The 144,179-nt window shown below is 36.3% G+C and overlaps 4 protein-coding genes across 20 annotated transcripts; 1 reads left to right on the forward strand and 3 right to left on the reverse strand.

The window, feature by feature from the left end:
- Positions 1-10,656: 10,656 nt before the first annotated feature.
- LOC132641211 (uncharacterized) lies at positions 10,657-21,930 on the reverse strand. 14 transcript variants are annotated; one of them, XM_060358118.1, is made up of 16 exons: positions 21,767-21,928; positions 21,057-21,118; positions 20,692-20,740; positions 20,539-20,606; positions 19,659-19,840; positions 15,832-16,064; positions 14,571-15,394; positions 13,598-14,032; positions 13,408-13,509; positions 13,238-13,336; positions 12,666-12,782; positions 12,205-12,565; positions 11,961-12,102; positions 11,742-11,874; positions 11,130-11,659; positions 10,657-11,042 (listed from the first exon to the last, which is right to left on the reverse strand). In XM_060358118.1, exons 8-15 carry the CDS (start codon positions 13,826-13,828, stop codon positions 11,444-11,446), a joined length of 1,401 nt encoding a protein of 466 aa, XP_060214101.1. In that variant the 5' UTR covers positions 13,829-14,032; positions 14,571-15,394; positions 15,832-16,064; positions 19,659-19,840; positions 20,539-20,606; positions 20,692-20,740; positions 21,057-21,118; positions 21,767-21,928; the 3' UTR covers positions 10,657-11,042; positions 11,130-11,443. The 14 variants fall into 14 exon arrangements, with proteins under 14 accessions (XP_060214101.1, XP_060214097.1, XP_060214094.1 ...); XM_060358114.1 differs by having other exon boundaries at positions 20,539-20,615; XM_060358111.1 differs by adding an exon at positions 21,386-21,542 and having other exon boundaries at positions 20,539-20,740.
- A 32,609-nt stretch (positions 21,931-54,539) lies between these two features.
- LOC132641213 (probable LRR receptor-like serine/threonine-protein kinase At1g67720) lies at positions 54,540-62,652 on the reverse strand. 3 transcript variants are annotated; one of them, XM_060358124.1, is made up of 15 exons: positions 61,940-62,652; positions 60,404-60,941; positions 59,558-60,069; positions 59,302-59,434; positions 59,009-59,080; positions 58,870-58,938; positions 58,691-58,762; positions 58,444-58,512; positions 57,866-58,026; positions 57,512-57,765; positions 56,628-56,754; positions 56,451-56,516; positions 56,172-56,358; positions 55,961-56,093; positions 54,540-55,076 (listed from the first exon to the last, which is right to left on the reverse strand). In XM_060358124.1, exons 1-15 carry the CDS (start codon positions 62,007-62,009, stop codon positions 54,759-54,761), a joined length of 2,781 nt encoding a protein of 926 aa, XP_060214107.1. In that variant the 5' UTR covers positions 62,010-62,652; the 3' UTR covers positions 54,540-54,758. The 3 variants fall into 3 exon arrangements, with proteins under 3 accessions (XP_060214107.1, XP_060214106.1, XP_060214108.1); XM_060358123.1 differs by having other exon boundaries at positions 57,854-58,026; positions 61,940-62,650; XM_060358125.1 differs by lacking the exon at positions 58,444-58,512 and having other exon boundaries at positions 57,854-58,026; positions 61,940-62,651.
- A 16,629-nt stretch (positions 62,653-79,281) lies between these two features.
- LOC132641215 (E3 ubiquitin-protein ligase AIRP2-like) lies at positions 79,282-82,923 on the forward strand. Of its 2 annotated transcripts, none has more exons than XM_060358126.1 (5): positions 79,282-79,622; positions 80,661-80,823; positions 80,974-81,052; positions 81,614-81,848; positions 82,127-82,923. In XM_060358126.1, exons 1-5 carry the CDS (start codon positions 79,540-79,542, stop codon positions 82,335-82,337), a joined length of 771 nt encoding a protein of 256 aa, XP_060214109.1. In that variant the 5' UTR covers positions 79,282-79,539; the 3' UTR covers positions 82,338-82,923. The 2 variants fall into 2 exon arrangements, with proteins under 2 accessions (XP_060214109.1, XP_060214110.1); XM_060358127.1 differs by having other exon boundaries at positions 79,291-79,622; positions 80,986-81,052.
- A 14,843-nt stretch (positions 82,924-97,766) lies between these two features.
- Positions 97,767-99,066, reverse strand: LOC132642640 (uncharacterized). The gene is made up of 3 exons (XM_060359725.1): positions 98,583-99,066; positions 98,436-98,493; positions 97,767-98,354 (listed from the first exon to the last, which is right to left on the reverse strand). Exons 1-3 carry the CDS (start codon positions 98,634-98,636, stop codon positions 98,131-98,133), a joined length of 336 nt encoding a protein of 111 aa, XP_060215708.1. The 5' UTR covers positions 98,637-99,066; the 3' UTR covers positions 97,767-98,130.
- Positions 99,067-144,179: the final 45,113 nt, after the last annotated feature.

Here is a 144,179-nt window from a genome sequence, read left to right on the forward strand (position 1 = left end):
CAACGGTGTATGATGTCTATTTTCTCAGATATGGTAGAAGATTTCTTGGAAGTCTTCATGGATGATTTTTCTATTGTTGGTGATTTCTTTGATGAGTGTCTTGCCAATCTAGGCAAGGTATTGAAGCGATGCGAGGAAACCAACCTTGTACTTAATTGGGAGAAATGTCATTTCATGGTGACAGAAGGGATTGTCTTGGGCCATAAAATCTCCGAAAAGGGCATTGAGGTAGATCGAGCAAAAGTTGATGTAATAGCCAAACTCCCTCCACCAATCTCTGTAAAGGGGGTTTGCAGTTTCTTGGGACATGCCGGTTTCTATCAGCGATTCATCAAGGATTTCTCCAAGATCGCCACCCCGATGTGTAAGCTCCTTGAAAAAGAAGCTAAGTTTGCATTTGATGAGAAATGCCTTAAGGCGTTTAATGAGCTGAAGGAAAGGCTCACATCTACTCCAATTATTGTATCTCCGGATTGGTCAATGCCGTTTGAGCTCATGTGTGATGCAAACGGATTTGCTATTGGTGCGGTGCTTGGGCAAAGGCACAACAAAATCATGCACCCAATTTATTATGCTAGCAAGACCCTCAATGGAGCTCAAATGAATTACACGGACACCGAGCAAGAACTTCTAGCCATTGTCTATGCGTTTGAGAAGTTCCGGGCTTATCTACTTGGATCTAAAGTGGTTGTTCATACAGATCATGCGGCTTTGAGATACTTAATGACAAAGAAGGATGCCAAACCAAGGTTGATTCGTTGGGTCTTGTTATTGCAAGAGTTTGACTTTGAAGTCAAAGATCGAAGGGGTTGTGAAAACCAAGTTGCGGATCATCTATCTCGATTTGAGGAAGCTGGGAGACCAAGTGGAAATCTTGAGGTAAATGATGTTTTCCCGGATGAAAGGCTCTTGGCTGTGACTTGTGAGGTTGCCCCTTGGTATGCAGATATCGCCAACTTTTTGGTGACAGGTCTTATCCTTGACGATGTCAAAGCTTACCAAAAGAAGAAATTCTTGAGAGATAGTCGTCAATACTATTGGGATGAGCCCTATTTATTCCGCACTTGTGCCGACAACATCATTCGGCGATGTGTGGCCGAATCTGAGACCATGGACATCTTGAAGGCGTGCCATGACTCCCCCGTGGGCGGTCATCATAGTGGGAACCGCACAACAGCCAAAGTACTTGAATGTGGCTATTATTGGCCCACCATGTATCATGATTCTAATTTAATGGTGAAATCCTGTGACCAATGTCAACGACAGGGATCAATTGGGAGGAAGCACGAAATGCCCATGAATTTTGTCATGGAGGTTGAACTGTTGGATGTATGGGGCATCGACTTTATGGGCCCCTTTATAAGTTCTCGTGGTATGCGATACATCCTGGTCGCGGTTGATTATGTGTCCAAGTGGGTTGAAGCTGTAGCATTGCCTAACAATGATGGCAAGAGTGTCACCCAATTTCTCAAAAGAAATATATTCACGAGGTTTGGCACTCCACGGGCAATCATTAGTGATGGTGGCACTCACTTTTGCAACAGGCAATTCGCGCATCTCTTAGAGAAGTATGGAGTGCAGCACAGGGTGGCAACTCCTTACCACCCCCAAACCAGTGGGCAAGTTGAAGTCTCAAATAGGGAGATTAAGAGCATTTTAGCAAAGACGGTTAATGCAAACAGAACTGATTGGTCATCTAAGCTTGATGACGCTCTTTGGGCGTATAGAACAGCTTTCAAGACACCCATTGGTACTTCCCCTTATCGGCTGGTATTCGGAAAAGCTTGTCATTTACCTGTTGAACTCGAACACAAGGCTTTGTGGGCATTAAAAAAATTAAACATGAATTGGGACGAAGCAACCAATCTGCGGTTGTTTCAAATGAATGAAATGGATGAGTTTCGACATCATGCCTATGAGAGTGCTAGTTTGTACAAGGAAAGGATGAAACACTATCATGATGTCAAACTTCTGAAGCGAGATTTTCAACCTGGTGATTCGGTGTTGCTGTTCAATTCGAGGTTGAAACTCTTTCCAGGCAAGTTGAAATCGAAGTGGTCCGGCCTTTTCACTTTGGTGAGTGTGTCACCCAATGGATCAATGGAGTTAAAGTCTGATGACGGGACACGCACTTTTAGAGCCAATGGTCATCGGGTAAAGCACTACTATTGGATGGTTGATGGTGACAAAATTGTTGATGCTCACCGGTTAAAACATGGCACCGCACCTTAGCATCCAATGAGGTATCACGTCGTGCTGCGACGTAAAATCAAGCGCTTCTTGGGAGGCAACCCAAGTTTCATTTTCATGTGTTTAGTGTTCTTACTTTTATGATGTTTTGATGTGTGTCCAAGTGTGTAGGAATAAAATGTGCACAAAGAAGAAGAATTGAAAAAATGCCAACTGACAAGACATGCGACACCACATACGAACATGCGACACCACATGTGATTCGCATGTGGTGTCTGCAACAACATATGCGTCTCGCGTCTGATGCCAAAATTCAGCCAATGTGAACCAAAGTTTCTGTCAACATATGCGACAGAGTGTCACAACATGCAACTCGCATGTTACACATGCGACACAATACGCGAGTCGCATGTTGTGCAGGTAATTGAAAGGTCGCGGGTCGACCCGACCCGACGGGAATCGTTTTGGTTTAAATAAAAAGAGAACGGTTGTTTTTCAGTTATCATTTTCACGATTCCCTTTCCTTCTTCTCTCCTACATCATCCCATAGTTCCATTACACTCCAATCGCTCTAATTCACATCACCAAATCTTGAATACTGATCCCATTCCTTGTACCCTAAAAAAAAAAAAAAAAAGAGGTGGTTTCAAGATTTCCAATTTTCATTAATTCTCAAGGTATGTCAACTTTGCTTTTCTTTACATTAAGTGGTACTTACGAACTGCTCTATCCCATGTATTGTCATGCCATCACACGTAATGTAATTGGTTTGTTGATTAGATTTGTCTTATGTGATTATGTGGGTTGTTAGAAATTGATGAAAAATGGGGAATTCTTGAGTACCCATGATTGTGTAGTCATTCTAAGAATTGGTTGTTGATGATGAATGAGATAACGACTGGGGAATTCTTGAGTACCCATTTGTTGTAAGAATTTTTAATTCAGACTCGCTCGCAACCTATGTGATTAAATGCCTAAATGACCCTTTGAATGTTTGGATGTTGCGGAAATATGATCGTTCGCCAAAATGGGGAATTCTTGAGTACCCATGGCACATATGCCTTTTGAATTATAAAGTGTCATTGTCTGTTGTGAAGAGCAATCATCGAACATAGGTGTGTGTGAGTAATTGAAAAGAATTTTTAACTGTCTCACCTGCGAGCATAATCCGCGATTCGCATGTTTGACATGCGAATCGCACCTTATGTCGCAGGTGTTGACAGTGAAGAACATGTTCACTGGCATCATCCGCGACAACATCAGCGAGTCGCAGGTCACACATGCGACTCGCATGTTATGCTTCGCGGGTGGTGCCATCCTTCGATGTTTTGTTTTTGTTCTCCTTATATATACCTTTTTATTGTTGCTAAACGAACACCATAAATAATGGGTATATTGTTTGTATGTTGTGCAGGATGGTTCAATCAAATCAACCTCAAAGTGGAGGAAGACGAGCAACACGACAAACCTCCACCTCTAGGAGAAAAGAAAAGGCACCGGCTGATCCCGTCCCCCAGTCTGAAGAGGGGACACATAGAGCTTCCTCCCCTGAGCCCAAAGATGCCGTCACTAGAGGTCAGCGAAGAGAGGCAATGGAGCAACGATTCACCGTGCCTGGATCTAGGGAGCTGTATAAGACTTGGAATACAATTAAGTCTAATGGGAATCCAGTCCGGGGCCTCATTGTCGAGAAAAGGGTCACTCTACAGAGGCTGCAAGATCAATGCCCAGGCATCATTCGCAAGCTTGAGGCCTTGAGATGGACCTATTTCATGCAGCCTGCTGAATACTGCCCGGCCCTGGTAATGGAATTCTATGCAGCTTATGCGGCTACATTGAACGCAAAGAGGACGCGCCGCACACCAAAGAAAAACTTGGAGCACTTCTGTTGGGTTCCGGTTCGGGGGAAGGAGATTGATTGTGCTGCAGATTCCATAACATCAATCCTCTATGAGCAACACAGCGAAACAGACCCTGTTGAAGGTTGGCCTCCGGTTAGTTCTGAATATGAATTGAAGATGGAAAACCCGGAGGAGCAACGCGAGTGGGTAGCTTCAGTGATTGCCTCAGGGACTCCACCATGGCTGGATCCATCTGTCCCGATTGAGAAGAACACTTTCAACCGCGAAGCCAAGTTTTGGTTATCCTTAGTATCATCGCGGGTGAGTCCTTCCAAGCATAGCACTGACATACCTATTGCAAAGTGTATTCTCATTGCTTCACTGATGTCCGGGTACCTTGTCGATGCGGGGGTAATTATCCGAGACGAGATCAAGAATAGGTCCACTCAAAAGAACACATCGCTCCCATTTCCTTGTTTGATCACTACACTATGCCGCCGGAAAGAGGTTCGTGATATTCCTCGGGTGGACAGGAATTTACCGGCTGATCAAATGATAGATTACACAAAATTAGAACCGGGGACTAGGAAGCGAAAGCGAGTGAGCACAGAGCCCAGAGCTTCGGGAACAATACTTGATGCTCATATTCTTGAGCCCGAAGACTTGGCCACTGATAATGAGGAGACAGCTCCCTCCACTGCCCCTCCAGTACCGAGGTCTGACCCTCCAAGTTCTTCCACTACAGTTCCCACTGACACAATTCCGCCATCCACCACAGCAGCCCGTGGAGTGTCTACTGAGGGTATGCGTGTACTCCGGGCAGCAGATGCAAAAGTTAATTGGTTGGTTGAGAGGCTTCCCAATTTTGTGAAAGAGGCAATTGAGGCAGGCATGGCACCCTACACTCAGGCGATCACAGAAATTAAGGCGGAGCAGGACAAAATTAAGGAGCATGTTCGCCACATTGATCGTCGGTTGGAGCAGATTGAGGGGGGCAGTGTAGGTGGCCTTCCGGCCATTCGGGCGGACCTCGCTAAAGTCAAAGAGGACATTCGAGTATTACAGGTCCCCGACATTGAGCTGAGTGCACCCATTCTACCTTCCGGTACTTCCTTGTTCTCCACTGGGCCCACAGCGCCTGCCATGCCTTCAGGAAAAGGGGTGGTGGAGCCCACTGGGGAGGAAGAAGACACTGAAGAAGACATTGAAGAAGAAGAGGAGGAAGAAAGTGATGAAGAGTTTGATGAAGAGCTGGAGGTTGACCCAGCTGTTGAGAAGGCACGTACTTCCGCCCGAGCTGCTGGTATCGCTGATGATGAGATTGATACGTTTGTGGCGATGCAGCAGTCCCTTGAGGCAAGCAGGAAACCCAGAGGGGCATCTCGACCCCCGAGGGCGGGTGAGTCTAGTTCATCCACCGCTCCTCCAGCTGACACACCATTTCCCCCGCCTGTGGGGCCTGAGATACTGACACCAGGGCAGGAGGGTGACACTGCCATGCTTCCATTGATCATACCTCCGTTGGAGGTCCTCCCTGCCGATCAGACACCATCGGACGCCACGCGTCCATCGTGAGTTACTCATCCCTTGTACTACATTTGATGCATTGGGGACAATGCATATTCCTTTTGTTGGGGGTAGGACAGCTCACGCGGCATATATTTGTTTTTATTATATATGTTTGTTTTTATTGTTTTAGGATAGCTCATGTTTAAGTTTGTACACTTGTACTTTGTCATTGCCAAGTATAATAGTGATGATTGATCGGTTTATAAATTTTTTTTGTTTCGTTTTCATCGTATTTTGATAACACCCCTCCTAAAATTCTTGCAAACGTACTCAGAGGGGAGGAATAACACTAACATGACTCATTTGGTGATACACAAATGTTTTGCAAGTCTAAAATGATGGGTTGAGAAGTAGTTAGAAGTTAGCAAAGTAATCCATGTGCCATGTGTGTGAAAGGTTATTGTTCTAGTCTTGTGCATAATTGTGGTCTAGAACTTGCCCGGAAAGTATCTCAAGGCGAAATACTAAACTACACTTGTCTGAAAAAGGATATTAGGCTCTTTTTGGACTGCCACTAAACCTAAAAACTCCTACCCATTACATTGATATCCTAGTCAACCCATTTTTGAGCCGTAACTTTGTTTTTCTTTTCTTTCATTACAACCATATACACTCTGTAGCACCCTATCTCCCTAAACAAATCGAATACGCTACAATAGGCTAAAACGCATAAGTTTGGGGGTGGTAGCTTAAAAAAAAAAAAAGACGATGTAGATAGTTGTGTAAAGAAAGATGTGTAAATGTACATATAAATCGTAGGTTTAGCAATAAACGCAAGTGTGTGAATAATGGTTGTAACGTAAAGAACAGGTGGGGAACTAGAGAAGCAATAACGACATTGGCAAAAGGAGGCACAAAAATCTTAAATGCTAAATAAGGGACGGATTAGGTGAAAGAAGCGTGTTCGAAAATGCGTAGGGAGACGTCAAGTCACTCTTACCCAAATTTCACCCCACCTTAACCCAGAACCTTAGCTATGACCCGCAAGTCCTAATTGATTTTGAACGAAGTGTGTTTATATTAGTGGAGAAATACTTAAAGGGCAAGCTTATGGCACCACAATTTTTTTGTACTTGTACATTTTCTTTTCTGAGTGTGAGTGATTCTCTCCTTACTCGTCTTTTGTCCCAATTTCTATTCATGAATATGTGTGTGTGGGACTTTCTTTGGTCTTATCGTGAGGGCATGTGGATTACTAGGCTCAATGAAAGAATTACTTCTTGACGCCTCATTCAAAGCCGTTCTTTTAAAGATAGAATAACATTGTGTCATCAAGTGCATCAGTTGGTTAATGCTCGCCTATTGAGGAAAGGCACCATGTCCCGTAACAAGAAGGAGGGGAACTCGTATTTTGAAACAATTAATGTATTGGCTGATTTCGATCATCATTGTAGTACCTAGCAATTGGCATATATGGTAGTTCTGTTTTAAATGCTTGAGGACAAGCAAAATTATAAGTTTGGGGGTGTTGATGAGTCGTGAAATTACGGCTCATTCGACGCCAATTACTTAATCTTTTGGAAATACCCAAGTGCTTTTGATGTCGTTTCTAGTGTTTTTGTGTCAATTTGTAGAATAACATATGCCGGAAGCAACTTGAAGCAAAACGAAGCATAAACCCAGCAGAACTGAACAATGGCACCACCTGCGAATCGCAGGTACCACATGCGAGTCGCAGGTGGTGCAGCACCTGTTGACAGAGAGGACAAATTTGAGAATCATATGTGACACCACATGCGACACCACCTGCGAGTCGCAGGTGTAACATGCGAATCGCGGGTTGTGTCGCGGATGCTGCTCAACAATTAACTGAAGATGCATAACCTGCGATGGTCTGGTGAAATCCGCGATTCGCGGGTTGAACATGCGACATTAGGTGCGATTCGCACTCTATGCACAGGGGCAATTTTGTCTGGAAATTGTTCTCATTTTTGGACCTGCTATAAATAGATTGCTAAGGTTTTAAATTGGACTCTCCTGCAGTTTTTGGCATAGATTTCTTTTAAAGGCACAAACCCTAGGTCTTTAATCTTAGAAGTGGTTGGAGCATTTAAGGCAACAACTTCTCTCTCATTCCATCTTGTATTTTCATTGTAAGTGTGTTATGTTAATCTTTAACCTTTTTCTGTCAACAAACATTATGAGTAGCTAATTTCAATTATAAGGTTGTGAATCCCATGATGGGTATTGTGTGAATGGGTTTCTGTTATTGATATATGCATAATGGTTGTCGTTATTTATTCAATCTTTGAGTTGTAACGTAGGGTAATGATTGTAAGCATTAGCCGAAGCCATTATATTGACTTTTCTTGGAAAATAAAGTCAATATTGGTAAGATTGAATAACAATGACTCGAGGCGTTAACCCTCGTTTAATAGACTAACTTAGGAATAAGAATAAGTCTAAATTGGTATTATTGGTCGCTCTTCGATTGTAACTCTTTTATATTCGGAAGAATCATAAAGAGGAAATACTGCTTAACTGTTGGGAAACATTAAGAAGTCTTTAAGAGATCAAGTGCATATTCATAGAACAATCATTAAAAGTATATCACTTTGAAACCTGAAGCATATTATCTAGTCAAATTGGAAAACACAACCTTAGTCTCTCTCTCACATTAATTACATTTTAAGTCAAAGTATTCAATTACATTATTCAACAATCAATTCGAACTATCCGGAATAGGATTAAAGCATTTAAAGACTGGTATCGCATACGATTAGTACTCTTTTCTCTCCATATTCCCTGTGGGATTCGACCCCAACCTTGTTGGGTTACTATATTTGACAGCGTCCACTTTACGCCATTAATAGGTGTAATTTGAGCGTATCATTCTCATATAAGAATGCAAAAATGGCCTGAAAATGAGTTCTTATATCTGTTTATAGCATTGTGTGCCTTTATAAAAGGGTTCGACTATTGTCGACCAATAGTGGTTGTAGACGGGAGCCACCTAAAACAAGAATACAATGGCACCTTTGTTTCAGCGAGCACTTTGGATGGTGCAGGTAATTCGTATACAAATGTACTGTTTTTTGCATACAATGAATACAGTGGAGTAAAAATCAGTAACCTTTTGCTTTTCTCAATTGAATTTGTAGGTAATATACTGCCTCTAGCATATGGCGTGATCGATTCTGAGAACGATAAGTCTTGGTCATGGTTCTTTCAACGGTTCAAGGAAGCATATGGGGTAAGGGATAACATGTGTATTGTATCTGATAGACATGAAAGCATCATCAAGGCTGTTGCTAGAATTTATCCTACTATTCCGCATTTAGCATGCACATGGCATCTTTGGAAAAATGTATATAATAACTATAGGAAGAGTCATGAAGTGTTGAGTGGTGTATACTATAAAATGGCAAGAGCATACACACATAATGACTTTGATATGCTAATGGGAAAAGTTGAGAAAGAGGATATTCGGGTGAAGGAGTACTTGGATTCAGTGGGAAGGGCAAAGTGGGCTAGGCGTTATTGTCCAGTTAACCGAGCATGGACATTAACATCAAATATTGTTGAGTCCATTAATGCAGCACTCGTATCTGCTAGAGAATTACCAATATATGATTTTTTGGAGGAAGTTAGGTTGATGTATGGACGATGGAATTTCACAAACCAACAAAATGGTTCGTATACATTCACGACGCTTGGAAAAAAATTTCAAGAGTTGCTGACCATTAATGAGAATAAATCTACTCGCATGAAGGTTTGTTTTCGTGCATCTGTATACGTATTTTTTTCATTGCTTATATTTCATCTTTACGATTCTTATACATAAGTATATTTCTTACAAAAAAATTATATATTGATTTGGCATATTATGTTTGTAGTAAAAACTTGATGTGAATCTGTTTGTATATTGTTGCATAGGTAATTCCATCAACATAATACTTACACACCGTAATTGATGAAGGGAGGAGTTTCATTGTGTGTATTGAAAAGAAAACTTGCAGTTGCAAGATGTTCCAAGTCGATGAGATTCCCTGCCCCTATGCTTGGGCTGTTCTTAAGATGAAAAATCTCACTGTCGACAGCTACTGCTCAAACTTGTACAAACCAGAAATTGTGATGAAGACTTATGATGTCCCAATTTATCCGTTACCAAATCAGAGTGAGTGGAATGTGCATGTATACATTTCAGAAGAAGTAGTGTTGCCACCGAGGTACAAGAGATCGCCTGGAAGGCCAAAAAAGAAGTGTGATAAGTCTTTATCTGAATGGTTTTCAAATACACGTACAAACTCGTGCAGTAGATGTGGACATGCAGGACACAATAGGCGCTCTTGTAGGAATGAGCCTAAAAGAAAGTAGCTGTTGTTTGCTAAGTAATTTGTTATGTTTTTCTGGTTTCTGTATTGAACCACGTCGACTTTAAAGCATCATGACATTTGCTGTTCTTATTAGCTTGTTTTTGATGAATGATTCTGTTCTTTTTTGTTGATATTGGATGATTGAAAATAAAGGAACTCTCTATGAATAACTTGCAATATTTCCGCTGTATTATATTGGATGTATACGTGACCGGTATACTTTGTATTCTATGTATGTGTCTGTTTCCAAAATCAGAAACCAATTGCATCATGTTCAGTTCATCAAATTCAGAATTCAGAGACAAGTAATCAGAGATAGAGAATAACTGTATGTATTGCTGGCTGATATACAGTTATGTTTTAATTATGTATACATTAGTGTTATATTTCTGAATACAGCTATGTATTCATGTTGAAAAAAGTTAATTCTGTATACATTCAAATCTCTGGATACAACAATGGCCAAATGTTAACAAAACTGTAAATGATGGCATCCCATAAGTGAATAACTCAACAATGTAAAAAAACTGTTTTGTATTCATTAAATTTTATAATTGTATATTAGGTATTCAACAGATATATCTGTTTTACAAGTCAGAAACTAATTGCATCCGTAACAATTCTAAATACAGCTCTGTATTATCTTTGAAAATATTATTTTAACATCTCTATATACAGCAAATGGCCAATGATTAAATCGACAAATGTAAAATAATGGCATCCCATAATAACTCAACAATGTAAGAACACTTAATTGTATTCATCAAAAAAATAAACTGTATATTGTGAATTCATACTAACAACTGCCATTTTGACAGCAAAACTCCTTACAAAAACATAAAGATAGTATTTTCCCTAAAAACATCATAATCAGATTTTGAACCACACAACTACAAACTAATTAACTATAATTTTTTCAACTTGATCAAAATCTATATTTGGTCTAACTGGCTTCGGAGGTGCCTCATTATCGCTTTCGGCATTTGCTTCCATCTTCCTTTTAGCGTAATCCCACAAAAGAGCACCATATCTCGTACGAAGTAATTCTGCATCAAGGTCTCCATATGGAATACCTTCTCCCTGACTCAAATACTCCGCATATGCAGCAACATACATTCAACAATCCCTGCACGAAAGAAAGAAACAAAAACTGTATTTAAATGATGTATTATCCTCATATATGTCAGTTTTAAAAATCCAAAAATTGACATACATGCTTCCAGGCCTCTGTTGTGGCAAATTGTCAACAAACACGACGTCAAATTTGTCAGCCGGTGCTTTGTCTTTGTACGCAGGGTGATAATTCCAATCAACTCCCTGCTTGGACTGGTAGAAGTCTGTTAAATGTAAATACAAGGGCAATAGATTGGCAAGTTTGTCTATTTCAGATCTAACAGTTGCATCATGACCAGCCGCTCGGTACGAGTCATATATATATAGACGTATGTCAAGGAATGAAAGGACTGCCAACAACCAATGGTTTTTTTCTTTAATGTTGACTGGGATGAATACATAGTCAACCAAATGTCACGGGACAGTGCAATGCAACCGGTGGCCTTTAACGTATTCACATAAAACATCTTCTTGTTTCCCAACACTTATGGCACCATCCGGGTCAAGATAGCCTTTGTGAATAGCATCAATTTTGGTATTAAAAACACAGTCTATAGTGGTAAACTTGTATGTGCTATTTGTATCATATTTGACTTTTTTCCGGAAGTAGTAAAACATGACATCAAGATGCTGCAATAAAAACGAACAAAAACATTTAATATTTAAATCACAAAGCAATATAATGTATGTGAAAAAAGAAGCTAAATCACACCTCGTCATTCCACATCTGACCCTTCATTGATAAAAGGTAGAACCAACTTTTGTCGCTGATTTTCTTAATACCACAGTCCATGGATGTTGGCAGTTTTGCCTTACCCTTTTTGTAGTGGTCCTCTTTGTTCTTTCTATAAAATACACACAAAATATATATCAAAACATTATTAAAACTATGTCTATACAACAAGTACATACGATAGATCAACTAACTTACCTGCTATCATGCCTAACAAGCAGCCCCTCTTTTACCCATTTTGAGAATTCACCGAACAGCTTGGCATCATGTCGCCCCGTGATGCAATTATGATCAAATGGGTGTTTTTTGTCAAATATCTCTGTCAACTTAACTGAACTACCTGTTTGAATACGAACAGAGTTGAATACAATCTTTAATCACATTAACTACAAGCAGAGTGGAATACAATGTAAAAAATAAAAAAATACATCATAATGCTTACCCGAAGCTGACCCAAAATTTGTCATGTAAGGAGACATTTGCAAAGGGCCAGGACGCCTCTCTTTACGCAAAGTCATGACAATTTTTGTTATAGTATTCTGTGTTGGAAGGAATTCATCCGCCAGCTCATACTGAGGCACATGTTCTTGTTCCTTACCAACATGAATACCCTCAAACTCAACAACAACATTGTGCGGTGTCACTTGATTAGAATGATCTGTACCGGCACAAAATGAAGAAGAAGATACACCTTGCACAATATTATCATGAACTAACATGTTGCTTCCTTCGTTGATAGGTATGGCAGCAGGAGTAACAACGATAACATCAGCAGTCTTGATAGGGATTTGTGATCCAAACGGCTATAAACAAAGAGATGACAAACTTTAATCGTAATCTGAAATGTATTTATCATATAACAAAATTTCAACGAAGAGTTGAATAAACTATTAAATGTAGTACCTCTGGTTCGACATAATATCCCAAAATGTCACCTGGTCCCTGAATTTCCTGTGTTGAATCCCTTAATGTATCACCAGTAGAATTAACCTCGTTCACACCAACATCTCCCACTAGGCCCTAAAATGGAAAGGACAAAATCAATAAATTTAGTAATGAACAAGCATTACACAACCAGCTCATATGTGTATATAAGACTTTCAAGTATTTGTATACTGGACTGAGATATGAATACAGTCGTTTAAACTTTTTCAGTAAAATATAAGGTGTTATATTTATGAATACAGTCTGTTAAATATGAATACAATCACTTAACTGTATCATAAAAATGGAAGTATAAAGATAAGTTTAAACATAAATACAATGTTATGTTTATGAATACAGTCTGTTAAAATATGAATGCAATCACTTAACTGTATCATAAAAATGAAAGTCTGAATATAATTGAAAACATGTATACATGTTTGGATACAGTCAAGTATTTTGGATATAGTCAAGTATTTTTGATACATAAAAAGATACAGTCAAGTATTTTGGATACAGAAATAGACTGATACAGGCAACTCATTAGATACCTCTGTTGAAAAATGAGTCGTATAACTCCCGTTTTGTATCGGTGATTTATTGTGTATTCCATTATCATGTTGCTGAAATGTAGATTCTCTGGCAGCACCCTTAAAGAAAAAAAAGATCATTTATGTAAAGATTATTTCAATTGAAAATATTCAAATTATTTTTATTTTACCTTTTCAGAATCCTTATTTCCTTTAATTGCTTCAATAGCTTGAATAATCGTTGTCAAGTTGTCATTGATCAATTTGTGCAAATCATTGAACTCATCCTTCACCTAAAAATATTAAAGAAAATCAAATATAGGAAAGACACATTAACTCCTTGAACTCATCCTTCAATTAAAAGCTATAAATTACACTCACCGACTTCTTAAATTCATTAATTTCTTGCCTCATGAGACACAACTCGTCTTGTTTGGTAGATGTCGGGAACTGGACAGATGGGGTATTTACATGCACTTGTTCATTCCCAATTGGAGAAGCCGACTTTCTTGTTGGTACAATAGGCGTCTTCCTACGGGGAGCAATGTTGGAAATTGAAATTGTTTCGGGTTGCAGATCTGCTTTCTTTGATGACGAAGTCCCAACAGACATCTACCTACGTTTCTTAGATGGTGGAGATTCTGATTGAACAACTCCCTTTTGATGTGTGTCGTTATGGGGTGGTGTAAAAGCAAAATCATCATCATCAAGGACGGGGGCAGTGGTACTTTCTGGTACACCATTGACAAGTGGGGGCAATTGAAGACAAGTAAGCTCATTGACCGTCGAGACTATGTTGGCAAAAATACGCATTTCCTAATCACCATTTTAATACTGTCAGAACTTGTATCAAAATACAAAATATAAGTAGTTTTTAAAATTTGTCAAATATACAAGAATGTCAAGTATACAGTGTATGAATTATATGCTACAGTCAAAATGCTAGTGTATACAAGAATTGTACTGCAGATTTATGAATACAACAAGAAAAGCAACATAGACTACAGTGAAATATAAAGTTGATACACTGTGTCTTTGACTGCATTGTATCAAAATAATATCAGAAACAGTGTATTAAGTATATACTATAGTCAAAATGACATTGTATCCAAGAATTGTATTGCAGATTTATGAATACATCAAGAAAATGCAACATAGACTACAGTGAAGTATAAAGTTGATACACTGTGTCTTTGACTGCATTGTATCAAAATAAATGTCAAAAACAGTGGTTCCATATTTATGATTATAACAAGAAAATATAATACATTTGTCAAAATATAAAATAAAGAAACAGTAAAAATTTAAATACATGAAGGGAACTTATATAACAATGTTGAGTACAACATTTTACCGAGGTGTTATCTTCTTTAAACATGCCGTCCATCAGTTCCTTAAAGCTTGGTTGACTTTCAATGGTCGTCCAATTCAGCATTCCGGGAATGTTGTTGCCCGTCTTGACTGCAAGAGTGGCGTCAACAAATGAACAACACTCATAAAGCCAAACTTGCATAGCAAGTGGCATTCCATGGAGCCTATAAAACTTTTTCTCAGAAGTATCTTGTGAGTCATACTTTTAATCAACTCATTGAATGCTTTCTTACCCCATGGGTAATCCACGTATCTTCCAGACTCTACCAAATCAAAGTGTAGCCTTGATATTTTTACTGCATTCTTCTCATTGGACAAGATATAGGTATGAATGAAATAGAGGACAGCAATCTTAACGGCATCAGCATCATTGAGGCCCCATTTTTTATCTGTGAAGCATTCAATCAAATCTTCCTTTGAGGGCATTTTCTTAGAACCACCAAAATATATCTCCAAAATCCTGTTTTTACCCTTGCGGTTAACTTTAAAAGCATCTTCATCACCAACACACTTCAAACCAGTTATTATTGCAAATTCTCTAATAGAAAACAGCAATTCATTACCATTTATATCAATCAAAAAAGCATCAGGAGTACTTCCAATAAGTTCTCTCACCATGCAGCACCTCAACATTTGTGCTTGAACATCACAGTGTTGCATTCGGGTGAATACACCAAAGCAAGTTTCCCCAAATATTTTGTACTGCTTATCAGTTAGTTTGTCCTTGAGATCTTTAAATACTTCAACATTGTTGTAACAACTCATGTGCACCGAATGAGTAGGAGGATCTTTCAGAAAAAACTTACTCTGCATTATTCAGTTCAACAACAGTCAAAAACTCAGTATGCAGCAATGACAAATTTAAATACACTACAGGCAACAAAAAAATTATTCTAATTGTATCCAGAAAGAAAAATAATGTATCTATTTAACTATACTACAGTCAACAAAATACAAATTCATTCTAATTGTATCCAAAGAAACAATGTATCTACTGAACAATAGTTATGTATACATTGCATTTTGTGTATACATAGTATTCAATACTTACCAAGACAAATGACAAATTGTATTCAATTCTACAAAAATGTATTCACAAGTAGACTGATATACAGATTAAATATAAAATATATACACAATATATATTGTATTCAACACTAAAATGTGCAATCACAAAGTGTATCAAAATTAAAAACTAATAACAAATAAACATTGTATTCATAAATATGAAATAAATACAGTACCTCCCCTGCTTTTGAAGGAACATCTTCAACAACATTTTTTCCCTTGCTAACTGAAGAACCATCGATAACTTTTCTCCGCTTTTCAATACTTGGTAGGGATGCTTCAGATATCGATGAATCAACGACATCTTTTCATTTGGTAGATTTTGAACCTTCATCTCCCATTGTTTCCATATTTACCGGGTCATGGCGCCTCTTAATACTACTCTCAGCATCCATTCTAGCAACAGAGCCTGCAATTTCTTCATCATTTTGAGTGATACACAAATTAAAAGATGGACCATCATCATAATGGTGCACATAATTGGGTATGCCTCTAGTAACTCTGCATGGAGTACTTTTGTCCGCCATTACACCAAAAAATCAAAGCAAAATGCAGTAGAAACCCTAACAATGGCAGAAACCCTAACAATGGCGTAAAATCAAAAAATTGGAAGAATATATTTAACAAAATAAACACAAATTTGTAAAAAACTTCTAAATAACTTACCTAGAAATGCGCAGCAAGAATTTAGGTAATGGAATCAGTGGAGGATCGTGTATAGATATAATGGAGAAAAAATTGGAAGAGATTGAGAGATAATGAGAGAGAAAATGGGTTGATCAGGGGAAAAATATGAATACAAGCCTTATGTTGCGGTTGATTTTTAATTTTAACCATGTTTAAATGTTTTAGTTATGTACAGTAATTGATATACACCTTTTAGTTATGGAATGTAATTAATTTAAAGTATAGCTACTAGATATAAATAAGGCTTAATGTTATCTACACCATGTAGATTTCCCTAGTATTTTTCTATTGCAATTTAGTATGAATTCAAACAAATATTATACAGAATGTGGATGTTGGGCTTTTAATGACCCAAATCCACAAGAGACATGGTAAAAATTTCACGGGGTAGTTGATTTGACATTATCATTTAATCTGTATCAATTTTTTAAATTTATATATATATATATATAATATGCAGTGTCCAAAGTTAAGCTTGACTATATCAAAATTCAGACATTGAAATTACATATGAGTAAAGTTGATTCATTTCTACTTGAAGTTCAAGCAAAAATGATTGGGCTTCAGTAATTTTTATCTGACTTTAGCCATTTTGCTACTTATGAAGTTAAAAGCTTGGATGGTCACTTAACTTTGGATAATTGGCAATCGTAGTTACTCAACTTAAAAGTTAGAACTTTGATGGCTACTCAACTTTGCCTACTTAGCTTGAATGATCATTTTATACAAAAATATAATTTTTAGTACCCATTTTAATGATGTGGCAGCTATAAATTATTTTTGAAAAAATACTCTATTTAAGAAAATTAAAATTAATATTTTAATTTATTTAGGATCTAATTCATCATAATTAGTGCATATAATACTAAGTTTTAAAATTTTATTCATCGTAAGTTTTAAATTATTATTCATCATTAATGCATAAACTAGATGGCCCGTGCCCGTGCAAGGCACGGGTGTCTGCCCGGTATAGCTGTGTGCATTATTTGTTGTAGTATTCGATGGTATTGGTCTGAAGAAGCAGATGCATAATATTTATATTAGAAAAATCATCAATACCATATTAATTAGTGATCAACTCTTTATCAGGTGCAGAATCTCTAAATTATACTGAGAGTTAATCTACTATAACCCAGAATATGTGCATACTCAATTTCCCATTTCTTTAACCAAAAAATTGCAAATTTTGAGTTATGAAGAAAGTGAGAGGTTTCTGACCTAGGGAGAGGCTAGTAAGAGTTATCCGTTGTTTGGTTCACCGGAGAAGAAAGGGAAGAGTTATTAGCAGAGCCATTTCAAAGCTTTGCAAATTGGGACGTATGCAGAGAATGCAGAGAAGCCAACAAAAACCATTAGGAGTTCAGCTCAAGGTTACTAAAGCCATGTATACAAAACAGTAATGACAATTGAATTAAGGATGGAAAACACCCTTGATCACTGCGTTGCGGCTAACTCCCAGATCTGGGGTATGGAAATTACCAAAAAGTAATATTACAACAATTGTTTGTGGTGAGCAAGACATTTTTGCAACAGAGCATGTTCCTTATATGTAAAAAAAGGGAACTGGTTTGGGTCAATTCTATACGGTGGATGATGGAGGTGCTTGGCAGTACAAAATATATCATAATGAAAGCAAGAAACCATGATAAGGAAATTCACATAAGTTTCCCTGCTGAAATTTACAAGCAGCCATAGCAAAAGCACCTACAGGAGCTGTCAGATTATTGTCAAGAAGTGAATTGTTAGGCTTCATATCACAAATTACTGAGATTGGGTGATGATAATAATTTACAAAAGCCAATATCTACTGCAATATTTATTCTTTCAGGAAATATTAACTTGCATATCCAAATTATGTTTCTTCAGAAAAGCAAAACTGAAACACACACATAGAACCTTCACAAGGTTTTTCAGTTACAGCTTTTCCCTTGGCATTTAGCTTGGAGAAGATTTATATTCTAATACCACAAATCAAGTTTATAATCAAAAAAAATTTCTGGATAAGATACAATCAATCAAAGCTTCATCCACTCATCACTAATTATTGCAATAGAATCCATAATTGGTCTCTGCATATTATTTCTTAGGATATATGGAACTTCCTATTATTTCATTTGTCAGATATACTTTGAAAAAGTATTTCTGTATCGAAAGTTTTTCTTAGAAGGTTCATTATCTGATCTCTTTAATCTTGTTTTATTCATTCATAAGGATTGTGTCTTCACTCTTAGGCCTCCACACAAACCAAAAGAATCAAATTAGCAGTCAATTGGATAAGTGTTGTTTCGTTTAGTTGCTTAAAAGAAAAATCACACTTGTTACCCATTTTTCCTGATACCTAGCATCTAAACCAACAACATATTGTTACGATCAGATTAAACATTACGATATTAAAAAAATTGATTCGTTAGTGAGACTGTACTCCGAAATGAACTACCTAGCAGAATTTCAGCAGAAATATAAAAGTTATCCCTCTCATTACTGTAGACCATGTGTACATGACAGGATATTTTTAGTCGATAAGTAAAACTATAAAAGGTCCATTTACCTAATTAATTTGCATTACCTGAATTAGCACCAAACCAAAGATCAAAACAAATAGAAACTAAAAGTCATGACAACTGTATATTATTGACTATATAAAGATTTTCACTTTGCTGGTGAAATCCTTTTTCCTGGTATTTGCTATGACATAAAATGTGTTCCTTAAAACTTTTTTCTAGTGTAATTGCTGATATTTTAATGATTAATCTCACTCCACTCCTACCCTGTATGGCTTACTCCTATAACATGTGAATATTATTTTCACTGTTTACTATTTATAATTGTCAACAATGTCACCTTTATAGCATTCCACTGACTCTATGTCCAACCAAATAGAAAAGATGACTTGGAAATAATATTTGAGTACATATTATATTAAACCTATCAACAGCACAAAGAAGAAATCAAAAAGAAAATAACAACAAATCACCAACACCACTAAGATTAATATGCATGTGCCTTTAACCTTCATATAAAATTTGAGCAATATCAGAGAAAACAATACAGCAGTAGCATTAAACTTTCTAAATAGATTCACCCGAAAATGTAGTCTCATTTTATCCATAAAATGAAAATCCTTAAAACACATCAACATGGAAGGGCAACAATATGGAAATCGAAAAATGCGATCAACCAATACCATCACCATGTTAGCATCATATGGTCCAAGAGAAAAGGATGAAAGAATAAAAAATGTGAACAGGTAACATGCATTAGTAAAAGCTCAATGAGTTATGCTTAACAATAGATAAGAAATATGAAAAAATCTTACCTTTCATTTTCGCCGAGCTTCAAAGACTGCTTTACTAAGTTCAAATTCAACCTTAATCAACTGGTAACACACGATTCAATTTCCTTCACAAGCAAATGAAGATTGCAAGTGGTAAAGCCAGTCATATATGGCTAAATTGATTCTTCATGAGTCATCGCTCACGTCAACTCCCATTTAATTATCTAGTAAAAAGAGTAGTAATATTGAAATGAGTCAGTACTTTGCTTTTGATTCATAGTGAATTGACAACAGATAATGCATAAAATAATTTTCTAATGGAAATAAGCAATGTTGCTTTGGAGTTTCTGAATGATAAATGTTTATTTTATGGTTAAGAGGACGTTAACCATCTGGTTACTCAAATATATGACAGAATCATGCTTCGTTTATCTAGAATTATTACTTAAGATTCAGTAGTTTAGTTTATACATCAACTTGATTGAATGTTCAGGTTTAGCGCAGGAAATTCATGACTCCCACAAAAAAAAATGATTCCATAAAAGCAAATCCCTGCATCAGGATAAGAGTAGGTTGTAAAAACGGGCTCACCGCAGTTCATACAACATAGGCAACATTTCAAGAAAGAAATGTACACCCACAACCTATTGTAAAATTGCAAAATCTTCTGATTTTTGTATAAATGTCTAAAAGCTAATAATTGTCAACAAATCACGTGATGTATCTATACGTCTTTCTTTTTCTGCTGTAATGAAGCAGTTCATTACAGAAGCAGGTCAGCAGATTGAGAAATCAATTTACTAAGATATAACCAACCAACCAATGTACCTAGTGCAATCCCACAATGTGGGGTTTGGGGAGGGTAAAGTGTACACAGACCTTACCCCTACAGTTTACTAAGATATAGAATGAGTATATATACCTATCTGCAATTCATCACCATATTGGTCTTTTCTGGAAACCATCTTCAAAATTCAAGGTTGTGAACTCCTAATGCAGCTTTCAGTAACATAATTCTTTAGTCATTGTTGTACTTCCCTACAATTGAATAATTCATTATAGCCAATAGAATTACCAGTCCAATAACTTCATCTCCCATTCTCTCTTATTCAAGCTGTGCTCTTCTGCACCATTCAAAGAAACTATAACTTAGTAATGTAGCACAAAACAATCATTCAGGTTGATTGGTAAAGAAATTTTTTCTCTTACTATCAGGACTATGCTCAACATTTGTTACAAACAAGGCCATCACAAAAATTCAACCTCAAAATGTTAGCTTAACACACAAAGTCACAAGAATATACTCGGACCAAGGCCCTAGATATATATTTCTGAGCATGCATGTCTTAGCAGGTGCAGATACTAAGATGCATGTAATAAAATCCAGCCAAAAAAAGGATGTAAAGAATAGAAAAGCTAACAAAAAAGTACAGAAATAACCTCTTATAATGGAAGAATTGTCCCCTTTTCCGCACCTTGAGCAATTTCCACTTTTAGAAACCCTGTGAAATCAAAATTTTGCAACTGTTATATTCCAACTATATAAATCATAAATATTCAGTAATGTCATGTACTGAGAAATTAAAATCCACAAATCATGAATAGTGGAAAAGATGTAAACGGGTTGACACTTGACCCAAAATATTATAATCACTTAACAAGAAATCAACAACAAATGGTACATCTTTGGGAGCCAGAGGACGAAAAGAGGTAAGCACTATTGGTGTCTTCTAGAAAAAAAAAAAATCATGGGTTTACAGTTTACTAACCAAAATGAATAAACAAATAAGTAATTTCAATTTCCCCTTGATGCTTTGTATGAGCTGAATTCACAAGAAATGGAAATGGGTGTCCGCCAAACGACATCCACACACATGACGATTTGTAATGTTCAGACTCATTCGATGTTCCTCTGTAGTGAAGAAACTGAAAATAACACATGCGTGGTTGAAATAGCAAAGTAAACACAAAGAAGCTATCCATTTCACTAATTCTCTATAGCGAAAAAACTGAAAAGCCACCGATGAAACCCAATTCAAATATTTCTTGGAATTGATCAACGCTTTTTCCATCCAAACTTGTTCTTTCATAGAAATCGCAAAAAGAACACGCTAAATTGAAAGTAGGAGCCTACAGAAAATTGAACTCACCGGGAAAAAAAAAAACCAGTAGAAAACTGATCGGATGCGCAGAAGATCGTAGAACATGGTAGAATTGTAATGAATATCTGATTTATTTTAATTAATTGGATCACCGCGAAATTACAGTTTTACCCTTGGTCGTCCAAGGGACTCACGCTTATTATATAGTAGAAAATAATGAACATATTGATATATACTTATACGAGATATCACAAGTAATATTGTAAGACATATAATGGTGCAAATTGTTAATATGACATAGTATATAAGGTGTTTTTTTTTTGTACGAGTTGTTAATAACAACAGTTTACTGGCTCAGTAGTTTAATTTAATAGAATTGTATATTCTTAGAATGATTTTTTTTTATTATTTATGCCTTAAAATATAATTAGTATATAAGGTGTTTTTTTTTTGTACGAGTTGTTAATAACAACAGTTTACTGGCTCAGTAGTTTAATTTAATAGAATTGTATATTCTTAGAATGATTTTTTTTTATTATTTATGCCTTAAAATATAATTACTTGAGACAACTTGTATAATTATATATTTATATTTTCATTATTTTTATGTATTAGTGATGGATAATATGCTAAAATCTAGTATTATATGCACTAATTAATTAGTTTACTTAACTAGTAAAGTTTTTTAAATTGTGTTTAAGTTTCTTTTTTAATCTAAATTTTTATATATTTATATGCTCATTATTTTTATGTATTAGAGATGAATAATTTTCTAAAATTTAGTATTATATGCGTTGACTATGATGAATTAGATTCTAAATAAATTTAAATATTAATTTTACTTTTTTAAAATATTTTTATTCTAAAAATTTATAGTTGCCGCGTCACTAAATAGATACCGGAAATTATATTTCCGGCTAAAAGACCATCGAAGCTAACTAGGTAAAGTTGAGTGACCTTTGGAAGACAAAATAAAGTTGAGTAACTGTGATGACCAATTATCCAAAATTGAGTGATCATCCACGCTTCTGACTCTGAACTTATGTACATGAACTTCGAACATAAATGACTGAAGTCGGACAAAAAAAACTAAACTTCAATCTATGTGCCTGAACTTAAGGTATATTAAACTTCACCTAATGTTTAATATTGTCCCCAATGAGTACACATCCAAAAGAATCTAAAAACACCATTTAAATAGCAACGTTAAATCCGACATCCGTGCATTTTGCCATGCGGAAAAAATGTGTAAATACTAAGATGAATTAGCGATGACATATATAAGACTTGTAAAATTAGAAATTATTACATCCTTTGAAGGTGCATCTAGCACAGTAAAATAACTTGGTCATGTGTTATGTAAAGCTTTAGACTTTAGCTACACCAGTCATTTGGTGTGTGAGTTATATATGATGATTGAATAAAATAAAAATGCATAGACCTAAAATTATGACGAGCATAAAAATGTTTAAAAAACCTGAACCCTATAATAATCACTAATCAGTGCATACGCTAACTAGGAATAAAATACTATTGAAATAATGAGGCTATATCAGCAGCGACACGAAGTAGATGAAAGTTAACTAAACATTTATGGAGGGTAAGTAGAATAAAACTCTTAATTTGTCTTAAAAAGTAAATTATTCGATATTATATAATATATAATAAAGTTGATCTGTATATAAAGTGGAGGATCCAACTTTGAAGTTTAATCAAATCATATAAATCATATACGATTAGAGTCGCTGTTTGACCATCTCTTGTAATGTGATGATATGATGCTGCTAGTGGACCAAGTATACACGTGGAAAGCAAGAATCTGTTTCTTAAAGAGATAAAACACTTGGAATTATCCATATTAGAAAATAAGTCACTGATTGTGCAAGCGTTTGTACATAAAGATATGATATTTTAAAGAAAATATTTGAAAAAAACGTTGAAAAAAGGATATTTAAAAGTAGAAATTGTGTTTTGGGCATATATTTAATTTTTAAAAATGTAAGTGGAAAAAATTCACTTAGAAAGCCGATCGGAACCACTTTTTCAAATTTGAACCTCATCTTCAACTTTTCTTTTTTCAAAAAAATTCATCCAATATATAAGCAAAAGCGTAAAAAAAAAGTTATGTCCACACGAGCCCAATGTGTAAGTTATCCTAAGGTCTATATTCAATTTGTAAGAGAGTAAGAGATCTCATTTCCTCGTATTTTGGTCATTTGCTATGTATCATCTTTGCACAACATTTTCTAATAAAACAAAAGAAGATTCTGGAAAAATACTTCTTAAAACACTTTCCTCTTTTTAAATCTCTTTTATATTGATTAATTTTCTTCTGTTGGTTTTTTTCTTTATTGAACTATTTCAAGGACGAATTCTCTCAATATTTTAAGTAATGCTGTCTGATAGAATCAACAATCATCGAATAATATGAAAATAGAAGTCATTAGGCCATCTCCAGTCTTGCACCATTTTTTGCACCAAATGCTATTTTGGTGCAAAAAATTGTGTTTTAGAGCTCCAACCTTACACTATTTTTTCCACCATTTTGGTGCATGAATAGTGTTGCACCAAATTTGGTGCAACACTATTCATTGCATCATTACTATTCATTAATAATAAAAAAATTTTTTATTATATAACACTTTTAATTTAACATATTATAAATTTTAATTTTTACATTTAGATTCCTAATATACCTATTCATCTACACCATTACTATTCATTAATATATATATATATATTTTATTAAATAACACTTTTAATTTAACATATTATAAATTTTAATTTATAATTTTAGATTCCTAATATACCTAATTATTTTTTATGTAATATCTTATAATATTAATTTTACATCTTAATTTTGGAGTGTAAGTTTTATAAATTAATTTTTCGTATATATTATTTTATATAAAATTGTAAGTTAATTTTATTATAAGTTATAATTGTATTAAAATATATAACCATCACAAAAATGAAAAGTGCAAATATAAAATATAATATGTTGTTAATAAATAACACAATGTTCAATAACATAATAATTTCGAATATATAACACAATTATAACACAATGTTCAATAACAACACAATGATCAATAACATAACAATGTTCAATACATTAAAATTGAAAATACATTAAACAACATAATAATTTAGAAAATTATAACAATAATTTAGTATTCTGGTAGGTCGTTTTCAGATCCACCAATATCATTAAAATATTGAGTGTATGGGGCAGAGGATTGTTGTGGTTGTGGCTGTTGAAATTGTTGACTTCTTTTATCATTATTCGTTTTTGTTCTTGTCGAATAAATTCACAAATATTTGGATCACCAATAGAATCTAAATTCGACAATAAAATTTTATTTTCTTCTTTAAATTCTTTTAGTTTCAAAGCTTTATCTTTCATCTCCAACAATAATTCTTGAAGCTGTAGCTGATTATGACCTTTGGGTATGGCATGCATATTTTGGTATGCCCGGCACCAATAATGACATTAATGTTTTAGAATCGTCACATCTGTTTTCCAATCTTGCTAAAGGTTTTGCTCCTCCCGCCTATTATGTTATTCAAGGAAACGAATATGATGTGGTTTATTATTTAGCTGACAGTATATATCCAAAATGGTCCACAATTGTGCAAACCATTCATGAGCCACAATCTCAAAAGAAGAAATATTTCGCGACGAAACAAGAATCATGTCGAAAAGATGTTGAACGTGCATTCGGAGTTTTGCAATTATTGCAGGGCCGTCGCGTTTTTGGAGAAAAGAAGTGCTACATGATATATTTACATCATGTATTATACTGCACAACATGATAATCGAGGATGAGCATGATCTTAATGTACCAATTCAAGATGTTTGGGAAGGTCCAACTCTAACAGTAGAAATGGTAGTAGATGAAAATTATCGATTTGAACAATTTTTAGCTCGACACAAAAAAATTAAGAACAAAGATGCTCATTTTGCACTTCGTAATGCATTAGTAGAGCATTTATGGGAGCAACGTACTAATCATGGAAGTTGAATATTTATGTAGAAATTAAAATAAATTCTACCTTAATGTAATGGTATTTATTTAATTATATTTTATCAATGATTTCACTTTTATTTGAATTATCCATTAATATGTATAACGTATAATATTTGCTTACAATTTATATTATTTTAAATTTTATGGTATAAAATAATTTTATATTAAATGATTATATAACAAAGGATTATGAATTATATGGGATGAATATGTAAAAAAAGAAAAAAGAGAATTTTTTTTATGAAATTAAAAATAAAATTTAAGTAAAAGAAAATAATATAATATAAAAGAGAGAGAAGAATATAAAAGGAATGTTCTTTTTTTGGTGCAATGGGTTGGAGTTAATTTGCACCATTTTGGTGTTTGCACCATTTTGGTGCAAAAAATGATGCAATGGGTTGAAGATGCCAGGCAAAAAATGATGCAATGGGTTGGAGATGCCAGGAATCCCTCTTGGACCAAGAAATATCATTGACATTCTTGTGAATTGAAAATACCCAAAATAAACTTGAGGACTTCTAAAATATAATATATTTGCCACTTGGAGAATAAGCAACATAATAGAAAAACCATCCACTTATCCAGGAATGATGTAGTCATCAATTAGCATACATGGAAAGAGTAAACTTTTGTTTTCTTCAATCTGAAATTAAATAAATAACTCCTGTAAAAATAAAATTAAAAAAATTGTTCTTTTTTCTTTTTTGTGGTTTTTTGCAAACCCATATCAAAACTAAGTATCCTTCTCTTTCTTATGTAGGCAATGGAAATGCTTTTTGGATACTGATATAATAAGTCGTTACCAGATAATTATACACAGATATTTTATTTTGTGAAAATAATATTTGTCTAATGGTGCAAATACAACCTAGCACCAATTAAGCAAAATTATCTATAAATTTTTCTTAAGATGATTATATGAAAGCGGTTTATCCGGTAAAAATACTTTTAACCAAAAAAAAAAAATCCAAGACTAATTGTAACAAGAGAAGTACTTGTTACCAGAATTGAGAAACGGAAGGAAGAAGAAGAAAAAGAGAGATAGAGGGAAAAGTAGATATTTTTTATAATTGATAATGAGCTCAATTCAGTACAAGGGTACGTAACACCCAGAATCCAGCTAATTTCCCTAATACACGTGTCCTTTCCCATAGCAAAATTAAGGACTAAATATGTCACGACCCGCCTAGGGGTCGTGACAGGTACTCGGGGCTAACCACCGAGCACCACTCGTCCGGCTACTCATCATGCTCAATAAGCCTTATTTTATCAATTTCACATTCAAATCGTAAGATAATCATCTTTCATTTGAAACATAAATACTTTCATAGATATAAGCCTTTCGGCTATCAAAATAATATACATATATACGGTAGTAATCTCGTGAGACCATATAACTCACACTGCATATCTACGAGCCTCTACTAGAGTACTAGACATATGGACGGGACAAGACCCCGTCGTGCCCATAATACATATATATGTATATACACAAAAGAATGAACTAAGTAGCACCTCCGGAACAATGGAGTGCTCTCAAGTCAGCTACTGGCTCCTACGAGTCTGGATCAAGATCACCTCCCTGTCTACCTGTGAGCATGAACACAGCGTCCAAAGAAAATGGGTGTCAGTACGAACATTGTACTGAGTATGAGAGGCATAAATAATGAAGATACGTCAATGAGATAAAGAAAGCATTAGTAAAGAGCAACTGTATATGACTGTCACTTATAAAAGAAATAACACATTCTATCTTACTCATAATCATCATCATATCATATATGCATAAATGTATAAGCTGCCCGTCCATACCGGATCGGTGTGATAATCATTAGCCTGCGTCCAGGCCTCCCGCGTCCGGGGTACCATCTCATGCCTCCCACTAGTGGTGCTGCCCGTGCCATATAGACACGGTGTAATCATCTATAAGCCTCCCGCCTTAGCGGTGCTACCCGGCCATATAGGCGTGGTGTAATATCATCAACATGTACTCATCATAATGCATGCATAGAAACTCAGAGATACCTATACTTTATCGAGGTGACATAAGGTTGTGGACCTTCGATTCCATTATGGAGCATTTATAAGTATTCTGCCTCACCTTGAAGGAAATAGTATATAAGGTGAGTGTATACAATAAACAACATCATTAACTTTGTAGGGATATCATATCATGAACTCTAGAATCTTTAGACTTAAACTCTTTGTTTTCCGGAATGTAGGAAATTCATGAAGAAGAAAGAAAAGTCAAGCCATAGGATTCATGCCATAGAAAGAAAGTACTAGCCTCACATACCTTTTCCATTTAACTAATCTATCGCTTGCTTGTTCTCCTTCGATGCCCACGTTTCTACCTTCAAGAGAAGTCGCATGAACATTAGCTAATCGATTACTTGAACGTGCTTACTAGAGCTAAAGAAAATTGGGCAGCATTTCCTTTGTTTATACAACATTTCCCCGTATCATATATTAACTCCCAAATATCCATAACAATATTCACAATATCATAGGCAACAATCATCATTCATCTACATTATCCGCATTTCGCCATTTCACTCCAATTTCTCCATAATCATGGTCATAATTCATTATTGCATTTTCTCACAAATAATACTTATTCCATATTCTAGATGTCGTTCATAACATATTTACAATCACAACATACCAATATTCATCATCCACCCCAAACTACTACTCAACAATAACACTATTCACACATTCATGACCCATTTCCTACCTCCTTCTACAATCCAAGTGTTTTTAACTTTCAATACCTTAGACAACATGGAATGATCATAAAAATCACCTTGGATGATGGATGAACAACCTTTGAGTGGAACTTCTCTTCTTGCACCAAAACCCTAACTCCCCTCTCTTGAGTTTTCTTGACTTAGATGAACATTGCTATGTTTTCTACACTTGATTTCATGGTTTTGGTGTAGTTGATCATGGATTTCCTTTGATTTCTTATGGATGAATGATGGAGAAGGTTCTAGAGGTTTCTTGATGTGTGGAGGAGTGGAATGAAATGAAATAAAATGAGGGAGGGGTCCTTATATTAATTCTCAAAATAGTCCCGACTGAGATATACGGTACGATCGACGGGCGTCGATCTGTTCGTCGAAGTCGTTAAATTTCCAGTGAGCAATCTGTCATTTCCTTTCATTCTACGGTGAGAAGGACGGTTCGTCGAACTGATCGACGGAGCGTCGATCTCTTAGTGTCGATCTCTTCATCGAATGGTCTTCGTTCTAGCTCGATTCTACGGTGCAATTCTACGGCCCAATCGATGAATCGTCGGCCCGTCCGACGGTACAAAGAACGACCGTCGAACCCCCTTTTTGCAGAACTGCAGTGAAATTTTATTTAACGAACTTTTCTCCCTTGCCTCTAACTTCTTTGGAATCTTAATTAGGATTTTTAAGTATCCCTTCTTACTTGTAGGGACATCATGTACACCTTAACTTGCGTTAGTCCCCTCACTGCTCAACAACCCAAAGTTCCGGGGTGTAACAAAATATGCAAAGAAACTAAAAATAGTACTAGGACTAAAGTGACAATAAGAAAATACAATTTAAACCTAAAAGGATTAAAACTTCATTCTGGAAAACTTGTGAATTAACTTTCACAACTGATATTGTGACAATCCATCCCTCTCAAAATTAACCTTTCCCACAAAGATCATCAAAGCTCGGGAGTGAGGTCTGATGAATTGATAATCCTCCCAAGTTGCTTCTCCTAGGAGTAGATTGACCCACTGCCCTAGAACATAAATAGTTGCTTTATTTCCCTTTTTAACCATTCTTCTAAGTATAGCAGCAGGTTCAACCAAGGGTTGTCCTTCAGGAGAGCAAATAGGAGGATCTAATAGAAGGAACAACTTGAGCACCTATTTTTTCTTCAGTTAAGAAATGTGGAACACTGGATGTATTTTAGCCGTAGGAGGTAGTTCCAATTTGTATGCAACATGCACAATTTTCTTCACAATTTGGTAAGGTCCATATAATATAGATGCAAGCTTGAGGTTTTTCCTCACTACTACAAATGTTTGCCTGTATGGTTGGAGCTTTAAAAACACTCAATCACAATCATTGAACTCTCTTTCAGTTCTTTTCTTATCAACATTATTTTTCATTCTATTCTGAGCCTTTCCAAGTTATCTTTCAACACTTTTGCCATGATTTGTCGCTGCTTCAGTACCAGATCAATAGCTTTCACTTTAGACTGTGCCACCAGTTCAAATTAAAGTTGTGGTGGATCATAACCATAAAGCACCTTGAACGGAGTCATTTTCAAGGCTAAGTTATAGTTACTGTTATACCAAAATCCAGCCAGTGATAGTCATTTATTCCACTCTTTTGGTTTATGCCCAATCATGCATTTAGATAATTCTCTAAACATCTATTCAACCTCTCAGTTTTCCTATCAGTTTGTGGGTGATATGACGAACTATGGAGCAATTGCACTTGCAAGTTTTTAAAGAGTTTTTTCCAGAAATTACTTAGAAAGATTTTGTCTCTATCAGAAACTATGCTTTTTGATAAACCATGTAGCTTATAGACAGTGTCCAAAAACACTCTATTAACCTGAGAAGCAATAAATAGATTAGAGATAGCAATAAAATGTGCATACTTGCTATACCTATGCACCACCACTAAAATATTGTCTTGTCCTTCAGATTTGGGTAGTGCTTCAATAAAATTCATGGAAATGTGTTCACATGCTCTTTCAGGTGCATCTAGAGGTTGTAGTAGCCCAAGATAAGCTACTTGCTCCTCATTCTTGGACAATTTGCTTCACAGTTTCAATCATAGCGGGCCAGTAAAACATTACCTTCACTCTTTGATATGTAGCCCAGATCCCTAGATGTCCTCCTAGCCCAAAATTATGATTTGTTGAGATCAATTGTTGTCTGAGAATCCTAATATTTCCTACCCAAGCCTTTCCTTTATATCTCAATACCCCTTGTTGCCAAGTAATGTCCATACCAGTATTAGCATTAGTGCTTAAGCTTGTGATTGCTTGTTGTACTTCTTGATCCTCTTCATAGTTGGCCGCTATTTCATCTATCTATTTGGGTTGTAACTGTGATATCACCATGCATTTTGCTGGCTAATCTTCTTTCTATTTCTCCATTTTCCTTGATAGGTCATCTGCTACAACATTCTTCACACCCTTTTTGTAATGAATTTCAAAGCTCAACCCTATCAGTTTAGTTAAGCCTTTGTGTTGTAGAGATGTAGTGATTTTTTGATCCTGCAAAAATTTCAAACTAAAGTGGTCAGTTTTAATAATGAAGTGTTGTGGATGCAGGTAATGCCTCCATCTCTCCACAGCTCGAAAAAGAGCTATCATTCCTTCTCATAGGTTGACAACCCCTGGTGCTTTTACTTAGGGACTGGCTCATGAATGCCAATGGCTTCTTGTCTTGCATCAAAACAACACCCACACTAGTGTTGCATACATTTACTTCTAGCACAAAAGTTGTCAAAACTGGTGTACCGGACATAGTAAATTTCAGTACATGGAAAGTTGTTATGGATTCATGAATCCACTTGAATTCTCCTTTTTTTAGTAAATTAATGTTACAATTGGCTTTTACGCGGGTTAAGGCATAAAAGTTACTAAGAGGTTGTTGGTGCTCTAATTGGATTTTAGTAATTTTAGAGTCCTCGCCTAATTTATTAAAGGAAAATTAGGAAAACTACGTAAAGATTTTTCAAGCAAGAGAGAAATCTTTTTGGTACGAAAGTTCGAGGTAAGGGTTCTGGTGATCCCCTAGGGAAAGTTCTACGCACCCTAGTATTAAAGATCCGTAGAATACGGTTGATCTACGAGCTTCAATGTGTGATTAATGTACTTATTTGTTTAAAAATGTTTTAACTTTCCGCAAAATGTCATTTTTTGTTCATATCGTAATTTCGAAAAATTGTTGGCAAAAGGTCCCCTTACAAAAAGGGCTTTTGGGTTTGAAAATCCACGCAAGTGTCCAGCTCACTTTATTGCCGGACTAGGACACACCTGGGATTTCTTCCGAGTAGAGTCGCTACTATTCTAGTCCTAATAAGATGAGTTTAGTTCTTACACGTTTTATTTTATATAAGAAAATATAGAGTATTCTCCTATATATATATATATATATATATATATATATATATATATATATATATGTATGTATATATATATATATGTATGTATGTATGTATGTTTGTATATGTAAGAAAAAAGAAAGTTTTTATTAAGTCCAAATTTTATTATTTTTGAAGCCCATAAGGTCAAACCATATTCCAAGTCCAAAGTCCATCATACCTCAAGTTTAGTCCAATAAGTCAGTTTTTCGGTCCAAGCTTAGTGTTGGGCTTCCAGGCCCAAAGATTTTTCAAAATCATATCCAAATCCAATTCTTAGGCTGTCCAAAAACTCATTTCAAGTCCAAAAATCGTTCTTAAAATTTCTGAAGAAAAATTTCCAATTCTGGTACCTCTTTATTTGATTAACCCAGATCTTAAAGTCATCTCTTATCATTTTACAACACCTTTTGAAATCATTTTGTATCCTACTAGGATTCAGTTTTTAAAGACTCATTTGGGCAGTTCTACTTAATCACGGGCTTATGGCCTAAAACAGAACTTTTATCAAATTTTAACAACAGGGCGAAAGGCCAAGAAAACTACTACTCAACCATTTTTTTTAAGATCATTTAACCTTATCATTAAACCGGTTGAAAACTTAACCATTTTAAATTAAGTGATTCAAGTCTCATAAGAAAAAGAAGGATTGAGTTTAAAGATATTTGAGGTGACTTCCCTAAAATACTATGCGTTTTAGTTCTAACATTCACATGGGTTTCAATAATTATCAAGTATTCACAGATACATTTTTACACGAATATGAATATAAAAGGAAGAATTTGGACTGGTGGGCCTACCTAAGCCCACCATTTTGCTATTTCACCCATAGCTGGGCCGTCAAGACAATATTAGCTTCCCTTTCGATTTTTTCCGACGGACTCGATCAAGAGAGGTTATTGGGCTCTTGGCCCAATGGGTTTATGCAATGGAAACTGACCAAACAATGATATTTCATGCAAACAAAAAAGAAGGGGAAATATGGATTAGAAAGTGTCTAAGCTGAGATTTAATGAAGACAATGTTTTGTGTAATAAACAGATATAAGTCACATGATTCTAAAAATATACTACGTTTGATGGAATAGAAGCTCCACTAAACACACACACCCACATAGACTGAAACAACAGAGAAGTAAGCACAAAGTGAAAATAACTACAGGCCTAGAACTTAAGGTCCACTTAGACTGAAATAGCACAGAAAACAAGCCCAAAAACTGAAATAAAGTAAACAGGCCCATGGGTCATTTTCTTAAACAAAATAGGCAAAACCACACAAATAGATATACACACCTATCAACTATATACCGTTGATATACACACCCATGGAGATACTAAAACAGCCCAAAAAGGAAAGCTTTCTCCCTCTTGTTCCTGATGCCGCACAAGATTCAAAGGGTTTCCAGGAACCCCAGACATGGGAGACACCAGGGAAGGCTTAAGCTTAATCCCCAAGTGCTATTTTGCCTCTCTATTTATGTGCTAAGCTCATAGTACATGGGAGAGGGAGTGTTCAAGATTTGTATGCTAAACTTACAATAAGAAACTAGCTATAATTATCCATACACACAATATACAGTCACATACTTAATCAATTAAATTAATATGGCACAATGGTCTGGCCCAAAACACAGATGGTCCAAATGGGCCCAGTTAAAAGAAATAAAAGAGGCAGAAGCCCACATGCTATCAAGAAAGAGAAGCAGGCAAGGGATACATGTAATAGGCCCAAAATATCTATGTCCAATACAGATACATATTCACACTCAACATTTAAACAAATATGGGCTATAGGTCAGTCAAAAAATAGGGGATATACCTCAATATGTACTAAGTATACAAACTCGTATAGACCTAAGGTATGCAGAGTTTCTGGATTTACTTAGTATATTCTAGGTACCCTTTCCATACGCACTACTTATACTCAATCAGATCATTATGCAGGTTCACAAAAAGATTTCACAGAGACACGGGATATCTAAGAGGAACATAGGGACAATTCGAAAGGCATCCTAGAAATGGTATTCCTCAGTATTCCTTAAATATACAGGTCCCAGTTTAACCAAGGGCACCACAAGGCTATATACTTCAGGTATATCTGAGTATATCATACAATATTTAGACATAGAATATTCAAAAACCCACAAAAACAAACAATTCTCAAATTCAATTATAATGTTATACTCTCATCTCTCAAAACATGCAGGCTACTTTTCAGAAGAAGTACATGATTCTTAAGGGAAAAGACAAGTAAGAACATGCATTGTGAGACTCATATTAGACCAAATTGCAGTTTTGCAGGTTTAGCAGCAAAAGGTTCCAACTTTAAGTGAAATATAAACAAGAGAGACCACATGGTGACTATGCAACATAGGAAACACAGGCACATTTTGACACTCATGAGACAAGGACCTTATGCAGTGACTCTTGAAACATGAGCAAACAACATATTAAGCAAGACTGACCACCTCATGAGCCTTAGCTAGGCATAGTTTAAACATAGTAGGCACAGAAATCCTACTTCACTATCAATAGCACATTGTGAAACACAACATTTTAACGGTTGACTTAGGCTAGCAAATCACAGAAAAAGCAATTTGATAAACAAGCAACATGGATATGGGAATAAACAATATGAGACATATAGAGGGTCATGTTGAAAGAAACAGACTCATGTTAAGATGAGACTGATTGGGGTAAGACATACAAGTGACTAAGCAAAACAATTCCTTTTAGACATAGACCATAGATCCATACTTAACCACATGATAGCCCCTTTTAACCAATCATTAGTCCAACAACAAGATTATTTAGAAAACATATACTATGTCTAATAATGGGTATGTCATATGGTTTATATTGATTTCAACAAGGATAATAGAGTCTAACAGGCAAAATACTTAGCTAAATAGGATTTTAAAGCTACTGTTACTACTTTTAACATAACATATATGGATTCATTGAGCAAAAATGCAATTTATATAGGATTTGAGTTAAAGGTACACTAAGCAAGAACCAAAATGAGCACCATATCAACTAAACTATCCACTCACATGTGACAAGTCGTGGATTTTAGGCTTTTTATGACCACTACTTATCTCTTTTTGGGAGTCTTTTGAAGCGTTTGTCTATATTTCTACTAGGTTTTTTCATGTTTTCAAGTTTTTGAGTCAAGGACACAAATAGGACAAAACGACAAAAAAAATAAAGAAAAATAATGGCATGCGATGAGTATGCAGGATCGCACACTCTGACATGCGGTTGCATACTCGTCATCAGAAGAACCAGTGAGCAGCACAGTTTTCATAAATATGCGACGAGTATGCGGGACCGCAAACTTGATGAGCGGTCGCATATTCGTCCTTCCATGAGCCTGTGAGTGGAGCGAACTGAGCAAGAGTGCGAAGAGTATACGGCTCCGCCAACTAAGTTGGCGCTCGCATAATCCCATGGGAGACAATAAAAGTGTCGTGATCAACAAAGAGTATGCGGGCTCATACTCAGTATGCAGCCGCACACTTGTCTCTTACGAGTGCATTAAAAGTCATTTTTTCACTTTTTATCGCCCGTCTGTAAGTACTAGTCCTTGGTTGTTGTGTTGGGCATTGAATATTCCCTACTTTTCAGTTCTTATTGTCTTTATCTCTAAAGTGGAGCGTTGAATACTATTATTGTGGAAGCTTTTAAAGAAGATTCTCCGTCTTTTTGTCATCTTCTCCATTAACATTATTGTAAGCTCCATGAATATTCTCTTTGCTACTACTTTTTATTTAATGAATATGAGCAGCTAAATCATTTAGCTAAGGTTGTGGGACCAAATGTGTTAGTTATATGATTGGGTTTTTGCATTCAACTTCCATTTATGTGTGATGATGTTTTTATATTTACTCTTCATTCTTTAATGTCATTTAATGGAGTGCAACATTACTTGTGGCACTCACTTTTCCTTTGCTTGAGAGAGAAAGGGGAAGTTAGGAAAAGAGTAAATAGCAAGGATTTGAGGCTTATAAACCTCATCTAATAACTTGAGCTAGAGATAGGAGAGTTATTTGAGATAAAATAGGTGTTGTGACGTTTATTGATACAATTGACGAAGCCATGGATACAACCGTTGAGCATCAGCATGTGGGTGATATGTTGGCGGCGGTGATAATGAACTTTGAGGGGGAAGATGATGAAGAGTTCGAGGAGACAGTTAATGCATTGATTGGGTTGGGGTCATACCGTTATAATCTAAAGATGCTTGATCTTGATTTATAAAACCATGCAACTCCTCCCGCAAAGCCTTTCATTATTGAGCCTCCTACCTTGGAACTCAAACCTCTTCTTTCACACTTGAGGTATGAATTCTTTGGTCCTAACAACACTTTGCCCGTGATTATTTCCGCCCGGTTGATGGATGAACAACGAGAAAGGTTGTTAGTAATCTTGAGAAGATACAAAAAAGCTATTGGTTGGCGTATAGCGGATATCCAAGGGATTCCGCCCGATATTTGTACTCATAAAATTTAACTTGATGAAGAATGTGAGCCAAGTGTTGAACATCAAAAGAGGTTAAATTCTCCTATGCAAGAGGTCTTAAAGATCGAAATCATCAAGTGGTAAGATGCCAGTGTTGTGTACCCTATATCGGATAGCTCTTGGGTTAGTCCAGTTCAATGCGTGCCCAAAAAGAGTGGAATCACCGTGGTTGCAAATGCTAAAAATGAATTGATTCCCACTCGCACAGTCACCGGATGGCGGGTTTGCATGGATTATCGGAAGTTGAACAAGTGGACAAAAAATGACCACTTCCCAATGCCATTCATGGATCAAATGCTTGATAGGCATGCGGGAAAGGATTATTATTGCTTCCTCAACGACTATTCTGGGTACAACCAAAACACCATTGCCCCCAAGGATCAAGAGAAAACCACTTTCACTTATCCTTATGGGACCTTTGCTTTTAAGAGAATGTCCTTTGGGCTATGTAATATACCCGCAACCTTTCAATGTTGCATGATGTCTATTTTCTCCGACATGGTTGAGGAGTCCATTGAAATCTTCGTGGACGACTTTTTCGTGGTGGGGGACTCCTTTGATAAATGCTTAGAGAATCTTGCCAAAGTATTGAAAAGATATGAAGAGACAAACTTGGTTCTAAATTGGGAGAAGTGTCACTTCAGGGTGAGAGCGGGGATTGTCTTGGGGCACAAAATCTCATAAAAGGGGATTGAGGTTGATCAAGCTAAAATTGAGGTTATTGTTAAGCTTCCTCCGTCAATCTCCGTAAAAGGTGTTCGTAGTTTTCTTAGGCATGTCGTTTTTTATAGAAGGTTCATTAAAGACTTCTCAAAAATAGCCAACCCTCTATACAAATTGTTGGAGAAGGAGTCAAAGTTGTATTTGATGATGCTTGCTTGAAGGCATTTGAGGGCTTGAAAGAAAGACTCACATCGGCTCCTATCATCATTGCGCCGAATTAGTCTTAACCCTTTGAGTTGATGTGCGATGCAAGTGGATTTGCCATGGGGGCCGTTCTTGGTCAAAAGTGGGATAAGATCGTCCACCCTATTTACTATGCAAGCAAAACTCTAAATGGTGCCCAAATGAATTACACGGTCACCGAGCAAGAGTTGCTTGCTATTGTGTTTGCTTTCGAGAAGTTCTGTGCTTACTTGTTGGGAACCCATGTAATTTTCACACTGACCATGTTGCTCTACGTTACCTCATGACAAAGAAAAATGCTAAATCGAGGTTGATACGTTGGGTCCTTCTCTTGCAAGAATTTGACTTTGAAGTCAAAGATCGAAAAGGTTATGAAAATCAAGTGGCGGACCATTTGTCTCGCCTTGAAGAGGGTGGGCGTCCATTGGATGGTCTTGAAATAAATGAATCGTTCCCGGATGAGCAAGTGATGGCAGGGTCATATGATATGATTCGATGGTATGCCAACTTTGCAAACTATCATGCTAGTGACATCATGCCCGAGGATTTGAACTTCCACCAAAAGAAGAAGTTCTTGAGTGTCATCCGAAAGTTCTATTGGGATGAGCCATATCTATTCCGGGTTTGCGCCGATAACATCATAAAGAGGTGCATACCCGAAGTAGAAATGATGGCCATCATTGAAGCATATCACTCATCTCCGGTTGGTGGACAACATAGTAGTTCAAGAACGGCAGCCAAGGTTCTTCAAAGTAGTTTTTATTGGCCAACCATCCACCAAGATGCTCATGACTTTGTGATAGCTTATGACTAATGTCAACACCATGGTAGCATCGCAAGAGGGCATGAACTCCCAATGACTCCGATTCTTAAAGTGGAGTTGTTTGATGTTTGGGGGATCGATTTCATAGGTCCTTTTGTGAGTTCCTATAATAACAAGTATCCTTGTGGCAGTGGACTACGTGTCTAAATGGGTGGAGGCCGTCACGCTTCCTAACAATGATGGATAAAGTGTCACCGCGTTCTTGGAGAAGCACATCTTCACAAGGTTTGGGACTCCAAGGGCTATCATTAGTGATGAGGGTAGTCATTTTTGCAACCGATTATTCAAGGAATTTCTTGAGAAGTATGGAGTAAAGCATAGAGTTGCCACCCCGTATTAACCTCAAACGAGTGGTTAAGTGAAAGTGTCGAATCGGGAGATTAAGAGCATCATTTCCAAAACTGTCAATGCCAATAGGATCGATTGGTCAAGGAAGTTGGATGATGCTCTATGGGCTTACTGGACGGCATACAACACACCAATTGGCATGTTTCCTTATTAATTGGTGCTATGTAAAGCTTGTCACCTTCCAGTGGAACTTGAACATAAAACGTTGTGGGCTTTGAAAAAGTTGAACCTCAAATGGGGCGAAGCTTCGCAATTAAAGATGGATCAAATTAATGAGCTGGATGAATTTCGATTTCGGGCCTATGTGAGCTCCTCCATCTATAAAGCCTACATGAAGCACTTCCACGACAAAAAGATCTTGCAAGTTGTTTAATTCAAGGCTCTGGTTTTTTCAGGGTAAATTGAAGTCTAAGTGGTCTGGGCCCTTTGAGGTAGCACAAGTGTTACCACATGGATATATTGAGCTCATTGCCCCGGATGGAGAGCATTTCAAAGTGAATGGGTAAAGGGTGAAGCACTACCTTGGTTTCCCTAATGAAGCAAAAACACTTGAGGTCGTCTACCTCAATGACTCTTAAAGGGGATAACACCGTCGTGCCACGACGTAAACTCAAGCGCTTCTTGGGAGGCAACCCAAGTTTTTAACTCTTTTGTTTTTTTTTCTTTGGGTGTTAAGTGTGCAGGAAACAAGGTTGCAAGGAGAGGTGGTTGAAACACAAGAAGGAAAATTGAGAAAACAAAGTTGGCTAGAGTTGCGGCCTATGTGCGAGATCGCATCATGAGTTGGCGGCCGCAAACTCCAGCACAAAAAGAGGCAGAGAGTAAGGCAAAAATGGAAAGTTGGCGGACCTTATGCGACGTTTCACCTCTAGTGTATGGCCGCATACTTGTTCGCATCTGCAAGAAGGGGCCACGTTAGGTAAGGCCACTTGCGAAGAGTGTGAGGGACTGCCAGCTTACTATGAGGTCGTACACTCAACGCAAAGTGGCGTGAATATAAAAGGGCGGCTGCTCTCCTATTTTTTTCTTTTTCAATTTCTCTCTCTCTCTCTCTCTCGCTTCTCCACTCTTGCGAAGTTCAAACATCAACACTCCCCTTTTTCCCCCAAAACTGTCTATCTCTACTGCACTCACACCCATTCATCTCCTCTTTATCACCACACCCTTCCCCCTAATTTGTGCTAAGCTTGCTTGGAAAGCGCTTGAAGCCATCCTTCATTAAGAATTCATAGATTCTAAGGTATGACTAAAACTCTTCGATTTTCGTGAAAATCTTTGTGCTAAGAGTAGACGACATGCCCTTAGATTTTAGTTAGGGTGCTTCAATTGTTGGTTTTGATCGTATGACCACTTGTTAGCCACTCGACTATGGGGGTGGCGTTGTGGTGACTGATTTGCAAATGTGTGATATTGAATGAGGCTAATTGTTTGAATTGATATGGTTAGAGTAAATCTTGCGTTGGGGGTTGATTTAAGGGGTTTTTCTGCTTCAAGCCATGAAAATGGCAACGGGGTAACAAGTGTGAAGAAGATGACAGAGTTGGCGATCGCAAACTGAGTGTGCGAGGTCGCATCTCCGTCACCAACTATGAGTAGGGGTAGAATGGTCTTTTGCTAAAATTGTTGTGTGCGTTGAGTTTTCCACGCATATTGAGTTTGCAGAATGCAAACTCCTTAGTCAAAACTGGCAGAAGGCTACGTTTTTTTTGCTAGTTGGCGAGGAGTTTGCGGGTTCGCAAACTCAGTGTGCGGTGCGCAAACTTAGGCACCAAAAAGAGGCAGTTAGCTCCTTATTTCTGGATAGTTGGCGATGAATTTGCGAGTGCGCAAACTAATTGTGCAGACCGCATACTTTGTTGTGTAGTCCGCAAACTCTATGTGCGACCCGCACACTTTCAAATACAAGCCCAACTTTGTTAATCCTGCACACTTTGATTTGGCACCATTTTTTTTTTTGTGCATTGCTTTATTATCATGCTGTTTTTATTTAATGATAACCATGGCTTGCTGGGTGTTGTGATATTCTGGATGATTCGAGGCAAAGCTCTTGCCCAAAAGAACATAATCGGAAAACGCAAAAAGCGTTTACCGGAAGGAACAACACTTTCTGATGGAGAGGTTCTCCACCTGCAGTGAATACCCCTCGGGAAAGGACAATCCAGGAGCGTCTGGCCGCTCGGATCAAATATGAGGAGGATCTACCGTGGAAGATTCCGGGGGTGAAGAAAGGTTATGACCAGAAATGTTTCTTCAGTTCTGAGAAGTAGATATGCCTGAAAGGGATTCAGGAACAGTTTCCTCGGATACAGGAGCAACTGAAGAGGCAAAACTGGATGAGATTCACCGAACACCCTAGCAACTACATTCCGTAAATCTGCCAAGAATTCTATGCCAGCCTCGGCATGTCTATAGGAAAGAAGAAAAAGGTGATGACGGGGTGCACAATTCGGGGACTGACAGTGCCAATATTCCATGAAGGGATAAATTTTGAATACTTTGGAAATCAGGGCACCCCTCACACAGATTATGAGGAGAAAATTGACAAGGAGGTGTCGGAAAGCATGCGGCTTTGGTTGGCTGAGGTGATTGCAGCCCCTGACACTACTCCTCCATGAGTGGAAAGAAGAGTGGATATTCAAAGGTCAAGCCTCGATATTGAGGCTAAATTTTGGCTCAGTTTCGTCAGTAGTAGATTTTGGCCATCCCAGAATCAAACAAAAGTGGGTATACAAAAGGTAATGCTCTTGGCCTGTATCATGACGGGGGTACATATCAATGTGGGTCGGCTTATTTACTATCGCATTATGGACCGAGCTTGGCCGTCCACAAAAAACATCCTATTCCCGTGCTTGATCGTCTCTTTGTGTCGTCGCCACAAAGTCCCTGTTTGGTCCAGGATTGATAGAAATTGTGCACCCGTTGGGAAAATTGATATTCTGCTGTCAGAAGATGAAGAGAACTCGGAGAGGCAAAAGAAGAGAGTGAGAACCCTGACTATTTATTTGACGTCCGGTTTAGAGGACCTTGCGAGGCCTGCTGCTTCTCGTATTTCGACTAGGACAGCTTCCGGGGCAGCCTCTTCTAGTACCGTTGCGGGATCCACAGCCAGCAGGGACCCATCTTCTGCTACTACTCCACCTCCTACTGCTGATGCCTCGAGTCTGAAAACCCCGACTGTTGCTGATTTATGGGGCGATGGCCCGCACTACCACTGCTATTGATAAGAAGGTAACAAGTTTCATTCAGAAGATGCTAAATATGATAAAAGCAGCGGTAACAGAGTCCTTCCAACAGCTGGAGGGAAGGGTTACTAGTTTAGAGACACGGATGGAGAAATTTGAGACGAGTGAGACTGAGCACATGTGCGATATAACGAGTGATCTCACCCAGCTTCGAGCTGATATGACTGCATCTCGGACTCCACTATTTGTGGCTCTGGGCACCGCTGATGTGCCAGAGGCTGATGTGGGAGATGCTGAGGGCATCGCGGCTGTAGATACTGATGCAGAGGGGTCCTTTGATAATTCACCTAAGGACAAAGACCCGCTTGATGGGGTGATGATGAGTATGTGGAATTGGAGGACTTTAAGTCCCTCCCGAGTGCCACCGATGACATTGTCAGGGTTTATGAAGCCTCGGGACATCATATGGCTCCCACTGATGAGGAGTTTGAGCAGGATTTAAGGAGGGCGGCCGAGCACTCACTGATGGATCTTATTCCCCCAAAGGGGACGAGCGCCGCTATTGCACCTCTTCCAGCTGATGGGGCCACATCATCCTAGCCCCAGACAACCACATCTACTCCTATTGACATTGATGCTGCTGCGGGTACTACACCCACTGGGCCTGTTTTAGCTCCTTGTGATGATGCGGCTCGACTCGACGCTTGATATGTCGCTTGGGAGTTCTCACCTCTTTTTGATTATATTTGCTGCATTGGGGACAATGCAATATTTCTAGTTGGGGGTGGGTATCCTTGCTTGTGAGTGTAGACTTTTTATTTTTGGTCATGTGTACACATGTAGACTATGTATTTTGTGAAGTTGTTTGTGTTTTTGGCTATCATTTTTAGACATGTGTACACAATTTTTGTTTCTTGTTTTTATTATATGATGGCATTGTGTCTTGTTTTCTGGTGTATCGTGGTTGCCCATGTATTTAGTTTGTGGTATTAGCTATATCCTTGGCTTTTCTTAGCCGTGGTTCTTTTCCTAAGGATGCTAATGGCCTTTTGAACCTGGTACTCTTAGGAAGTTTTGAGTGGGCTTGTCCCAATGATAGATATTTGGGTGCTTTCTCAAGGGAACTAAGCCTTGTAGGGTTGGTATGTGAGAATAACTGGTTTGGTATCAATACAGTTAGAATGTCGCATAATATTGCATACCCCTCCAAATATTTTAAGGGTTAATGAAAATTGATGATCATGACAGCTTAGGCTTCAGCTTGTTACTCTCAACTATTCAATTGGGTAAACTATAAATTGATTTTGTTTAGAAAATATGGACTCATTTTGAACGATGCATGGCCATGAGTGGTAACGTTTTGTACTAACTCGTGTGATTGCTTGTGTCAACTAGAACTTTCCCGGTTTGTCTTTCCAAGCTAAACTTGAATGATCGGTTGAAGAAATGATCTTAGGCAATCTTTGAATTTCTATGTGAAACACCTTGTACATATATGTATTACTAGTCAACCCTTTTGAGCCTTTAGCCTTTTTCTTGTTGCCATATTACAAGCCATACCACTTCATGTACCTCTTTTGAACTCGTCCTTCTTTGAACTCTAAAATCTTAACATAGGCTGTTAGCCTAAGTTGGGGGTGAGAGGCTATGTAAGTAAGGTCAACGAAAATAGAAGGTGTAATGGCAGTTGTTAAAAATGGAAAGGTTGCCCTTGCACGAAAGAAAATAAAAGAAAAAGAAAGAAGTTTTATGTATCGTTGTGATTGCTAGAAAAGATTCTAATAAGTGCAAAAGGGGCGATTAATAAAAAGGCAATAGAAAAGATGTGACGAAGGAGAGAAAAAGTGGAAGGAAGATGAAAGCATGGTGAACCAAAGAAAAGGCCTCAACCAAGTCAAATGTAGTGCTCAAGGAAGGGATAGTCACTTTTGTACCCAAATTTGTATCCTACCCAACCCAAAGTCATCATTACAACCCGGAAAGACCTTTGTGATCTACAATCGATTGTTTTTTGAAATTAGTATAGAAATAAAGTAAGAGCAAGCATATGGTTTTGATACTTGTGACACGTAAGATTTTTTCTGAGTGTGAGTGTTCTCTTTTTGTCCCTATATATTGATTGATAATTGTGTGAAAGGGACTTTCTTTCTTGTGAGAGCGCATGTATTGTAACAACAAATGAGCAATAAGACCATGCAAGCGAGTCAATAGAATGTGAATTCTAATTGAGTAATCTCGAGAAACCATGTGAAGCCTTGGAGCGTCATGAGTTCATTATAGGTGCATTTTTGAAATAACAGAAAGGGGCAGAAATAGTAGAGGGATCATGTTCTTATTCTAACTATTGATACCAGGCTATAAGTCAAGTGCATCTCAAGTAGGCCAGTTGGCATGTTATGAGTCGTGTGTCATGAGTCTCAAGTTTTTTGCTTGAGGACAAGTACAAGGTTAAGTTGGGGGTGTTGATAAGTCGTGGATTTTTGGCTTTTTATGACCACTACTTATCTCTTTTTGGGAGCCTTTTGAAGCGTTTGTCTATATTTCTACTAGGTTGTTTCATGTTTTCAGGTTTTTGAGTCAAGGACACAAAAAGGACAAAACGATGAAAAAAAGAAAGACAAATGTTGTCATGCGATGAGTATGCGGGATCGCACACTCTGACATGCGGTTGCATACTCGTCATCAGACGAACCAGTGAGCAGCACAATTTTCACAAATATGCGACGAGTATGCGGGACTGCAAACTTGATGTGCGGTCGCACATTCGTCCTTCCACGAGCCAGTAAGTGGAGCGAACTGAGCAAGAGTGCAGAGAGTATGCGGCTCTGCCAACTAAGTTGGCGCTCGAATAATCCCAGGGGAGACAACGAAAGTGCGGTGATCAAAAAAGAGTATGCGGGCGCATACTCAGTATGCGGCCGCACACTTGTCCCGAATGAGTGCATTAAAAGCCACTTTTTCACTTTTTGTCCCCCATCTATAAATACTAGTCCTTGGTTGTTGTGTTGGGCATTGAATATTCCCTACTTTTCAGTTCTTATTGTCTTTTAGCTCTAAAGGAGCGTTGAATACTATTATTGTGGAAGTTGTTAAAGAAGATTCTCCATCTTTTTGTCATCTTCTCCATTAACATTATTGTAAGCTCCATGAATATTCTCTTTGCTACTATTTTTTATTTAATGAGTATGAGCAGCTAAATCATTTAGCTAAAGTTGTGGGATCAAATGTGTTAGTTATGTGATTGGGTTTTTGCATTCAACTTCCATTTATGTGTGATGATGTTTTTATATTTACTCTTCATTTTTTAATGTCATTTAATGGTGTACAACATTACTTGTGGCACTCACTTTTCCTTTGCTTGAGAGAGAAAGGGGAAGTTAGGAAAAGAGTAAATAGCAAGGATTTGAGGCTTATAAAACTCATCTAATAACTTGAGCTAGAGATAGGAGAGTTATTTGAGATAAAATGGGTGTTCATATTTTCCACATTCTAAGGCTTGAGAAAGCTTAGTAATGATCTTTATCAATTCGGTTAAGAGACTTTTGATAAACTTTTGTATCCCATATTTAATTATATCTACGCATATAAAGGAGTTGGATTGATTTTCCACATTCTAAGGCTTGAGAAAGCTTAGTAATGATCTTTATCAATTCGGTTGAGAGACTTTTGATAAACTTTTGTATCCCATATTTAATTATATCTACGCATATAAAGGAGTTGGATTGATACCCGGTCGCATTACTTTCCATTGGAACCACAACCTTAGTGCCTTTAGTAATTGTTAATTAAACACCAAGCATTCTCTTACCAATGATCATGACAAATAATTAAACTAAAACCTTTGTACATTCCCGTCCCTAGAAATATTGACTATTAGTCAAGCGTTACACTTAACGAGTTTATTTCTTCATTGAATTCTCTGTGGGATTCGACCCCAACCTTGTTGGGTTCTATATTTGACAACGACCGCTTATTCCTATATTAGAGGTGTAATATGGGCGTATCAACATGCCAACCCTTGACTTGAACAAACTAACAGCACCACATGAAAGCAAAACTTGAAGATTCTTTAAACATATTTAAGCTCATCAAACAAAGTAAATGACCTAAATAAGACTAATATTTAGCATACACACTTAACTTGACTAATAACACCATTATACTTATCAGTTTATGACTAAATCTAAAGCAACAATTGAGTAGCAGGACTACAAGTCTTATATCTGAAACAAAATACGAACTAAATACATGCTAATCATATATGGACTGATAACAGGAATTTCAAGCCTAACAGTATCAGTCAAACACCATGAAACTAATCTACACTAAACTCACATACTTAAACAAGGCAAAATTATAAGCTCATCATCAATTTAAACTGAACACAAAGAATTAAAACAAACAAAACTACAAAAAATCAAAAAGGGGAGAAGATTACCTTCTGTGAGTGCAACCGCTTATCAAGACTCGAACTTGGAGATTCTTTTGCTCCTCCAAATCCCAAAACTCAGCCACAAAAATCCAGAAACAAGAGAAACCAAACTTTAAAATTTTACTTAACTCAAAAAAGTTAAAGATCCCAATTTTGTTTTTTTTTTTGAAACCTTAAGTATTTCGAGTTCTACGATTATATTGAATTTTAGTATAATCAAAACTTGTTCAATATCAAAGAAATAGGGCCCCTTAAATAGAAAACCCCAAACCCTCCAAACCCCAGTTTAGTCGATGTGGGATAACTCCCCGTTTAGGGGTTTCCTCCTCACATCCTCTGTTGTAGGGTTAGGATTAAGTGAAAAAACGAACAAAGGGTCAGATTTCACCCTCAACTAGTCGATCCATTTGGTTCTTCATGAACCAATGAGATTAACGGATTCAAACCCACAAACAACCAAAAATAATTAATGGATTGCAGAGTGTTACCGTTTGAGACTCAGAAAATAAAGAAAAAATGATAAAAAGGCGAGATAACACTCTGTTTGGGGTGGCGTTAGGTGAGAGAAGGTGGAAACATTTATTGTTTCCCCTTCTCGACCTTGTAAAACACTGAAGAAACATAGTACACCTGCCATATTGCCATTTTAGGCATCAAAGTGATGAAGAGAGAGAAAGGGGAGGGGTGGCGACGCTAGGGTTTGCCCCCTCTTTTCCGCATTTCGCACAAACGAGACCTTAGGGTCTGTTTGTGCTTGTTATTTATTGTTGTAAAGGAAAGGGGTTGGGCCAGGTCTGGCCTTATTGGGCTGGACTCGGCTCTATCTTTTTTCTTAAAAAAAAAAAAGGGGGGGGGGGGGGGGGGGGGGGGAGGGCGATTGGTATATATATGTACATGATATGCATGAGTATACTATATACTCATGTATATATCATGTATATATAGGCGGGTGAATGAGAAAAATTCAACAACTACCCAAATTTAAAACGATGTCCACTAATTGGATTTTAAAAAAATAAAATAAAAAATAGGACCCATTTAAACTGATTGGTCAAATTTTAAGAGAAATACTAATAATAAAAATAAATAAATTTTGTCAAAAGACCTTAATTAAATTTGGCTAGTTCAAATTTATTGCCATAATTGGCTAATAACTAATTATTTCAATTATAGCCGCTTAATGACAATTTTCAAAATCAATTACAATTAAAACTTAATTAATTATGACAAAAAATCCAGTAATTTGATTAAATAAGAATTGAGGGGAAAAAAGGGTTAATTTACTTAATTAAACATATTCCATATATTAAACAGAGCAAAATACTTTGCAAATTGACATTTTAACAATTTGGACAATTAAGTGAATAATTATGAAAAAATGTCCTCTTTTCTGGCCAATTTAGCGAAAGTATGATAATTATGAAAATACTTAAAATAATATTATAGAAATTAGTTCACCAAACAAAGTTGGTAAAATATTACCTAAATAATTTTAGAAAATTATTTTGACTTTTGAAAAAAATACATATTTCTCTCTGTTTAATATTCAAAGACTTTGGGCAATTAAAGCAAATTATGGGAGGTCAAAAATTAGGTGTCAACAATTAGTTAGGGGTTTGCTTAAATGAGCATAAACATTAACAAATTTTCTATAATAGCCCATCAAGCCAAGGAATTCTCTCAATTGTTTCAAAGAACTTGGCAGTGGCCACTCCAGCATTGCAGATACCTTGGACTAATTAGTGTTCCTTCCATTTCCAGAAATAATATGCCCAAAATATTCTATAAGTGATTGTCCAAATTCACATTTACTTTCTTAGAAAATAGCTTGTTCTCTCTCTCAGCAGTTGTAGCACAACCTCTAAGTGCTTCAAGTGTTCAGACATAGTATGCTATATACTAGTATATCATCAAAAAATACTTGTATAAATTTTTCTCATTTGCTGCTGAAACACAGAATTCATTAAAGATTGGAATGTAACTGGTGCATTAGTCAGTCCAAATGGAATTACTCTAAATTTTCATAAGTCATGGTGAGTCCTAAAGGCAGTTTGAACTCTTCATCAGCTCTCATTCTCAACTTGATGGTAACCAACTCTAAGGTATATTTTTTAAAACATAGTGGCCCCAAACAGCTCATCTAACAAGTCATCAATCATGGGAATAGGGGATTTTTTTTTTCATTATTAGGCTGTTTAACCTCTTATAATCAATACACAACCTCCAATTGGAATCTTTTTTCTTTACTAGCAAGGCTGGAAAGCAAATGAAGATGTGCTTGGGATCACAGATCAGCCTTGAGCATATTAGTAATAATAGATTCAACGACATTTTTCTGGTCATAAGAATACCTATATGGTCTAAGATTAAAAGGCTGACTCCAGGAATTAAATAATGGCATGATCATAATCTCTTACTGGTGGAAGTTCAGTTGGTTCTTGAAACACATCCTAATGAATCAACAACAACTTCTGAATATCAGGGTGCATTTCTCTTTTATCTTTGATAGTTAAGCCAACACTTATCATAGATAGTTTAACCATTACTTCACAATTCCCACACTACTACATCCTTTCCAGAATTTCAGTGTCAATTGGTGTTACTTCAGGATTCTCAGTATTTCCACAAAAAGTCACCATGCTGCCATTTCTCATGAAACTTAAACTATGCGGCCTAGTATGAAATATGACTGGTGATACTTCATCAATCCAGTCCATACCTAAGACCAGGTCATAACCTCCCACTCTTAGCAGTCTAAGTTTAAAGGCAAATTACTCTTCTTGCATTTTCCAATTGAACACAAGGGTCTCCAAATTACATCCCATTGCTTGTCCATTAGCTACTGCCACCCTCAAAGTCCCCAACATAGATTATATAGGTAATCTTAATAGTTTGGCAATGTGGGGATCAACAAAATGAATGTGTTGATCCACTATCAATCATCATTGTCATTGGTATCTTTTTTGCATACCCCATAATCTTTATGGTGGATATAGTTCCATCAGTTAAACTGAGTCCTATCATCACATTCATAGACACTTCAGCATGCTCCTCTACCACCTCTTCAAGAGTTTCTGGAACATCCACAAATTCTTCCTGTTCTAGTTGTCCTTCTCCCACTACCTCTTCCGCTTCCATAGCATGTAGTGTTCTTTGTTTACATTGGTGTCCATGATGATATCTCTCCTTGCATTTATAAAAAAAAAAAAACCTTGTTCTCTCAAGGCTTAAAAATTTTGTGGAGATGTATTTGGTTTGAGTGGAGCTCTGTTGGGTGGCCTTTGGGTAGGGTAAGTGATTCTTAAGTGTTGTTGGTGGGTTGGTTATTGGGTTGTTGTTATCTGTGGTGGTCTGTATGGGTGGTTCTGTGTTGTTCTTAGATAGTTAATGGCTAGGGGTCTTGAGTTGTTGTTAGGGGCAGTTTTGGATGGAATAAAAAGGATTGAGGCTTGAAAGGATTCTTCATATAGTTTTGCAGTCTCATAGGCCTCAAGAACAGTGGTAAGATTTGCTAACTTAACTAATGGTTTCAGCTCAGGTTTAAGTCCACTAATGAAACTAGCCATATAATGAGTCTCATTAAGTAATGAATTTAGTATAGTCATATAGCTAGTAAGTTCTTCAAATACAGTCCCAGCTTGTATAATTTTGTTAAACTCATCCACCACATCCTGTGGTCTGAGACTTCCAAACCTCCGACAAACCTTAGTACAAAATCTTTGCCAAGAAATTTTGCCCCTATGATTCACTATGTAGCTATCAAACCACACATCAAATTTTTCACCAATATGCACATAAGCATAACTCAATTTCTCGTGTTCAAGGATACCATATAGTTCAAAGTATTTTTCACATTTTCTGACCCAACTATGGGGATTGTTATCGTCAAAGTCTTGGAAGTTGATTTTTGGTTTCAGGGTTCTTTGATTGGTGTTACTGGAAGATTCAGTGTGCATATTGGGGGTACGTAAAAGTGGAGGAGATGAAGAGTAAATAGAATTTTTGAAATGGGAGGGCTCGAAAACAGGGGAGCTGGGGGAAAAGTAAATCTGCGACCAATAGAGTACGAAGATGGAGTAAAAAGGGTTTAAAATCTACCATAGGAGATTTTCCAATGGATGTTTGCCTTATTTCGATTGGGGTTTGAGCTTCTTGAACTCCCGATAGTGTTAAATGCGGAGAAGCTTCAACACTCACCGAAGCTGGAGAAAAGGCTATTGCCAAAAACCCCATGTTCGAAATGATGAACTCCAACTTTTTTATGGTCTCACGCACCTCAGAGAGCTTAATCTAAAATTGGTTCTGATGAGATTCCATGGATTCTAGCCTTCTGCTCGTGTCTCCCACAAAATCAGATAGCTGACCTAGCATTGCTAACATTTCGTCACGGATGCTTTGGAGCTCTGGTGTCGATGGAATCGTAGCTTGCGGAAGAGCTCTCGGAAGCTCTGATACCATTGTAACAGGAGAAGTACATGTTACCAGAATTGAGAAAAGGGAAGGAAGAAGAAGAAGAGAGATAAAAGAAAATGTAGATATTTTTTATAATTGATAGTGAGCTCAATTTAGTACAAGGGTACATAACACCTAGAATTCAGCTAATTTTCCTAATACATGTGTCCTTTCCCATAGAAAAATTAAGGACTAAATATGCAAAGAAGCTAGAAATAGTACTAGGACTAAAGTGACAATAAAAATACAATTTAAACCTAAAAGGACTAAAACTTCATTCTGGAAAATTTGTGAATTAACTGTCACAACTGATATTGTGACACTAAAATCAAACAGATCAGAAAAGTAACAACTGTTCATTGACGCAACTACCCTAGGAAAAATAAGAAAACAGAATAATAAAAAATTAGACAACAAAAAATGTGCAAAATATATAGGCGAACGAACTAGTTGGAATCAAGACCTCTTTAGCCAAATTTCTTAAACTTTCTTAGTTTGAAAAATACTTTTCTTAGAAATAACTTATTAGAGAAATATATTTGGAGAAAATGAGTTTGTGAGTTTGGCTAATTCATGTTGATAAGTGTTTTTCTATTATTTGATAAACACACTGTGTTTTGGTCAAACTTGCTGAAAAAGTGTTTTTGAGTGTCAATTTATGATAAAAGATAGTATTGGAGTTCATATTAAAATTATATCATTTCTATAGAGAAATGATTTCGAATATTTACTATGACATACTTTGATTAAGTTTTTAGTTTATTTAGTTAAAAAAATATAACATGAACTAAATTATTGAGGTTTTTATCAATATAAATATAGTATTCCATTTTTAAAAAGGAAGAGGAGTAGAGGTTGTTTATATATTTGAGAGATATATACATGAGTCGGAAAAATTAATGAGAGATAGTTTAGTAAATACTAATCTTTTTATGCTAATACTTTTGTCTTGACGATATTAAGTGTTTGCTTCTTTGTAACAACTCAACCCCTAGTTTTGAGTATTTGTGTCTCGTTTTGTGTTTTGAGACTTCCCATGGGTTTATATGATGTTTTAGGACTTGTTGATATTATTTAATTTGGGACCTAAGGGGCTCGAGGGTGTTTTGGCGCGTTTGGAACCAAATTGCAATTGCAGAATTTTATCTGTCATCTGGTGCACCCGCGATTGCAGAGCATGTCTCGCAATCGCGAAGGGTGCTGGCTAGATGGTACATCGTGAACGCAAACGTGAAAGGCTAAGAGTGGGGTTGACTTGAAGTTAGCAGAGCGATGCGAACGCATATACTCTGGTCGCAGTGGCGATGCAAAGTACCTGGGATGTAAATTGGATAGTTTTGGGAATTTCGTTTTATTCCATAATTTTTTATTTTGGGAGCTAGATTTGAGGCGATTTTTGAAGAGTGTTTCATCCACAAATCTTGGGCAAGTGTTTTTAACTTGATTTTAGTTTATATTATGATTACCCATTGAATTGCGCACTTAAATGCATAGAATTTGAAGTGAAAGTTGGAAATTTTTGGACTGTCCTAGAAATAGAAAATTTGTGATTTGAGGTAGTAAATAAACTCGAATCTCAAATTAGTCATTGATTTGGGCTCGTGGGATTGTGGGTAATCCAAAATGTAATTTGTTGGAAAACTAATCCAAATACCCCTAAAATACAAAATAATTACCTACCCCATGCCCCTCCTAAATTAATTACCCGACATACCCTCTCGCCCAAAACTATTTACCCGACGGACCCCCTCGCCCAAAACCCCTTGCTCCATGATATCATTGCCGTGTATTTATATATCGTGATGATATCATGGAGGACTAAGAAGTCCTTCTCTTAGTCCTATATGATACCACTTTAGTATATTTATATGTCATGATGGTACCCATGGTCTTGAGGAGTATCTCATTGAAGGACTGAAGCAGTCCTCCATGATACCATTACAATATATGTATATAAGATGATGGTATCATAGAGGTTTTTTTTCGAGAAAAGTGTGTCTTTTTAAATAAATGAACATGATCATCAATAATATCATCTCATTATATTTATATACCATGATGGTGTCATGGAGGACCAAGAGAAGAACTGAAGCAGTCTTCAATAATACCATCTCAGTATATTTATATACCATAGTGGTATCATAATTTGGGGGGCATCTCGGGTAAATAGTATTGATTTTTTCTGGGGGTACGAAAACAATGGGGGTATGGGCGGGTAATTATTTTGGTTTTAGGGGGCGTGCGCGTTCTTTCCTCAATTTGTTTTGAGGTTTGACAGTGTAGTCTAGGGTTGACTTTTTTTTGGGGGGGGGGGGGGGGGGGGGGGACTTTGACCTTGACTTGGCCTAAAGTTATGGAATTGGGTCGATGGGCTTGTTTAACCTCGTTGAGTATTCTTTTGGATAGATCGAGCTTGCATGGTGTATTCAGAGCGAAGAAAGACAGTTATTGAAGGCTAGGGCTACCTCGAGTCGAGGTAAGCTAAGGCTTTGACCTCGATGAGGAAACCTATTCTCAAATTGACTTGTTTGACATATACAATGGGATACAATATGTGAGAAGTGATGAGCATATATACGGATATCGAAGTTATATATGTTATACGGGGTATAATGATGTTGCTATGCATGCGTAACATGTTTTTCTCTGTATCCTGACTATTTTATGCATTTTCTCATGATAGTATATTGTTATAGGCATCTCTCACTTGCTAGTTTAACATTATATATATATATATATATATATATGTCGGATTACATGATTAGCTAATAGTCGTACACGAGTGATTATGACATGTGAGTTGCCTGCGCGATTCATGATATACTTGTGAGTTGCCACGTTCGATTGAGCTAATGGCTAAAATATTGCGTGTGAATATATATCTGTCCTACCACCCGATTACCACAGGCAGTGTCCGTACATGTTTGTTTTGGCACGAGGAGTGCTGGTTTAATATAAAGTTTGAGTCTTTATCATGCATATATGATGTATAGAATCCCGTAATGCATTTCATAAAAATATGGTATTTGTGCATATCTAATTATGCCAGTTTTGTGCATTAATCCTGTCATTATTACATACTTATTGCACAAGCTTATAAAAGTGAGTATTTTTGGTACAATCCTTGCTACGACTTTGTTGGGATGATTGATGATACTTAGAATACGTGTCGTTACACTCGTACTAAACTGCTACCAGCGCAGTCCATGATGGAGCATAGGAGCTGGACTAGTTCTCAGCACATTGGAGTCTCTTCTATCTTTTCATTACTATATTTTATTTCAGACAATATTATGTATATATGTGGTGATATGCATGGATATACATTGATATATAGTGTGGAACTGACATTTTTCAGCTCTGAATTTTGACTCCAAACTAGTCCAAATCACCTTCAATCTTCCTCAAATTTTGTATATAGCCTTGTCCAAGTATTACCAATGAATTCCAACCACACCCAAGTAAAAAAATACTAATTTTTTTTAGATTTTTTGAATAGAAGCTTCAGATGAGTCTTTAGTGGTGCGTTTTCTACTATTCACCAAATCAATGGGTATTAACGAGGTTCACTCAAAGTCACTTAAAAGAAGAATAAAGTTCATGGTGTAAGGGAAAAGAAATAGAGAGAAGGAAGTTAAGGAAGCCATTGAAGTTGTTATAAGAAATCTGAGAGAGAAATCAAAACAAGGATGAGGAATAGAGTTCTGCTATTTTGCGCGCATTTGTGCGAGAGCTCTTCTTACTGCAGTTACAAAATGCCTTTGTTGGTTAAGTGGGTGCAACTTGGTGTAAAAAGCTGTATATTTATGTCAACTGTGAAATTGCACTACCTATCGTCGGCGGTAGTTCATTACTATTAGGAGCACAAAAATACAAGTAGATATTGAGGATGAAAGATAGCTCAATGATTGCTACTTTCATGCAAGCTATATATGATCAGATTCTCACTGCAACCTCTTCTTCCTTGCAACAACATATCCAAAATTTAGACACTGGGGGTTTGAGTCGAGACATAAGTGTACTTGACTATTTGCCACCAAAATATGCATACTTGTTAGTGTGTCACATCCTACTGGTGTCTCTGTTAATGTACAGTTAAAATAATACTCACTATGTACTAATGTACGTCCGAAAAAAAAGAGCAAGGAAGTTAAGACAGGACATACACCAAGAAGATTAAAACACTAGTGTTTGGCAAAGTTCTTGTTAATTACTTGTTCACCTAGCAGAAGGGGTAAGTGAGCTATGGGATATAGCAGGGCTATCTATCTCCAGGAAACTTGTTAAGAGTGTCTTTCTGGAAGATTGTGCCTTTGAACTTCCTGATGAAGACAATTTATCAATCCCCTTTTCTATCTTGATCGCGTCCTGTATGGCTGTGAGGATTTCATGCATTCTTGGCCTGGATGAGCCATGCCTTTCCACACATTGTATTGCAACTTCTGCTATTCTCCATACCGACTCAACTTTAACATGTCCTATTAGTGCAGGATCCATGATACTGATCACATCCCCTTTGCGAATCAATGATCTTGCCTGCAAAATATTGTTAGTCAGATCTGTTGAAACATAATTTAATTAATTTAAAGTCTGTTTTATCTAGTAACTTAAGCATTTAGATGAGATGGTCACGCACATCAATAAGATTGTCAATAGTAGATGATCAGTTTGCCTCAATAACTTTGTGCTCAGCACAAGTAATACTCAAGTAATAAGAAGATCAAAAGGAAGGACACGTGCAAAACTTAACAAATTAAGAAGTTGGAAGAGAATTATACTTTGGTTGATAAGTCATTATTGCAAAACATAATGAACTTGTTCTCATCAGAAATTATCTTCACCTTGGAGAACTCTATTAGCCCTCATGTTTTTTGTCGATTATTGATTGTAATCAATGTTGCTTGTTCAATTTATTTCAGTTTTTTCCAATTAGCAACTTCATAGCACACACCAACTTTTATTGGCTTGCACACTACTGCTCATCCAGAACTTAATAGAGTATCCTCAGTTGCTATCCAGAGAAAAGAACCATGTTTTTCCTCTTCCAATTTTTTTTTTTTCAGGCAGACAGAACTTTATGCGTGTAATCACAAATTCACAACTACACCAACATTTGAAATCATTAATTTCACTTATTTTTATTTCCTGATATATTACTACAATAACTATCAACCCTGAAAATTTATATTCCCTGCAGATTCTTATTAATTTCTTGTGCTTTACTGCACTTTGTACTGAGCTATGCCCCTTTAGCTTAGTTCACAACCTAATAGTTCTACTAGCTGGCTTGGCTTTGATACCTATTGTGATTTATGTAGAGGAGATATCTTTAAAAGAAATCCATATGCATTATAAACACATTATGCTAGTGGATGATATATCATCCCTGAAAAGTTATAGAAAAAGCTATGAAACTGTACCCAGTGAACAATGCTCCATTCAGCACCATATTCCTCAGTAGAAAAAGGCTTTCTTCCAGAGATCAATTCCAGAAGGACAACCCCAAAGCTATACACATCACTTTTTTCTGTCAATTGCTGATTTGCATAGTACCTGTTGAAAATTGAGAAACATGAGGACGAAGAATGAAAATCACTAGCAAAATATTCAATCTCATGATATATGGCCTACTCAGGATCGAGGTAGCCAACGGTTCCTCGTGCCACACTGGAGACATGTGTTAAATCTTCTTCAGCTTGCCTTGATAGTCCGAAATCAGATACTTTTGCTCGCATATTTATATCTAAGAGAATGTTGCTAGTTTTCACATCTCGATGAATGATTGAGGGGTTGCATCCAGTATGTAAGTACTCAAGGCCTACAAAGAAGCTCAAACAATTATATTGTGATTCAAGGCAACTAGGATAATACATACTTCTAAGTTCTCGACAATGAAAAATTTCTGGTAACCTTTGGCTGCATCTTCTGCAATCTTAAGACGTGCTAGCCAGTCCAAATGCTTTTTATCGGCGGATTCTGTTCACAAAATTGTGGTGTGATAAGTTTTATACACTATTTCAGTTCAAGGAGGAAATTAAATAATGCATAAAAACATATAGCAATTATAGTATACATAAAGGTGCAGACCACTTATGTGATCCCTTAGAGTTCCATTATGCATGTATTCATAGACAAGCATGCGTTGATGGTCATCCTCATAGTATCCGATCAATGGAACCAAGTTTCTGTGATGGATCCTTGACAAGAGAGCCACCTGCAAGTATGTTGTTTTAACTGATGGTATAAATTTGCAACAAAAAGAAATATCTTATAAAGTTGTGAATTTTCTAACTTGTACAGGAATAGTAAAAATCAATTAATAAGTTTTGAGTACTTCAATGGAGGAAAAGAAGTTACATTACTTTTTAATTGTTCTAATAGGCTTCTTCCAGCATATAGTGATATATTTCGCATGTGATGCCATTATTGTAATTCGTATTTGCAAATATCTTGATGAAAATGGCTTTATACCATCTGTGAAATTATGGCAGTCTGCTTTCTCAGCTCCTTGACCTTTACAGCATCCAAGTATGAAATATATAAGCAATGTTTTTTTCATTCGATTTTAATGAGGTAAGTTTGAAACACTGAAACGAGCAGCATTGTTAATGCTCATGCTGCTTAAGCTTATGTTGGTGATTATGATGAGTCACAAATTGTAAATTACAATGAAAAAAGCAACATGAATAATTTTATTAGCGATGTCATATAATTTCTGAAGTCCGACTTGTGATCAGTTTTACGTCATGTCAAATGTGTTAGCTAGAAAGAAAATTGTTTAATCTTTATTAGCATAGCCATGTCAGCTGCCATTTGGGGTTAAAGCCATTAGCATCTTAAATTAGAACGTTAACGTGTTTTATCTCTGTAAAGGTAGCTCTTAGTTCACCTTGTAAAGTATATCCATGATATGGAAAACAAATTTTGTGTCTCTTTGAGATGGTACCAAAAGTATAGCAACCTTAACATACCTCTGTAGCAAATTGTTTGGTTCCATGGCTTGATGAATCTGCCATAGTTTTGACAGCAACTTCTTTCCCATCTCCAAGTCTTCCATAATAAACAGGTCCAAAACTTCCCTTTCCAATTTTCTTTGAAAACATTTCTGTAGCTTCTTCTATCTCAAGTAGTGGGATATAGTATGCTACACCTTCATCCATTAAGGATCCACCTCGTGCGATTGAAACAGTTGTTGAGGGTTTAGTGCTTGTGCACATAGATTCGCCTGGGAGGTATAGATGGAATGATTTGTATGAAAAGATGATGAGCAATAGAATTAAAAGCTAAGAAGATACTTTAGAGGATGTTTGCACCTTTTGTGTCACCTTTTTGATGAGATACTTTTGTTCTGAAGTGGCACAAAAAGAATATACTGACTGCGAATAGAACAATTATAATCACAAGCGCTCCAATTGAAGATCCTAGTATCACTTTGTAACGTTTACTATGCTTTGACTCGGGTCTTAGATTAGAATTTCCTTCATACCTGTGAGACAGGGAACATAACTTTTATGTAAGGCTCTTTTCCTGATTGTAACAGATCTTCTATCAGTGCACTACTGCAGAAAGATACAAGAAAAATTCTCTTTCCCTAACTATGTTCAAAGATACATGTCAAATGTTACTTCCTAGTTCTCACTTACAAGAATTTATTTGCTCTTTCCTAGCATATTGTAACATCAAAAATGCTGTGTATACTAAATGCTGGACCACTGACATAGTTGGGGAAAAGTAGCCGTTCTTTTTTGTATAGAACTTTGGATGTGCAATACTGTTTATGATATAGATATCCAAACCAAGGAATATAATCAGTCTACAGTATATTAAATACTTTGCTCTAGTTGCTGACATCTTCTCGTGGTATTATGGGTTCAATCCAGTACTGGATTAAAGGTATACTTACTTGAAAGTTACTTTTCTTTTTAATAAAGATGACGGTATTTCTCCAGTTAGGCTGTTATTCTGGACATCTCTGCCACAAAAAAAAATAAAAAAAAATCCAAGTTTAATAAGAGCTTTTTCCATGACAGCAAACATATAAAAAAGACTATCAACTATCCATCTTGGATACTTTAAATTTGAGGTAAACAAATTATTAAGCATTGTACACTAAATCAAGTTAAAGTTTTGTTATCCAGATCATAACATACAGTTCTAATAAGCTTGGTAAACCTCCAAGGTATGAAGGTATTGGACCGGTCAACTTGTTGTTCTCAAGATGTCTGCATGTTAACAAAATACAATAATCCAGTTAAAAAGAAAAAAAGAAAAAGAAAAAGATCTACTTGCTAAAATGGCAGTAATAGTGAGTGACTAGTAAAGATCTTACAAAATTCTCAAATTAACAAGATTGCTCAAGTCAGGTATTGGTCCGGTCAGGGAGTTTCCATCCAACCACCTATAGAGTAGAAAATGTTAGAACTTAAATACTAAGACTAAAATTTGACTTGTTTTATAAGCATACTTACAACTCGGTCAATCCTTTCATATCTTGTAGCTCACGAGGAAGGTCACCCTTAACATTCTTGCCTGACAGTGTTCTGTTCAAATCAAAGTAAAATGTCAAATTGCCTAGGAAAAACTATACTTTAGGCACTATGATCTAAGGTTCCATTTCAGTCAAACGTTGTATAAAAGTTTTATACATTTTCGGATTATAGCAGGACAGTGGTAAGTTGTAGTTGCAAATAATGTCCTTTTTATTTTCTTCCTGTGACTAGCATTATTTCCATATCTCATATATGTTAGCAATATAACTCACATTTTTGTGATTCTTGGTGGAATACTTGTGCTGCAAGTCACCCATTCCCATTGCGTGGGTACACAAGGATCGCCGTCTTCATCTGTCCAATCACTTCCCAATGACATGGAGCGGAAGGCATTGAGAGTACTCACTTCCAAGTAGCAGCTTTAAATCAATTAGCTATATTTGGTAAAAAAATATGTGTAGAAGTAGAACAATTACCATAGATGGATAGAGAAAAATAACTAGACTAAGCATAGAATAGTCTTTTTACCATCTTGTTCATTGGTCTTTGTAGAAATTTGCATATATCTACATATTTCCATTGCACTTAGTAGTGGGCCTCGAGTTGAGTCACGAGTCTTTCTAAAGGAGAATGACAGTATAAAATCCAATGTTATGTTCATGTAGCTAGGCTCATACAAAGTATAACTTCCATTTGCATTCTCTGCTATATTCACCACAGCATTGCTGTAGTCTGGAACGTAAGGGTGCTCCATTTTAAATTTTCTGGTCTCATTTTTCCCCAAGTCTTCAATCTCAGCAAAGTATGCAAAAGCTCGTGCATTTGCTGGAAATTCATCAAGATTCAGCCTATAGCTGAGCATTCCTTTAGTCCCAACTACTGCAGTCTGCATTACTTTAACAGGTGGATACTCTCTTGTGTTTGTATCTATGTACTTCGTTGTGTTGATTCTTTCTGTGCCTGCAGCCACATCTACTAGAAAATTTGGCCTTTTTGCTAGATCTGAATCCCATATACGGTCATAGGGATCATCAGGATACCTGTGAGACAGATCTAATTCATGTTATAATCTCGTGAGAGCTGAAAAAGACTAACTTAAGGTTGATCTGCTCTTGTATCACTTCACTAACAGCAACAACTACTCCTCGTGCCCAAGCAAGTTAGGCTATATGAATACTCACTGATTATGTCCCTCCATTTAAGTTCATCTTAGACCAATATTATAAAACAAAAATAAAAATAAAAATACTGAAAGGTTACTATATTTTCTATTGGCATATAAATTACTAACAGGACTTAAAGACTCTTAGAAAACATAGGATCCAAAGTAAACATCCTGACATGACTAATAGATATTCTGAAAATCTACTATACCTTATAGGTTCGTTGCTTTGAGCTCCAAAATCTACTCTTGCTGCGACTTTTAAGTAAAAGTTATCTTCATAATCTGTGGCATACATTGACAAGTTTAGAGGTCTCAGCTCAAGAGTAGATATGAAGGGGGACTCTGTTGTAGCACAACACAAGCACACGTCAATCGAGTTTGAAGGTGCTCTTATGATCATTTCCTTCACATATATCCTTGAAGATTCTGAAATGGTTATAGTTCCCCACTTTGTTGCATCCAAGTAGAGCTGAAATTTGGGGTATGTTCCCTCTGCTGCAGGACTTCCATATAGAAATGTTGCTCTGACAAGATATCGCCTTCTCTCCTTAGTGTTTAACGTATAACAGTATTTCTTGCTGTCTGCTGGAAAGTCTCTTCGCCTTTGATATTGTTGTGAGTCTACATTTGAATTCACTACCACAACTGGTTTTCCATGCCCCATTATTCCAGCGTCTGAAGTCCATGCCAATCCTGTACTCAGGTCCGTATAATTGCTTGCACTTCCACAGTCTATACTTACAAACTCTGCATAATAAAGCTTTATTTCATGAACAAGATTGCCAGTCATTTATCTTGTCCTAATGAAACTCAAGTTAGTTGTTTCTACACTCACACAACTACGCCTCAATCCCAAGCGAGTTTTATCGGCTACATGAATCCTCACTAACCATATCGTTCCATTAAAGCTCATCCCGACCAATATTATACCACATAAAAACCAAAAAAAGAAACACTGGAAGTTCACTAGTTTCTACTGGCATATAAATCTTTGACAGGATTAAAAGGCTCCTAGAAAACATGGTACTTTAAGTAAACGTATTAACATGAGTAATAAAAATCAAGTTAGTTGTTTCTATACACACAACTACACCTCAATCCCAAGCGAATTAGATTGGCTACATGAATCCTCGACCATATCATTCCATTTAAGCTCATCTCCAACCAATATTATACAAAATAAAAACCAAAAAAAGGAACACTAGAAGTTCATTATTTTCTACTGGCATATAAATTTCTGACAAGATCAAAAGGCTCCTAGAGTACATAGTACCTAAAGTAATCGCCAGTCATTTATCTTGTCCTAATGAAAATCAAGTTAGTTGTTTCAACACACAAACAACTATACCTCAATCTCAAGCGAGTTGGATCAGCAATAGGAATCCTCACTGACCATGTCGCTCCATTTAAGGTCATACCAACTAATATTATACCCAAAAAAAAACACTAGAAGTTCACTGTATTTTCGACCAACATATAAATCCCTGACAGGATTAAAAGGCTCCTAGAGTACATAGTACCTAAAGTAAACGTATTAATATGACTAAAATCTATTCACAACTAATTGGTATGGCCTGTATAGAACCCCTCTATCATGACCTAATGAAAATCAAGTAGTTGTTTCTAGATGTGACAAATATGGTTTTCATTCTAACCCCAGCCCCCCCCCCCCCCCCCCCCCACAACAATATAATCATACCAGATTTTGTGGTATAGTGAAAGGTAAAGATGCAAAGAGGACATACCTGTAACTTGGCACACAATTGCTGAACTGAAGCAAAGAAGTAGAACAAAGGATTGTAAAAGGAAATCCATGGAAGATGAAGATAGGCTGTATTCTGTTTGATAAACTGGTATAATATTTTAGTATTTCAGTGAAGTTCAAGACTCCCTAAAAGTGGATATTAATTATGTCACTTAATCTTTCTTGGATTACCTTTAACTTTTGTTAGTGAAGAGTCTTGTTCAATGTTCACTCACATTACTAAGTTTTTTTTTTTCTTTTGAATATTTTGAAATCTGCTTTTTCCAAAGGTAGAAGGAATTCAACTTCATCTTTCAGCTTCACCTTTTTCACTTCGCTTTAGAAAAGAATCTTTAGTATGTTGACACTTGACACCACTGCAAACTGGAAAGCAAGTAAATAATTATTTGTCCATTTTATAAATATGTTTCATTTTTTTCTCTCTTTTAAGTTTGTTTCTTCTTCTAGTTGATTTGACCAATTCTGTAATGTAAACATGCAAGAATACCTTTTGCTTTTGTGGAGTCCTGTCATTAAAGGAAGATGATTGAATTATTTATTGATAAATGATTCTTTTTCTTGAATATATTATTGGGATATTGGATATGGATGTGGGATGAAAATCTGGCCATGCTAACTGCAAAAGCAACTCTTTAAAGGAAGAAAAAGAGAATCTAATAATCACATCATCTCCCTTTTGCTTTTGGTACCGACATACATAATCTTTTTTCTGTTCACTTTTGGCCCAACTTGTCTTTAACTTTTGCAAGTTTGATAAAGAATGCAGAATCAAATCATGACATGTAAACTTCCAAGATTGTCCTTGTGTCTTACAAGAATAATGGGGCACCTTTTTCTTCCTCCCCTCCCCCACAATCTTATGTTAACCATGGGGGGACCTATAATTTTGGATATATACTTAATTGAATCCAGTATTTTTTCACTTGCAATATATATACACACACATACATATATAAGAAAATAGAAAAAGTCTTGAAAACATTTTTAGAAGTAATAAATACAGAAGAGCTATTATCGTTAATAGTCAATAGAGTTTTACGAAGTATTATAAACGAAAATACAATATCTGCCAAGATTTTATCAAAATTTTCTGATTTCTTTTGTGAAATACTTTCTGCTCTGTATCCCCAATTATCTATTTTTAGTTCACACTTTTTGAAATGTCCTATCGTTTATTCTAATGTTAAATTTCCTAACATACATCCTTTACATTTGAAATTCCTATTTTTATCTTTTCTATTAATTTCCCTTGCTTTTTTTTTCTAAGACTATGAGCCTGTTTGGATTGGCTTATAAGTTGCTTATAAGCTGTTTTCAGCTTTTTTGAGTGTTTGGCTGACCAGCTTAAAGTCATTTTGTGCTTAAAATAAGCTCAAAGAAATAATTGGGCTCATTTGACTTAGCTTATCTAAAGCAGCAGCTTATAAGCAAAAAAAAAATAAGTTAGATTACCCCAACTTATTTTTTTTTAGCTTATAAGCTGTTTGTAGCTTATAGACATAAGCCCATCCAAACATGCTCTATGTCTACTTCAAAATCTTCTTGTGTTATTTCAATACTAGTTTCTGGACATGTGCGTTGCACATGTATCCCATATCAATTAGTAAAAACTTCTTAAAATAACGTACATATAGTTAAAACATGTATTTGATGATTAAGATGAACTTGGCAGTGACAAACAAGCTCAAAATAATAAATGTCGAGCCAATTTGACCAATTTTACAAATTAATATAAAGTAATTAGTTGTCAACTCGTGTATGTAGTAAGATACATACGGTATGTAATAAGATTAATTAAAATGTGAACCTCGGCGAAAATCAAATTGAGACTACGAAGTCATATTTTATTTATCAATAAGACATGAATAAAGAGTTTTTATTGACAATCTTTCAAAAATTTAAAATTATTTTTCAATTTATTGATTTTTGGTGAAAGAGAAATGTTGATTGGTCTTAAAGAAAAGAATAAACTGTACATTTGATTAGGTTATCATTTTCAAAATCTTACACTTTTATGATTAACTCTGTTGAACTTTGAATCACTTCATTTTTAAATCTTTTTATCAACCAATTATTGTTAAGATAATTATTTAACTCCTCAAATATTTTGATGGCAACCTAAATCTTACATTTTTGCACTTAAATGCAAAATAGGAGTATTTTAGGGGCATTTTAGTATTTCAATTTTGCACTTTGGAGCTTTCCACTTTTAGTATAATATGATGATTAATCATTACAGATTAAGTATCTTCTAATGTGCTTGGTCTTTTCTGGGTTTTGTCTGAGTGCTGGAGAAATATAATAATTTGGTCTTAATATTCCTCTGACATAATATATATATATTAGTTTCTGCGCAAGTGCGTTGCACGTGTATCCCATGTCAATCAGTATAATTTTTTTAAGACATAAAAATTGTTACGAAGTGTATGTAACTGATTAACATGGAATTGAGGAAAGAATTACAAGTTCAAGATCTGGCGAAAACAAGAATTAAAATGCTTCAATGTTATAAAATCATTCAAAATTTTAGTTGAAAGAGATTTTGCTTTTTTACGGCTATGCGACTATCAAATTTCAGTTGGTTATGGTTAAGATTAATATTAAAAAACAATGCAAGAATTAAAAGAAGATAAAATCGAATTATAAGCATGCAAACTTAGGTAAAAGTGTAGCTAGAATGCTAAAGTAAAACAAACACAAGAGAGCATATACGTTACCTTACCTATGAGGCAAAAAGAAAAATATGTAGTACAAACTTAGAAAACAATAAGAAACTTTAGTTTACCCTTTACATTTAGCCGCCTCGATTAATTTTTTTTTATCTCTACTCGTTACTGCGTTTCTAGATATCTAAACAAATTTCTCTTTGACACCAACTATGACTGTTTAGCTAAAATTTGCATAAACTGGAACTACAATTTCATGATGCTCATCAAAAATCACATAAATGAAAATGAACTTACTTGAATTGACACTTAACAGAGTAAATTTGTGTTTTGCCAGAGATGAACATAGATAGAGGCCTAATTAAAATCACAAGATTTTTACGAAAATAGGATATTTCATTTGATTTCAAAGTCTACTTATATAAGTTGATATCTGATATCAAAATTTCCTTGAGTGGCTGATGGTCTTCTTCAACAGATGAAATAATTCATCAGTAATTTAATTGTGCGTCTTTTGGTTTGCTTTGGCTGATTAGAAAATTCATTAAGATATTCATTATGGTAGTAATGGGTTTTCAGTTATAATTATCATATATATGTACCAAAAAAGTTATAATTGTCATTAAAATTTGAAGGACAGTTTGCAGGATTGCCCTTCCCTGGGGTGGTCTTTAATTTTTGTCCTTCGCTAAAAAAATTTTGGTTTCGGGTTCGAACCCTTGCTCAATCAAAAATTAAAAAAAAAAATCGCAAGGCAGAGTTTTGCACCTTAGGCAAAATTCTGCCTGCTTGCCTTCAAAACTCTATCTTACTGCCTTAAGTCAGAATTTTGAAGGCAAAATTCTGTCTTGCCAATCCAAATCTCTGTCTTGCGAAATTCCTTTTTTTTCTTTTTACTGAGCTGGAATTCGAACCCAGAACCTCGGAATATTAGGCAAAGGGTAAAATCGGGGCCAAAATTAAAGACCACCCCCAAAGAAGGACAATCCGCGCAAGAAAATGAAATGTGAACTTAATGTAAAAGAAACGAATGCTCAAGTCCAGATACATCTTTTCTGGAAATCAAAAGGGCCTCACGGAAAGCTAATAAACTTACAGAAACAACTACCTTATTATAGGTTCTTACCATTAGTAGCTACCCTTTTTAATATTACGATATGTAGCTATCATTTCATTAGTTTATGTATTTGGACGCGTGTATTTGAAGGTCTTCAAATACATAACTAATCTGTAAACAATAACCAGATCCCTTAAATTTAGGAATTAACGATGGTGTTTATTAATAGACAGAATAATATCTTTCTCTATTCCCTTTTTTTGGTAAGGTAAATTTTGTTCCATAATGTTACGTCCCGTATTTTTATACATTGGGACAACCCGGATTAACTATGATAATTTAAGGCCAAGACTTTTCCGGGATTTGAAGTCGGGACTTTTGACCTTTGATTTTATTTTGAGACATAAGTTATATATGGAATTGTTGGTATTGAACACTTAGGAAAAATTGGGACCACAATTCATAAAATTGGAATTAAAAATCTTATGCAAAAAAAGACCATGTGGCCGTGTACAATGGAGTTGGTCCCACACATTGTGTGGCCAATTTTAATTGGTCCAACACATTGCGTGGGCCAAAGACAACTAAGAGATATTTGTTGCCACTTAAAAAGATGAAAACCAAGTGTTCTTTCCTCATTTACTCACTTCAACACTTAGAAAAATAACAACATTGAGAGCACCCTTCAACCCACTGTTTTCGGCCAAAGAAGGGTAAAACCAAGATCAAATCAAGCCTTCCAAAAATTATTTCCTTGATACAAACCTACTATATTGAGGTCCCTAAGTAGCGTGGAAGAGTTGTTTGGGTCATCCAACCATCCGTTGTGTCAAATAGCAAACCCTAGCTATTTAGTGGATTGAAGAAGAAAGGTGAGTTCTAATCTTGTTTTTGAGTTATAAATGTTGTATGCATATTGTAGTATGCTAAAATGGATAAAAATCATGAAATATGGAATGTTGAAGTTGGGTCTTGTGTTTGGTATGTGGGCCGTGTGAGGTGTATGTGTGTGTTGTGTGATTGAGTTGATAAATTAGTGCCTTGTAGCTTGTTGATTGTTATAGGGTGAAGAGATAGATTAGAACCATCTAAATGTGTACATGTATAGATGTGGGTGTGGTCGTATATATGGTCCCAATGTGTGGCAAAGAATGAATTAATATTGCTTAGCGTCGTAATGGTTATTGTGATGACATTTATGTTGGAAATGAGAGTTTAATGTCCCAAAATTGATATGGTAAATGTGCGGACTGATTTGGAGAATTTGGTGCATTTAATGTAATCTTTATATATGAGAACCATTAACATATGTATGTGTAGTGTGGACGAATGTGAGTCCTATACTATGTCGAAGATCGCATTACTATCGCTTAGTGTTTTAATTGTCGTCGTCATGAATTCTAGTTTTGAAATGAACATTTAATGACTTAAGAAAGATGTTGAGATTGTGTGGGCTGATTTGAGGATCATTGCGCGTTTGATGTAATGCGTATATCTATGAAAATTATATCGTTATATTGTGGATCGTTGATACAAAACATAAATTGAAATTGGGGAATGAAAAAAAGAGGGTTGTTTCGGTTTTAGGGGCTGCTCTCGGTTGGGGCAGCTTTCGGGTGAAATTAGAGCGATTGTTGGATTGTTGAAATATTATGCAAATTGTTCGAAGTGTTCTTGAATATTGTTAGTATGAGTTTGGGTTAGTATTTGAATGTATAAGCGTTGATGTTGGCTTGAAGGTAAGCTGTTGAATTGAGTATTTGGAAAGTTGTCGAATGGTGTAGAAGAGAGCTATTAATGTTGTTTTGCCTTTCGAATTGATTATCGATGTTACTAGGTTGGTTATTGTGGTTGTTGTTGTTGATTTTGAGCGAGTTAAATTCTCGGGATGGCCTATTTACAGGGGAAATGCTGCCGAATTTTCTGTAGAATTTAATGATTAGTTGAAATGAATGGCTTAAGTGCCCTTAGCTAATGTTTGGTATTCGTTGGCGTATTTTTAGACCTTGGGGAGCCCGAGGCGTAGATTGGGATTTACTTTAGATTGGCTATCTTGGAGTGCGTACGAGGTATGTGAAGCAACCTTCTTTCTTTGGCATGCCTTAGTTTTACGTAGGCTAGATTAGAGCCTTAAGGAAATTCCAAATCCGAAATCCGAGCATGTTATGATCCGTATATGTTCCTTGGCACTCTTATGTATGATTTGATGAAATGTGAACCCTTATGTATTTGAAATAATCGCTTTCCGAACTTTGCACAAAAAGGTTTCACTTTAAAGAATTTCGTAATTTTTTAATGTCATATCTTTCGCATAAAGGCTCGGATTGTTCCAGTATTTTCGTATGAGTTTGCATGATGTATAATGAGTATATTTTCCGTAGGCGGGCCCGACTCGGGTCAATACCCGTCCGTGGGTCCCGCGACTTTCCTTTATGTAATTCGGAGAATTTTTGAAAGATTTTGTTATGATCATTTTACTTATGTTTGAGTTTATGATAATGATTTTATGCATATGACTACTCACGACTCTACTCGTGCATTCTGTTATTCTTTTCGCCTAGTCCCGGGCCGGTTCTGTTGTCGTGCGCATTTTGATATACTCCGGAGTTATGCTGTGTTTATGGTTCTCCGAGCTACTCGCTAATGAGGGTCGGGTTCCACTTATATTTGGTGTTATGCTGTATATGGCGTTATGCTGTGTTATGATATGTGACGGGGATACGGAGAAGTGAAACTTATATCTGGTGTTATGCTGTGTATTGGCGCCGTTGACAGGCGGGCGGCCATATTCTTCTGTACCCTATGCATGACTCACACATTTTTAAAAGTAAACATTTTGATATGATTAGATTTGTACTTATGTTCGACACTTTTGTTCGTTTATGTCTCAGGTTTGTTTTATGTATATTCTGCTTTACATACTCAGTACATATTTCGTACTGACCCCCTTTTTTCGGGGGCTGCGTTTCATGCCCGCAGGTACAGACGCACAGTTTGGTGATCCATCAGTTTAGGACACCCCCTTTTGCTGTTTGGAGTGCTCTTCTCCTTTCAGAGCATATCTTTTGGTAAATATTTTTGTTCGCTATGTATGTATATATTCGTTCAGGGGTACGGCGGGGCCCTGTCCCGCCATATGATATGTTTGGTCTGTTTAGAGGTCTGTAGACGTATTTGTGGGTGTGTGTGCCTACTTTTGTACAGATGTGTTTATATGATTCCATTCGTTATGGCAGCCTCGTCGGCGTGCATTTTGTATATGTTTTGGGCTGTTGTGCCATTTGACAGCCTTGTCGGCTTTTGACATATTTGATAGCCTTGTCGGCTTTTGACACATTTGATAGCATTGCCGGCTTTTCGATATATGTATATGTATATGTTGCGCTGAAGTGTGTCTGATACAGTTTGAGACGGCATATAGCAGTTATGGCCATATATGCTATTTGTATGTGATCCAATATGGATAGGTATGTCAGGGTGCCCAATTCGGGCGCTAGTCACGGCCTACGGGGTTGGGTCGTGACACATAATTCCAGCTTCCATTTCTTTCTCCCACCATGATTTTCCTTCTCTTCCCTTCTTTTTGTAAGTAAATTCAAAATTCAAAAACATTAATAATAAAAGGAAACACAAAGACAGAGACTACGATCATTCAACCGGTAATTCGAAAAATACATGATTTGTAACTTCAAAACACTTAAAAAACAATTGTATTTAAGTTTTTTTTTTTTTTTTTGAAAAATTCAAATACACAAATACATTCAAACATTCATAAACGAATTTAAATGACTGTTTATTTGATTCGCAGTTCATCACTATTTCAAATACACAAATACATACAAACAAAATACGTCAGTCATTGGTTTAAATACACAAAAACATGCAAACATATGCATCACTGGTTCAAATACACAAATACATAGAAACATTCATAAACAAATTTAAATGACTGTGTATTTTATGCACAGTTGATCATTATTTCAAATACATACAACAAACAACAAAATACGTTGGTGAGAAGAAGTTAGGGTTTAGGGTTTAGTGGAAAAGAAGAAGTTAACAATGATAGTCGTTGTTGAGAAGAAGATAGGGTTTAGGATTTAATGGAAGAAGGAAATGGAACGTGGTTGAAGAAGGAAAGGGAAGAGAGAAGGAGAATCGTGATTGAAGAAGGAAAGAGATGCTAAAATTATTGAACCAATTTTAATAATAGTCAATGTTTATTATTAAGGGATTTGTTTAACCATGTATGTGTGTAGTTACTGATATAGCTATGGATGGTAAATTAGAAAAGTAAATTAATTACTAAATATAAATAACTAAAAGGGTAGTTATTATCAATAAATAGGTCTTATAAGAAATTAAATCAAGTAATTATTCCTTATCTTAATGGGTCCCACAATTTGTATTTTTCTAATTTTTATTTTCTTGTTATTTTCATTAGATTGTATATTTACTTTTTTGTAGACAAATGTTATTGGAATAGTGTTTAATTGTAAGGGCAAATATGTCATAAAATTTTATATGGACATTCTAGTAATTCAACTTTTCACTTGATTGTTATATATACATATATATATACATGGGGCATGAAATGACATGATAAGAAGTGAAACTGAAAATCTGGACATGAACGTGAGCATGAATATATATATATATATATATATATATATATATAATCTTATAAATATACTGTATGATTACAAGAGATGGAGTAATTTTCTTAAAAAATATTACTCATACACCAGTACAAGTTTTTAAGACTGAAACTAGAATCCGTAAATGTTGTCTCATATATATATATATATATATATATATATATATATATATATATATATATATATATATATATAATCTTATAAATATATATAAGTTTTAATAGTAAAGAACGTAAAATTTAAATCGTGAATCTGTCTCAGCTCTTAACCATGCAAGACCTATTACCCGATGTAATGGTCCTAATTTTACTTATTAGTCTTACTAGTAGATAGATTCTTTCTCTAGGATTTTAGCTGAATTCATGTATGCTTTACTAAGTAGTGTATGTATAACCTGGAAATGGACTAAACTCTTCGGCAATAGGATTCTTCTGCTCTTATTGAATTTTGACTTCTCTTTTGAGTCCATCATCACCATTTTCCCATAAAAAAAGATCTGCTTGTTTGGGTCCATTTCTGGGCGAGTCATTTGTGGAGAGAAATTGACATAAATAGTGGTCCATCAAAACAATAGCCAGCAAATATATATTTTTTGTATATCAATGTATAATATACATAAAATATACATTTTTGATACATAATAGTGTGTGTATTTGCACATTTGGCTAGTTTGCTGACTGACCAAATTATGAGCCAGTTTGGATGGGCTTATTTTAAGCAGCTTATAAGCTAAAAAAAATTAAGTTGGGCTAGCTGCTTTAGCTAAGCTAAGTCAAACGGGCTCAATTATTTTTTTGAGCTTATTTTAAGCACAAAATGACTTTAAGCTGGCCAGCCAAACACTCAAAAAAGCTGAAAACAGCTTATAAGCAATTTATAAGTCAATCCAAACGGGCTCTATAACTTGTCCATTTATATACCGCAACGTTTTAGTGACATTATTGAACTCATCACCACTCCCTTACCGGGTCAAGTTTGTAATGGTCTGCAATTTTGACAAGCCCAGTCACCAGTCCTGAATATGAGTCCACCTTTTTCATAATTATCCTGGCTTAATTCTACCTGCGTCCATTTGAAAAATTCGCCCCTTATTACTACACTAAAGTAGTTAGATATGTTGCATACCTTCATAATATACTATTCTCATTTTGTATACCTTAAAGATATATAATGATAAGAATAGTTGAATCACACTATTATATACCATTAAGGTATACATGTATTGTATACTCCAAAAGTATACAAACGACAAACCTGCTGACTATTTTGTAATTTTTTTTTTTCTAAATAGGTATGGAGTAATATTTTTTAAATGGGCATTCTTGCGTAATTATTTTTTTCTGCCTAGGCACACCGAGTAAATGTTCCTAAAGGTTATACCTTTAGCCAGTTCTAGGACTAGTTGAACTATAACTTGCGTTTGAGATTTTGTTGAAAATAAGTCAGATTTTAGCTACAAAGAACTTTTTGTCAGTCTTTTCCATACTCTAGTAGTCTGTCTTATTTTGAAATGTGTTTTTAGCGAAAAATAATTTGTGTTTAACCAATTAATTTAAAAAATACTTTTGAATTGCAATTAGTGTTTGGCCAAACTTTTAAAAAAAATGCTCCTAAGTGTATTTTTCTCAAATGTGCTTTTCAAAAAAGTGATTTTGGGCAAAAGATATTTTTTTAGCTACTGAAAAAGTGCTTCTGCTACTCCCGAAAGTACTTATTTTCTTCTAAAAGCTTGGCCAAACAGCTCACTTTTTTAAAATAAGCACTTATTGAAAAAATAAGCACTTTTGGAGAAAAATAAGCTTGGTCAAACAGGCTAAAGGACGTTGTCATAAAATTTCACCATTTTTTTGTGCGGATTGCCCTTCAAAGGCACTGGTCTTTAATTTGCCCCTCAACCTGCTGGTCTTTAATTTTTGCTCGTCGTCTAATACCATGAAGTTTGGGGTTCGAACCCCCGTTAGTTAAAAAAAAAATCGCAAGGCAAAGTTTCGTAGCAAAATTAAGCCTATTCAGGTAAAAGTTAGGCTTTAAGGCAGAGTTTTGCAAAATTCTAACTGAGTAGAAAAAAAAAATTGCCTTTATGCAGACCTCTACCTTAAGGGAGAGTTTTGCCTTCTTGAAAGCAAAACTATGCCTTAAGTAGAGTTTGCAGTCAAACTCTCTCTCCCTGATGACAAAGTGTGACTGCAAACTCTACTTAAAGCGGAGTTTGAAACTATGCCTGAAGGGAGAGTTTTGCAGGCAAAATTATGCCTTGTGAATTCAAATTCTATCTTGCGATTTTTTTTAAAAAATTTTTGACTAAGCGGGAGTTCGCACCCGTAACCAAGGGATTTTAGCGAAGGGCAAAAATTAAATACCACCCGAATAAGGGAAATTGTGCAAACTGCCCAAATTTCACTTGCAGAAGTTCGAATTCTAAGACACTCAATTTCTATAAGTGAAACTTGAGAATACTGTCTTGGAGTTCGATTTTTGCAACTTAAAATATAAAAATAGAGCCTGAAATTCAAAATTCTCTTGACCCCCAATAAGGTGTTTTTGTCTTGAAGTTCGAACTTCTCATTACCCCCAGCAAGGGATTTTTGCTAAACTCCTGCCGGTCAATAATTTATTGCTAAATTCAATTTTCCTAACCTTTTATTATTTCTCGAAAATATATGAACAAAACACACCTTCGTTTCAAGCATATTTTATTTATCATAATCAAAAGTTTACTCAACACATATAAATAAATTATATAACCTCTGAAATGGTTTTCTACAAGTCCATTAGGAACTTTAGACTGATGGTCTAAATTTGTAGAATAAACTAAACTACCTGTGAAAGATTCCACCCAAGTTCGTTGAGAATTTTAGACCGAGGGTCTACCCTTTTTGAAGAAACTAAACTACCTATAAAAGATGGTCTAAAATTGTTCAGAAGATCTCACACAAGTAAACAGGGAACTTTAAACCTAATAATATGAAGTTATAGAAGGAAATGAATTACCTATAAAAATATTTATGACTAATTTTTAGACCAATTATAATAATTTTTTATTTTCTGATTACGTAGCGCTTGCTTATATTTACAATTTTTTTTACAGGATCTGATAGAAGGATCCCATCTTGATCCTTCTTTTATTTATTCTTTAAAGATAAAAGAGACTAATAAACAAGTAAAACATTTCTAATCAAATTCACCCATGCTCCTGTATTAAAAGATCTTTTTTTTTCTTTCTTTTTTGTATGTCATATTAACCCGATTTCTTAAGCCTACGTTGCATAATATGTATATTTATTATGAAATCTTCACACAAATAGCTGATGGATTCACGATTTACTTTTTTTAATCGGTATATATAGATTATACGTTAATTGTATGCAATTATAAAGGATCATTCATGTATGATACATTTGCCAACTAATTTAAGTTTAAGAGGTTGGGTGAAAGCTATTTAGATATTCTTTTTGATATGTAATCTGTTAGAAAAATAGGTTTCAAAAGTGGGGAAGAAATAATTTGGCTTTGATAGAGTAATCTCTGTCCTTAAGGAGTTTAAGCCTCCCACTTCGTTGCTGCAGAGATGGTGGCAGAATTCCTCCAGGATTTACAAAGCCAACGCAATTCGAATACCAGCATTAATTCGAGTTTTCCACAAGAACAGAATGTAGTGATTTGTAGTGAAAGTGAAAGAGAAAGAAAAATTTGATTCCTCTTTTTGTTTTGGAATAATTAGGTATTTATAATACCTAAGTCTCTGTTCAAACCAATAGACTTGAACCTCTTCAGAACATGCGCCTTTTAACTTAAACCTTTTAGGAATAGGTACCTTTTAATCACAACCAATCATTTTAATAATTAAAAATGACTGAAGATATATTCACCAAAACCTCTTCTCAATACTTTCCCAACAATAACATTAACTACTACTAACGATCCCCAATTATTTAGTGATTGATGTTGTTTATGAGATTTATGCATATAGTAGGTCTCTTTCTAGTTGAACCTTCTACTTGTATAAACGATTCAAATCCTTGTTGAAATTGGTAGTTAGATTAATTTCTATTGAACTACAATTCTTTAATGACAAAGACGGAAAAACTTTATACACATAAATCATACCAACTTCACAACTTGTTCACTATGAATTTTAACACCCGATTATGGCCTTGTGCTACCTCCTGAATTCATAAACACTTTACCAAGTTTGTCTCCCAACATTGGCTGAAGCGGCACCACTTCAAATGTTTATATAGGTGAAGTTTAAATCAAGTCCTTATTTTGAACTTACCAAGTCCTTATTTTGGACTTACCAAGTCCTTATCCTAGACTTTACTTAGTTCTTAATCCGAACTCTGGTTTCTTCATTAAGAGTACTTTTGTACTCACCCTTGTTTTCTAAGTATTGAATTTCAGTACTTGCTAACCGTCACAGAATAACTTGCTGTTACCTTTCGAACCTTTAGTATTGTGGTAGAGAAATAGTAGAGGTAAGGTTCCCATTAATCGTGACAATTTAATTTGCCTTATACCCACAACACTCATAGTGCTATAATCATACCTCTTAAGAGCATTTTAGATGCCATTGGGTCGGCATAATTGTTTAGGCATGACATGAACAACTGGTGATAATTCCACCAACATTCAGTTGTCTTATTTAAGCAATATGTCTAGATTTTCCTTTTTTTAAAAAAAAAAAAATGCCTTAGATGTAATTGCTTCACTATCATAGTGCAAAGAGAACAATTGACTTTCATTGTGGCCACAACTTTATAATAACTTTTCTAGACATTTTGTCTCTCTTTCCGCATCTATAAATTCAAATTTCGTAAAGAAATGAGTAACCCAAGTCCGTTTCTTATAAGCTCATGAAACTACTTCTCGATCCAAAATAGGATCCAGTCAGATGCTAACCTATTATCAATTACACTAGTTATCCAACTAGCATCACAATATCCTTTAATATTGAAGACATATATTTAAATAAGGCAAAGATTTTGTCCTTTTAAGATAACCAAGTATCCTTATGATACTTCTCCAATTTTCACTTCTACGATTATGAGCATATTTCAATATAGGAAAGGTAAAACCTAGTGCAATTAAAATACCCTTGCGCTAGCATAGTCTTATTGACTAATAATCTTTCGGAGTTCTCAATCAATTATAAAGCCATCAAAATGAGCATAAATTTCCTAATACCTAAATGATTAAACATCTTGAAAAGAACCTTTTCAATGTGGTAATATTCATATAAAATCTTACCCCCACTACATTTTTAACTTTGATACCTATAAGGGATAGTATCAACTTCTCTCAAATCTTTCATCTTAACTTGAGAGTAAAAAAACCATCTTAACTTGAGAGTAAAAAAAAAACTTCTTAGTTTCATTCATGCCTTGCATATTAGTTCTTATAGCATGTCACCAACATAAAGATATCTATCACTTTATAATCCTTTGTAAACCTGAAATCGATTTATCCGCTCCATTATGTTTACAAACCATTTGATAATATTACTTATCAAATTTTCATACCTTTGAAGCTTGTTTAATCCATACAACGATCCTATTATAACTTTCTTCTATTTTTCAGAAGTACAACCTGAAGTCATTGGTTCACTCTTTTGATCCTCATCCAGATTCAAGACAATATTATTTTATTTAATACTTTATATGTACTTCCTTCAACTAAAAAATAATTTTCTTGAGAAGAAATAAAAAATCAAAACTTAAATTCTTATTCTCCGTTAGTCTTTCACTCCTCCTAGGTTCAATAGGAGATTCAATCTCTTTTCTTTATCCAAGAAGAAACAAGTTTCATACTACATATTGTCCAGAGTTAATAAACTCTTATTCACAATTACGGTACTATCATTTTGACTCACTACACCCAGAATTGTCGTTGTAGTATTATCTTGGGTTACTTTCCTATTAGAAATGTCTATATTTGTAAATAAATTATTATCCTTCATTCGAAATATTTCACTTCCTCAATCACTTCGTAGGATTTTAATTTTTCTTTCCAATGGCTTTCAACTAATTCTTTGTCACCCTTAAACATTTCAACAATTTGACCTTTTGTTCTTATCAAACTAAGATATGTATATTTTTATTAACCCAAAATGATATATACATATTATTTTCATGATCTCAAGAATAAAAAATTTCAAATATTTATGTAAGCCTAATTTATAGTCTTTCACATATTTTATGCATGCTTCCAAGTAGAACATATTTTGAGATCATCATAAAATAAACATCAACCCAACCATTAATAAAACTGAATTTCATAAACCAACAGGATAGAAAATGAAAACGAGCAGAAAGTAGATCCCGATTTATTTTCACTTTTCTTCTCCGCTCATTATTTTGATGTTGTCTTTTTCGTCATCTCAAGTACTCGTCCAGTTCACTGCCTTCCAAGTTGAAAGCTAGATGGTTGAATATAAGTTAACTACAATCTTTTGCTATAACCAATCAAACATATGGCAGATCGCTGCCTCTCACTTAGCCTTTTTTTTTTCTTTTTCTTCTCACACCGAATCTAGCAGTTGATTGGCTATCTGAACTTTCATCTTGTTGGTAAGAGTTTGAATCTCCACGTTGTAATCCCCTCCCTGTTTTCCCTTCTCCTACCCCCTATGTATTAAAAAGTAAAAAAAAAAATTAAAAAAATTGTGAAACCATTACTATATATATTAGTATCCACATTCAATGAGAACACAACAACTTAATTAATACTCTCTCCATCCCACAAAAATTGTCTTACTTTTTTTATTAATTTGTCTTAAAAATATTAGCACATTTCTATATTTAGAAATAATTTAATTTTATGAGATGATTTACAGCCACACAAATATCTAAGACTTATTTTGGATCACACATTTCAAAAGTCTTTCTTTATATTTTAAATTCTATGTCAAATCAACCAAAAATAATCTGGGAGCATCTCTTTTTTCAAAGGCATAGCCAAAGATACGACCAACAGTTAAAAGGCAACTTTCTGCCCGATGCAGAAAGTCATAGGACTTCAACAGCCATCAAACATATTCCAAGTTAAATTTCTAAAGATCGTTAGAAAAATAAGTTTCAAAAGTAGGGAAGAAATAATCTAATTTTAATAGAGTAATCTCAGTTCTTAAGGAACTTAAGCCTCCCACTTCATTGCTACAGAGATGGTGGCAGAATTCCTTCAGGATTTACAAAGCCAACAAAATTCGAATACCAACAATTAATTTGAATTTTCCAAAAGAATAGAATGTTGTGATTTATAGTGAAAGTGAAAGAGAAAAAAAATCTGATTCATTTTTTGTTTTGGAATAATTAGGTATTTATAATACCTAAGTGTCTGTTCAAACCAATAGACTTAAACCTGTTCGGAATAGGCACCATTTTACTTAAACCTTTTAGAAATAGGTACCTTTTAATCACAACCAATCATTTTAATCTTTTACATTATTATAAAAGCACGAATAATAATATTGATTGACTAAAATGTCCCTATAATATTGATCGACTTAAATACCCTTATAGTCTAATTCTACTATATTTTTATCGGGTATTTTGGTTAAAAAAACTATCACAGTGTAAGTAGAATTTGAAACAAATATTGCTTCTCAATTTCAATCCTAAGCCTAATCTAACTAATTGACGACTCTTAGCGTGTAAAATTTTAGTTTCAACGTTGACTGTATTTTAATCCACTTAGGCGTTCTTAATTAGTTTACCTTTTACCTTTTAGGTTTGATTTTAAAAACAAAAAGAGTCATTAAACTAAAGTATTTATTTCAAGCAACGAGTAAAACAAATATAACAATGTTGACTAAAATCTGTAATCTTGAAAATTTTATTCTGTCTAGGATTTTGAATTCCTAATTAACCCATAACACAATATTACTAAATTAAGTTGCATAATATATTCGGATGGGTGGGGTTACTTATGGGGTGGGTCTAATATCTATGTGGACCAATAAATCATCAATACCATCTGCTTAATTAAAGTCATACTTATGACATTTTATAATTTCATTAAAATGAGAGACTGTCGGGTTCAACAAGTGAAAGGAAAAACATTTTTAATCTGAAAAGTAACGTTAAGGGCAATAAGTTTGACAAATTTAAATCATTTTTAATACATTAGAAACATTTTTTACCATTTCCATTTCACGTTGAAAGGCATTGCTCATAGTCAAAAACATGTGATGTTGATTCGATGATATTGATCGATTTTTGTGCCCTTAAATGTTATATAATTTTTATAGAGAAAATTATACCGTATTGGATAAAATTGGAATAAGTTGATCTATATTCTTTTCAGAATATATATAAGCTGAAAGTTTATTATTTTAAATACGCATTTCATAATATTTGATGCAAGATATATTCGTGCAAAGCCTGAATATAGAGATTAGTAATTAAAAATGACTAAAGAATATTCACCAAAATCTCTTCTCAATACTTCCCCATCAATAACACTAACTAATAATAACATAATCTACTGTGTGCCTCAAACCATTTAATTGAGAAATTTAAGAATCCATTATGTCCCAAAAATTAAAACTAAAAAAAAACTATCTTGATCCTAATAAGCAGTGAAAATGGCATTAGCCTAATAACTAGATTCAACATTTAAACTAGATGGATTCAAAATTTTGAAGTTTTTGAAGTATGAGTTTGTAATTAAATATTTATATTTTTTAGAATTTTTTAAAAAACATTATATATATATATATATATATATATAAATTTTGAAGTTTTTGAAGTATGAGTTTGTAATTAAATATTTATATTTTTTAGAATTTTTTAAAAAACATTATATATATATATATGTTTATGTCGGAAATGATATGTTAAAGAAAAATAGAGCATTTTAACCAAAAAACGAAAAAGAAAGAAAAAAGCATGAGAAGTAATAAAGAAAACAAAAAGGAGTCATCAAGAAAGAAATGAGAACAAAGTAAAGAAAAAAAGAAGAGTAATTAGGAAAGCCAACGCCACATAAGAGATGACACATATTGAAGATATCCTTTTCTTTACTTTCAGGCTTGAAGAAGCCAAGTTTAAACCATTAAGCTATCTAACCAACTACTCCATTAATTTTGGTTCTATTTTCTTCTCTTTATTAATAGCTATTTGGAAACACCATCCAAAAAGACCATTTTTTTGTGATTCTTTTTAGCCTGCAAGAAAACTGAAGTAAAAAAAAGTGAGAATAAATGTGGCAGAATCAGAGCCAGCATTCTTCTTTTAGAGAATCCATTAAAGCCCTTGAAGCTGATGTTCAACATGCCAACACTTTGTAAGTCTTTCTTCAAACTTTCTTTTGTTTGAGAGTTTGATAATCTAAGTAAATTTTCATTTTTCTTGTCTTATCTGTTATTTATGATCATTGTTTCTATTGTACATCTTATGACTTGGTTGCGCATCATTGTGGTTGTTGGGTAGTTTCTTTCATCAATTAAATAAAATTTTGTAATTTTGATAATTGCAATTGGTGCAAATTTACTTACTGCTCCCTCAGGTTCGAAATAAGTGTCTACTCAGCCTCTAGCACATCCATTGAGAAAATACTAATTCTAGAAAAAAATATGTATTTTGACTAAACTAGCCTTAATTAAACACTTCATAACTAATATAATTTCTTGCATAAAAACTCACTTATTTAAATATGGGTAAATTTGGAAATATAATTAATTCCTTCTTGATTATGTAATTGGACGCTTATTTTGAACCAGGCTGAAATATTTCCTTTTGACAACAATTTCCCATTTCCATCTGTTTGATGTTTAAATTTGGATTTAGATGGTGTGGTTAACTGGCTCAGATTTATGGCCACAATCTCGAAATGTTATGTAATTAAAAGTGTACTTTCTCTAATAGCATAAACTTTTAGATGAAATGGTAACACCATATTAGGTAATGGTCCTGGTTCAAGTCTCGATACAATTTGAAAAAAAAAAAGACACAAGGTACTATTCCTCATAAAAGAATTCTACGAAAGCTTGCACCCTTGGTGTGTGATAGCTACGTAATATCCTTAGTTTAATAAACAGAAATATTGTCACGTATTTGACCCATGAAAACAAAAGTCAGGCCAACACGTGATGGGAGGCGTGTTGAGATATAATATGATTACATCATCAAAAGTGTGCTCTCTCTAATAGTTTTAAGCTTTTAGATTAGATGGTACACACTTCAACAAGTGATTTTGAGGTGGTCAGTTTCCTTCCAACAAGTGCTTGTTTTATTCTGTCTTTGTTCTTGTTAGACATACAACAATTGTTTGAAGAAGAATAGCTAGTTTACAATTGTTTTGTTCATGATGTGCGTTTTGCAGGGCAGCGGCTCTTCCCCGGGATCTCGATGGGGATTGTGTTCAGATGAAAGTTTCCTATGGTTTTCTTGCCCCCTTCTTGCTATTTCTCATAGAATGGATGGATTATAGTTGTTTAGATACTCTGCCTAGTTGTTTAGGCCTCCTTCACATTCTTGTTTACAAGGTGAGCTTTTCATTTATACTTCACTTTATCTTTTGCAAATTAAAGGCATTACCTAGAGTTTCATTTTTGGTTGTCTTTGTCAATTGTTTCGCAAGTTCACCTTTCAAAGTATATATATTCTGCACGCTGATGTTTTAGAATCTAAACTAGTCATCTTTGCAGGTTTATGTTGATCGAATGCCAACAATGACCCCACAAGAAAGGAAAGCCACAATTAGAGAATTCTACGGTTTGTATTCTTTCCTTGTTTATTCTTCTTTTGGTTGGAGTACAAATTGGGAGAGAGACGGAAAGCAAAAGAAAGTTCTCAAATAAGAAGTAAATTTGAGACATGAATGTGAAATTTTGTTGTAATTTAAAGTGAAGGCGAATAAGACTTTAAAAACAAGGAAGAGGCAAGAAACTGAATTTGATTGTGAGAACTTTTGGTTAATCAATTTCATGAAACTACTCCTTCCGTTCCAATTTATGTGAAACTCTTTCATTTTTAGTCAGTCCTGAAAAGAATGGAATATTTCTATATGTTAGTAACAATTTAACTTTAAACTTTTCATTTTACCCTTAATGAAATGATTTACAATTACAGAAATATCTATGGCTTATTTTAGACCCTAAGTTTCAAAAGTCTTTCCTTCATTCTTAAATTCCGTTCCAGTCAAACACCATCGCATAAATTGGGACAGTGAGAGTACTACTTTTCTCCTTTTTCCATTGTAATTAACGATAATAAGATGATATCAAAGGGCGTGCTAGGATTTCATCAATGCTCAACAATTGTAAAATGTTGCAGCCATTATATATCCTTCACTAAAGCAGCTTGACAGCAATCTAGTGGAATTAATGAAGGAGAATCATAAAGTAACTCAACTCTCTAACACTTCAAATGGAGGAGGAGTGGAAGAGAAAAGACAGTCATGTAACAGTATACAGGAAGAAGAAGAATGTGGTATATGCATGGAGACTGGCTCCAAGGTGGTCTTGCCTAATTGTAGCCATTCCATGTGTGTTGGCTGTTTCCACGACTGGTACGAAAGAGACCCCCTTTCGCATAACTAATTTCATATATGTTAACAAGATTGGCCCGTTTTGGCATCAAATTTTACTTCAATATTACAAATACCAAGCTTCATTATTTGTAAATACTGGTTTGACTATCAATATTTGCAAATACTAAATATCAGTATTTGAAATACTAGTAAAACATTGAAATACTGGTTTGAGGAGTATTTGAAGGATTTTCCAAACACCTACAGCATTATTTGAAACAAAGACATTAAAATCAATTACTACTATTATCTGTCAGGTACATACGGTCTCAATCGTGCCCTTTTTGTCGAGGTAGTCTAACGAGAGTAAACTCCAGAGACTTGTGGGTTCTAACTAGTAACTGTGATGTGGTTGATAGCACTGTACTTGCGCAGGACAACCTAAGGTGCTTCTACCTTTATATTGATAAGTTGCCACTTGCCGTCCCTGACAGTACCAATGTAATGCTTTACGATTATATGATATAGTCTTGGAAGTGGAAGCAATGAATCACGCAAGCTGATCTATGACCATATATGCATGATCGCATTTTATTTAGTTAACTACTCTACTAGCTATCCATACTGCAAATTCAAAGCTACAGAGACAAGGTGTTTGTGGAATGACGAATCTTCGCACACTTACTGCAATTCTGTGATGTGTTTCGGAACATTATGTAAACGAGTCATCTTGCTCATGACAGTAGAAAACTTAGAGATATATATGCCTGACATTCAACTCAGTTTTTTGAAACCTGAGTGCTGAAATGGGAAGGCAAATGACTAAATGTCTTTGGCAAGTGCAGCTGCTACTTCTTATGGTTGTACAGTATTTTACCTTATAAAATAAAGGATGTATGATGGAACAAAGCCGTATGTGTTTGCCATTTAGTATTTGGTCTTTTTTCATTTTTGGCCTATTCGCCAAAATAATTATGGGCTCTGGACAAAATATACACCCTGATTATGTATATTAATGCATATCATATGTATATTTATACTTAATATACAAAACATATACATTTACCAGCTATTACCTTTTAGAGTGGTCCAATAATGTAATTATCTATTTATTTATTTATTTATTTATTTTTATATCCAATGTTCATTAAGGGGAAGAACCAAACTGTTTAGCTGCAGAAGCAGAAGGTACATTGGAAAAATCATGGTTTTTTAACTTATATTGTTTAGCCAGCATATACATGACAGATTTGTTAATGTATTCATATATGACTGTTCGCATTGTGTGTATAAAAATATAAATATAATATATTCTCTCTTCCCAATTTATGTGATGCTCTTTTTTTAAGTCAGTCTCAAAGAGAATGAGATCTTTCTATATTTACTGACAATTTAGCTTTAAACTTACCATTTTACCCTTAACGAAATAATTTATAGCCATACATTTATCTATGACTTATTTTATATTACAAATTTCGAAAATCTTACTCTTTTTTATACTTCATGTCCAATCAAACGCCATTACATGCGGAGAGTGTACTAAAGAAACGCTCTTTCTCTTTTTCATTTCTTAATAAGGTGAGCATGCATTCAACCTACTTTTTCAAGAATCAAACACAGGCCAAGAATTCAGTTTTTCTGTTGTACTTAACCAAACAATTACTCTACTGGTGAATTATGTACTGTTTAAGACATCCTCAATCATTTGATGGAATCTTCTTCCAGCTATGGCTATACCTATGAAGATATTTGTAGCAATATAACTTGGTGCCCGGTGGAATTCCTTCAATTGAATAGGAGCACGTTACGAGTTTGAACCCCACAAAATTCTGACATATTTAAGTGGAGAATAATAGGCTAGAGTATAATAAGCTCATGAAGTTATTATCCATCAATTTTGAGCCGTATGCATTTTTGGGAATTTTTCGATTATTAAAAAAGAAGAAGAGGTAGAGTACTAGCCAAATAGTAGAACTCCTAAGTTGGTGTTGGGCCATGACGGGGTGAGCTGCACATTACATATTGGTCCACTTTTTTCTTTTTTCTTTATTTGTCATTGTTTTAGTAAAAAGACTTGAGAAAAAAAAAAAAAAAGAAAGACAAAAGAACTAGCAACATTTGTCCAAGGACACGTAGAGAACTCCAGGATTTTTTTATCCAACATTTCTATGTTTATGGTGGGTGGGACATTTAAAGTGGTTTAAAACCTATCAACCATTGGCAATTTCTGTACAAAACTCAGTGAAAGGCCACCTTCAGAAGCCCATATTTATTGGTATGTGACATAATGGACACTTGTCCGCACTTATAATTGTCAAATCATCACAAGTATGCACTTCCCTTACCAACAGCAGGCAAAAATGAAAAAGAAAATCTCAGATTGCTCAGCCATAACAGTGTAAGTGTCCACCATGAAAGATATTTTCTAACTTTTCTACCATAGAGAGGTGTAGATTATTTAGGGGTCGTTTGATTGTTAGTTAGGAGCTAAGTTATTCATATTAAATTTTGGATAAGTAATATCATGTTTGGTAACATTTTTTTGCTATATATAAAATTAAATTCGCACCTAATACGGTATTTGATTTGCAATTTAGAAACACGCATAACTAATAGATGTATAATTTATGTGGAACTAATGTATTATTTTATGCTGAATTGAAGATGAAATAATTAATACATGAATAACTAGTACATGAAGAACTAAACTCTGCATGCATAGATTCCGCCATAACTAATTTATACATTACTAATACCCGCATAACTCTTACTAGCAACCAAACGACCCCTATTGTGAAGGAAAGGTAAATAAGATGTACAAGTTTGTTTTTAACTCAAGTCTAGAATAACTAGTACTACAATTTTTTTTTATGTGTTATTGCTGCCCTTTTCTCTTTTGCATATAAACAATGGCTATTCTGGTGATTGGGAGAAGGTAAGGCAGTTGGGTTCATGAAATTGAATATTCGTCTTAGAAGCTGGCATTGGCAACCGTCGAACCAATGATCAATTCATGTTAATTTAACTCTTCTTTTTTCAAAGAAAGTAATTTTGACTAACATGCATTTTAACTAAACAATTAGTTGACGTTTACGTTTCGCATCCGATTAATATTATTTTGATATTTTTAAAGTTTTGGTTGATCGTTGTAAGGCAAATTTTGGACTTGAATCAAAAGCGCCCTTATATGAGACAGGCTTTAAAATGTCTCATAGGCGATCATAGAGGGCAAATTTTGGACTTGATTCAATATTTAGGGTTTTTTGATCTTATACAAAGCAGTATGATATTTGTATCACAACAGAATAAATAAATAAATGGCTATAAGGAACCAAAAAATAATCTCTTATTAATAATTTATATCCTCCACATTTAATTAACAATCTTGGCTTGAGGACAATTTAGTTTTCAAATACACATGTTGATGTTGTTCACCTGTTTTTCTTTTCGTTGTTGATTCCTCTCAATTATCTTGATTCCTCTCAATTATCTTGTGTCATATGTATCGACATTCTTCGGCATACATTGTTCCAAGCCTAGTGAAAACAAATCAGAAGAAGAGTCTGATAAGGCCGAAGACCATGGGATCCTACCTATGTAGAGTCTTTAGAGAGTTTTGCCTCCTATAGATTTTTGGAACAAAAAATATCCTACAATTAGATTGTTTTTGGAGTCTTACGAAACTTTCGAGAACTAACGGCGACGGAGACACTTTCCTACCCGAAAGCAAAATTCCCAATGATAATGTACTTAGTGTAAACTAGCACTAAGATCATATTTTTTAGAATTAAATCAAGACACTTTTAAAACATCGCAAAGGACTCTTATTGATTTTTCTAGAAATTTCAAATATTTCCATAATCTTTATATTCTTGTCTATTTTTCAATTGTTCTTTTTGTTTAAAATTATTGAAATAGAATATTTGATGGGACTTGCATATGTTCCATGTTTCAAGTTGATGTTTCATTTCATCATTAGGTAAAACGTGTTTTAAAGTTTCCTATTCCAAACGTTGAGTTAATTTTTTGGGTGGTCACCCAAGTTTAGGGAATTTTTTTATAAAAATCACTTTTGTTTTATTTAGAACAATAAAGTCACTCAAGTATCACTATTTTCCTCAAAAAGTACCTAAACGCCTCAAAAGGCTTCTTCTATCCTAGTTGGCATGCCATGTCATTAGAGCCCTATATTTTTTAATAATCGATATATTTAACTTATCAAACCCATTTAATCAAATTCATACTTAATATCCCAATCAAACATGGCCTGGTTAAAAATCGGCAAAGGAACAAACTAAGCACGCAATCTAAATGAATTAGAATTAAAAGATGAAATTTTTAAATCTGTAGATAAGTTTTAAAAATTAAAATTAAAATATAATTTTTTTTGAATGTGAGTTACTTTAGGGCTTTAGTTTAATATATTGCTAGATATTAACATGATTAGTTGGAATAACTATATCATAACCTGGAATAAATTAAGAATATATTATATTTCATATAAGACTAATAATATAATATTTCAAATAAAGAATAAGAATACAATATAATATTTTAAAATAAGTATTATAGTAATGAAAATTTTATACCTTTTTTGTATGAGAAATAAAAAGACCTCGATGGTATGGAAATGAAAATGCCAAAAATTACACACTACATATTTAAAGATAAATAACTAAAAATACGGAGGAAAATTTTACATTAACTTTATTTTTTAAAATATATAATTCAATTAGATCTTTTAAAAGTTAAACTTATACAGATGTAATCACTGTGTTTTTTGAACAATTCTATTTTAATGTGGAACGAATATATATCTTAACATGGAAAAAATGCTATTTAAAAAAACATGTATTTGAATAGAAAGACTAAATTACTTGAATTTTAATTTAAATTAAAAGATAATATATTTGAATCGAGATTTAAAAAAAAAAAAAATCTTAGAATTGAACAGTGGCTTAATGGAATGTATGATTTGATTCCTTTCCCGCTTTTTAACGAGGTCATATTTGTTTAGGTATAAAATATGAATTTGGTTAAATGAGTTTGATGAGTTAAATAGGTCTATTATTAAAAAAGATGGGGCTTTAGTGACATGTCATGCCAACTAGGAAAGAATGGGGCTTTTGAGGTGTTAAAGTACTTTTTAGGAAAAATAGTAATACTTGAGTGACTTTATTATCCTAAATGATACAAAAATGATTTTTATAAGAAATTCACTAAACTTGAATGATCATCCCCGGAATTAACTCTCCAAACGTTAGCTTGCATATCTACTCCTTGTTTTCCTAGAAAAAAGAAGAAGAATTTAGTTAAGAAGTTAAAATCCCTATTTTACTAGAGAATAAAAATAGTCATATAATAGCTCCTCCTTATGTGGTGAGTCAGTAACTACAGTGACATACAAGAGGGAATAAATAAGTGATATTAGTTGTCACAAAGCATCTGGAAAGCCAGTTTAGGGAGTTAAAGGATTAAAAGGAATAAAATTAGGTTTAGTGAAAATCCCATATGGCATAATTAACTAGGTTTTTGAGAAATCCTTTAACTTTTGATTAAGTTAATAAAAAAGGAAGTGTCCACTAATGGAAATAGTCTCATGGAATCCATCACTTAATTCCTATTCCTCCTTCCCCATTTTGCTAATGACCAATCATTCCCACTTTCCTCTTTAAAACTAAATAATTATCTTTAACGTAAAAGCTCTTTTTGTTAGTGGGCATTTCCCTTTTTGTGCCATCCATATTTCCTTTCTAACCCCCACACCCACAAAAAAAAAAGGAAAAAAAAAAAAAAAACAAACAAACAGCCTTTTCCCCACTCTAAAAAGTTCTTTATACTCCCTACATGTGAACCTTAGATCCCTCTATAGTTACAGAATTTTTTAAATGAAATTATCATCAATTTGTAAAGGAAAAGGTACATATAGGTACACGAACAATTTAATGAAATTAAAAATCATATAGTGTATGAAGACAAAGATACAGACTATGTACAAAATATCTAAAAAACAGTACCTCAAGATCTAAAAAGCTTCTGAGTTTTCTCTCTCTTTCTGGTCGACTAGACTAATTTAAAATCTTAAAGTAATTGGGAATTCAACTTTAGATCCTTGGTGATTGACTTGAAAATATATAGAATATATTCAAAAATTTGGTATTTTAGCGTTTGAAGTTTCTCAGCGAGTGTTAATAGTTTCCTTTACGGGTGTGTTGTCGAGGCAAATATCTTTCAGAAAATGTTTTCTACTAGTAATTTTTTTATGTTCCGTTGGTTAAAATATTTATTAGGATTTTTTTTTTTTTTTTGAAAAATAAATTCCTTAAAATGAGCAAAATGACTTTCTTAGTGGAAGTAGAAAAAACAAGTTCCAATTAATTATATCCTCTCTACCATCAAACACACCTCTTATCTCCACCCACATCCCCATAGCCCCCATCCCCACTAACGGAAAGGCCAAAAATATCTTTAATCTATCAATTTGGTTAAAAAAATTCTCTTAACATTATTTTTTAGCTTAAAATGCCCCTAAAACTAGCTGTAAACTAGTTGACTAGGTGAGCTTTATAAAAATCCATTTGATAGTGTTTGATTGGTTCAAGTGTTAATCTAATGTGATTTAAATTACACAACCCATATATATTGGTCCCATCCACTCATATAGTTAAACTCGAATTCCTCATTATTAAGCACACACCCGGATTCCTTTCTTCTTCCTCAAATATTGTAATTTTTTTTTAACACCTATATTGACTTTACACACTATAACAATAAAGTCATAAAATTATTTTCACGTTGAAGTAACCGATCTTTACTCATTATAACAAAAAAATCACTAAACTTTATATCTTATAATAATAAAATCACAGAACTACTTTTTATTACATAACGTAACTGAACTTTACACACTATTATAAAAATAAAGTAACTAAAATTTTACCCACTATATAACGACAGACTTCACCCGGATAGAGAAATTACATTGGACAAAGCTTAGTTACTTTAGTGGAGAAAAAGTAATTATTTAACTTTACCCCTTTAATAGGTAAATTTAGTTACTTTAATTCTGAAAAAAAAAATAGTGTGATTTTACTAGTTATAGTGGAAGAAATTCAACGAGAATATGTGAGATTAATGGAAAGATAGAGTACCTAACATAATTCCTATTGTTTAAAGAATAAAAACTTCAAATAAGCCAATCTATAAATAAAGAATTTCAAATACCGAAAAAGGGTTATAAAAGAAAGATTGTTGTTTTTGTTGTTATTACGAAAAGAAGATACATTGGAAAATGAAATAATTAACTTTTCATTTTCGCAACTTGAAATTTCCACCCATGAAAAATGATGCAAGACTGTATTCTTTCGTGTGATTTCAATTAATCAACAAATGGAAAAGGATTAATTATAAGGTTAACTATTAAGTTAAAGCTCGAACGATTATGCTCTTGTTAAAAAAAAAACTTGTAAGATTAAATCTTATCACTAGCTAGCTATTTCAAATCAATGGAGTGGTGTAAAGTTAACGAGGAAACTTTATTCATGCTCATCACCACGTGAAATTCATAATCTATACCTTTCACTCTTTCAATTCTTTTATTCTTTGTTTTATGGTTGGGTGAGGAAAACAGATAAAAGGATAAGGTTGAAGATGATGTGCCAACTTGTCTGGATTCTTGATTAGCAAATAGCAAGTTCGAGATTGGTTACAAATTTATAACATTCTCGAGTTAGTTAAATTATCACCTTATTGTACGGATTCACATGTTGTTGTTTCTTTTTTCAGAATAGTAATTGAATAAGCAAAGCTGTTTTCCCTTCCAAACTAAGAAATAAATATTGATATTTTCCTATATTCTTAAGCAAATGTAATATAAAACAGAATCTTTAAATAAACAATGTAGCGTTAAAATAATTTTGAGCCCACAGATTATATTGTGTGTCCTTAAAGAATTTAATTCCCTCATTGTTGTTCAAAAGTTCGGATTAATTCCTCTCAGGGTAGAACAGAATAAACAATTCTACAACAGTGGCACTTCAAACTATAGGACTTCAGGCAAACTCAAAGAACGGAGAAAATCATATATACTTGATAATTACTTTTGTTTTTGAAAACAATTAATGCACAAGAAGAGGGGAAGAGGAATTTATTTGTATAAATCTGAGGCAAGTGTGATGACCCTCATCATGCCACCTAGGTGCCATTTGGAACTATTTTAGCCATGTAGGAAGCTTATGTGGAGAAAAGAGCCTAGCTTATGTAGAAGGTTCTAGAGCCCAAATTTCTCTTGGAAGACCTTAGAATCTCATGGATTTGCATGGAAGGTCTTTGGAATATTCTAGTTGTGTAGAGATTTCTGGAATAGGGGCTTCTTTATAAATATGTAGGGACTTATGCAATAATTATTATTTACATATTAGTCCCTAGGCGAGTAGTATAAATAGAGGGACATTCATTTGTAAACCATCAAGCAAAAATCACAAGTTCTCTCTAATACAAAAAGCTTCCTATAGCTAATTTCTATTGTCTTCCTTAATTACTATTCCCTTAGCGATCTTAAGTGTAGTAATTTAGGCTGACTTGGCATAACAAGATCGTAAGCGAGTTGTCAAGTGCCGCACGTGCGCTTAGTTGAAGACTAAGGACGTGACAACGTGGTATCAGAGCGCAGGTTACGACTAAGGGAATGACAAACGACAGAGAAATCAACGCTGCTAAAACCCAAGCCAACATCATCCAGAATGTTGCTGGCAAGAAAGGCCATAACAAAAAGAGGATTGCCGCCAACCAGAGCCAAGAGGTGCCACTAGAGGTTGTGTCAAATGAAAGGCTTACATCCCAAGAACCATCTACCACTAAGGCGAGCGAGGATGATGTGTAGGTCCTGTTCGAGGACGCCTCGCTCGGTAAAGAGTGGGTTATGAAGGTTAATGTGGGGATGGACGCCATCGACATATTTGGCCAACGTTCGGGCAAGGTGGAGGGCACTCTTAGCATTCTTTAGGGGCATACTCTTGAAGAAATTGAAAGCATCCGAAATGACTTGGAGGGGCGTATGCAGGTTGAGATTGAGGTAAAGCAAACCATCACTGCCTTAAAGTGCAGACTTATGGAGGCGTTGAGTACTATCAATGCTATGAAGGCAAAGATAATGGCACTCAAAGAGCAGGTCAACGTTGGTGTGACCGAGGCACCCAACAATGTTGTCGTGACGAGGGAGGCTAAGATCGAGGCTCCCAAGCCACCAGTGTTCAAAGGGGTTCGTGATGCACAAGAGGTGGAGAACTTTCTTTGGCACTTGGAGAACTATTTCAGGCATGGCAAAGTGAGGAACGATGAGGCCAAGATCAACACCGTTGTGTTGTACCTATCAGAGACTGCCATGCTATGGTGGAGAAGAAAGGTCGCCGATGCTGAGAGAGGTTTATGCACAATCGACACGTGGGATCAGTTCAAGAACGAGTTCAAACGACAGTTCTTCCCAAGTAATGTTTTGTACGAGGCAAGGCGCAAACTTAGGGAGTTGAAGCAAATAGGGAGCATGCGAGACTATGTCAAGGAGTTCACCACCCTTACACTTTAAATTCCTAACCTCACTAATAATGACTTATTGTTTCACTTTATTGACGGGTTGCAAAATTGGGCTAAGCAGGAGTTGCAACGCCGTCAAGTTGCAGACATAGACCAAGCCACAGTGGAGACCGAGTCATTGATGGACTTCAGGCATGACAAGCACGACAAAGGCCAAGGTAATGAGTCAAGGGGTAGCGATACCAAAGGTGGGGGAGACTGTGGCGAGAGCAAAGAGTCCCAACAACAATACTCTAAGACTCAAAATGCGAACAAGTTCGACGGCAAGAAGTCAAGCGGTCATCAGGGCTATGCCGAAAATAAGGCGCAGAACGAGAAGAATGGATGCTACTTATGCGGAGGGCCGCATAGCTTCAAAAATTGCCCTGACCTGAAGAGCCTTAGCGCTATGGTGCGTGAAAGTCACGAGCAGACGCAAGCATAGAGTACGGGAATTACACAGTTGGGGACGATTAGACTATGTGGCGCTGTCACGAAGCAAGATAGTCAAACCAACGATAATAAAAACCAGTACGTGGATCTCACCATCAATAACAAGCCCGCTCATGCACTGGTAGACACTGGGGCGACTCATAATTTTGTGACGGAGGCCGCATCGAAGAGACTAGAGTTGAGGCTTGCTCCAATTAACGCCCTCGTCAAGACCGTGAATACTAAGCCAGAAAATGCTCGTGGTGTAGCCAATAGAGTTGGTGTCAAATTTTGCAATTGGAAAGGTACGACAAACTTTATCGCCACTACTATGGATATCTTTGACATTGTTCTGGGGCAAGAATTCTTTAGACATTGCCACGCGATGATCGATTCCTATCTCCAACGTCTCTTGGTCATGGAGCGAGAAGGAGCTTGCATGGTGCCTACAGTGACTATGTCGCATGGACAGGGCCATGCACAACTTTCAGCTATGCAGCTTGTCAAGGGGATGAAGAAAGAAGAGCCAACATTCATGGCAACCATTACAAGTTTGGAGGAAAATAATAGTACCCAAGAGACACCGCCTCCTTGGATAGATAATTTGCTCGAAGAAAAAAAAGATGGTATTTCCGAAGAGCTACCTAAGCGCTTACCTCTTAGGCGTGAGTTGGGTCACAAGATTGAGTTGGAGCATGAACCAGGAAAGGGTCAAGTCATGCACCGATTACCATCACCGCCTCACACGATAGGGAGATTGAGGCTATCATTGACTACTAGGCCAGGCGAAAACAGGGGGAAAAAGGCACTGTCATATTCCCCATCTATTGGAAGGGGAAATCACCGGAGAAGGCCATATAGGAGCGGGAAGAAGACTTGTGGCAGTTTAAAGACAAGATTCAAGAGTTTATACAGCAGCATTGCGCCGCGATCGTCGCAACATCGGGTGGGGGAGAGTGTGATGACCCTCCACGTCATCATGCCACCTAGGTGCCACTTGGAACTATTTTAGCCATGTAGGAAGCTTATGTGGACAAAAGATCCTAGCTTATGTAGAAGGTTCTAGAGAAATTTGGGAATTTCTCTTGGAAGACCTTAGAATCTCATGGATTTGCATGGAAGGTCCTTGGAATATTCTAGTTGTGTAGAGATTTCTAGAATAGGGGCTTCTTTGTAAATATGTAGGGGCTTATGCAATAATTATTATTTACATATTAGTCACTAGGTGAGTAGTATAAATAGAGAGACATTTATTTGTAAACCATCAAGCAAAAATCACAAGTTCTCTCTAATACAAAAAAGCTTCCTATAGCTAATTTCTCTTGTCTTCCTTAATTACTATTCCCTTAGCGATCCTAAGTGTAGTAATTTAGGCTGACTTGGCATAGCAAGATCGTGAGCAAGTTGTCAAGTGCCGCACACGCGCTTAGTTGAAGACTAAGGATGTGACACAAGGCCTGTGAATTTATAGCCAAAGATAGTTGTCTATTAGTATTCTAGGTGTGTCTATCAAATCTTTTGACCAAAGGCAGCCAAAGCCAAACACTCAAGCTATTACTTTCATCGCAATTATAGTACTAAGTTCATAGTTGTATCTCAAACAATCAAGCTATTACTTTCCCGATGACACTGCTTGACAGTTCCACTGGAGATAATTCAATAAGATCCACTCTTTTATTTATGGTAAAATTTCTCAAATGACTACCTTATTGTAGCTTCCTACCATTTGTAGCTACCCTTTTTTAATATTACCATTCGTAGCTAAATATCAGCTTATTTGTGTATGTTTTCGGATGTATTTGTTGCCAGCAAATACATGAGCATATGGTAAAAAAAAGGAACAAGTTCCTTTATTTTAGCCTGTAACAGTGGTGGTATTAAATGAGATATTAATATATTTTTTATCTTCTTTTCCACAAAATCAGCTGTAATATTCCCTTTCCTTACACGTATCTTTTCTTCCATGCATTCTTCAACATTCAAAACGTAAAAATTCAAATTTCAAATTAAATCTTCAACACATCTGAAAATACATAACAAAACCAACACATCAATCATCAGGTAATTCGTGCAAAAACACCGTTTTGATTTCACAAATTTCGTCTATTCAAGTTGTATTTATGTGATTTCAATTTTTTTCTTGGAGCATAATGTCAAAGTTGTTTTATTCTTCTGATTTTTTTTTTTGATTTCTATCTTTATAACTGATATTCGAAAATAATGATGTAATATCATTGTAAGCGTGTCAACGAATGAATAATGCTCTTGAAAATTACGGTTGAAAGCATTTTAATGTACATGAATGGTTAGGAATAAAAAAAAAGATCCAGTTCATATCTTTTATTTTTGTGAATCTAAACTATGTATTTCTGAACTATGTAAACTGAACTATCTAAACTCTCTCAACTATGTATTTCTGAACTATCTAAACTATGTATTTCTGAACTATCTAAACTGTGTATTTCTGAACTATTTTTCATATCAGTTGCAATTAATGCTAAGCTATGTATTTTTGAAGTGTAATTCAATATGTGTATGTTGTATTTGAATTATTAGTGAGCTGTAAATCTAATTTGTATAAATTGTTCAAATTTGAACGTGAATCTTATGTAGGGCATACATATTACAGGTTTTATGTTGAGACAGTGATTCAAGGATTTTTTTATTTTATTTTATAAAATGGCCAATATTTCATCGTTGATTAGACACTCTGGTATCTGGAACGACGAGAATAAATACGTCAATTTCAAAATCGATGCTGTGACTTTCAAGGAGTATTCAACGTATGAGGAATTGTTACAAACAGTTGCAACCCAATTGAATTTGGACAACAAAATGAAAAACATAAGCATAAAATACATGGTTGAAGGTGATTATATTCCGATGGAAATTCACAATGATATGGGTGTTAGGGTGTATGTGGAACTGAAGAAAGAGAACAAAGCATTAGCAATGTACCCATTATGTATCATTACAACTGATAGAAGCATAGAGATATGTATATCAGATGAGAGTTGTGTTGAAGGTGATTATTTGCAAATCAGATACACGAATCAAATAGTTGGTTCCCGTGATTTGGCATCATCAAGTTGTGGAAAGGTTGATTTGTTATTCGAAAACAACAAGGGTATGGTTATTGATGACAAGAACCAAAAAGTAGTTGCCGTCGATCAAGTATACAAGGATAAAGATACATTAAAAGCTGTGATGGTGAATTATGCAATTACAAACAGGTTCAACTATCGGACAGAAAGGAGCAATGCAATAAGGTATTAAATGTGCATTTGTTTATGTATTTGCAACTGTGTGTTGTTATGTATTTGAACCGTGACAGTGTATGTACAAGTGGAAGTATTTCTCAGCATGTGTATGTTTATTATAAGGTAGATATGCGCGTGGCAGAGTATTTGGAATCGGCTGGTAGAGACAAGTGGGCTAGATTGTATGCATCTGTTAACCGAGGGTGGACAATGACTTCTAACATAGCAGAGTGCATTAACCGACATCTTCTAGCAGCTAGAGAACTGCCTATGTATGACTTTCTCGAAGAAGTTAGAAGGATGTTTGGGAGATGGAATTACAATAACCGGAGAAATGGAACATACACGTTCACTACACTCGGTAAAAAATTTCAGGAGATGCTATCAGTCAACGAGTATCTATGTCTACGAATGACGGTATGTTTCAGTTTAATGCTTGTTATAATTTATTTGGCAAACTTGTACTTGTACTAATCTGGTGTTTCTACACATTATATAGATGTGTATTTGGTATCCATGAACAGTTAGTATTAATGTAAATTATATGATTCTTTGAAAATTGATATGTATTTGTTTAATGATTTGTTCATTTATTTTAAAATTCTGATTGGTTCAATAACAAATACATGTAATATTTATTTTTTCAGGTAGAACCGTCAACCGAATTCGTGTACACAGTACATGATGGAGGAAGGCGATTCATTCTTAATTTGAATAGCAAAACTTGCAGTTGTTGTATGTTTCAACTAGATGAAATCCCCTACCCGCATGCATGGGTTGTCATTAAAAAGAAAAATCTGGTTGCTGATGATTATTGCTCTGATTTGTTCAAACCGGAGACCGTGTTGAAGACATATGATGTACTTGTGGATCCTCTACCCGATGAGCGTGAATGGAACATTCCCAAAAACATCTTATAGGATGTGGTTTTGCCATCAAGATACAAGAGACTGCCTGGTAGGCCAAAGAAGAGGCGTGATAAGCCTTTAAGTGAATTGTTGTTTGGAAAGAGCAGACATGCTTGCAGTACTTGTGGACAACTTGGGCACAACAGACGTTCATGTAGTTTTGAGCCTCTGAGGAAGTGAATTTTTCTTGTGTTCCTATCCATTTAACTTTATTAGTGAAGATAGATTGGTTATTTAAGTATTTGAACAATTGTGTCAAAAACTTCTATTGACACATGTTGTAGTATTATAGAAATTTTTGCAATGAAATGAATGTCCCATTCAAAATGATCTTAATTGATTTTTTTTCCCGATACGTATGGTGTTTTTTTCAACTTCAAAAAACACTGCGTACTTGGTAAAATAACATACATATTATATCTGTAAAAATGATAAAGTTGTTTTTATTTTGGAATTTTTTTGGATTAGAGGCTTGTAGTTGTGTTGGTAATGTCAACTAAACATTATGTATTTGTTGGCCTTCTGAAAATTGTATAAACTGTAATAGAACATACATGTTTTTTGTGATCCCGGTGTCTGAAATTACACGGTAATGTTCATGTATTTTTAACATAAAAAAAGACAACCCATGTTCCGGTTAGAAAATGGTGTTGTCTATTCAACCGCATAACACTGCATATGTGGTATAAAAACGTACGTATTGTTTTCGAAACTGATGAAGTTGGTTTATTTTTTGTAATTTTTTTTATTGAAATCATATAGTTGTGCTGGTCATGTCAAATATGCAAGATGTGTTTCTTAAACTAAAACAAAAATGAATAAACTTTACTAAAACATACGTATTTTGTGAACCTGGTGAATTAAACATACATATTTTGTGAACCTGGTGAATAAATGTATTTGTAGATTCATGATGTCACATTTTACTGTACTTTGTCCAAACATCAGATATATTTGACAATATATGGAACTAAGTACATCAAACATATGGAACATAAACCCCCTGAGATTTCTTTGGTTACATGATAATTATCCAACATCAGTCAAAATATATCTAAAAACATCAGATTGTTTGCTCTAATGAAACAAAGGACAAAAAACATCGAATGCACGAATAGTATTTATCAAACATCAATTGCATCTACATTGTCATAATCGATTGCTGGCCTAATCGGTCTTGGTGGAACTTCATTATCACTCTCGGCTTTGTCAGCAACCTTGCGTTCAGCGTAGTCCCATAAGAGTGCACCGTATCTCATACGCTACATGTGTGCATCAATGACATCTGGAATCCTTTCACCCGATGTCAAATACTCAGCATATGCTGCCACGAAGACACCACAGTCCCTTAATAAAAATAAAAATAAAAATAAAAAAACAGATAAGAACTTATATTAGAAAATATATGTTTCAAGTTCTAAATAAAGTATTTCAAGTTCAAACAACTCATGTATTTTAGAAGAATAATAAATTGATAGGATATATCATGTATTTGATACACTATGACATTTTTAAAAATATATGTTTACTACTTACGTGCTACCGGCAGTTTGATGCGGCAGATTTTCAACATAGACAACTTCAAGGATATCGATCTGTCCCTTATCCGCATATGCTGGGTCTTTCAACAAATCTATGCTTATTTGATTTACATAGAATCCAGCCAGATGTAGGACATAAACGTACAAGTGTGTGCAAATACATATAATTCGTATGTTCAAATACATGATAATTAGTTAATCATTTGTTCAAATACACAGTTAGGTGTAACAAAACATACAAAAAAGTGTTCAAATACATGATAATCAGTTCTTCATTTGTTCAAATACACAGTTAGTTGTAATAGAAACATACAAGTGTGTGCAAATACATATAATTCATATGTTCAAATACATGATAATTAGTTAATCATTTGTTCAAATACACAGTTAAGTGTAACAGAACATACAAAAAAAAAATCAAAATATATATAACACATGTGTTCAAATACATGATTATCAGTCCTCGCTTGTTCAAGAACATATCTATACATGTGTCAAAACACATGATTCGTTAAAAGATCAAAGTCCCAGGAATTGAACATCAGTAATAGTAGAGATTGAAATACATTTTAGCTACACATACATTTATTAACATAAAAACCACATATATTCAAAGAAATACCTGTTTCTTCGCAGGTAATTTCTCTTCTTCCGCTTCAGCCTCTACGACTTGTTTCCCCTTGCTGCCCGGAACAATATCAGTAGTTTTTCTCCTCTTCGTGACTGTAGCCGAATCTATTTTCTTTGAAGATTTTGCAATTGGGGGATTTTGAACTCTTCGAGGATCATGAATATTCTTGGAACGCCTTTCAGCAGCCATTTTATCGGCAGAGGCTGCAGCAACATCATGTTGTTGTTGAGAAATCCCCAAATCAAAAGAAGGAAAATCTATATTTTCAACCGTAAATGGTATACCTCGAGTAACCCTATTAGGTGTTGTTCCGTCTGCCATTAATGGATGTTCTTCAAAAACCTAACAAATGGAAGTTGAATACGCTTCAAAATCTGGAAAATATGAAGCAATCATGAACAAAATACACTAATAGAATGTAAAAAACTTACCCAAACACAACTTTCCCCAATTTCTGCAACAATGATTTGAAGATGAAGAATCATGAAGGAAGGTATTGGAGAAGAAAAAGGAAAGAATTGGAAGTTGAATACGCTTCAAAATCTTTGAAAATAGGAAGTTATTACGAACAAAAATACACTAATAGAATGTAAAAACCTATCCAAATACAACTTCCCCAATTTTCGCAACAATGGTTAGAAGATGATGAAACGTGAAGGAAGGTAGTGGAGAAAAAAAAGGCAAGGATTAATGTTGCTGGAGAGAGAATCTGACAAATTTAATTGACTAACCGTTAAACGTGGGATTTGGGGATATGGGGGAGGGTTTTACGTGTGTATTTGGCCTCAGTAACTAAAAGTTACTGATATAGCTATGTGTGGTAAATATAAAAAGTATTTTAGTTACTATTTATAATTAAATTAAAGGGTAGTTATTATTAATAAATATGTCTTAAGAAAAGCTACAACCAGTAAAAATTCCTTTATTTATTGCTTTACAATCCGTTGTTCTTATACATTGTTTTAATTACTTCCATTAGCAAGTCACTAAGCATCACCAATATAAAATTTGGTCATTATAATTTGTGTGCCCATGGCCCTTGAAGACAAATTCAATTATTATTTTGAATCACTAATTTAGGGGTAAACAAAGCTCACTAATTAGAGCAATAAATGGAGAGCTTTTATTAAGGCCTTAAATATTTTAAAATAATCTTAATTTATTAAATAATTAACATTTGAGACCGCATATAGCATTATTTTTGTCTTAGAAAGAATGTTAAACAACTATGTAAATATTGCTGTAAATTAAAAATAAAATAAAATGTAGAGACTAGAGAGGAATCTAGTGGTGAGCTCCATTCAAAAAATAAAATTTAAAAATAAAATAAAATTTGTGTGAGGTGAAAAAAGAAGCGTTAAAATCAAGCTTCGTTACAGTGTAGACAATAACAGATACAATAGGCAGAATTAAGACTTATATTAAATAACCAGTAAATATGTCCGCGCTTTGCACGGTCGTTAAAAAAAATAAGTATATGGTTAAAGAATGATTATTTTAATATTTGTGATTAAAAAATAATCTTACTCTTCAATCAATTTTATGTTCATTCTAGTGTCTCCAACTATAATATTAAAAATTTATACTAATTATATTATTAAGGTTATTACCAAATGGAAAAAAGATCATCTTAAGAAATTCAACGCGGGATGAATAAGACAAATGCGATCTTAAGCAATAAGTCAAAATATATATTCTATACCAGCGAATGTTTTCAATTCATCTATTTCTTTGTGTATTATATTAGATATATATATATCTTGGTTTAGTAATGAATTCAGATACTAATATCATTTACTATGAGAAAGAAAAAAGGATATGAGAAATAAAAAACATCTACAGTTACTTCATACTAAACTCATACTTTTGGAGTATTTAAAACACATATTTTTATGTAAAGCATAGTTAATTATATATTACCGTGAAACTTTTTAAAGTGTTAGCTAATTAAGAATGATTCAACGAGTACTAACAAATGAAAAGATAAATAAAAGGTGAAGTTAAAATTATATAAGTTTCATCTTGATACTTCTAAGTATCTTAGAAATACTGGTAAACATAATTGAAGAAGAAATGACTTTGAAGCATGGATACATTGATTTTCCTTAAAGAAATATTGCCTGTATACATATTGAGAAAAATACAAACAATTCCCTTCTGGATACAACAAAACCTATATTTACACCTGCAAATTTTTCTATATGCTACTTTAAGAGTGTGCTTATATTTATAGAATCTGAGAGATGACTTTTTATAATAGTCATGCCCTTTCACGAACAGATGTATCTATTCAATTTAAGACCTCTTATATTACAAATTATATAACACCATCCAATTAAAAAATTTAAATTATTATTCATTGGTACATTGAGATAGTATCTATCTATCTATATCTATCTATCTATCTATCTATCTATATCTATTTATCTATATTATTTTAAAAACATGAATATAAATGTTGGTTGACCAAAATATCCTTCAAATATTGAACGATTTTTATACTCCTAAAAACTAAACTCTTTATACAAAGATATAATCCATATTGGATAAAATTGTATTTTTAACTCTACCTAATATATAGAATTTCCAATGCAACTAAAATACTATCTACTTGAATTCGGGTCAATTAGCTATAGATTTGATTCCAATTCAAATTATGAGGGTCGTATAATTCTACGGGGAAGACACTGGTACTCCTATCCTATGTTTGTCACACGTGAGATTCTCTTTTCAAATAAGGAGATCTTTTAAGCTTCAAACAAAACGTAATTTAGTAGTGTCAAAGATTACTTGATAAGGGAAATACTTTAAATTTTATTCTAAAACTATTTTCGATATGTTTTTCCAATAACAATAAATAAACTATGGGGCCAAACATCTATAAATTTGGATAATATTCCGCAACATGTTTTCACATATGGGCAACTATATGTTGCACATTCAGAGAGAGATATCGGCGTTGACAACAAGAGTTCTGATCATGATGTACAGAACAGCCAAATCAACGAAAAGAAACATATACCAAAAATATTAACTGTACTAAAAAATGTAAGTAACGATACGACCGCAATGCATATTTCTACACCATAATTAAATACAAATAGTAAATCAGATTTATCATCTTTGCATGGTCCGGCGAAATGCAATCATTTTGAAATCAAGTATATATTATGTAAATGAAATAATTGATTTTCAACGTTATGATTATTGCAAGTTTTTCACAATTGCTTTACTATGTCTGTTTCTTCTTGTAAACATTTGTTTAATAAATCGATTTGTTGTTCTTTTCTCATAAATAATTAACCGAAGATCTTCGTGCGAAGCACGTAGATAGAAGCTAGTACTATATTAAAAGTACGAAGGACCTTAGAAATATTGATTGAACTTTTTGCCCTTCATTAAAAGACTCTACAATAGACAAAATTGTCATTTACTATTTTTCTCAAATTATTATTTAATTATATCTCTAAAATTTAGTATTTCTTTCCATATCTTTTAGGATTAGGAGTCCCTTTTTCCATATCTTTATTGCAATTCCAAATCAAACACACATAAATTGTCATCACAATAAAGAATCCTACCACCTTTAAAAACCTCTCTAAATATATCTTGGGTTAAATTATCGTTCAGGTCACCAAAGAACATTGATATTGCTTCGTATACACACAGAAGCATATATATAGACACGTGTGGTGAATTGAGTTGAACAGAGCATGGGTTGAAGGTATGATTGTTTTGTTTTAGATTATTTTTTGGTATTTATAGTTTGAATTGATCTTTATATATAGGGTTTTGTGTTTTCAATTGTTAGCCCACGTATTATGCGGATGTGCGATAGCAAACAAATCTTTGTAAGGCAAATTAGAGGTAAGAATTGTAGTCAAGCATTGAATATTTAGTGCATAAATTCTTCTCAAGAGTTGGTTCTATAGTTTAAGATCGGTTCATTCTTCTTTTATTATAAGGATTTATCCGTAATAATTGGATTTCGTTTTCTCCTTAATTTTTTATCTAGGTTGTGGTCTTATGAATTCACTTATATCTCATTAGGAGTATTTTTCAATATTTACTAAGAGATCAAGACATCAAATACTCTCTTTCTCAAATTCTAAGAGATCTAGAGACCTTCCTCAAGATCAACTCATGCAGTCGGAAGATCACACAATCCTTCGCTTGAGAGATATGCCATTTAGGTCATCGATTGAAGAAAACAGAAAGAGAGATCAAGAGAAGTTGTTCCACAGGATTGATTCGAAGTACTATCCAACTTTCTTGAAGATCAAGAACATCACAAGGAGGTCCACAACATCTTACATTGGAGAAATAGTTGTCCCAGCCCTCAAATCCCGAAAAACAATTCAGAAATAAGAAACATGGGATAAACAAAATTGTACTCATAGAAATTCACCAGTAATATTATTTTTGGCATATTGAATTTATTTGTGATTGTAGTTAAGTTTTAAGAATCGAAATTTGCCGCAAACATAGAGCAAAGGGGTTTCTTGCATGATTTTAGTCTATGAATTTCTCCTGTTGTTGCTTCTCTAACCATAATTATATTTTCATGTTGATAAAATATAGGAGTAAAAGTATTCATTTTATTGTATAAGTTTTGCAATTAGTAAACTAAAAGATACTCAGAGAAAACAGAGCTCTTGTTTCTCCCTTTTCTTAGTTATAAATCTAATGGCATATTATTCTATTCTAAATTAAGGTAAGGCTTCTATTTTTTATATTACGAAAGAATCCATCCTCATAACAGAAACAAAAAATAAAAATCTTAGGGAGTTTCACATTAAAAGTTAAGGAAAATAATTCACTGTTGCTCTAATATGTGCTATTCGTTCTGTTACTGCATTTTATTCAATAATTGATTTTTTCTCAATTGTTCTCGCACACATGGGATATTAGGAAAATATGATGCTTTCCTTTAATAAATTACTGAGAATAACAAAACAATATTCAAGGTTTGGTGAAAGGTAATTACTAAAAGTAATAGTCAAATTTTTCTTCTTCTTTCTTCTTCTTTAACACATTAATTTTTCCTAAAGTTGACGGTCCTATTTAGCAAATTAAAGATGGTTAGTGAAATACTGTATTAAAAGTATGAAGGTCCTTATGAAATGTTGATGATTAAAATTTTAACTTTTAAAATCGTTTTCACATAGGACAAAGTGGTAATTTAATAATTTTGCTAATATTAGGACGTTGAAATTAATTAAAGTGATAACTATAAATTTTTCCTTCTTTGACAGATGTAAGAACTCCTAAAATTTACTACTTTGAAATTAACTAAAAAAAATTAATTACTAAATTTTTCCTTATTTAAATTATGTAGAAAGTCCTAATAAACCGGCTTATTAAAATCGTTTAAGATTTACCTAAACAATCAATACAATATGATAAATATATGGAGAATTCGAATAAAAGGTTGTTACTCTCCCTAATGGACGAGATTTTAGAGGCATTGGAGTATTGGACCTAAAAAAAAAAAAAATCACTTCGTAACATGATAAAGTAAATAGTTTTTTACATTACATTTGGGACAATATTTTAGAATATGAAATTATTAGTCTTTTTTTGGGGGGGTCCGATCTTCATGGATTTTCATAACAATTAGAATTCACTCAATAATTAGAACAAACAAATAAAAATATTTCAGAATATAAAAGAGAAAAAACCTCTGGCAAATGTCAATGACACTAACGATTATACAAACTCAAAGATTCAAAATTAAAATGTTAATCGTATTTTCTTTGATAGAATTCTTATGCAAAAAAATCATAATTAAAGTCAAGTATTTAAAATTTGGGATCAATAAATATCAAGAATTTGAATTAATATTAAATAAATTATTTTCTTTGATATTGCGAACAAACAATTAAAATATGAATTAACTAATTAGAAAGAATCCAATTTTATTTCTTTTTTAAATTACTCACATTAGTAAATTTATTTTTCAAATTGACAAACCTATTAATATATAAAAAATTTAAATAAGAAAAAGATTAGTAGTAAAAGAAATTAGAAATTAAAACAAAATCGATTATAGTACGATGTTAAATATCAAATTGGTAATATGCAAATTTAAAGTAACAAGGATAAAATATATTCTAAATGAATTGTTACGTTAATTTTTGTTACACTTGTCTAACAAATAAAAACTCCTAATATTATTTTATATATATTAAGTTATTTTACTACTAAATAGACATGAATTATCAACGGATAAATAACGAATTATCAAAATTTAAGCTACCAACACCTTAGCGATGGACCAACAATGAAATTCATAGCAGAAGCTAATCTTTTTCTGTAGTGTTTGTTGTCAAATGAGGCACACACTTTGTTCACGATCAAAGCGCTTGATATTTAGGTATTTAAATCACCTAAAAATTTCATATTTAATCTTCATTATTTGAACTACATTAAAAGTCTTAATATTTAGAATTTTGCCCTTGCATATTAAAAGGCACAAAGCCTCTTGGTGAAATGTTATTCGCTTTTTTATCCTTTGAAAATGAATTACATATTTTTAATTATTTTCCTAATATATATTAAGGTGTTTCACTACTAAGTAAATATGAATTATTGATGGAAAGTTAGATAGTAAAATTCATCATTAATTTTATTTAGCGAAAATAAGCACAAGTATGTTCGGTCTTTTCTTTAGACTGGGGGGATTGCATCGAATGCGGCTGAACCGAGATAAGAGAAGTGTATCCGTTGATCCAGCGTCTCCGAACCAAACTCAACGTGGCCGTTAGTCCGGTTTCTCCAAGTCAAACTCACGTGGCCATTGGTCCGGTTAACCAGTTGCGGTGCTGCCACGCGTCAAAACCGTTCAGTCATTTTGTACTGACAATCGTACGGATGTCAGACCGTACGGTCCTATCTTATCCTTTTAGGGTTTCTTTATTCTAAAAGGCTTTGTATTGTATTCAAGTCCCATGAGGCAAACCTCTAAATAGAGGACATTTTCCTACTTTTAGTGGTTGACTTTTTTCAGATCTAAAACATTGTAATAGAAAATATATTGAAGCTCTCTCTCTCTCTCTCTGATTTTAGTCCGGATCTGCAGTACTTTAGCTTTATTCATCCATTCAATACAACACATTGTCACACACACACACACACACACACGCACACACACACACACACACACATATATATATCTTAATCACCAATATCAACACACTTATTCAAGGCATTAGCATACACATCTACATATATTATAACAAACAAATCCATACGTACTTCGTATCTACCAAAAATAGATTAAAATTCATCCACATATCCTATACCTCACTTACAAATTCAATTGTTACGGAAATTCGGGTCAAACTGTTTGGTGCCCACCGTGGGGCTAGGATAATAGTGGTTTTTTAATCTTTGCTTCTTCCTTCTTTCACCCGTTGATTGAAGAGTCTGCTAGTTTCTGCAAAAAAGGGACAAAATGGCAAACAACGGACAGTCTGGTCATGTCAACAATAATGAAATTGTGGCTGAAAACGAGAACAACAGTGGGTTACGAAACCCACCTGCGGATCCAGCCGACCCCAATACTGTGGACTCGAGAGAGAGCCTCAATCGGCAGAATACTGTCAACCAGGAGAATGCCGCCTTTCCGGCCACCGATCCCCTGAATACTCATAACTCAATTACTTCGTCCCGGGCTTAAGGCCGGAAAACACCGGATACTCCTGATGAGATTAACTTACGTTTAATATTTGAAATGTTGCAGGAACAAGAGGCTGTCATAGCCGAACAGGGGATTGCAATAGCTCAGCTGTAGAGCAAAAATGACAAGGCAGCCTCGGTAAGGTCAAAAAGAGTCACTGAACCAAGGAGGGATGAAACATGAATAGTCGAGAGTAACGGATTCGGAGCCGGATCGTCCACTGAAGTTTTGAAGATGCTCGAAACCTTGGCAAAGCGGGTAGATTCAACAGAGAAGAGGGTGGAAACGTATAACTCTCGGGTGGATCAGATACCGGGGGCTCCGCCTATTCTGAAAGGGCCGAATTCAAAGAGGTACATTCAAAGGCCTTTCCCTCCAAGCGCGGCTCCGAAGTTGATCCCGAAGAGGTTCAAAATGCCGGATATCCAGAAATACGACGGCACAACGGACCCACAGGAGCACGTGACTTCCTTTATCTGTGCCATAAAAGGCAATGACGTCGAAAAGGATGAAATTGAGTCCGTGTTGTTGAAAACGTTTGGGGAAATCCTATCGAAAGGAGCATTGACTTGGTACGACCATCTGCCCGAGCATTCAATCACTTCTTTTGAAATGCTCGCGGATGCGTTCATAAAAGCCCATGCTGGAGCCAAAAAGGTGTAGACCCGGAAGGCGGACATCTTCCGTATATCCCAAAGGGATGATGAGTTGTTACGAGAATTTGTGAACCGCTTCTTAAGGGAATGGATGGAGCTCCCTCCGGTTCCGGAAGAATGGGCTGCACAAGCTTTCACCAAAGGGCTTAATCCTCGGAGCTCGACTGCGTCGTTCAAACTAAAAGAAAACTTGTTGGAATATGAGGCTGTGACCTGGGCAGATGTTCATAACAGATACGAATCAAAGATTCGGGTAGAGGATGACCAACTCAAACTTCCCCCGAAACCTATAAATATGAGCAAAAGCTCTGAGAGGTCAAGGAAAAATTACGAGCCGGATACGTGACCATCGAGGGAAAGGTGTCGGCCATACTCTCATTTGGAAAAACCGAGCTTCAGGTCGGAAAAATCAAGGGTTGGTCCTAGTCACTTCTCGGGTAGGAGCGATAAACGGGCTGAACGCCCGTCAAACAGTCGAGGCCTCTCATTTAGGAGCGACGTCGAAGGCTCAGCTAGCAACAAAGACTTGCCGAGAATATCGGAGTACAACTTCAACATCAACACCTCGGACCTCGTCTCGGCTATCGGCCATATCACGGAGGACAGATGGCCGAGGCCATTGAGGTCAGACCCGGGTCAACGGGACCCAAACATTATGTGTGAGTATCATGAGACTCATGGGCACAGAACCGAAGACTGTCGATTGTTAAGGGAAGAGGTGGCTCGTTTATTGAAGAATGGCCACCTTCGAGAATGTTTGAGTGAACGAGCCAAAAACTACTACAAAGAAGTGGAGAATCAAAAGCGTGCTGAGCCGGTGGAACCTTAACATGTAATCAATATGATAATTGGGGGGAACGGATGCTCCACGAGGGCCGGTGATGAAACGAACGAAGGTTTCCATTGTACGAGAGAAGCGCAGCCGGGACTATGTACCCGAGGGTTCCATCTCTTTCAGTAACGAGGATGCGGAGGGCATCATTCAACCGCACAATGATGCATTGGTAATTTCTATTCTTATTTTCAAATCACAGGTTAAACGTATTTTGATTGACCTAGATAGCTCGGCCAACATCATCCGGTGGAGAGTGGTAGAACAACTAAGGCTACTCGACCAGATTGTACCGGTACCCCGAGTACTCAGTAGGTTTAATATGGAAAGTGAAACCACAAAGGGAGAGATTTATTTGCCGGTCAACATTGACGACACCATACAACAGACGGTATTCTATGTCATCGAGGGAGATATGAAGTATAATGCTGTTACACCTTGGAAAATTCCCCATTAATGTACAATGAATAGGCTAGCAAGGAACACGAGGTATACGGTGATTTGGATAAGTAAGAAATAGCATTTGATGATCTTAATCTAGATTCGAAGACATTAGACGTAAAGAAAGAAGTTTGACGAAGAAAGTAAAGGATATGTTATGTATCGGGTAGGAATTATGGACGACGAGTTAATGATGGCATAATGATGTCTTAGAGACAAGTAACAACGTCCCTTAGATTGGTATTGAAGTGTTAAACAAGTGTTAGGAAGGTTTCATAAGGATCGGAGATCAAACGAGTCGACGAGAACAAGTCCCGGAAAGCTGGACAATATATGGCCAAACATACTGGCCGTATAAAATTCACGGACTGTATGTCCAGACCGTAGATTCAGCCCAGAACAGCATACCTCACTGGACCAAATATACGGTCAAACATACGGTCAGTGAAAAATATACGGACCGTATGTTGGTCCGTATAAGTTGATCCGGTCAGCTTTTAATTTAATATAAGGGACCTTTTTTTTATTTCATTTCAACTCATTTCCACTCTCTACACTTCAAGAAAACTCTAGAATATTCTCTCCACTCTTCATCCATGAGAATTCAAAGGAAATCCATGATTAATAACACCAAATCCATGAAACCAAGTGTATGAAACCTAGCCAAAGTTCAACTAACTCAAGAAAACCCAAGGGAAGTGAAGTAGGGTTTTGGTGCTAGAGGAGTAACTCCACTCAAGACTTGTTCATCCACCACCTAAGGTAAGTTTCATAACCATACCATGTTGTTTAAGGTATTGGAAGGCTAAGACACTTGAATTGTAGAAAGACATAGAAAATGGGTCACAAATGAGTGAATAGTGTCATTGTTGAATAGTGGTTGGGATGAACCATGAATGTTGGTGTGTTGTGATTGTGAATATGTTATAAATGATATTTAGACCATGGAATAAGCATTATATATTAGAAAACGCGATAATGAGTTATAGCCATAAATTGTGGAGAAATTAAAGAGAAATGGTGAATTGTGGTAAGTGCATGTAATTGATGATTGTTGTTGCCATATTGTGAATGTTGATATGAACGTTTGGGAGTTGATATAGAACATGGGAAAGGTAGTATAAACAAAGGAAATGCTGCCCAATTTTCCCTAGAAATAGTAGCGAGTTATTATAGTCGATTAACTAACGTTAATGCAAATTCTCCCTTGAAGGTAGAAACGTGACATTGAAGGAGAACAAGCGAACGATAGCTTAGTTAAACGAAAAAGGTATGTTAGGCTAGTCCTTTTCTTCTAATGGCATGAATCCTATATCATGACTCTTCCTTCCTCTTCATGAATTCTTACATTCCGGAAAGCTAAAAGTCTATGTCCATGAATAGCTACATAAGATAAGAGATATATTATGAGCCTTATAATGATGAAGATGAGTTAAAGTATAGAGATTTTAAAATGTATGATATGATGATCCTATAGCGTTAATGATGTTATTTATTGCTTACACTCACCTTATATGCTAATTCCTTCAAGGTGAGGCAGAATGTCAATGAGTGCTCCATAATGAAATCGGGGGATCACGACCTTACGTCACCCCGATAAAGTATAGTCGTCCTTGAGCCTTATGCATGTACTATGATGAGTATATTATGATGAGCATATATGATGAGCATATTATGATGAGCATGTTATGATGAGCATATTGTGATATAATACCGCGCCTATATGGCCGGGCAGTCACCGCTAAGGCGGGCAGCGTATACACCATGGCCAGATGGCATGGGCAGACACCACTAGTGGGCGGCATGAGATGATACCCCGGACGCGGGAGGCCTGGACGCAGGCTAATGTTATGATTATTACACCGATCCGATATGGACGGGCAGCTTATACATTATCACACCGTACCTATATGGACGGGTAACTTATATATACTTATGCATACATGACATGATGATGATTATGAGTAAGACAGCATGCACTATTTCCTTTATACTTGAAAGTCAGATACAACTGTTCCATATTGATACTTCTTTTATATAATTGTCTTATTTCATTGTTTATGCCTCTCATACTCAGTACAATGTTCGTACTGACGTCCTTTTTCTTTGAACGCTGTGTTCATGCCCACAGGTAGACAGGGAGGTGAGCCTGATCCTGATTCGTAGGAGCTGTCAACTGATTGAAAGCACTCCTTTGTTCCAGAGGTGCGTATAATGATTCTTTTGTGTATAGTCATGCATATGTATATGTATTTGGGCATGACGGGGTCTTGTCCCGCCCTTATGTCTAGCACTCCAGTAGAGGCTCGTAGATACGCAGTGTGGGTTATATGGTCTTACGAGATTGCATATATATATATATATATATATATATATATATATATATATATATATATATGATTTTGATAGCCGAGAGACGCATGTATATAAAAGTATTTATGCCTTCAAATGAAAGACGTTTTCCTTATAATTTGAGTACGAATGTGATAAAAGAATGTTAATGAGCATAATAAGTAGTAGAACGAGTGGTGCTCGGTGGCTAGCCCTGGGAGACCGTGGATTCATAGCATGAGAGCAATGCCGTCAACAATGCATCAGTTGATGAAGTTCCCGACCCCGGAGGGGATAAAAACTATCCTAGGTGAACAGCCCCCTGCAAGGGAGATGTTCGCGGTCGAGGAAGCGCCACTTTTTCCAAAAAAGCCGGATTAAAGAGATGATGAATTAATCAGGGGCAAGGACACCAAATAACAATTAAAGGACACGGGTTCGAAAGCAGAACAGAAGGGATCGGACCCGGTTGGTGAAGAAGACGATTTTAGCGTGCCCTGATTGTTTGTATTATCGGATGATTCGGATGCAACCAAGTCTACCGTGGAGGAGCTGGAGAAAATCATTTTGTTCGTACATCTACCGGATAGAAAGGTATACCTGGGCACAGGGTTAACCTCAGAGCTCAGGGACAAGTTAATTAAATTTCTTCAAGCTAATGCTGATTGTTTTGCGTGGTCCTATATAGATATGACAGGTGTACCACCAGAAGTCATAACTCATAAGCTCAGCCTCAATAGAAAGTTTCCCCTGGTGAAGCAGAAAAGGAGGCCAATGGCCGAGTCAAAACATGCCTTCGTAAAAGATGAGGTAACAAAGCTTTTAAAAATAGGCTCTATCAGGGAGGTAAAATATCACACCCCACCCTTGGTAAAGCGTGATTGGCACCCGGCACCTTGCGGAAACCGAGCGAACCAACTTATAACTTACATCCTTCGTGTCTCAAATGGAAACAATAGGATCGAGAGGCTAAATGCGAACATAATATCATGCATACGTATATTTACATTGGACCCATGATGCCAACATTACTATCGTCACACTATGACTAAGTTGTACACAGGAACTGTCTGCAAATCCTCTATGAACATGACTAAAGTATACAAGTCGGGACAGGGCCCCCGACATACCCTGAACGAAATCATACATATGTATATATATATCTAGACTCGGCAGTGCTCCAGGAAGAAATAGAGCTCACCAATCAAAACTGGTACCTGAAAGCAACCTACTGCGGAAGATCCTCATCTCGTCTACTTGCACCTGCGGGCATGAACGCAGCGTCCACAAGAAGGGACGTCAGTACGAACAATGTACTGAGTATGTAAGGCATGAATGGTAGTATGATATCAGAGTGAAGAAAAACATAAGATAAAGTAAGTAATTATACCTCGTACTCTTCTTAAGATCTCTGTCTTGTAAACTACTCGTCTACAGGAAAACATGTCATATATATCCATACACAACATACATACATATGCATTCACATACACTTACTACACATACATCTGTCATATTCGTACCCGGCCCTTTCGGGACTCGGTGTCATCCATACCCGGCCCTTTCGGGACTCGGTGTCATCGGTACCCGGCCCTTTCGGGACTCGGTGTCATCGGTACCCGGCCTTTTTGGGACTCGGTGTTATCCATACCCGACTCTCTTGGGACTCGGTGTTATCCGTACCCTGCCCTTTCGGGACTCGGTGTTATACCCAACTGATCAGTGGGATGCAATGCATACATACATACATACATACATACACATAAAAATATATAAATGAAATCAACGTCATCATTAGCATTGCCATCGTCACTATATCATTCCTTGAAGAATTAACCATCGTATGATGAAATCGATAATGTCACGAGAGTCTCGAGAATCATGAACTTAGGTAGCACTAAAAATAGAATCGTTATCTTCACTATATCTCACCTCGAAGGAACGACTGACATAAGGTGAGACCATCAACAATAAGTACGGTTAAGAGATTTATGAAATGGCTCAATAATCTCATAATGCCCTCAAATCATAGCTTCGGAGTTTCAAAAAATGAGAATCATCATCATTGTCACGATCATCATAGAACATATTCCATTTAACATCATAAGAGGCTTTAAGAGTTATGAACTTCGAGCTTTTGAAAACAAGGCTATTATGGAACATTTATGGAATCATAACATAGGAATCATGCCTTTGAAAGAAAGGGACGAGCCTTAACATACCTGTTGAACCTCCTATTAGCTACACTTATTCGTCCGAGCTCGAAAGTCTACATTTAAGAGGATTTACACTAACATTAGCCTCTTTATCGCACACTTATTCCAGGCTTCAAATCAAACTATTTTATATTCTGCCGAAAATCGGGCAGCATCTCCCCTGTTTATACGCTTAGCCCGAATTCTCAATTCAACAACCACCAACAACAAAAACAATACTAACATCAATAGCATCATTTCCAACACCAAAGTATTCCATAGAATAGCCCACACGCTATTTTCTAACTCCCATAACTAACCAACCCATTATACAATTATTTAACCACGCTTTCTTCATAAATAAGTCGGTATTAACATAAATAGAAAGAGATTTATACCTTTCTCTTGGTAATATTGCAATATCTTCACTTATCCACATAGACTTAAGCCACAACGCATTACTATACAATTTTGTAGCTGTAACTATACATCGTCTGAACCGGAATTTGGGAATTTTTAGCTAGTTTAGGCTTACAATTTGGCTTGGGGGTTTGGGGAGAATTCTCCAGATTTTTGGAGAATATTTGAGGTGGTTTTTGAGGAAAATAAGGGGTAAGCCCCTTTAAATAGCGGTCCAGGTTCTACCTGGACCGACTTAAAATTCCTTCAGCGCGATTGCGCCCCCTTTGGGCGCGTTCGCGCTGGCTTATTTTTTGACTGCGCATTCGTTCAGTAAAAAGGTCATAACGCTTAATCCCGATATCGTGTGAGGGACCAGGACCTATGGTTGGAAATCTAATTCAATTATCTACAATTTTAATTCTTGACATTTTTCCAAATTCCAAAATTATAATATAGTTTTGGCCCATCCAAGTCAGATCATCCGAAAATGTTTCCTTAAATCGTCATTTTGGAGGGCTTATGCCCATATTTGGCTTAAGGGTCCTTCTTAGGACTTGCTTAACTTTCCATGTACTACTCATATATCTCTTCATATGTCCTTTATAAAACTCGGGTGTGTGGGCCCCAGTTAGCTTGCAACAACGAGGGCTTTTCATCAAGTGCCATATGAATCAATTCACCCTATATGGTCTCCCAATGTCATATATATATATATAGATATTATAACACTCTTATAATATAATCTTCGTCCCGAACCCGAGCCTCAAATTGCTCAGCGCGTTCGCGCCTCGTAGTGGCGCGTTCGCGCAGACCATTTTCCTGGTTTTCTAGCCCGACTTGTAACGTCCATATCTCCTTGCCCCGATGTCCTATTGAGGAGCGGTTTATTGCGTTGGAAATTAGACTTCCCGAACTTCACTTTAGACTTTTGTTTCACTTCAAAACTCTTAATATACTGAAACATATTATTTCTTCCAGTTAGACCAAAATTTTCGTACCAAACCTTGCCCAACTTTCCTTCAAAGCCTCAGAAGCTTAATCTCCTTAGTTCACTGGTTTTCCAATCCTCCTATAACTTGTTAGATAAACTTAGACTCTTGTAATCGTAACACAAATACCTATGATCTTGCATTTTCTCGACAGTAACTCAGATGTTTGCCATTGAATAGCTAATACCTAATGAATCTCAACGTATAGAAACTACGGGGTGTAAATACCCGGACTGGCTTGCTAATGTAGTTGTGGTGCCTAAGAAAGGTAATAAGTTTAGAATGTGTGTTAATTATAAAGATATGAACAAAGCATTCCCAAAGGATTCATTCCCGATGCCCCATATCGATTGAATGATCGACTCAACGGTCGGGCATGAGATGTTAAGTTTTCTCGATGCTTAGTCAGGGTACAATCAGATCCGAATGCACCCGGAGGATCAAGAGAAAACCTCTTATATTACCCGATACAGGACTTACTGCTATAATGTCATGCGATTCGGATTAAAAAATACCAGAGCAATTTACCAACGCCTAGTTAATGGAATGTTCGAAGAACAGATAGGGAAAACAATAGAAGTTTATATTGATGACATGGTAGTGAAGTCCCTAGAAACAGAGGACCATTCAAAACATTTACACGAAACATTTGATGTACTTCGCAAATACAACATGAAGCTTAACCCGGAGAAATGTGCCTTCGGTGTCCGATCAGGCAAATTTTTGGGTTTCATGGTGTCCAACCGGGGAATTGAAATTAACCCGGATAAGATCAAAGCCATCGAGGACATTGAGGTGGTGAACAATGTCAAGGGAGTGCAAAGGCTCACCGTTTCTTCTCCTTACTGAGGAAGAAGAATGACTTCGTCTGGACACCGGAATGCCAAAGGGCTTTATCATGCCCCGAACCTGGGCCTGGACGTAACAAGGCACCTGGTGCCTGGCTGCATGTGACCGAGCAAACCAACTGGCTGGCTGAATCAACATGTGATATCAAAAACATAACTGAATGCGGAAACAACTAAACACACGCTGATATACTAAAGGTTTGACTGAAATCATAATGCGGAAATACTTAGACAATCTGATATATCTGAACGTAGCCAACATGGCTTAAAACAAAACAACTGAACAATTACCAACAAGGCTAACATAATATGAAGCCTCTAAGAATACTGAATAATAGAGCTGTCTAAAAACTGAAATAACTAGATAGCTGACAATGTCCCGAAGGAATTTGGGGCTCACCAGTAGCTGATACGTGCACTCCTAAAGATCTGAGTCGTCAACCTGTATATCGTTTCCTGCATCGCGAGATGCAGGCCCCCAAGCAATAAAAGGGACATCAACACATTTGAATTGTACTGGTATGTAAAGCAACTGAAGCAATAAAATACTAGAACTGGAACTGAAACTGATAACTGTAACTGTAATAGCAAGGAAGTAGAGATATGAATACTCCCTGCTCTGTATCTGAATCATCTGTATTATCTGTGTTTGTATATGTGGGGCCTTGGCCCAATAATAAATACACGCTATGGTCTCGGCCTAGTAGTGGGTCAGTCAATGGCCTCAGCCCTGTATACGTATACACAAGACTGTGTTGTGCCCTTGGGCAAAATCACATATGTTTAATTATGGTTAATTAATATGGACTGAGACCATAGTAACAATGAACAATGCTGAGCTGAAATAGACTGTTATACCCCGTATTTTTATACGTCGAATTATTCACAAGCTAATCGACTTAAGTTAAAGACGAGATTATTTTCGGACATGAAATAGGAACTTTTAATTTTCAATTTTAATTAGTACACAAATTGTTTATAAATTTTATTTAGTGTAGAAATATTATTGGAGGTTAGGAACTAATTAATTATTATTAGATTATTAAGTAAGGATTAATGATTTATTAAAATTAATTAATTTAATTATTAGTTGTAGGCCCCACCTGAAATAAAAAAAATATATAATAGTTGGCAATGGGCTGCCACGTGGCATCAATTGGTCAAGATTAGAGGCATTAACGTGGCAAGCAAATGGTGACTTAAAAAAGATGAATTTTACACGTACAAACTTTACTTTGCACATTGTTAAGATTTCACTTTGATATTAGTTCAAATCTTGTAAGAACATAAGAGCTCAATTCTGCCAAATGGTGATTGAATGGGAAAAAAATTGTTTCTTGTTTTGATTAAAATTTCAAGGTGATTTGCAAGTTCAAGGAGGTGATAGCAACATTGGATATTGAATCGAGGAAGAAGAAATTATGAAATTGGAGCAATTAAGTGTAGAAATTCCTCCGAGAAAATTAAGGTAAGATTTTCTTATTTTGTGGTATAATTGTATTAATGGTGTTGTAATGGAAGGATTAAAATTGGATTGGAGGAAATTGGAAGTAAGAAATTGCATGAAATCGTTGTTATATGAAATTGTTGGTTGAAAAGGATTAAAAATGGTTATTGGATTCTTAGAGTTGTTTATGGGCTGAATTGTAAGGGTTCTATATGAATATTGCTATTACTGTCATTGTTGGTATTTCTGTGATAACAGGAGGATAATTGGAAGTTCGGGTTAGGCGAATATATAGGGGAAATGCTGCCCAATTTCCGTTACGTCCTTAACTAATGAAAACCCTAATCGAGAAAGTATAAGTTAAAGAATAAGTTCTATAGGCGATTGGTTACAGATTTATGAGCTAGGAAGTATAGTTACTGACGATAGCGTTACTTTTATATTAAATAGGCTAAAGGGGCGACGAAGCGAACGAGATTACGAATAACCTTCAGTAGGTATGTAAAGTTGTCCCTTCTTTCTTTTGGCATGTCTTAGATATAAGTGACGAATGATATGAGCTTTGGGGTAATTCCATTCATAAGTTTCGAGTGTGATTCATGATTCCTATTCACTTCTTGATGTTAAAACTCTTGAAATGATTGAGCTTCCCTCTCAAGTTTTCTATACGTTGGATAGTAGTCGATATATATAAGCTCCTATTCTTAGAGACTCTACGATAACTAATGTCCTTGACTTCTATAAGCTATTTCATATTATCTTGATACATGTCTATGATTCCTAAGGCTCTTTTGATATGATCTATAATGACATTCGAGGGATACTTGATATGATTGTCGCTATTGATACTCAGGTGTTAATCTCTTCTTCTTATTCTGTTAAGTCTTGATAATGATTTAAATTGCATATGGGCTCTCACTACTCTGCTCGTGCATGCCTCAATATGTCTTTCACCGAGTCCCGGGCCGGGTATGTTATCGTGCATAGTCTCACTGCATTGTTCACCGAGTCTCTCACTAGAGGGCCGGAATATATATATATATATATATATATATATATATATATATAATGGTGTTATGCTGTGTTGGCGTTATGATATGTTTATGGAGTTATGCTGTGTTGGCGTTATGATGTGTTTATGGAGTTATGCTGTGTTATGGCGTTATGATGTGTTTATGGAGTTATGCTGTGTTATGGCGCCAAGGATGGTGTGGCGACCATGTTCACCGAGTCCCATAATGGGCCAGGTATGATATATGATATTGACATGCATGATTTATGTTTCAAAAGGGCAAGTGTTTTGGTAGTCTGAACGTTGTACTTGTCTTCTGTACTCCCTATTTCAGTTATGATCCTTTTTACTGTATTTCATGCTTTATATACTCAGTACATATTCCGTACTGACCCCTTTTCTTCGGGGGGGGGGGGGGGGGGGGGCTGCGTTTCATGCCTGCAGGTTCAGATAGTCGGTTTGGTGATCCTTCAGCATAGGACTTCTACTTAGCTGTCTTGGAGAGCTCCGTTATTCCGGAGTCTAGACTTTTGGTACAGATCTTCTAATGTATATGTATATGCTTATCCAGGGGTATGGCGGGGCCCTGTCCCGTCATATTTCGCTATTAGTACTCTTAGAGGTCTGTGGACATATGTGTGGGTTGTGTATAAGTTCTGTTCAGCTGTGTCTAAACGTTGTGCTATGGATATGTTCGTCTGTAGTGGCAGCCTTGTCGGCTTGCGTATCCTCTTGTGATATGATTAGTTGTGACTCCTCAGGAGACAGTTTATCTGGACATATATATATGACGACGTTATGAACCTTGGAGTTCATTTACAAGTTTCCATATTGTTCTTAGATTCTGTATGACTATATCTAACAGGTACGTATATGAGTGTCCAGGTCGGGCACTAGTCATGGCCCACGGGGTTGGGTCGTGACATAGACATGCTGGACTGAATTGAAAACACTGACTGTTTCTGAGCATACTGAATTTCTAGACTGAGACTCATGTGGTAACAATACATAAGTCTATAAAGATTACGTGCTGAGTTCATGATATTCAAATGGACAACCATGAACGAATTCTGTATCTGCAACCCTAGAAGATAACAGTTCTACAACATATCATGAAATTAGAGCTAAACTGTACTTTGAGTCAAATTACTGACAAGTTTGAAGAATGAGGCGTAGGGAGAATCATGAACATTCCCTAACGTAGATAGTTAGCCTCACATACCTTAATTCCAGCCTTTGAGCGTAATAAAATGTTCGTCAACCTTTCAACTTTGATCTATATCAATACAAGTCAAAGGGATTCTACATTAGCAATAATATTCATGCTTTGGTCATCTAAGCATTTTATCAAACATTTAGTGGGCATAAAGCTCCAGAATCTCCATTAATGGTGTTTCTTCACCTAATTCCCATTCTATTACTTCTAGGTTATTTTGCAATCTCAATTAGGTGTAATTAACATCATTCTCCATCACCCATATCATTATAACAATCTCAAGTCAACAATCCAAAACCCTACTATAGTTCGTGTAATTCTCTTGACTAAACCCATTTACTATTCTCCCAAGAACTCATCAATTCACTATTATGAATGATTAGAGTGTAGAAGCATTACCTTTTTGACGTTCAATCCTCTTGAATACGAGTTCTAGGGTTTCCACGCCCAACAATAATGTTCTACTCACAACTCTATTGATTAGAAGGGTTACTCAAGTTAGAAAGAGATTAGGGACTTGAATTCAATCTAGAATCATGATAAAACTTACCTTGGAGGGTTCTTGAGGCTTGGAACTTGTTCCCTCTGATTTTAGTGTGATTTTTCGTGACTAGGGGTGTTAGGGAAATAAACCTCAAGCTTAAATATAACTTAAAACGCGAAATTCCTACTTTTAACCCGAAACCCGACCTGTTACGCGATGGGTCCACGATGCACGTGCATCGCGCGACATTCTGCAGGTCGATACTCAAAGTTGCGAGATCGGCCCCCAATGCGGGGCCATCGCACGCGCCCTGAAAAGCGGCGTGTGTCGGTCTGATGCAGTGTTCGGTAAAATGGTCATAACTTCTTGTACAGAGCTCTGTTTGGGCTCCACAATATACCGTTGTAAAGCTATTTCAACGATCTACAACTTTCATGTTTTAGGTTTGTTCGAATTCCCAACATATTTTCACGAAATTTGACTGGAAGGCAGACATATCGAAAACTTAGCCGATTCTATAGAATTTTAATTGTCTTACTATTAGCCATATTGAGACGATCATATCTCCTTGCTCCGATCTCTGATTGGCTTGGTCCTTATATCGTTAGAAAGATATTTCTACATAATACAACTTTCATTAAGGGTACTTTCCCAAATTCCCAACTAATCAAGGAGTTATGGCTGCCTGAAGTAGGCCTATCAACCATTTTCGCCAAACGTTCAACCCTTCAGTTTTTCCACTAGAACTCTAACGATACGGGGTGTTACATTATCTCCCCCTTGGGATCATTCGTCCTCGAATGATGGATTCTGATAAAGAGTGACTGCCGAGACATGTGCACACTAACTGACATGAGCACATGAAAACTGAACTGAAAAGGGTCTGAACTGAATTATCTGTTGAACCGAACAACTAATAAGATGTCTGTCTAACAGGTTGAACACTGCTAATATAGAAACTGTAGAAGGAAAGATCTGAGAGGGGAAGGTTCAATGCCTTCATCGATTTCTGCTGATTCTTCAAAGAGATAGGGATAGCTGGACTTCATGTCTTTTTCGGTTTCCCATGTAGTCTCTTCAACTTTCTGACTTCGCCACAAAACCTTTACTGAGGCTACCTCCTTAGTCCTCAACTTGCGAACACGGTGATCATGGATTTTCATTGGGACTCCTTTATAAGTCAAATTATCAATGACTGTTATGCTATCAGTCGGGACAATCAATGAAGGGTCTCCCACACACTTTCTCAACATTGACACATGAAACACTAGATGCACAATAATCAAGTATTGTGGCAACTCAAGTTCATAAGCCAATTAACCAACCTTTCGTTGGATTCTGTATGGTCCAATATGGCGGGACTATGCTTCCCCTTCTTACCAAATCTCATGCCACCCTTCATAGGTGAGAGCTTAAGAAATACCAGTCATTAACTTCAAATTCTAAATCTCTCTGTCTCACATTTGTGTAAGACTTCTTGCAATTCTGAGCCGTTTTCAAACGCTCCTAAATCAACTTGGCCTTCTCCATAGCCTGATAGACCAAATCTGGCCCTAACAACTCTGCTTCCCCAACTTTAAACTAACCAATCGATGATCCACACCTTCGCTCAAAAAGGGTTTCAAACAGTGTCATCCCAAACTAGCATGGTAATTATTTTTGTAAGTAAACTCAATAAAAAGCAGGTGTTATACCCTATTTTAACCGGGGTCAAAATAGTTTATAACATCCGGGTGATTCCGGGGTTAATTTAAGTTGGGAATCGCCACCTAATTATTTACGCTGAATTATGACACCTAAATTTTAACAAAAGTAATTATCTAAAGTTGATTTTATTTTAAAGTGTACGAAACCAAATGATTCTAGGTACGGGTTCGACTAACCTAGAGGGAAGGCATTAGGCATCCTCTAAATTCCATTAATAATGGTTAATCCGACCGGACTTAGGTGAATTAATTAGGATAAGTGTAAGTTGTAAAAATTATGTATTAACCTATAAGGTAGTTAAATTAAGAGGAGTGGGAATTAGTATTTAAAAGTGAAAAGCAAGGACTAAAATGTCTTGTGGTGTTTTAGCTCTTTGTTGGTAAAATTTCCTTAGGTATGAAAATCCTTCTAATTTCTCCCCAATTAAGTAACCAAACGTTGAAGCCTTTCAATACATCCTAACCGAGATTGGACTTAACTTCCAATTTCTTTTATCTTCTTAACAATCTCTCCTTCTTTTGTTTTTTTTAAAAAACTGGCAGCGTCTATTTGTTTCTAACAGTTCTACATCCTATTTGCTCATATCCCATTAAACTTAAGCTTCTTGATATTACTAGTTATAGATGAAACTAGTATGACTTAATAAAATTGATTATTAGTCTTAATATTCAACAAATAGCACATAAGCAAATGGAAGCAAACAAACGAACCAACAAAATTGGACAAACTAATGGAACAACTAGCCACATTCCATGGCCTTTGGTACGGCCCGAACGTGGAAAAAAGGTGGCGCACGACAGCTTATGGCAAGCAGTAGCTTAGGCCTTGAATATATCAAATGTTAGCCTAAGGGACGCGGCAAACTTGTCACGGCGAAAACATCATCGATAGTAACATTATCTCGTGGATGTGGCAGCAAGATCGTCGAGCAACTCGAGGATGTTTGGGATTCGAAATCCCAGTTCATGCACAGAAAGTGAATGAAAAAGATTAGAAAGAAAACCCGATTAAAGTAATTAGGGATGATAAGAGGAAAGCTAAAGAACTCATGCCGAACAAATTCAAAAATATCACATCCACTATAATGTCAACCATCCGAAGAAACAGGCAGATTCCAATATTTAACATGACCAGCTCCAATAGATGTGAATGGTGCAAGAACTAATGGGATATGATTCGAATGAGAAACATGTAGGAAAAATAGATAAGGAAAATGTATGCAAACAATAGACAAGTAAGGATATGCACTGTTACAGTTTCATATCTGTTATAGACATTATATTTCCATACTTAGACTGTTATCCTTAATTAAGACAGAATGGGATTGAGACAACAATATTAAGAATATTGTAATGACTAGTCCGCAGGTTCAACCAATTATCAAAGTAGACTGAACAGAGCAGCCACCAGCTAGAGACTACACACTGATACTAAATCCAAATCAGATTCATATTTATCATTGGCGCACTACTCAGAATTGGAACTATGCTACACCAATATCTACATCGAATTAGTGCACGAACAAACAGTCTTGTTTTCTGACAGGTAACCTCGGTACTATAACCTATTCTGATTCCAAAAAGCTGAGCAAATGAATACTGAAAATCGCTAGTTATATAAATCACCATGAACATCAATGAAGAATCCAAACAGAGGTGGAACTGGTCGAAGTTGGCTGAAACTACAGCAGTTCAAAAGGGCAGGGGACAGTAATTCAATACTTCACAAAACATTTACCAAGTAGGGCAATCCATTAACAACTTAGTGATTTTAATTTAATCAGGGATTGCCTATAGTTAGTGTATTAATAACTCCCGAACAAACAGCAAAAAGATTTCAACAAACGCAGCAGTCCTTCGGTTCATTTAAGATCTAGAATAATGTCGGATAACCTCTTCATGCTTAAAGCCAAACTGTACTGTTGATATACTTCATATATACAGGGCTTCAGGCATTCATTGACTACTTTAAACATAATGCAAAATAATTTTTTGAGAGGGACAAAACCAAATTCGAATGCCTTTACCCATTTTTAAAGGAACACATTCTAAGATACTTAGACACTACACAATCAGCAATTAATAGCACAGTCGTACAGTTGAGACAGAGATATTTTGGTCCTATAGTATTATAATTCCTTAAGTAAACCACAATTAGGTAAATAACAAATTGCCATCGAATATTAAAATCCAATCACTTTGTAGAGGGTGCAACAGACTAAGAACTAAAAATGACCACTGATAGACATATCCTAACCAGTAGATTAACTTCAACATAGATCCCTAATAATCTTATCCGACTTGAACAAATAGCAATCGAGCCGAACATACTCACTTGACCAACATGTCATGTAAACTAGCATTTTACCACATACCTAACTAATCGATAAATACATCGCAAACAGACATACCAATCTTCTGATAGTAACGACAAGAAAACATCATACTATTATAAACTTAACTAAAATGTAAACATAACAGCAACATAACCAAACAGAAACCAAATAAGATAACTAAAGGAGGGAAAGTTCCCTTTGTTGGGCGTTGTGAATAGGGGTACGAGTCTCGAATCTACGTTCGAACACGACGAACTCAAATTCGACAAACCTTTCGAATCGAAATATCGACGGAAACAGTATACTCTCGTTAAAAAAAAGGGAAATTCTGTTTGTCTCCAGAACTTCAAACGGAAGTAGGGTTCGGACTAGATTTTGAAAAAAGAAACTCAAGATTCTTGTGAAAAAAAAATACTCGCGTTTTTCAATTCGTGTTTTTGATGAATTGAACCAGATAAAAAAAATAGTAGGGATTCGTATCTTTTTCCTTTCCTTTTGGCTGAGGACATAAGATCGTATTTATAGGGGGTAAAGGCTAGGGTTTTAGTTTTTGAATCCTCGACTTTTGGCTCCAAACAAAGGCTAAAAGAAAGCCTTTTGGATCGACCCGTGAACGAATCTCTTGCTCAGATCTCTGAAAAGTTTTGTTGGCATCTTGTGATATATCTTTTTTGACCAAATCCCATGACAAAGAGAAAAGGTGAAAAAGTACGAATTTATTCTAAAATGGAGGGGCGAATTTCTGTCCATGGTGGGTGTAATATAAAGCTTTTCCTCGAAATGGATAGGAAAGTGGAGGTTTTGCATGAAATGGGGGTAACCAAACCCTGCTATTGTTGTGAAGAATCGTGGCTCTTAACTGAAAATAGGAAGGGGATGAAGGGATGGGAGTGTGCGGCTTGGTTGAGAGAAGGGATTAGGTTATGTTTTGATGAACTGATTTTCGTTTTTGTTATTGAATGGACCGGGTCGGGTGATTTTTGGGCTGGATCGGGTAGGGGGAATGGTTGTGGAATTGGGCTGGTACCAGGTAGGATAGGTAATGGGCTGGTCGGGTTAACAAATGGTGGGCTGGTTGTTTGGGCTATAAAAATGGCTGAAAAATATTAATCCTTTCTCCTCTATTTAAATTATTTTTGGGCTTCTAATTTAATAACTAGTACAATGTATACTATGATAATTAGTGATTAATATGTAGAAGATAAAGACTTAATAAAGTATAATTAATTTAACGAACACAAATCCGAAAATAAAAATGACGACGAACCATTTTGAAATTTGTGATAATGTAATGCTAGTAACGTTGATAGTAAAATAGTGAAAATTAATAATAGTGAAAATAAAGTGTTTAGCTTGTCAATAAATTTAGAAGCCCGCGGAAATAAATTGGAATAAAGGAGGGACAAAATTGGGTGTCAACAGCAGGTGGTCATCCCAATTACCATTGAAATCAAGGACACATGGTTACTGAACTGAATGAATACATGATTACCGAATTGCTGAGGTACTGAACTGAATGTCTACTGAACTAACTGAATACTAAGCTGACTGAATACTGGATTAACTGAATACAGAACTAGCACACTAACTGAATATTGAGCTGGCTGAATACTGGATTAACTGAATATAGAACTAGCACACTAACTGAATATTGAGCTGACTTAATACTGAATTAACTGAATATAGAACTAGCACACTACCTGAATATTGGACTGACATGAATACATGAGCACTAGACTGACATCTGAGTACTAAGCTGACATGAATATTATAACATGAGATCTGAATAGCGTATCTGTCTGATCATCGGTCTGCGGATGAAAAGTTGTGCTGAGGTTAACCCTCGTACCCAATCCTTTCTGAAATGATCTCTAGAAGTTTGCTGTGAACTGAGCACCATGATCTGAAATGATGGACGCTGGGTCCCATGAAGTCAAACGATTTCTCGAATAACAACTTGGCATATTCTAGTGCTAAATCTATCATCTTAACAGGCAAGAAGTGTGCCGACTTCGTAAGTCTGTCCATAATCACCCAAATCGGGTCGTGCCTTCTAACTAAATGAGGTAGACCTGTTATAAAGTCTATATTTATCATCTCCCATTCTCAAAACAGGAATATTTATATTCTGAGACAAGTCACAGGGCCTCTAGTGTTCGACTTTCACTTGCAAAAAAAAAAAAAAACATTTGGGCCACTTAGCCACAAACCTGCCACATTCTTTTTCATATCATTTCACCAATAAATCTCCTTAAGATCATGATACATCTTTGTGGAATCTGGGTGAATGAAGTACTTGGAATTGTGATCCTCTGACATAATCCGCTCTCTGAGCCCGTCTACATCTGGAATTTATAATCTACCTCGGTATCTCAAGGTACCGCCATCTCGCCCTTGTTCAAAAGCTGACGCTTTATGTTCGTGAATCCCCTCTTTCATCTGCAACAAGTTGGAATCACCAAACTGCTTCTCTCTAACTTCAATGACTAAGCAGGAATGTCATGTTCTGGGCAATAACTCCAACCACTTCGGAGTCTGAAAGTCGAATTCCTAGCTTGGATAAGCGGTGAACTTCTTTCACCATAGTTCTCTTGTCTGCCTAAATCATGAGCTGTACTTCCCATACTTGATTTTTTTTCTGAGATACTTCCTAAAATACTCATTGTACTGTTGTGCGCAAAGTCTATGACTAGCACCCTAAAGATTAGAGTCTCATGCAATGGCACTACCCTTATGACACATAACTGGGCATGATCTTATAGCTTTTCTGTGATCACCTAATCGATAGTAATTGAACTTGACACGATTTGTTCGACGATCATTCTACTCACTTCGGGTTTCCTCTAAGATGAGACATATTCCTTATGGAGACTATCTCATTATGCCAACTTAACTGAACTGAGGTTCTTCATATCTCATACTAGCCCTTCGGGTCTTCAATTATCTCACTGGACTTACTGGCGATTTATGCATCTCCCCCTTAGACCAAGGCTAACATCTTATACTTACAAATTCTTCGCTTTTGATGCGATCCAATTAACATTCCTTATCTTCTGTAATTCCTTTGTACTCTACAACATTGACGACTCATTTTTTTTTCGACTCACATCTAAGCCATTTCTCATGGGGAAAAACTAAATTTACTTACATGAACGTGTTGCTACTGTATTCATAACTGGCATGCTCCATCTTAACGACTTAACTCTGCTCACACTGTAAATCTTAGGACAACCCATTTTGACAACTCTTAAAGGCTATTCTTCTGTAGTTTTCTCTCTTACGGCTTAGCTGATTTCTTCTTCCACTAATCACTCTACTCTGAACTTAACTTAAGCCCTTGGTTTCTAACACACATTCGGATGTATCCGAACTGTCACCCACTTAAGGTGTTCATCTGAATAAGGAAATCAAATCATATTTCTAGTAGTTCTGCTGAAATTGCTAATGCATTGTATCTACTCAAAACTTACTTACTATTGTTTTGTTAATCACCTGCTAGCTTCATATTTTCTTATTCTGCTCTGAATAACCTAAGTTATTTCTAACTCTCCCTCATCATCTGACGCTATTCTATGGTTGTATACTATCTTTTTTTGAACTATGGATCACACTTAACAAACTTTCATCTATCTTATACGAAATATTGGAACAACTAAACCCAAACTTTCCATACGCTTCAAAATCGTATCGAACTATACACATCTGGGATAAATACTTACTCACATAGCTTAAGCGAGAACTGTCACATCTTCTTATCTCATAATAATAATTACTTCTTATAGTAACCTACAACCATCGTACTCTCTAACTCTGATCTGACTAACATAAACAAACTAAAATCATACCCAAAGATTTAATATCATCTGCTCATGGTTATTATTTCATACATATCTCTTTTCTTAACAGGCATAGTTTGTACAAAAATTTCATCTGTGGCGATAACTAGAGATGCCTCTTTATCCTGACGATCTGCTGAAGCTTCCAAGCAGTCTTCACTGAGAACTAAAATACAAGACTTAGCTATATTACAACCTAACTGGGCTTGAGAATTAAGAGGAGCCACCGAAACACATATCAAGGCCCCAAACGATACACCCCTTGGTGTCTCCTAACACTTGTTGCACATAAGATTCTAAAAACTTCTATGGCTTACACTGGTATGTCACTGAGAGGCTGGTGCTCTTAAACGCTGTTTCTAGCTGAACTGACCTTTTTGATCATATCTAGACCTCAAGACTAGTGTACTAGCTGCAGATGGAGTGGGTCCTGATGGCTTCCGGTAGAAAATTGTCTGCCCCCACCTCCTTGAGATCCTCCATGATTTACGTTTCCTGCAGACTTAGCTCCTTTGCAAATTTCTCTGATATCCTCTCCCTGTTGTATCCCATTCTCCTTTCTCAAGAACATCATTATTATTCAACTTCCCATTCAATATACAACACCCTTTCTCGGGCAACTTACACTTTAATCACCTTTCAATAATACCTCAAGTCTATTTGTTACCAGCAAGTACTTCACAATTGTACCCCTGTGGATAATCAACCTCAATTGGGCCTTGAATTACCTGTTCATCGCCTGCGCATTTGAAATGTATGTAATTAGATAAGAAGAGAAATTACTTATTGCTCTAAGCTTCATGGCACGATCTAGAGTAGAAAGAAATGAGAGAGATCCTGAATGTCTTGGCGGTCAACTGTTTATATGTGTGGGGCCCTCACACATATAAAAGAGACCCCACAAGACACGGCTTCAAAGACTCCCTAAGACACTTGAACCTAGCGCTCTGATACCAAGCTTTGTCACGCCCCGAACCTGGGCCTGGACGTAACACGACACTCGGTTCCTGGCTGCATGTGACCGAGCGAGCCAACTGGCTGGCTGAATCAACATGTGATATCAAAAACATAACTGAATGCGGAAACAACTAAACACATGCTGATATACTAAAGGTCTGGCTGAAATAATAATGCGAAAATACTTAGACAATCTGAAATTTCTGAACGTAGCCAACATGGCTTAAAACAAAACAACTGAACAACTGCCAACAAGGCTAACATAATAAATATCTGACTGTCTGAACTGTGTCTATGAAGACTCTAAGAATACTGAATAATAGAGTTGTCTATAAACGGAAATAACTAGATATCTGACAACGCCCCGAAGGAATATGGGGCTCACCAGTAGCTGATACGTGCACTCCTAAAGAGCTGATATGGGTCATCAACCTGTATATCGTTGCCTGCATCGCGAGATGCAGGTCCCCAAGCAATAAAAGGGACATAAGTACATTTGAATTGTATTGGTATGTAAAGCAACTCAAGCAATAAAATACTGGAACTGGAACTGAAACTGATAACTATAACTGTAATAGCAAGGAAGTAGAGATATGAATACTCCCTGCTCTGTATGTGAATCATCCGTATTATTTGTGTTTGTTTATGTGGGGCCTCGACCCAATAATAAATGCATGCTATGGCCTAAGCCTAGTAGAGCGTCAATCAATGGCTTCGGCTATGTAAGCGTATACACAAGACTGTGCTGTGCCCTTGGGCAAAATCACATATGTTTAATTATGGTTAATTAATATGGATCGAGACCATAGTAACAATGAACCATGCTGAGCTGAAATAGACATACTGGACTGAATTGAAAACACTGACTGTTTCTGAGCATACTGAATTTCTAGACTGAGACTCATGTGGTAACAATACATAAGTCTATAAAGATTACGTGCTGAGTTCATGATATTCAAATTGACAACCATGAACGAATTCTGTATCTGCAACCCTAGAAGATAACAGTTCTACAACATATCATGAAACTAGAGCTAAACTATACTTTGAGTCAAATTACTGACAAGTTTGAAGAATGAGGCGTAGGGAGAATCATGAACATTCCCTAACGTAGATAGTTAGCCTCACATACCTTAATTCCAGCCTTTGAGCGTAATACAATGTTCGTCAACCTTTCAACTTTAATCTATATCAATACAAGTCAAAGGGATTCTACATTAGCAATAATATTCATGCTTTGGTCATCTAAGCATTTTATCAAACATTTAGTGGGCATAAAGCTCCAGAATCTCCATTAATGGTGTTTCTTCACCTAATTCCCATTCTATTACTTCTAGGTTATTTTGCAATCTCAATTAGGTGTAATTAACATCATTCTCCATCACCCATATCATTATAACAATCTCAAGTCAACAATCCAAAACCCTACTATAGTTCGTGTAATTCTCTTGACTAAACCCATTTACTATTCTCCCAAGAACTCATCAATTCACTATTATGAATGATTAGAGTGTAGAAGCATTACCTTTTTGACGTTCAATCCTCTTGAATACGAGGTCTAGGGTTTCCACACCCAACAGTAATGTTCCACTCACAACTCTATTGATTAGAAGGGTTTACTCAAGTTAGAAAGAGATTGGGGACTTGAATTCAATCTAGAATCATGATAAAACTTACCTTGGAGGGTTCTTGAGGCTTGGAACTTTTTCCCTCTGTCTTTAGGGTGATTTTTAGTTACTAGGGGTGTTAGAGAAATAAACCTCAAGCTTAAATATCACTTAAAACGAGAAATCCCTACTTTTAACCCGAAACCCGACCTGTTATGCGATGGGTCCGTGATGCACGTGCATCGCGCGACATTATGCAGGTCGATACTCAGAGTTTCGAGATCGGCCCCCGATGCGGGGCCATCGCACGCGCCCGAAAAGCGGCGTGTGTCGGTCTGATGCAGTGTTCGGTAAAATGGTCATAACTTGTTGTACAGAGTTCTGTTGGGGATCCACAATGTACCGTTGTAAAGTTATTTTAAAGAGCTACAACTTTCATGTTTTAAGTTTTCTCTAATTCCCAACGGATTTTCACCACATTTGACTGGAAGGCAGACGTATCGAAAACTTAGCCGATTCTATAGAATTTTAAGTGTCTTACTATTAGCCATATTGAGACGATCATATCTCCTTGCTCCGATCTCTGATTGGCTTGGTCCTTATATCGTTAGAATGGTATTTCTACATACTACAACTTTCATTAAGGGTACTTTCCGAAATTCCCAACTAATCAAGGATTTATGGCTGCCCGAAGTAGGCCTATCAACCATTTTCGCAAAACGTTCAACCCTTCAGCTTTTCCACTAGAACTCTAATGATACGGGGTGTTACATTATCTCCCCCTTGGGATCATTCATCCTCGAATGATGGATTTTGATAAAGAGTGACTGCCGAGACATGTGCACACTAACTGACATGAGCACATGAAAACTGAACTGAAAATGGTCTGAATTGAATTATTTGTTGAACTGAACAACTAATAAGCTGACTGTCTAACAGGATGAATACTTACAATGTAGAAACCGCAGAAGGAAAGATCTGAGAGGGGAAGGTACAATGCCATCATCGGTTTCTACTGATTCTTCAAAGAGATAGGGATAGCTGGACTTCATGTCTTCTTCGGTTTCCCATGTAGCCTCTTCAACTTTCTGACTTCGCCACAAAACCTTTACTGAGGCTACCTCCTTAGTCCTCAACTTGCGAACACGGTGATCAAGGATTTTCATTGGGACTCCTTTATGATTCAAATTATCATTGACTGTTATCCTATCAGTCGGGACAATCAATGACGGGTCTCCCACACACTTTCTTAACATTGACACATGAAACACTAGATGCACAATAATCAAGTCTTGTGGCAACTCAAGCTCATAAGCCAATTAACCAACCTTTCGTTGGATTATGTATGGTCCAATATGGCGGGAATATGCTTCCCCTTCTTACCAAATCTCATGCCACCCTTCATAGGTGAGAGCTTAAGAAATACCAGTCATTAACTTCAAACTTTAAATCTCTCTATCTCACATTTGTGTAAGACTTCTGGCAATTCTAAGCCGTTTTCAAACGCTCCTAAATCAACTTGGCCTTCTCCATAGCCTGATAGACCAAATCTGGCCCTAACAACTCTGCTTCCCCAACTTTAAACTAACCAATCGGAGATCCACACCTTCGCTCAAAAAGGATTTCAAACAGTGCCATCCCAATACTAGCATGGTAATTATTTTTGTAAGTAAACTCAATAAGAGGCAGGTGGTCATCCCAATTACCATTGAAATCAAGGACACATGGTTACTGAACTGAATGAATACATGATTACCGAATTGCTGAGATACTGAACTGAATGCCTACTGAACTAACTGAATACTAAGCTGACTGAACATTGGATTAACTGAATACAGAACTAGCACACTAACTGAATATTGAGCCGATGTAATACTGGATTAACTGAATATAGAACTAGCACACTAACTGAATATTGGACTGGCATGAATACTTGAGTACTGGACTGGCATCTGAGTACAAAGCTGACATGAATATTATAACATGAGATCTGAATAGCGTATCTGTCTGATCATCGGTCTGCGGATGAAAAGTTGTGATGAGGTTAACCCTCGTACCAAATCCTTTCTGAAATGATCTCTAGAAGTTTGCTGTGAACTGGGCACCATGATCTGAAATGATGGACGTTGGGTCCCATGAAGTCAAAAGATTTCTCGAATAACAACTTGGCATATTCTAGTGCTAAATCTATCATCTTAACAGGCAAGAAGTGTGCCGACTTCGTAAGTCTGTCCATAATCACCCAAATCGGGTCGTGCCTTCTAGCTAAATAAGGTAGACCTGTTATAAAGTCTATATTTATCATCTCCCATTCTCAAAACAAGAATATTTATATTCTGAGACAAGTCGCAGGGCCTCTTGTGTTCGGCTTTCTCTTGCAAAGATAAAAAATAAAAAAAATGGGCCACTTAGCCACAAACCTGCCACATTCTTTTTCATATCATTTCACCAATAAATCTCCTTAAGATCATGATACATCTTCGTGGAATCTGGGTGAATGAAATACCTGGAATTGTGATCCTCTGACATAATCCGCTCTCTAAGCCTATCTACATCTGGAATGTATAATCTGCATCGGTATCTCATGGTACCGCCATCTCGCCCTTGTTCAAAAGCTGACGCTTTATGTTCGTGAATCCCCCCTTTCATCTACAACAAGTTGCAATCACCAAACTACTTCTCTCTAACTTCAATTACTAAGCAGGAATGTCATGTTCTGGGCAATAACTCCACCCACTTCGGAGTCTGAAAGTCGAATTCCTAGCTTGGATAAGCGGTGAACTTCTTTCACCATAGTTCTCTTGTCTGCCTAAATCATGAGCTGTACTTCCCATACTTAATTTTTTTTTTCTGAGATACTTCCTAAAATACTCATAGTACTGTTGTGCACTAAGTCTATGACTAGCACCGTAAAGATTAGAGTCTCATGCAATGGCACTACCCTTGTGACACATTACTGGGCATGATCTTATAGATTTTCTGTGATCGCCTAATCGATAGTAATTTAACTTGACACGATTCGTTCGACGATCATTCTACTCACTTTGGGTTTCCTCTAAGATGAGACATATTCCTTATGGAGACTATCTCATTATGCCAACTTAACTGAACTGAGGTTCTTCATATCTCATACTAACCCTTCGGGTCTTCAATTATCTCACTGGACTTACTGGCGATTTACGTATCTCCCCCTTAGACCAAGGCTAACATCTTATACTTACAAATTCTTCGCTTTTGATGGGATCCAATTAACATTCCTTATCTTCTGTAATTCCTTTGTACTCTACAACATTGACGACTCTTTTTTTTTTCGACTCACATCTGAGCAATTTCTCATGGGGAAAAACTAAATTTACTTACATGAACGGGTTGCTACTGTATTCATAACTGGCATGCTCCATCTTAACAACTTAACTCTGCTCACACTGTAAATCTTAGGACAACCCCTTTTGACAACTCTTAAAGGCTATTCTTCTGTAGTTTTCTCTCTTACGGCTTAACTGATTTCTTCTTCTACTAATCACTCTACTCTGAACTTAACATAAGCCCTTGGTTTCTAACACACATTCGGATGTATCCGAACTGTCACCCACTTAAGGTGTTATTCTGAATAAGGAAATCAAATCATATTTCTAGTAGTTCTGCTGAAATTGCTAATGCATTGTATCTATTTTCTTATTCTGCTCTGAATAACCAAAGTTATTTCTAACTCTCCCTCATCATCTGACGCTATTCTATGGTTGTATACTATTTTTTTTTGAACTATGGATCACACTTAACAAACTTTCATCTATCTTATACGAAAGATTGGAACAACTAAACCCAAACTTTCTATACAAGCAAAATCGTATCGGACTATACACATCTGGGATAAACACTTACTCACATAGCTTAAGCGAGAACTGTCACATCTTCTTATCTCATAATAATGACTACTTCTTATAGTAACTTACAACCATCGTACTCTCAAACTCTGATCTGACTAACTTAAACAAACTAAAATCATTTCCAAAAATTTAATAATATCTGCTCATGGTTATTATTTCATACATACCTTTTTTCTTAACAGGCATAGTTCGTACGAAAATTTCATCTGTGGCGATAACTGGAGATTCCTCTTTATCCTGACGACCTGCTGAAGCTTCCAAGCAGTCTTCACTAAGAACTAAAATACCAGACTTAGCTATATTACAACCTAATTAGGCTTGAGAATTAAGAGGAGCCACCGAAACACATATCAAGGCCCCAAACGATACACCCCTTGGTGTCTCCTATAACACTTGTTGCACATAAGATTCTGAAAACTTCTATGGCTCACACTGGTATGTCACTGAGAGGCTGGTGCTCTTAAACACTGTTTCTAGCTGAACTGACCTTTTAGATCATATCTAGACCTCGAGACAAGTGTACTAGCTGCAGATGGAGTGGGTCCTGATGGCTTCCGGTAGAAAACTGTCTGCCCCCACCTTCTTGAGATCCTCCATGATTTACGTTTCTTGCAGACTTAGCTCCTTATCTAATTTCTCTGATAACCTCTCCCTGTTGTATTCCATTCTCCTTTCTCAAGAACATCATTATTATTCAACTTCCCATTCAATATACAACACCCTTTCTCGGGCAACTTACACTTTATTCACCTTTCAATAACACCTCAAGTCTATTTGTTACCAGCAAGTACTTCACAATTGTACCCCTGTGGATAATCAACCTCAATTGGGCCTTGAATTACCTGTTCATCGCCTGCGCATTTGAAATGTATGTAATTCGATAAGAAGAGAAGTTACTTATTACTCTAAGCTTCATGGCCCGATCTAGAGTCGAAAGAAATGAGAGAAATCCTGAATGTCTTGGAGGTCAACTGTTTATATGTGTGGGCCCTCACATATATAAAAGAGACCCCACTAGACACGGCTTCGTAGATTCCCTGAGACACTTGAACCTAGCGCCCTGATACCAAGCTTTGTCACGCCCCAAACCTGGGCCTGAAAGTAACACGACACCCGGTGCCTGGCTGCATGTAACCGAGCGAACCAACTGGCTAGCTGAGTCAACATGTGATATCAAAAACATAACTGAATGCGGAAAATACTAAACACATGCTGATATACTAAAGGTCTGACTGAAATCATAATGCGGAAATACTTAGACAATCGGAAATATCTGAACGTAGCCAACATGGCTTAAAACAAAACAACTGAACAACTGCCAACAAGGCTAACATAGTAAATATCTGACTGTCTGAACTGTGTCTATGAAGCCTCTAAGAATACAGAATAATAGAGTTGTCTATAAACTGAAATAACTAGATAGCTAACAACGCCCCGAAGGAATTTGGGGCTCACCAGTAGCTGATACGTGCACTCCTAAAGAGCTTAGTCGTCAACCTGTATATCGTTGCCTGCATCGCGAGATGCAGGCCCCCAATCAATAAAAGGGACATCAGCACATTTGAATTGTACTGGTATGTAAAGAAACTGAAGCAATAAAATACTGGAACTGGAGCTGAAACTGATAACTGTAACTGTAATAGCACGGAAGTAGAGTTATGAATACTCCCTGCTCTGTATCTGAATCATCTGTGTTTGTATATGTGGGGCCTCGGCCCAATAATAAATGCACGCTATGGCCTCGGCCTAGTAGTGCGTCAGTCAATGGCCTCAGCCATGTATACGTATACACAAGACTGTACTGTGCCCTTGGGCAAAATCACATATGTTTAATTATGGTTAATTAATATGGACTGAGACCATAGTAACAATGAACAATGCTGAGCTGAAATAGACATGCTGGACTGAATTGAAAACGCTGACTGTTCTGAGCATACTGAATTTCTAGACTGAGACTCATGTGGTAACAATACATAAGTCTATAAAGATTACGTGCTGAGTTCATGATATTCAAATTGACTACCATGAACGAATTCTGTAACTGCAACCCTAGAAGATAACAGTTCTACAACATATCATGAAACTAGAGCTAAACTGTACTTTGAGTCAAATTACTGACAAGTGTGAAGAATGAGGCGTAGGGAGAATCATGAACATTCCCTAACGTAGATAGTTAGCCTCACATACCTTAATTCCGGCCTTTGAGCGTAATACAATGTTCGTCAACCCTTTCAACTTTGATCTATATCAATACAAGTCAAAGGGATTCTATATTAGCAATAATATTCATGCTTTGGTCATCTAAGCTTTTTATCAAACACATAGTCGGCATAAAGCTCTAGAATCTCCATTAATGGTGTTTCTTTACCTAATTCCCATTCTATTACTTCTACGTGATTCTGCAATCTCAATTAGGTGTAATTAACATCATTCTCCATCACCCATATCATTATAAGAATCTCAAGTCAACAATCCAAAACCCTACTATAGTTCGTGTAATTCTCTTTACTAAACCCATTTACTATTCTCCCAAGAACTCATCAATTCACTATTATGAATGATTAGAGTGTAGAAGCATTACCTTTTTGACGTTCAATCCTCTGGAATACGAGGTCTAGGGTTTCCACGCCCAACAATGATGTTCCACTCACAACTCTATTGATTAGAAGGGTTTACTCAAGTTCGAAAGAGATTAGGGACTTGAATTCAATCTAGCATCATGATAAAACTTACCTTGGAGGGTTCTTGAGGCTTGGAACTTTTTCCCTCTGACTTTAGGGTGATTTTTCGTGACTAGGGATGTTCGGGAAATAAACCCCAAGCTTAAGTATAACTTAAAACGCGAAATCCCGACTTTTAACCCGAAACCCGACCTGTTACGCGATGGATCAACGATGCACGTGCATCGTGCGACATTCTGCAGGTCGATACTCAGAGTTGCGCGATCGTCCCGCGATGCGGGGCCATCGAACGCGTCCTGAAAAGCGGCGTGTGTCGGTCCGATGCAGTGTTCAGTAAAATGGTCATAACATCTTGTACAGAGCTCTGTTTGGGCTCCACAATATACCGTTGGAAATCTATTTCAAAGAGCTACAACTTTCATGTTTTATGTTTTGTCGAAGTCCCAACATATTTTCATATAATATGACTGGAAGGCAGACGTATCGAAAACTTAACAATTCTATAGAATTTTAAGTGCCTTACTATTAGCCATATTGAGACGATCATATCTCCTTGCTTCGATATCTGATTGTCCTGGCCCTTATATCGTTAGAAAGGTATTTCTACATACTACAAGTTTCATTAAGGGCACTTTCCCAAATTCCCAACTAATCAAGGAGTTATGGCTGCCCGAAGTAGGCCTATCAACCATTTTCGCAAAACTTTCAACCCTTCAATTTTCCACTAGAACTCTAACGATACGGGGTGTTACAGCTTTGTAGGAATTAAAAAGATACTTATCGAGCCCGCCTCTACTGCACACGCCAAAGGCAGACGAGCAGCTGTTTCTATACCGTGCCGTATCCGAGGCAGCGGTAAGCCATGTTTTGGTCCGGGAAGAAGCAGGTACGCAATTTCCAATATATTATGTGAGTAGAACTTTAGGGGATGCGGAGACTCGTTATCCACACCTCAAAAAGTTAGCCTTGGCATTGGTAAGTGCTTCAAAAAAGTTGAAACCTTACTTTCAATGTCATCCGATATGTGTAGTAACTACTTACCGGTTGAAAAATGTCATGCATAAACCAGAATTATCGGATAGGCTGACCAAATGAGTCGTAGAGATTAGCGGATATGATATTGAATATAAACCTAGGACGGCAATTAAGTCTCAAATCTTGGCAGATTTTGTGGCAGATTTTACCCCCGCTATGGTTCCCGAGGTCAAGAAATAACTTTTGTTAACCTCGGGAAAGGCTTTGGGTATCTGGTCTCTACACACGGACGGGGCCTCGATCTAAAAAGGTTTAGGATTGGGCATTGTCCTTAAAACTCCCGCCGGTGATGCCATTAGGCAGTCGATTAGAACTGTTAAATTAACTAACAATGAAGCTAAGTATAAGGTTATGATTGCAGGTTTGGAATTGTCTTGGAGTCTGGGGGCCGAAATAATCGAAGCAAAATGCGACTCTCTCTTGGTTGTTAACCAAGTAAACGGTGTCTTCGAGGTCAAGGATGAACGTATGCAGAGATATTTGGAGAAAACTCGGGTGATACTACACCGGTTTAAAGAGTGGACCGTGCATCATGTACCCAGGGAACAAAATAACGAAGCCGACGCATTGGCCAATTTGGGCTCTTCAGTCGAAGTAGAGGAAATCAACCCTAATACCATAGTGCAGTTGATGAATTCGGCGATAGAAAACGGGCATGCCGATATAAACACGATGGGTCTAACTTGGGATTGGCGCAACAAATACATCGACTACTTGCAAGATGGAAAGCTCTCGAGTGACCCAAAAGAATCACGGTCACTCAGGACCAAGGCAGCACAGTTCTGCCTAATTGATGGTCAACTGTACCGACGGTCCTTCTTCGGACCCTTGGCCAAGTGTTTGGGTCCCAGAGAAATCGATTATGTGATGAGAGAAGTCCACGAGGGTACCTGCGGTATCACTCCGGGGCCGAAGCCTTGGTTCGCAAAATTATCAGAGCTGGTTATTACTGGAACCGGATGGAGGATGATGCGAAGAATTTTGTTCGGAAATGTGATGGGTGTCAAAGGTATGCTCCGATGATCCATCAACCCCGGGAGTTACTACATCCGGTGATATCACTTTGGCCTTTCATGAAGTGGGGAATGGACATCGTTGGTCCTTTGTTGTGGGAACCAGGTAAGACCCGTTTCATTTTGTTTATGACTGACTATTTCTCAAAATGGGTTGAAGTGCAGGCCTTCGAAAATATTAGAGAAAAGAAGGTTATTGACTTTATATGGGACCATATTATCTGTCGTTTCGGCATCCCGGCCGAAATAACTTGTGATAACGGCCCTCAGTTCATTGGCAGCAAGGTCAATAATTTCCACGAAGGGTTAAAGATCAAGAAAATTGTATCAACTCCGTATCACCCGAGTGGAAACGGACAGGCGGAATCCACGAACAAAACAATAATTCAAAATCTAAGGAAAAGACTTGAAACGTCGAAACATCACTGGAGGGAAGTGCTACCGGATGTATTATGGGCTTACAAATCTACGTCAAAATCAAGCACGGGAGAAGCGCCTTTCTCATTGGTCTACGGGGCTGAAGCTTTGATCCTAGTCGAAGTTGGCGAACCGAGCCTCCGATTCAAATTTGCTACCGATGGGTCAAACGAGGAGGCTATGGCTATAAAACTTGACCTAGCGGACGAACAAGGCAAAAATATGTTGGTCCGGATAGCTGCTCAGAAACAGAGAATTGAGAGGTACTACAACCGGAGGGCCAATTTTCGGCATTTCCAAATTGGGGACTTGGTGCTTCGGAAAGTTACTTTGAACACCAACAATCCCAATGACGGGAAGTTGGGTCCGAACTGGGAAAGGCCGTACAAGATAACAGGAATAACGGGAAAAGGATCGTACCAGCTGTAATCCATGGACGGAAAACGGTTGCGTAATAACTGGAATGTGGCTCATTTGAAGAGATACTACTGCTAAGGTATGAATGCCCATCCCGGTGGTCATCTTTATTTAACCTGTCTTCCTTTTTGCAGAAGTAGAATACCGAACGGAGTTAGGACTGAAAACACGTGTTGCACTCTTTTCCTTAGTTCGGTTTTGTCCCGAAGTGAGTTTTCCGACAAGGTTTTTAATGAGGCAACAAGTACAACGTGTTACTTTATGAAACGAGGAAAAGTGCCCAGGAACGAAGTGCCTACCCACCGAATGGGGACTTGATAGTGCTTACCCGATCCTGCAGCTCGGATAAAGACTAGGGGACTATCATGCCCGAAAAGACAGAATGAGTTCAACTCACTAAAGCGGATGAAGACACTGTAAAATGCTACCCCGGATAGGTCCTCAAAATTTTGTTTCTCATTTTTGTCTAATCCCGGACCTTCTATATTAGGCTTCGGTGTAGGACCAACCTATAAAAAACGAATCGTGTCCACTTGGCAAATCTTTATTATTTTGCTACGGCAAATCATTATTATGTACTTGCAAATACTTGCAATAAAGAAAAAATAATGAAAAAATCGTCTCGTCTCGGACATGTCTTAAATACCCTATACCGGGGACTGCCATCGAAATTCGCCAAAGGCAACAAGGTCACGTTGGACCGAGCCAAAATCTTTTAACACCCTCGAATGGGGACTGCCATCTCGAAATTTGACAAGGCAGGGATTCAGGTATCCGAACCTAATCTATTATAATTAAACGGTCGGAAAAGGTTTGAACAATATAAAAACCTCGGCCCAAAATGCCCGAGGTGATTCGGAGACGTCTAAATTCACGAAGCATAAATAAGCCTCGCGGGCAAATCACTCGATCAAATCCTCGGACAAAAATGTACCGAACGAAGAAAAAATCCAACACTTAGGCACAACCCGGAAAAAGAAATGACTCCAAACCTTTGATTATTCTTAACAGGATAAGCGATTAAGGCAAATGTCATAACAAACATTCAGATACAAGAATGAAGAAACAATCGAAAGGGAAATGCTCATTTCATATATGAAAGGGTTTTTACATTTGAACTTTCCTCAAGTCAAAAAGCAAAAACAAATCAAAAGGCAAAAACAAAATAAAGGCTAGTGCTTGCCTTGATCTACCCGGTACGGTTGGAGCCGGAGTTCTCGGAAATCGTCCGCTTGGAATCCTCAGACTCAGCATCAAGAGCCTTTTTAGCCTCCTCCTCCATTGCTTTGGCTTCGTTTATCAGAGCCTCGAGGTCCTCTAATCCTTTTTGGGCCTGTTCGAGGGTAGCCCTCTGAGACTTCCACCATTCATACTCTACCAAAATCGTAGTATGAGCCTCAGCAGCCTCCATGTCCTTAAGAGACTCTTCTAAATCGGCCTCGGATTTTTCCAATTTAAGTGCTAGTTCGGACCGCTCTCCGAGAAGAACTGACTAAAATTTGGTTAGCCGACTCAAGCTCGTCCTGAAACACGTCATTGGCCTCGGCTGCCTCCTCGAACTTGCTCTTGAGCTCGTCACTAACCCAGGCTCGATCTTCGGCCTTCTGTTCGACCACCCTCGGCTTCTCCTTGTCATTAGCACTCTCGGATTCAAGCTGCTGATTCCTTTCGGCCATCCTCACGGCATCGGCCTTGACCGAGTCAAGTTCACTTTGAAGTTGGGCAAAATTAGCCTCAAGTTCATAGAGCCTCGAAATAACTTGGGCATTGTCTTGATTAAGACCAGCACTATTCACTTCAAGGAGTCGGTTCTTTTTAACCATGTCGGCCAACTCAGCCTTCAAACGAAAATTTTCGGCCTTAACCGCCTCGAGCTCGGGCTGAAGGTTGGAAAGAGCGGCGGCCCGGCTCAATTGGTCATCTTTTTCCTGCAGGAGGAATTAATACTTCTCCATTTCTCGACCCTGGGCATCTAGCTGGCCCTTTAAGTCATCGACCTCGTGTTGGGCTCGGACAAAGCCCTCATTAACGAGCACAACACTCTACAGAAGAAACAAAATCAAGTTAAGGAATTGAATAAACAGAGTTGAAAATCGCACATCAATATTATGAAAGGATGAACGTAGAATTTACCCGGTTGCTCGCATATATGCCTTCGTTGGTAAGGCACTGCCAAGGGACCCCGGTCATCTTCTCCTTGTTAGAATCTGAAATAAGGGGCCTTAGATAACTTGCAACCCCCGCAGGACGGGATAAAAAACTACAGTCCTCGGGGACGGTGATCACCCCTGACCTCGTCCTCATTGGCTCTACATTAGGGGTTGGAAAAATACTTACGAAATTGTTCCTCGCACCCGTTTCTGCGGACCGGCTAGCAGGCCTTGTGACTCGAGGAATGGGAAGATGGCCAAACCTGGCAGCTTCCCTGGTTACTGGAGGGGTTATCCGACCTCGGCGCAAAGGTAGGAGAAGTTGGAGCAGCCCAGCGGTCTCGGTAGAAGCAGGTGCCTCGGATGTTGCAGCTGGGTCACCACCGAGCAGTGGGCTGGTATCCATTGGAGCCTCGGTATCGGGAGCCGATTCTGCTTTTTGTTCGGCCTCAATATTCGAAGATGGGCCAGATCTTCTAGGCCTCTGCAGGGGAATCTCCTCGGGTGAAGCGTCACCTGAAATGTCAATGAATTCAATGGACCTTAGAGGAGTTGGCAAAAGAACTTCTTCCCCACCTGTGTGCGGAGCTGGAATGGAAGGTCCTTCATCAGCTGTAGGAAAGGGCGGAATGGTGGCTTCCTCCCCCGGAACAGAGGCGACAGAGGGGCCCTCACCGACCCTTCGAATAAGATAGTCGGACTCTGATTCATCCCTCAGAGTCCGAACAACGCTCCTTGCCTTTTTTTTTGGTTTCTGCCCTTTGCCCGAAGGCTTTCTTTGTCTGTTACCGGCATCAGCAATGAGCCAAGATGACCCTGCCTTATCAAATTCAGGAACCGGTGCAACAGGCTCGGCTGTAGGTTTTGGTCTTGGCTCCACCGAGCCCTTGGGTAAACCTGAATACCGAAAGGGTTATAAGAAAGAAAAGGAAAAAGGGGAGGATGCAATATATACCAAATCAAGGAGAAAATTATCGTTATTTTGGGCAACCTGCTGGCCACGCGACAGGTCCCCCCATGTCCTTTAATCATGAGTGTGTTGACTAATGATTGCTCCGACCCATTCGGTAAGGTTTCGGACAGCCGGAGGTATCCATGCCTCGGCTAATAAAAAGAAAAAAGGGGAGAAATCACATGTATGCAAGGGAGAAAGTGTTGACAAAGCATGGAGGAAGAGTAATTACAGAAGGGAAAACTGAGAAACTTACACCTATCGTTCCACCTCTCCGGAAAGGACATGTAACCGGCCGGAATAATGTCCGCGGTCTTTACCAGGACATAGCGTTCCAACCACCCTCGATCTCTGTCCTCGTCGAGTTTGGAAAAGATCGGGTTCCGACCTCGCTTGGCTAGCTTTATCACGCCCCCTCGGAAGAGTCTCGGGGAATATAACCGGATGTAGTGTGTCATTGTGAATTCACTTTTGACGTTATTGGCCAATAACTCGAGGCAGGACACGGTCCTCCAGATAATCGGCCCAATTTGGGCCAAGGTCACGTTGTACGTCCGGCACATCTCTAAAATAACCGGATCAATTGGAGGGTTGAGTTTGAGCGTAAATAGATACGTGTAAATGTATAGGAAACCTTCTCTATGGTCAGTAATAGACTCATCGGGCCCGGGGGCGAACACTTGTACTAGACGATTATCCCATCCGCAGTCGACTCGGACCTGGTCAAGGAGATCCTTCGTAATATACTAAGGGTATCGCCTTACGTCGAAACCTCTATCCGCGATCGCAGAAGGCTTCTCGACGTCAAATTCGTGGTTGTAGTTGGGTCTGGACGACACAATGTCAAAAGGAGTCAGTTCAACAAATGTTTTTCCCTTGGGTTTTGAGGCTGGCTCGGCTTCTTGAGAAGAAACCGAGGGAACGTCCTGGGAAGTAGTTTCGTGTTGGCAAACATTTCGAAGGTCTGAAAGAGAAGATTTGAGAATTTGAAGTGGGAGAGGTAAAATTCAAAAAACGAAACAATGGAGGAGATGTAAGAAGGATGGAAGGAGCAGTTGAAAGATGCAAAGATGCTGTTACGATCAAAACAACAAATGAGGAGAAGTTGAAGTTGGCCTTTTGCTTTCAAGAAGAGAAACAAAGGAGCAAAGAATTGAGTAAGTGAAGAACTGAAAATGAAAAACTGAAATGGTTAAGGGCTTTATATAGGCGTGGAACTGTAGCGGTTACAGAGAGCAGCCAATCGGGCGGCAACACGTGTCCCACAATTAATGAGACGTGATACGAAGCGACGTGCGTTACAGCTGTTCTCGAGGTCGGCCATTCGGAACGGGACATGTGGCCCATGTCAAAAGGACGTGACATAACTATTCCCGCCAAATTACAAGATAAGAACGAGCTTATGGAACCACCGGTTTTATGACTTATCCACTTCCCGTTACTCCGGTAAAACTACGGTCCGAAAAGTGTGGGGACTATCTATATACGGTGAAAGTCAGGTCAATGTAAGACCGGTAAGACCGGGGGCCGAGGGTAAGTCCAAATGAGCACGAGTATGTTCGGTCTTTTCTTTAGACCGGGGGGGATTGCATCGAATGCGGCTGACTCGAGATAACAGAAGTGCATCCGTTGATCCGGCGTCTCCGAACTAAACTCAACGTGGCCGTTAGTCCTGTTTCTCCAAGTCAAACTCACGTGGCCGTTGGTCCGGTTAACCAGTTGCGGCGCTGCCACGCGTCAAAACCGTTCTGTCATTTTGTACTGACAATCGTACGAGTGTCAGACCGTACGGTCCTATCTTATCCTTTTAGGGTTTCTTTATTCTAAAAGGCTTTGTATTGTATTCAAGGCCCATGAGGTAAACCTATAAATAGAGGACATTTCCTACTTTTAGTGGTTGGCTTTTTTCAGATTTAGAACATTGTAATAGAAAATATATTGAAGCTCTCTCTCTCTCTGATTTTAGTCTGGATCTACAGTACTTTGGCTTTATTCATCCATTCAATACAATACATTGTCATATATATATATATATATATATATATATATATATATATATATATATATAGCTTAATCACCAATATCAACACACTTATTCAAGGCATTAGCATACACATCTATATATTATAACAAACAAATCCATACGTACTTCGTATCTACCAAAAATAGATTAAAATTCATCCACATATCCTATACCTCACTTACAAATTCAATTATTACCGAAATTCGGATCATACAAGGCCCTGCATTATTGAACAGCTTCGTCTTGCTTTCTGTATGAACCTTAGAACGGCATGGTGCAGAGGAAGAAACAACCTTTGAATTGAAAAGATAAATAATTCTATAAGATATAATTTTCATAAAACAAATCAATGTGATTGAAAAGATGAAGGCGGTGATATCCAATACTTTTAAAGCAAATAGCTGTTAGTTGTACTTGTAAAATAGGGACATTCAATGTTCCCGATTGATAAACTTTTCTCAAGCCTTTCTTACCTGC

This window comes from Lycium barbarum, chromosome 5, assembly GCF_019175385.1.
Source record: "Lycium barbarum isolate Lr01 chromosome 5, ASM1917538v2, whole genome shotgun sequence".
Classification (NCBI taxonomy): Eukaryota; Viridiplantae; Streptophyta; class Magnoliopsida; order Solanales; family Solanaceae; genus Lycium; species Lycium barbarum.

What these genes read in the sequence shown, in the direction of transcription:
- LOC132641211 (XM_060358122.1), bottom strand. Translation starts at nt 13,828, where the DNA reads ATGTCTGTTGGGACTTCGTCATCAAAGAAAGCAGATCTGCAACCCGAA. An exon ending in GAAATAAGGATTCTGAAAAG is followed by an intron (nt 13,337 to 13,407) that starts GTAAAATAAAAA and finishes TTTTTCTTTAAG; the next exon opens with GGTGCTGCCAGAGAATCTAC. An exon ending in GATATTATGTCGAACCAGAG is followed by an intron (nt 12,566 to 12,665) that starts GTACTACATTTA and finishes CTTTGTTTATAG; the next exon opens with CCGTTTGGATCACAAATCCC.
- LOC132641215 (XM_060358126.1), top strand. Translation starts at nt 79,540, where the DNA reads ATGTGGCAGAATCAGAGCCAGCATTCTTCTTTTAGAGAATCCATTAAA. An exon ending in GTTCAACATGCCAACACTTT is followed by an intron (nt 79,623 to 80,660) that starts GTAAGTCTTTCT and finishes TGCGTTTTGCAG; the next exon opens with GGCAGCGGCTCTTCCCCGGG. An exon ending in TTCACATTCTTGTTTACAAG is followed by an intron (nt 80,824 to 80,973) that starts GTGAGCTTTTCA and finishes AATCTAAACTAG; the next exon opens with TCATCTTTGCAGGTTTATGT.
- LOC132642640 (XM_060359725.1), bottom strand. Translation starts at nt 98,636, where the DNA reads ATGATTCTTCATCTTCAAATCATTGTTGCAGAAATTGGGGAAAGTTGT. An exon ending in TTGGGGAAAGTTGTGTTTGG is followed by an intron (nt 98,494 to 98,582) that starts GTAAGTTTTTTA and finishes TCCATTTGTTAG; the next exon opens with GTTTTTGAAGAACATCCATT. An exon ending in ACCTAATAGGGTTACTCGAG is followed by an intron (nt 98,355 to 98,435) that starts GTATACCATTTA and finishes ATGTTGCTGCAG; the next exon opens with CCTCTGCCGATAAAATGGCT.
- LOC132641213 (XM_060358123.1), bottom strand. Translation starts at nt 62,009, where the DNA reads ATGGATTTCCTTTTACAATCCTTTGTTCTACTTCTTTGCTTCAGTTCA. An exon ending in CAAAGCAACGAACCTATAAG is followed by an intron (nt 60,070 to 60,403) that starts GTATAGTAGATT and finishes TCTGTCTCACAG; the next exon opens with GTATCCTGATGATCCCTATG. An exon ending in TGCAGAAGATGCAGCCAAAG is followed by an intron (nt 56,359 to 56,450) that starts GTTACCAGAAAT and finishes GCTTCTTTGTAG; the next exon opens with GCCTTGAGTACTTACATACT.